General features: G+C 47.7%; 2 protein-coding genes and 1 long non-coding RNA gene across 9 annotated transcripts; 1 reads left to right on the top strand and 2 right to left on the bottom strand.

Moving 5' to 3' along the window:
• Nucleotides 1-7,177: 7,177 nt before the first annotated feature.
• Nucleotides 7,178-52,923, bottom strand: MAPKAPK2 (MAPK activated protein kinase 2). Of its 4 annotated transcripts, none has more exons than XM_027610545.2 (11): nt 52,328-52,923; nt 44,720-44,821; nt 12,351-12,490; nt 12,109-12,182; nt 11,749-11,828; nt 11,172-11,298; nt 10,483-10,558; nt 9,969-10,093; nt 9,621-9,706; nt 9,419-9,499; nt 7,178-8,873 (listed from the first exon to the last, which is right to left on the bottom strand). In XM_027610545.2, exons 1-11 carry the CDS (start codon nt 52,604-52,606, stop codon nt 8,730-8,732), a joined length of 1,314 nt encoding a protein of 437 aa, XP_027466346.1. In that variant the 5' UTR covers nt 52,607-52,923; the 3' UTR covers nt 7,178-8,729. The 4 variants fall into 4 exon arrangements, with proteins under 4 accessions (XP_027466346.1, XP_027466347.1, XP_027466348.1 ...); XM_027610546.2 differs by having other exon boundaries at nt 8,472-8,873; nt 12,118-12,182; nt 52,328-52,918; XM_027610547.2 differs by lacking the exon at nt 44,720-44,821 and having other exon boundaries at nt 8,472-8,873; nt 52,328-52,918.
• Nucleotides 52,924-77,754: 24,831 nt separating this feature from the next.
• LOC113933071 lies at nt 77,755-79,396 on the top strand. Its single transcript, XR_003523228.2, has 3 exons — nt 77,755-77,854; nt 78,586-78,675; nt 78,883-79,396. It is a non-coding gene; the product is annotated as an uncharacterized LOC113933071 (long non-coding RNA).
• Nucleotides 79,397-80,745: 1,349 nt separating this feature from the next.
• Nucleotides 80,746-94,421, bottom strand: DYRK3 (dual specificity tyrosine phosphorylation regulated kinase 3). 4 transcript variants are annotated; one of them, XM_027612767.2, is made up of 3 exons: nt 94,189-94,421; nt 92,090-92,201; nt 80,746-86,960 (listed from the first exon to the last, which is right to left on the bottom strand). In XM_027612767.2, the coding sequence occupies exons 1-3, from the start codon at nt 94,263-94,265 to the stop codon at nt 85,386-85,388; spliced, it is 1,764 nt and encodes a 587-aa protein (XP_027468568.1). In that variant the 5' UTR covers nt 94,266-94,421; the 3' UTR covers nt 80,746-85,385. The 4 variants fall into 4 exon arrangements, with proteins under 4 accessions (XP_027468568.1, XP_027468570.1, XP_027468569.1 ...); XM_027612769.2 differs by lacking the exon at nt 94,189-94,421 and adding an exon at nt 94,125-94,145; XM_027612768.2 differs by lacking the exon at nt 94,189-94,421 and adding an exon at nt 93,934-94,116.
• Between the last annotated feature and the right edge of the window lie 27,475 nt (nt 94,422-121,896).

The raw sequence follows: 121,896 nt of genomic DNA, 5'->3' as shown, positions 1-121,896 counted from the left end.
GACCACCACATCACAAGCCCCATTCCTCAGACTCCATAATCAGTGGAGGGCTGGGCACACAATCAGTGTTCCTATAAAGGTTTCCGGAGTAATGTGATTGAGCTCCTGTATAGTAAGAAAAAAATGCCTGCATGATTCCTGTGTCCCCCATAACTCCTAGAACCCTGAGCCTGAGTCACCTCTTTCAGCACAGGCTTTTCTGGCACGGTCTCCCTAACCAGATGGGAGTCCGCCTTGGTAAGCTCTCATGGCACTCTGGGCCTTTCTCACAGCACCTGCCAGTCTGCCTTATGTCAAAGTCATTTGCACACTGTTATCTCCTTGGTGTTCCCACCGGGGGGCTTCGCAGTCTGGGAAGCAGATCAATTAACGTGTTCAAGATCAAACACCAGCAGAAAGCTGAACAAGGCTGACCCTCAGATTTGTCTTTGAGCCATTCTGCCTACATACCCAAAATATATGCAAATAACTGTAATTGGGTGAGCAGAGCCACTGATATGCGGAGAGGCTGAAGGAATCCCCCATGCCCCTCCACGTCGGAGTCTTCCAGTCGCCCACAGTGCTACCCAGGGTATACATCAATATTTTGGGAAGTGCTTTTGTCGTCTTATTCTCAGCTGACTTATTCTACCCCCAGATTGCCCCACTGCTGACAGTTAATCCATTCATGGACCTGTCATTCAGAAAGCAATATGCAAAATGCATTCATTCATAAATCGATACTGTCTTTTTGGGACTGCCTACCAAAACATAAAATGTACATACCCCTTTAATCTAACTTCCACTTCTAGGAATCTGTCCTACAGAAATCCTTACCCATGTGCACAGGAATATTGGTCAAGATGTTTGCAACATTAATACTAATAGTAAAAAAAAAAAAAAGAAACAAAACATCCATCCAAAGCAGATAGTTAAATAAATTATGGTGCATCAAGACTATGGAATACTCTGAAGCTGTTAAGAATCTGAGGGTTCTGGGGCACCTGGCTGCTCAGTCAGTGCAGCATGGGACTCTCGATCATGGGGTTGTGAGTTTGAGCCCACGTTGGGTGTAGAGACTACTAAAAAACAAAAAACCAAAAACCTTTAAAATACTGGGGAAAAAAAGAATTTGAGAGTTGAATTCAGTCATGGACACTCACTAAGGTATGCTGAGTTTAAAAAGCAAGTTGCATGTTGGTTAACAGGTATGGAAAAGTTCTGGAGATGGGTTGTGTGACAGTGTGACTATGCTTCACACTACTTAACTCCACACTTAGGAATGGTTAAGATGGTAAATTTTACGGCATGGGTGTTTCACCACAATTTTTTTTAAAAAGCAAGTTGCAGAACCATATGCCTAATGATCCCATTTGTACTTATAACCCTCAAAGAAATTTCTCACCTGTGTTTATAAGCATATAGCTGTGTGGATAAAGTAATAGAAATTTTTGTAGGGCTGGATAAAATCAAAATCACAGCAAGCTGTTAAACAAAGTTATTTCTGGAGAGAGAGGTTGTAAAGAAGAACTTGCACATTTTACTCTGAATGGGTACACAATGATGTGTGTATAATTTCTTTGCTGTTTGAATCACTAAAATGACTTGTGTTTATTGTTCTTTAGATAACATTCATCCCTCCAACAGATACTGAGCACCTGTGCTGGCTCCACTGTGCTTTTCAGAACTTGGAATAAGAGGATCAGACTGGATTTCTCACCTCTTTCTCTTCCTTGCAGACTGGCTCAGAGAATGGCCTGCCCCCTGTTCCCTTCCCTCCTGCCTTCGTCCCTGCTGCAGGCGGCTGTGGGTGGGGTGAGTAGGGTCAGAGTCTTGCTATGAGGACCATTACTTAGAACAGGTTTCTGACCCGAAAAGGAGACAGCTGAGTGCCAGAAAACCATAGGCCCTTCTAGGTCTTACAGCAAATACCAGGTCTCCATGGACCGCAGGCTCTAGGCACAGCTAACCAAGGTCTGGGGCTCAGACTTAGATGTGATCATGGTTTCTTTGAAAAGTAAACCTCTGACTGGTGAATTTGGAACCACAGGTCTCCAGATCAGAGGGTAAGGGCTGGGAGAACTCAGCTTATTCTGAAAGTTGAAGCCTCATAGCCCCAGGAGGCTCTAGCTATTTGAGGAACCAGATGCCACGGGCCACTTGGACATGCGAAGGGAAGAGGACATGATGAAGGGACAGCGATCATGTTTCACTTGGGCTCAGACAGCAGGGGCCTGAGCCATCCACCGGTTTTGGACTTGGGCCAGTGCCACAGAGCCCAGGGACTCATTTGCATAACCTTTGCTTCTCAGGGCCCCAGCAAAGCTCCTCTCCTAGGATCAGAAATGTTAAGACCAGCATTTGGTCACACGGGGCCTGAGGGACAGAAAAAAACTGGGGGGAGGGGAGCGGGGGGGGGGGGAGAGAAGGGTCCTGTAGGGAGGGGAATAGCAAGGGGGGAAAGCCAGTCCCGATATTTCACTTGCAAATCCTGGCAGCAGTGTCCCATGGAGTAGGAAACTTCACTGTCCCATAGAGCAAGAAAGTTATGCAAACGAATGCATTTGCATGGCAGCCCTGGCCCCTAAAAATGACTTACCACACACAGGTTCCGTGCCTCTCAGCAGCCGCTACTCATCCCCCCGAGATCTACCCCAAGACTTCCTGGCCAGAGGCTCTGGGTAGTAATTTCCCCCCAGAGCAATAATTATGCCCCCCCCCCTCAGAGAGTGGATGTACATTCCAAGATAACCCTAGGTTTGAGATGTTGGTATGTAAGAAGTGTGGAAGCTTAGGTACATTAAAATGTGTATCTGTTACAGGAAAGCTTTCAGGGGCTCTCATTTCCTTTACTGACCGGTGGTGTGAGGACCGCCTGGCAAAGAGCTATGGCTCAGTGACACCCGGGGGAGGGGGGAGCAAGGGAAGCCTGGACAACCATTCAGCCCACTTTTCCAAGAGCAGCCCCCAGTTACACGTAACGTTATCCTTTTTCGTAATGACTTGTAAAATGTGTAACTAAAAATGATCTAAGTTTAAGCTTCTTTAAAAGTTAATGAACTGAATGAAGATTAGAGGGGAAATCCCCCTCAGGCTCTGCTCCCAAACTTTGGTTTTGGTGGGGAAGCAAACATAGTTGAACGAGAGGAATCCAGGTTGGAGGGGCTGGGAAGAGAAAATGGGCAGAAAAACACCGAGGATGTCCCACTGAGGGGGGTAAATCTTTCCCTTGGAGGAACTGATGGGGTCAAAGGTCAAGCTGAAGCAAGTAGGGGAGGGGGTGTGTGCAGGCGGCAGTTCAGACCAAAAGACAGAAGGGGGACCTAGATTCAAAGGAAAGATGTGGCTCCTGCAGAGACCAGAGTGGAAATCTGATGGGAACATCTCCACTGTGTTCATCCCTCATTTGTCTACTGTCGAATTGGTCCTCCAAGGGCTCGTAGGGGGCGCTCCGGGGTCTCTGCCAGAACTCCACCATCTGCCCAAGCACCTGCTGTCTGTTTTATGTGTTGGTTCCCCTGCTTTCTGTTCTGTTACTGTCAACCTGATCCTCTAGGCTGAGCCCCATGAGGGCTAGAGACCCACTTCCAATTCATCTGTGTCTCCCCAAAGTCCTGAGCACCGGGCATGGTGCTCAAGATGAGCTGAATCAGAACGTGGTGTTTTAACTTTTGCGAGGGGGCTGAGTCTTCTCAAAGAGTGGTCGAGCCAAGGAGGCCAAAGCACTGATCCCCCTCAAAGCGTGACCTGTACAAGGAGGAACCCTCTAGTACACCCAGGGATAGTGCCCCCTCTGCCCCCGGCATGGCCACATTTAACCCTCACACACCTAAGTGGGGGTAGAACTGATCTTATCCCCAGGAAGGCACAGGTGTGAGGACTTTGTCCAGAAGACAAGGGTCCAGGGTGTGCTGCTTTGTCCTCACTCATCCCTCGTGTCAAAACCTTCAGGGTGCTCAAAGGCTGCCCTGGGCCACCTGGGCTCGGACGACACACCCCTCACTGTCTGCAGCGGTTTTGAACAGATAGATTCAGACCACAAAGTAGGTGTCCAGGCCTGTGGAGGCAGAGAAAGGAAAAGACGAGTCCTCTCAAGGTTGCATACTGAGAAGGAACTGGGTCTTACACTTTGTTTTTCCCAAAGCACAGTGCATATTAGTAAGTGTCTGGGTATTTAGTGATTTAGGATTTTGGGTGGTCTCTTCACACTGGTCCTAGTGCAGGGAGAGGAGAGGTAGATGAATTTGCCAAAAGGCTCCCCAGAGCTGGAGCCTGGTGTCCTTTCCAAAGAGGAGCTACTTCCAAACTTGGCCAAACTCCCTCTGGGGTCACTGAGCCCCTAAATGTGGACTTCAAGAGACAAAGCCAGCGAGCGGCTATAGTCCTGGGGCCCAGGGCCCAGAGGATGCCCCCCAAGGTGCTCCCATCCCCGCTCGGGCCCACCTGGGGAGTGGCCAGCGGGTCTGTTTGCATTGATGGGGTGGGTAGGACAGCTGCCTTCCCCAGTCTCACCAACCCCATCCTCCTCCCCAAGTAACTGAATTTCCTTCACACCCTGACCAGGCACTACCCACTCTGCCCACTCGTCATTCACAGCCCTCCATAGGCGCTTCCTGTCTCCAACCAAGTCAAAGGAAAACCCCAAATTTACTGTTATTGTTTACCAAGCCAACTGCATCAACCCAAAGCACGGAGACAGGCCCTCAGGTGCGGGCAGGACTGACAGCAGCCTGGACCACTGGCCCCACTCCAAACCCAGGGCGCCCTGTGCCCTCTGGACAGTGGGACTCATAAAGGCCACCTGGCACCTTATAAAGCATTGAAATCCATGATCTCATCGAATTCCTCACAATAGCCACAGGGTGCAGGAACCTCACCCCCATTTCACAGAAGAGGAAACAGCTCCACTCAGTGGAAGGGAGTCCAGTATGTCTCACTCTTGACCCCCCCACCCCCTCCCTTACCAAGAAGCATTTTTGTGTGTGGTTTGTTGTTTTCAAGGAACTCTGAACTTGGAAACTGGAGCTCCAGGTGAGATTCACCTCTGCTTAGTTGTGAGGCCTTGGGAGAGTCATTTTACCTCTGTGAGGCTGCATTTCCTCGTAGGTAAATTGGAGACTAGTCCTTAAGTCCTCTTTACATCTTACACCCCTGAAGGTCGTTCAGGAATCACATCTCGCTGCCTCCTGCACCCATGAAAGCCAGCAGTTGCCTTTAGGTCCAAGTTCCCTTTCCCATCCCACCTGGGAATTTGGCCGAAGGAGGTTAAGTGTCAGGGAATCACGGAGCCACCCATGCAGGGCTCAGGGGGGCAGGGAGGAGTGCAAAGACATGGCAAGACCCCATACGCCAAGCTGGGCCCCTCCCGGCCCTTCACCCCAGCCATCCTCCCTGAACACCAACTCCAGGACCACCTGGCTGGATCCCGAGCCGGGCTGGCCCAGCAAACACAGGTGTTAGCGTGTGGGCCCAAGAGGATGAGATGGCTGTGCGACAGGCCTCTGTGACAGAGCAGGTGCTCCGCAGGTGCCCACATCCTGATCCCATGGACCTAGGCACATGGTCCCTTACACCACAAAAGGAACTGCTGATGGGATTAAGGTTAAGAGCCTTGTGATGGGGAGATTATCCTGGATGATCTGGGGAGGCTCCATCTAATCACCCAAGTCCTTACAAGTGGAGACCTAGCTCCTGGCTAGGTCAAAGAGATGGGACCACAGAAGCGTCAGAGGGATGCGATGCTGCTGGCTTCGAAGATGGAGGAAGAGGGTCACGAGTCAAGGAATGCAGAAGCCATCTGAAGCTGGAAAAGGCAACGGAATCTTCTAGAGCCTCCAGAAAGGAATGCAGCTCTGCTGAGACCTAGATTCTAGGCCAGTGAGACCCTATCAGACCTCTGACTTGCGGGGCTCTATTACATTTGCGCTGTTGTAAGCCACGAGGTATTAGGGCGGCAACAGAAATACAGCCTCCCAAGACAGCAGAGGGTGACAATGCCCTTCTGCCCTCTCACCCTGGCTCGCCTCCTACCAGCCCTCGTTCCCTCTTCCTCCAAGTTCTCGTCACCTCTCACACTTGTGTAAGTGCAGACAATGCAACTGGATTTCCCTGGGAGCAAAACCTCATGCTGGTTTATCTGAGCAGTGGTTTCTACACAGATGAGTGGAGTCTCGAGCTAGGACCCAACCTCGACAATCCATTCAGGAGTTATAAAGGGGACGTCAGGGGCCACCACGGGCCACCCTGCCCGGGTCTACGAGCCTGAGCAGCAGAGCCATGATCTTGCTAATGACAGAGGGGATGAGCAGCTCTCTGCCAGGCAGAAGGCCAGGTGTGAGGATGGAGAACGTCCCGGGTCTTTGGCTCCTGAGTTCTAGTGCAAACCACTTAGCTGTGTGATGTCCAGTACGTTCCTCCGCCCTGTCAGCTCCCTCCCTCATGAAGCGGGGTAAACACCCTGCCTTGCCTTTCTCCCTAGTCAGCTCTGCGGACCATGGGAGAAAATGTGAACTTACCTAGAGTGCACTATTTGTCCTTCTGACTGGCAGGAAGAGCAGTGGGGTCAGCAGACCAATGTCTACCTTAGGCCCTAAGGCAAACCAATCCATTGTGTGATCCCAAACATCCCACCGCTGGGCCTTGCTCTTTTCATCTGTGAATGGGGGCGGCTGGGTCACATGAACGCTGAGGCCTCTTCCAGGTCCGTGTAGACTATTTCGCTTTAAGCCTAGCCCCTATCGCCCCCTCCTGGAATTTTCCAGAACTGCACCACCCTGCTCCCCTGGTCTCTCCCAGGATTTGACCCCAGAAACCCATGCCAGCAGGTCCCTTCCAGCTGAGGAGGCCAGCACCTGGCTGTGGCTAAACAGGTCAAAGAACCATGTGCTGAGAAGCCACCTGGCTCCTGGTTCAGTATTTGACAAAACACCATGGGCTCCCCCCGCACCCCAGCTGCCGTCCCACGCTGCTCTAAAGGAGAGCAGCATTCGTGCCCCCATGGCAGACACGGCCCGGCCAGAGCCTGGACAGGACAGGTGCTCCCTCACCTGGGAGGCCCTCCCATCCTCTCCCCTCCCAGGACACCCAGATTCTGCCCTCCCAACATACAAAACTACTCTCCACAGGGTGTGAAGAGGAGACATGGGGGGGGTGGTGTGGAGAGGCTGAGTCCCATGAAGGAAGAGCAAGAAAACCCTTCAACTATTAAATCCGTTTAGTAAAGACAATTTCGCTCATACAAAACAACAACAGTTTACAACAATCTGAGTGCTGGACACACCATCAAGAGACAGGGAGGCACCTCGGGCACTCAGAGCCCTTCCCCCCACGCAGAGAGGATCCGGGCTACTCCTCCAGCAAATCACCCCCGAGGGAGAAGAGAGCTGAAGTATTAGTGCAACCCCCTGCCCCGAAAATACCCTGGCCCAGAGGACTTCTCCCCGTGATGCTCACTAAAATGGGGGGGCCCTCCCCGCCCTCCCCCTCACTGGCCGGGACACACAAAGCTGAGTCGTTTGGGGTGGAGGTGAAGCAGCTAACGGGGAAGGGGCAGAGTCGGGACATCTTTGGTGTGAAGACTCCCCCACCCGCCCACTAGGCCACAGTGGAAATTCGCAGGACCCCACAAGTGGCGTTGCCTTTGCCCACAACGGGGAGCTGGCCAGTGCCCCCAGAGCCCAGGAGAGCAGCCAAATGCAGGAGCTCTGCATCACTTCTCAACGGCCCGGGCTCCTCCCCAAGAGCAGAGAGGAGGCCTGGTAAGAAGCGGCTAAAAATGGAGGAAAATTTGACAAGAACCGGTCAATAATGGCAGGAAGGAGAGGAAGAGAGGCTCCTCGGTGGGTAAGCGCCTCAGAGGACTAAGACCAGCACTGAGCGGGGAGCAGGGGCCGGGGCGCGGGCGGTCCGGTCTTCCTGGTCGCTGCGCCAGTGCCTACGGCACGCCTCTCTTCCTCCCGGAACCAGCCAGCAGGCAGGCCACAGGGGCCCTGGCTCAGAATCGGGGTAGGCTTCTCAGGCACTTTGGTAGACCCGACATGGGCACGGCAGGCCCGAGGAGGGCCCCTCTCCCTGCAGCCCTGCCTGCCCCAGGCCCTCGAACGCACAGCCCCAGACACAGTTGTGGGCACGTGCACACACACACGCACGCGCACAATCACACTCGCCTCTGTCCGTCTGGCACACTGGTGACATCTGAGGGCTCCAGCAGAGGTGGGTGGCATCCTGGCCCCGACCCCCCCCCCCCACAGGACCAGGAGCTGCCAGAATGCCTCGGCCAGCAGGGGCCTCAGGCTGTGGTGGGAAAAGACAGGGCGGGTGGGACAACACAGGGACGGTCCCTCTAAGAGGCTCCACAAATACCCTTGAACCAGCCCCCAACCTTTGCACATCCAGAGAGGAAGGGGTCTGGGTAAGGAGGCAGATTGGGGGAAAGAACAATAAAAGAAGTTTCATAAAAATTCTAAGTCAAATTACTGATAAAACTGCAAAATGAGCACAGGTTCAAGAGCATCTTGCTCCCTTCTCTCCGCACGGCCCCCCAGCCTCCCAGCCTCCCACCTCCCAGCCTCTCCCTCTCTGAGGCGGCCGGAACCAAAGGCGGGTCGCAGCCGCCGACAGGGTTCAGGGCTCCACGCCGCCAAGGAGGAGGTGAGGTGGAAGTGGACAGTTCTGTGTCTCTTCGTTTAAAAAATATATTCAGGTCGAGAGTTATTGCTTGTCCTCCAGTGGAGCGGGATGGGCTCAGAGGCTCAGTGAGCGAGGGCTGCGGCCTCCAGGGCCCGAGCTTTCTTCCGCCTCTTCAGAAGGAGAGGATTGGACGCATCTTCAATCTTCTTTATCTTGATCTGCTCGTAGTCGACACGCATTGTGGCCAAGGCACTGGTCATCTCCTCCTGGGGAGGGGGCAGGGTTCCCCCAAGGGGGAGGCAGGGGAGACAAGAGACACAAGGAAGGGCAGGGTGAGGGTGACAGAGGGTGGGAGCGGGAGACGACAGCTCGAACGCACAGCCCCAGCCCCGCCTGGGTCACCAGACCCTGGCCACAACACTGCTGCTGTTCTCCCAGGGCCCCTCCCCCACAGCCCCGCTGGAACCAGCAAGAGGCACTGAACTGGGAGTTAGGGAGCTGGGCTCTGGGCCATCCCAGCCCATCGCTAGCCGCGGGACCTTGAGCAGGTCACGCCCCCTCTCTGGACCTCAGTCTCCTCATCTGCAAAATGAGGAGGTGATAGCAGACAGCCTTTCAGGTCCCTCTAGAGTGCCAGTGAGCAGTGGGCTTGTAGGGAACCGCCGCAGCTGCATTTAGACTGACACAGTTCCCCAGCGCAGCCCGGTCAGGGAAGTGGCTCAGGGTCACTGCTCTTGCTGTAGCAGAGGCCCCTGGGGCGAGCGCGCACAGACCCCCCCCGGAGCACCCCTGCAGCCAGTGGTCCCCTCACCTTGACGTCCTCCCACCGCTCCTTGTCCTCCTTCAGGACCCGGCTGGTGTGCAGTGGGGTTTGAGGGACCTTTGTTGATTGCTGGGGAGGGACGAGAAAAGGAGGTCAAGTGAAAGCCTGGGGTGGAACAGAGTTGTGGCTGAGCCCCCGCCCCGAGGGACAGCTTCTGTGGACCAGGGTCTCTCTGGCCCACCAGACTTACCATGATCCAGGGGTGGTTCATAAACTCCGTGATGGTCATTCTCTGAGTGGGCTCTGTTTTCAGCAGGTTCCGGATGAGCATCTTCACTGCGGGGGTGAGGCAGGGAGACACTGTTCAGGGGACATTCTCTCTCTTCTGCTTCTTCCCCAAGTTTTAAGGGAGAAACCAGATGCAGGGGCAGGGGGTGGCTGCAGGGAGGCAGATTGCCCGAGGAACTGGCCCTGAGCCAGGTCCTTCACAGACAGGACGGACCAGCAGGGAGGAACACAGGTACAGACCCACTGCCACACCACACACATGGGCAGGACGCCCACAGGACACACGCGTGTGCAGGTGTGGTGTCCTTACCTTCCTCCGATACTTCTGACCATTCTGGGTTGGGAAATTCATACTGGCCCATTCGGATGCGACTCTTCATGCCCGGAGAGATGGCAAGACCGTGGTTGGAATAGAAGGGGGGGTACCCACACAGCCTGGACCAAGAAGCAGGAAGGGAGGGACAGTACTGGGGTTATTAGAGGCCTTGACCCAGGGACAGGGTGGGAAACGGGCTTCTTGTAAAGGTCACGGAGAAACTGGAACTCGTGGATTTCAGGCACAATAGGTGAAGTCAAAAACAGGGCCCAGAAATCCAACACACCAAGTATCTAAACCACACATTTTCCTGCCTGTTAGCTAGTTTATACCCAGCGCTTAGCTATCAGAATTCAATAAGCACTGAGAGAAGGGGACATGCAGGGGATTTCCAGGGAATCCCCCACCCAGAAGGGGATTCGAACCTTTGCTTCTTCCTCGGCCTCCTTCTCTGCCCTGCCCCAGCCCAGCCCCAGCCTACCCCCTAGGCCGTCCCTGATACACTCACAGGATGTACATGATGACACCCAAGGACCACATGTCACAGGACTTGTCATACTTCTCTGGACCCAGCACTTCTGGAGCTGCAAACCAAAGGTCAATGTGGGTGGATCTGGCCCTTGGACACTGTGATACACCCCAACTTCTCTGTGGATCACGCTCTCCGTCCCAACCCTTCAGCCCATCGTGATGGTCCTGTAGCTGCAGGTAGGAAGGGGGACAGCCATAACCCAGTGGGGCTTGGGTGGGGGAGAGCAGAAGGGCGTCTTCCAAGAGGAACCCTGGGGCTAGAATCTGAAGATGAAACAACCCCTGAACTGAAGAGCCTTTCCGGCCCATGCTGTCCACTTAATTTGACAAACATGAGTTTATTCTGTGCCAGTCAGCTGGGGCTCCAGAACGACATCTATGCCCCAGACCCCACTGGGAATCCGAGGGCAATGACAGCTCTTCTTGGGGAAATTACATGTGTGCACAAAATCCTGCCTATAATCTCAGACAAATTAATCTCCTCTAACGCCTCAATCCCACCTTAACTCTGACAAGCCCTACTTCTGGGCAGGTCACATCAACGCCAGCTCCAGAAAGGGACAGAGGACACGACTGTCCCAGGCCCAGTGGCCGCTGAGAGCTGTAGAGCGCGCCTGAGAACGGCTCGGGGGAAAGACAAGCTCCCTGGGCCTCCTCTGGACTTACCCACGTAGTACGGCGTATAACAAGGAGTGGTCAAAGAGTTGTGGCTGGTGGTTTCCTTGGCAAAGCCAAAATCTGTGAGTTTCAGGATGGCGTTGGGCCTTTTGGAGGTGTACAGGAGATTCTCAGGCTACAGGGAGATAGAGAGACAGACAGAGGGCGGCTCTGCTGAGCCTGTGAGGAGCCATGGGAATCAGAAGGGTAAGGATTCCTGTCTTCCCTCATCCTTTCAACCATCATCTGTGCCCCTCCACGGGCACGCCACAAGGAGTGTTCCTGCCTTCTGAGAGCTGACAGTGTACATGGAGACAAGAGACAAACACAGAGAACCACCTAACAAACACCACAGGGACCTAGGAAACCAAAGGTGTGACTATGTGGTACTGACGAAGGAGGGCCACAGGGCTAGGCATAGCCACAGAAGGCTTCGCTCCTGGGTTTGGGGGTTTGCCCAGAGAGGGCAGAGAATGGCACCCTGCCCCATTCTGCCCTCAGGAACCAGGCAGCAAGGATGCAGGGTCACCATGGCCCCCGCCACACCTTGGCCGGGGGAGGGGCAGCAAAGCACAGCGGGTGGTACCTTGACATCCCGATGAGCAATGTTGATTGAGTGCAAATACTGGATGGCCTCACCGATGCTCTTCATGATTTCTGACGCTTCTGGAGCCGTGAGGTGGGAGAGAGAAAGAAAGGCACAAGATGTGCTGTTAGGTTTGATGACACAATACACTCAGTCCCCTCCCATCAGCCCCAGGCTCGCTGCACCCACCACCCACCCTCGAAGCCGAGAAACGAGGAGAAGCTGTGCTGATTTAGTGGGCACGGCAGGCCTGGCAGCGAGCTGGAGCAGGCTGCGGGCCGCAGCATCTTCCGTAGACAGCAGGCTCTGGAGCCCCCCTTCCCACAGCCCTGCCCGCCGGGGCCTGTCCCCACAACAGACCCTTTCTACCTCTTTCTGTGAACGCTTGGTCTCCTCGGTCCTGGATTCGGCTGAAGAGTTCTCCACCATCCAAACTGAAACAAAGCCCCAGTCAGATCTGACGGGGACAACATCCCACCACCCCTCCCCTCTCCACTAAAAGGAGTCAAGCTTTGGCATTTCGAGCTTCGGGGTGCAGAGCCGGGCAGTCCCCAGAGGGCGAGGGGCCTGAGCAGGCAGTGGGGCCAGGCCGGGCTGCTTACCACTCCATGACGATCAGCAGGCACTTCCTGCCCGCATACAGGTTCTCGTAGACATCCACGATCCGCACGATGTGGGGGCACTGCGAGGCCCGCCAGTGCAGCTCCACCTCCCGGCGGGCCTTGGGGCAGTCCTGAAGCATCTGCAAGCCAGAAGGCCTCCTGTGTGGCTACACTGTCTCTGCAGGTAGACAGGTGCTACCACCTGGCATGGGTGCCCGCCAACATCCCCGCTGGTGGACCATAAACTCCCTGCTACTGCTGGGTCTCTACCATCTCGCTTGGCATCTTCTCTGGCCTCTCCAAAACCCTGACTTAGAGTTCTGTAGCTCCCTTCTCTGACCTAAAAGAAACTTTAAGATGACCCCGATGGGGCCCTGACGGCTACACTGAAATCCGCCCTTGGACCATTCTGTCTGGGGGGCCCTTCCTAGCTATGCGTCAGAAGTCTATTCTAGGAGGTAGGCAGCGGTTGGGCACTGGGAGACGGGGTAAAGGAGACACTGAGGAGAAAGACAGACTGAAGAAAATGGATACCATTATAGAAAGGAGCCTAGAGAAAGGAGAGACTCCAGAATCAGTAAGAAAATGTACTTCCAAGATCCCTCAAAGTCCAGCACACCAAATCCAGAGCAATGTGCTTTCTACCTCTGTGATTTACTTCATTCAAACAACCGACCGCCTAGGGAGTCAGCCTGATGGGGTCTGAAGGCTGCTTCTTCCTAGGTTTGCCACCTTGATCAAGTTCCTTAACTCACGAGCCTCCTTCCTCTGCCTTCTTCCATGGACCAGGGGGCCAGGGGCAAATGGAACCTGGATCCCTCACCTGGATCCCTCACCAGCTTCAGGGGCTGAATCTTGACAAACCCAAGCCAGTTCCTGAATTCCTTTACTAGTGACTAGCTTGGGAACAAGCGTAAGACCCAACGCTGGCCAAGAAGAACTTTGTGACAAATCTGCTAGAGGCCTCTTAAAGGGAGCACAAGGAAGCTACAGCATCTTTCCCGCATATGGCACCTGGAACCACAGCAGCCCTCTTAGCGCCATAAGAGAGACCAGCATAAGAGGACAAATCAGCGCACTGAGGAAGGCAAGCAGGAGACGTGGCAGCTACCGGGTCCTTGCTGACACCAATGAGCATCACTCAGGACTTGTTTTTGGCAAGATAATCATCTTTCCTTACTATTTAAACTGCTTTTAGTAGAGTTTTCTATTGCTCCCAGAGCCAAAGGCATCCTGGCCTATCCCTGTGTAAAATGGGGGATAGATCTGCTGCAAGGATTAAATGAAACAATTCTGCAAAGCGCCTAGCAGCGTCCCTGGCATATGCCCAACAACCAGGGCTGTCACTTTCACCACAGAATGTCTGCTAAAGGCACAGCACAGATGCCAGAATAATTAAGACAAAGACCCTGACAGACTTACCATCTCTGTGAGCCGTCAAGATTAGCCCCACATGGCTCTACGCAGTTGGGGGATGCAGCAGGAAAGGCTCAGAGATCTGCTGGGCAGTGCAGGAAGCTTGGTCAGAAAGATCAGATGGCCAGGGTGGAGCCAGATTACAGAGGGCAGCAAAAGGCAAATAAAGGAATCTCCAGCAATAAAGCTAGAATTCATCACACCGCAGCCCATGATATATTGGGCCTTTTCTAACTGAGCAACTGACATTTTATGGGATGAGGAAACTGAGGCTCAGAGAAATAGTGTGTCCAGGGCTAAGTTCCTAGGGAAAGGCAGAGCCAGGGTTGGAATCCAAGCCTGGCAGATTCCAAAGCCCAAGCCTTTTCCATGACACCACAAAGCTTGACGAGGAGGGGTGGAGGCCGAGACTTGTCAGTTTCAGACAGACAACTGTGGAATGACCTTGCAGAGGCAATCCCCAAACAGGTGCCCATAGTTCCCTCTCCCAGGGAGCAAGCAGGAGGCAAGGTCCCCATGGGGTCACACTGCCACCTAGTGGCCATCTGGGGACACTGCACAGGTTCGGAGTTCTGCCCCCGACAACTTTATCATGGACCAGAAAAACAGTTTATTTTCCTTTCCCATGCCCTAAGAAAAGCAGGAGGCGGCACTGGCCAATTTCATTTGCATGTAACTCAACTCAACAGGCATTTATTGGGTCCCACATTGTGTTGGATGCCAAGACGAAATAGAAGAGTCCCAATCTGAAAGAATTCAGGCTGGGGGGGGGGGGTGGTGGTGCCAGGGTACTAGGGGAGGTAGACACAGAAACTACTTATAACCCAGTGAGATAATGTGCTATATGACCAATAAGTTCAAAGCGGTCAGAAGCAAAATTTCTCAGAGCAGCCACATAAGAAAGATCTCTCTCGCCCCCTACAGGTACATCGATCACTATGAGGCCCAGAGAGGAAGATTCACTCAGAGGCAACATTAAGTCGTGGATTTACAATCAGAGGAGGCTTGGGCCCCGGTCTGGAATGTGCCAATATCTCCACTGACTTTGGAGAGATCATTACCTTCCTAAGCCTGTTTTGCATCTATAAGTGAGGGGGTAATGCCTACCTGGCCCCCTCCCTCACAGAGCCATCCTAAGCACCTAATGAAAGAATACCTCTGAAGAGTGCTTTGTGATTGGATAGGCACTCGTCACTGTAAGCCCCAGCATAACTGCCACAGCACAGGGACCCTCTCCGTCACCTGAGTTGAGGCTGGAGCTCAGTGATGAAGCCGGTACAAGTCACCAACAAGACTACAGGCTGAGTTTATGTTTGCCACCCAGTGACCACAGCCTGGGAAGCAGCTTCAAGCTCTGACCAACTATGCTAAGTGAGGACATACCAAGGCCCAAACCCAAGGGCCCCTTGGTCCCTCTTGAACTCAGAGCTTGCACTCCAAGTTCTGCTCTTTCTGCCTTAGACAGGTTAGACTATGTGGCAAACAAGGACCTGCAGTCAGAAGGCCTGGGTTCAAGTCCCACGTCCAGACTTACACACAACTCTTCACCTGGTAGACGAGCCAGATGGCCCCAGTACAACACACGTGGCCTCGGGAACCATGTACACCTCACATCCCGGCTCTGTACTTCCTAGCTTGTGTCAGGTAAGCCAACCGACCTTTCTGAAAAAGGTTTCCTCATTTGTAAAACAGGATTAGATTTAGTGAAATCAGTAAATTGGAAAGAGCAGTATTTTTAAATGATAAAAGAAACATAAGAATTTCCCGTGAAGCCTGGTGCTTGGCATTCAGGTATGTGTTTATCAGAAATCCCTAAATGGATATGAAGACCAACTCAAGCCATGAAAGCAAGACCTTCAACTGAGGCAGGCAAGCTGGTTGATGTCATGCGGGGAGAGCCTGAAGGGCCAAAAAGGCTTTGTAGACAGCTGTGGGGTGCAGAAAGCCTGGAGGGAGGCTATCAAGAATGTCCTAATCTGGAGAACGGAGGAGCGAAGTAAAGAACAATGGGGGGGGGGGGGCGCAGGGCTGAGCTCCAAGCCAGAGGAGACAGGAAATGAAACAGGATTCCTGAGGTACTGTCAGGGGCCACCAGCAGTTTCAACCAGAAGCCAACAGAGTCACCTAGGAAAGATAGAAAGGCTCACCACCTCTCCGGCATGGACAAAGACAGTGGAGGCCAAAGGGCCCAGGTCTATAGATCTCAGGGACCCAGACTGGAGGAAGGAAGGGTCTTCCCACTAAGAAGCCACATGCCCTTAGACACAAAAAGCCTAGAAAGGGTTTATGAAATATTTTGAGCCCACGCAAAGCATGGAACAGATACTGTGACTTGTCTCCACCCCCTGTAGTTCGCGTCTGAAATTCTCTTGCACTGTAGAAAAGGTTAATTGTTGCATGTGCTAAATTGCAATGCAATAGGCAAGGCCACCTACCAAGTGTGGCAAGGGCCAGGGACCAGGCCACAGAGCCCACTGCCTGGGGAGGAACCTTTACGATGGCAGTGGCAATGAGGGAGACGTGGGAGCGCTCCCAAAATACTGTTCCATGCCTCAATTTGCTGGCACCTGAAGTGAAGAGAAGAGTGCCTCAATTTGCTGGCACCTGAAGTGAAGAGGAATGGGGCCCCCAATTCTGGTTGTTTATGGCCCCGTTATCCCCCCTTCCATCGTGGGGCCACAGGAGAAGAGTCAGGAGTAGTCAGCATCCTAACCCTAGCTGAGCCAGAGAAATGGGAAGAAACAGAGCCCTGGGCCCGATGCATGGCTCGCCGGCAATGAAGACACGAGGACTGAACAGGAAGGAACAAGCCCCGGGCCCCAAAGGATCATCCCCTTGACAAGCTCTAATATTTGCCAGGTGTGTGAACTTGTGGAAGTCTCTCACCCCTCTGTGCCTCGGTTTCCTATCTGTTAAAACAGGATAATAACAGTACTTGCCTATATTAAATGAGGCACATGATTAAATAGATGTATATCCTGTAAATTACTAAGAGCAGTGCACGGCACATCGTGAGCAGCCCATTAGTGCCTGCTATTATTTTTCTGCGCCCACTTCCCACCCATGCTGTTGCAGAGTCCCACGGGGGGTGGGCAGCTGGGGTCCCGCTCACACCCATCTCATTTCAGGGGTTACGAACAGCCCCAGGCACTGGGCGGAGGGAAAGCCAGAATACTGGAAGGGAGGCAGTCTTTGGCGTCCCAGCCCTGTGCTCTCCCTCTGCCTGCAAACACCACCTAAACTGGACAGCTGGGGGCGGGGTGCACCCATCGTGAGAGGAGGAAGCTGTCCCTTCCCAAGACTGACTGGGAGCCAAGAGCGATGCAAAAGTCTGAGTCAGGTACTGGGAGTGATGCCGGTGAGTGGTGTGTCCTTAAAGCGGACCTCCTCGGGTGCTCGCAGCAGGAATTCAGCAAAGGCCCCAGCCCCGCTCCCGAACTCTGTGCTTAACGGGTGCTGGTGCTAAGTACTCCGAACAGGGAACCCTCATGCCCACCCCGGAGGGAGCATCCTGCTTTATAGATGAGAAGACTCAGGCTCGGAGAAGCTAAGCAATTAGTTCGAAGCCTTCCAGCCGCTGCCCGTGGCAGGGCTGGAATTTGATGCCTGTCCTCACTGCTCCTGAGGCTCCTCTTCCATCGCCCCACGGTAAACCGGCAGAGGCACAGAACCTGCCCAGACAATGTACCTATGTACGTTGTGATAGCAATGCCAAAATCAGGGGCTGAAAGAGGGTACAGGCCTGAAAGTACAAACCCTTTGATCCTGAAATCCCGCTTTCAGAATTATATCCTAAACTACTCTCCTAGACAGAGCCTTAAGGTATGCACATCCCAATCCCGAGTCAGTTACACCAACCAGAAAGTGGAGGCCCAACAAACAAGACTGCTTTTTTTTTTAAGTGCACTTATCTATACAATCAATTATGAAAGTGATGTTTGAACAGAACATTTAATGCGGAACGGATTCCCGTGTCTGTTAGATTCTCGGTCGCCCCCAGTCACGGTCAGTGGTGGCACTCACTCTGTTTTGTTCTTTGCAGCACAAATCCCAATCTTAGTTTCCTTATTCTGACTCATCAGAAAGTGTCTGATAGTAAGTGAAAAAGCTGAGTTACAAAAGCCTTATTATGTAGAGTACAGTTCTCTCTATATATTTATACCTGGGGGGGCCGGGTGCAAAAGGAATGGCATTCATACTCAGTAAAATGCTAATCGGAAAAATGCTAATCGGAATTCTCTCTGAAAAGCAGGATGACAGTGACTTCCTTTTTTCCTCCTTAGATCTTTATTTTCTAGGTGATTTATACAATTAGCATTTGTACTTTCTAAAGAGGCAAAGAAAGAAGCTTAGCTTTCCAAATGTAAATTGGAGGCTGTCATCCACACCCCAGGCCCCGTGGCCAGGAAGCCAAGGGAAGCAGAGGCTCGGGGCTTCTCTGCCAGGCAGCTCAGCCACCCCAAGTCCATGGCAGGGGGCTGCCGTCTTGGGAGTCTGGAGCAGGAAGGCAACTCACGCCGGCAGGTGCAGGCTGCTGTCAGGCGGGGGGGGGTGTGAGCAGATACTGAGCACTATAGCACAACCGGGTCCGTCATCCTCTGTCCTCTCCAGCTCCACTCCACCCTGACTTAGCCCTCCAGGTCCCCAGCTAGCGGGCCTCTGCGTCAGCTCATTCACCTCTCCTTTCAGTCTGGAGCTGGGGAACTGGACCCCACGGCCCTGTGCTAGCGAAAAAGGGAGATGTGAGGAGGCCCCGAGGACACCGGACCAGGACACACTGTCCTTACATCATTTGATCTCTGTCTGGGCCCTTCAAAGCCCCCATCCCTGGAAATGGAGCCAGGGAGGGAAACAGGGAGGAGACACACAGCAGGCACAGCCTATGGCACAAGGGCTCACCCTCCCAGACTGCCATCACTCGGCAGACGTCTGGAGGACCCAGCACACGCCACATGCTGTTTTGGAGAGGGCTGTGATAGAACAGACAACATAGTAAATAAGGCCTGTGCCCCACAGAACTTCCATATGAATGTAGGAGGGACATAATGAAAATGTAAAAAAAAAAAAATTTTTTTTAAATTATATCTTGTGATCTGTGTGTAAAGGAATTAACTAGGGTGCTGCCAGAAACCAGCAATGGCAGTGAGGGAGACTCTCCCTCAGCCCCCCAAATTACAGAGAGCTGCTTACAGCCTGGAGACACGGTCACTTGTCTGCTTACATCTAGGGCAGCTCAGGAACATAAGAGAGGACAGATAAGTCTTGCTTGAAATGATTTTCCTCTACACCTATGGGGGTGTAGGGTGGGAGGGGAGTATGCCCCCTTCTAGAACTTTCTGCAAAGCTCAGTGAGGAGCTACTGATGGTCCTCCCCTAGAAAATGATCTAAGCAGAAATCTAACAGCTGAGTTTGTAGGTTACTGAAGTAAAAGTAAAAGAAGGTTACAGTAAAGTAAAAGGATACACAGAAGTACCGCATCGGGGTCCCCGGCTGGTGCACACATTCCCAAATATTTGGCTGGAGGTAAAAGTGGGTTCTCTATTGCTACCAGCTTTCGTTATTGTGACAGGAAAAATCCCCACCCGAAACAAAACTAAAACTTACAATGGGGAATCCAGTACTAAAAGCCTTGAGACAACCACACCACACTGTCCAGAAGACTCCTGGACCTTCCTGTGGTTCCCATCGTCTCTCTCCAGGACCTTCCCGGGGCAGCCACAAAGGACCAAGGTTCAACAAGAAGGCAAGAAGCTTAAAAGCCACACCATAAATGACAATTAAAAGAAAATATTTGCATCACATAATGGATAAAAGGCTAACTTAACTCTGGCAAATCAATTGTAAAAGATTAACAATCCAATATAAAAATGGCCAAAGAATAAGAACAGGCAGTTCAAAGAGAAAGGAACACAGATGGCCAAATGATTCTTGATGCAACTCATTAAGAGTGAAATGCTTATAAAAACAACGATAGTAATTTCACCAGAATGGCAAAAATGTTTTAATGTTTGACCAAAACAAAACAAAATAAAACTCCTGGGTTTTCTGCCAAGACTTGAGAGGAAAGAGCACTCTCACATACGCTCGGGAGGGATATCAGCGAGCACACTGTTTGAGGAATCTGGCCATATCTATCAAAACTGTAAATGTTCAAACCTTGCACAAAGTCATTGCCCAGCTAGGAAATCATCCTGCAAATATGTTCCTAAAGCATTTTAATGGCCCAAGCTGGTAACAACATATGCCCACCACTTTGGAGGAGTCGGGGTAAACGGCAGAGGATTTGGTGCGCAGGCCGTGCAGGGGAGAGACAGGGCTGCGGTGAAAAGAGGCTGCTCACAAACAGGAGAGCAAACAAAGCACAGGACGACGCTTTGGCTTTATCATTACCAGCCTAGTCTGTTTAGCGGACCTTCATTGGCAATACTTAAGTAACTGTTAAAGTCTATTCCTAAAGGCAAGAAGCAAACACACAAATTAATTAACCATTAATTAACCAAAAGGTTAATTAATGGTTAACTGTAAATGGTGGTAATATAGGTAATATAGGTGTTTTCTTCTTGGTGTGTTTCTTAAATTTTGAAAAATTAAAAAAAGTACTGAACAGAATAGAAAATATAATACCATTTGGGTGGTTTTGTGTCTTAAGGCAGAGAGGAGAAGGTATATGGGCTTGTAGATGCTTGCAATTTTTCTGGATGAATTTACTCCCCCAAAAATGTTAAGGGTGTTGAACCCCAGGGAGTAGGTTCTAGAGAGAAACTTGTGTTTTTCCTGTTTTCCCCCCTTTTCATTTCCACTTGATATCTTCGGGTACTACTGGGATCTTACCATCTGCATATATTTCTCTTTAAAAATTAAGCTGAGGGGTTTAGATTCTAGGATGCAGTATGCCCCAGTTCTTATTTGGCCCCTGACCTGACATAGTGACACAGCTGAATGGGCCCCAAAGCAAGCCGACCTTCCTGCTAGCGAGGGAGGGAAACAGAGACAGGGTATCCCACCCTGGCCACAGGAGGAAGAACCTGGTGTCACTCTTAAGTATGAGGGCTACCCAGCTGATGGAAAGGCTTCATATCTTCCTGGAGAATATAACCAAAATATAATGAAGAGCAGGCCAGGGCCCCAAACCACCAGTGCTAACCACTTCTGACTTATATGGGAAGGAATACTGCACACAGTGGGGATGTCAAGTACTCTGGGTCTTACATAGGAAACCGAAAGACTGGGGGACACAGATATTTCTCTTTCTTCCAGCAGGTGATGAGTACTTTGAAAGAGAAAGAGGAATTTTCATGTATACCACATCAACCATGTGTCAGGTGCACTTTATATTTAGAAAGCACATTATACTTACGCCTCCTAACAGCCCTGTGGATGAGGGTCCACTGCCGACTCCATTCACAGGCGTGGAACCGAGGCCCGATGAAGCAACCTGCCCAAGACACACTGCCCGCGCCAAGATGCAGACCCAGTTTACACTCTAAGTTCCAGGTTCTCTTCTTCACTACAAACAAGGCTTTGACAAACAAACCCTGAGCTGCTCCTATTAGTTTATTGTTGCCCTGGCTCCCCTCCCTGCCCGGTTCACAGGTCTGCCCCCACTTATCTCTGCATCTGTCTGGCCGCACACAGAGCTTAGTACAGAAAAGACCTAACGTACACTTACTGATTCAATGGCAGGCTGCGCATCAGAACAGCGCACGAGCCCGTGGCTTACACCAGGGCACACGGCATCTTTCCCGAGGACACAAGGGGGACAACAGTAGGGAGGAAACACACTCAACTCTCCCAGCTGGATTTAAGACAAAATCTGAGCGGCAGAAAGAAAACATGCCATGTTCCTTGTGGTATCTAGGTATGACTTTAAAGAATGCCGAGATGGACAAAATTATCAAAAGAAATTAGATCAGGGGGCCTGGGTGGCTCAGCTGGTTGAGTGTCTGGCTCTTGACTTTGGCTCAGATAGTGATCTCAGGGTCGTGAGATGAGTCCCACGTGGTGGGCTCGGCCCTCGGCAGAGTCCGCTTGAGATTCTCTCCCTCTGTCCCTCCCCTGGTTCACAGGTGGTGTGTATAAACACACACATACTGTCTCTCTCAAATAAGTGAATAAATCTTAAAAAAAAAAAAAGAAAAAGAAGAGGGGCACCTGGGTGGTTCAGTCGGTTAAGCATCTGCCTTCAGCTTAGGTCACGATCTCCGGGTCCTGGGATCAAGTCCCATGTCGGGCTCCCTGCTCAGCAGGGAATCTACTTCTCCCTCTCCGTCTGCCGCTCCCCCTTGCTAGTGCTCTCTCTCTCTCTCGTGCACTCTCTCTCTCTCTCTCTCTCAAATAAATAAATAAAAATCTTAAATAAAAAAAGGAAAAAAAAGAAAGAAAGAAATTAAGATGGAAGGAGGTCAGCAACACTGCTTCTGGCCCACGCAGCCTCCAATAACTTGACCCTGTACAAGTGACAAAGCAAATTCAAATTCTTAATTAAAATGATAAATGCCATGTCATCGTCATCACTCCAGTTTAGTGGAATGAGATTCATGGCATGTATGCCTTCATCAACAGATCCAATGGGAGCTGGAGAGAGTTGAGAGAGAGAAGAAGTGTAAAAAGAAGGATCCTACAAATCAAGAGGTACACACACACACACACACACACACACCACACACACACACCACACACACACACACACACACACACACACCACACACACACCACACACACACCACACACCACACCACACACACACACACACACACACACACACCACACACACACCCACACACACACACACACACACACACACACACACACACACACACACACACACACACACACACACACACACACACACACACACACACACACACACACACCACCCCTGACAATAACTCCACAATTCCACATGCCCAAATCTGGAGGACAGCAGAGTGTGGGGAAAAGGCAAAAGAACCAGAAGTTAAGTAATTCTTGCAGTAAGCTAGGAGAGAATAGATGGTAGAAGATACGAACTTCTTAGCAGAAATGGTCCAGATGGAAGATAGAGCTCACGTCACGCAGCATGAACTCGAGGACATCTGACAGAGACAGACGCAAGGCTTTTTTTTTTCGCCCTGCAAAGAGCATGGCACTTGATAAATTCTTGCCGTGCCTTTCTAAAGAGTTTACCTGTCACAAAGCCAGAGGTGCAAAGAAGGGAAATGTTCCTTGAACTCAGTTCTAACCAGGAAGCAAAGTCTAGTAAATTACGTAGGAAAAACAAAACACCTGTAAGTTAGCAAAAACAGTAACAACAAGAATACCACATTGGGAGGAAGTAACCTTGTCATTTTCAGAGTTCAAAGGAGGGAAGAAAAAACCAGGGGGACAAAAACAGTTGTTTAGCCTAGACCTGCAGAAAACCAATATTTAGATGTTGACACAACCGAGCAGTAGAAGCAGAGATCCCACAGGGGAAGGCATTTTGCAAGATGACATCTGGTCTCTCTCAAGTAGATTCTGAGCACGTAAAGCACAGTAATCCCTGAAAAAAGAAGGTGGGAGGCAACCACGGATGGTTAGGTCCAGAGGGCAGGGAGCCCTGATGAGCTTAGATACTGAAGACAGGACAGACCCTGAGAGTGGCGTGGGCTCATAAAACAGAGCGAGCAGGACTTGAGAAAACACAAGAACTACTCCAGACTGCCTGCACCCTACATGCAAAGCCATAACAGAAACCAGGGAGGGCGATGGCCCTTCGTGGGGGCTGGGGCTCTAAGTTACAGAAACGACAATGTGGGAATGTTCATCTCCAGTATGTTCCATTCTTGTTATCAAGGAGAAAGTTCATCAGATTGTAACAAGCTAAACATCTACACACACTGATGGGAAACCTCAAATGGAAGCCGAACCAAGAACCAACTTATAAGCACCCAAGGATAATGGAGTTACAAGACGGCAATCTTAGAAGACTCACATCCCAGGATGCAGAAACAACCTGTGGGTGTGATTGCAGAACTACTGTTGGTAATCAAGAGGGGGCATGGGGAGGAGGAGACGGCAGGGCCCTGCTTTTCGGCAGCATCAGGCCCCCAGCACCCACCTGCTCCAGGTACCAGACTGAGCACTTGGGGATTTAAGGAGTTCACAGACTAGTCAAAGAGACAGATTCAAGGAGAAAGACACAATATGTAAAGAGAATGGTTATTAAGACATTGGGGAGGGTATGTGCTACGGTGAGCGCTGTGAATTGTGCAAGACTGTTGAATCACAGATCTGTACTTCTGAAATAAATAACGCAACATATTTTAAGAAAAAAGAAAAAGAAGAAGATAACAGGAGAGGAAGAAAAGGGGAGTATGTCAGAGGGGGAGACGAACCATGAGAGATGATGGACTCTGAAAAACAAACTGAGGGTTCTAGAGGGGAGGGGGGTAGGGGGATGGGTTAGCCTGGTGATGGGTATTGAGGAGGGCACATTCTGCATGGAGCACTGGGTGTTATGAACAAACAATGAATCATGGAACACTGCATCAAAAACTAATGATGTAATATATGGTGATTAACATAACAATTAAAAAATTAAAAAAAAAAAAAAGAAGGACTGCTTAACCTCACATCTGTCTCTGGCAAAGCCTAGAACAGATGACGACTTGCACCGTCACTGCCCAGCCTGGGTTACCCAAAAAGCCAGGCACATCTAAGCTCAATAGCTTTTTTAGCAGTTACTAGATTACAGACCAAGGAATGCCAGATTCAAGAGGCCTTGACTTTCTATAGAGTCTATGGACAGTCCCTTGCCGGACCTCCAGCACGACAAAGAAAGGAAGGGTGACATGACAAAGCACTGCCATATTTGCGACTGTTGTCAACGACCAATAATACTGTGTTACTTAACGGGTCTGGGGCAGGCAGAACATGCATCGAACCGAACTCAACACCCCTCGGACTTGCTCCTTGGCCTCCGTAAGTGACAGTGACATCGCAACTAGCCAGGCCGCCGGAGGGTAAAACCTTGAAGTAGCCATCGTCACCCTCTCACCCTCACCCACAGAACCAATCTGATTTTGTCTTTGGAAAGATCTCCAAAAAGTCCATCTTCCCTCTTGCAGTCTTGCAGCCACTTGCTTGGTTCCCTTCTGTCTTGGGTGCCTTCTGATTGGCTTCTAGATGGTAGCCTTTCTCTGTTCCAGTACATCCCGCGGCGGATGTACTGGAACTGAAAGGCGGCTCCGAGCAGGGTAAGGGTCCCCTTAAACACGTTCACTGGCGAACAGGACAAAAGTCAAATTCCTTAGCCTGGTCTCTCCTGGCTCCCACCCACATTATGTTTGCCCTCACCTCCCAACGCATTCTCTCTGCTCGGGCTCCCCAGACCTTCACTGTCCTCCAACAAGTCATGCCTCCACGTCCACAGCCCTCAAGCACCAGCATCGTTGTCATCCCCTCTGTGCAGCGCCCCCAGGCTAGGTCAGCCCCTCCTTCCTCTCTGCTCTCACAAGACTCTTGTTAAACTCCTACTTGCACACTCACACTGTGATTTACAAGACCATTCTTCCCCCTGTCGTGTATAGACCGTGTGCCTCCTAGAGGCTGGGACCATATCTTCTCAACCTTTTCTTTTTTTTTTTTTTTTTGAGGTATAGTTGACACAAAAGGTTCCCTTAGATCTTGTTCAACTTTGATTTCAAACCCTCGGCCCCAAACGTGGCATTATGGCTGCACTCAACAAATACCTGCTTGTTGACTAAACCCAGAGAACACCTCCAGTGACAAATTAAGAAATGCCATCTGTGGCTTTGCCTCGTGTTCTACCAACGGGCTGGCTGAAGACAAAGACTAGACGGCAAGCTCATCAGACTTGCAGCGACCCAAGGCTGAAGTGTGCTAGGTAACACATTTCTAAAAGATTACAGTAGGTGAAAATATGGGCCAACACGAAGTCCTATGTTCAAAAAAGGCATCTACCATAGCACGTGATAAAACAGACCTTTCTCCAGTCAGATCCGTGCACTGTGAGGAGCAAGAGCAAAGGCTCCGAAGCCAGGATGCCCGAGGAGTTCCCGTGCCCACACCAACAAGCCATAGCCCCGGGAGTCTCCTAACCTCCTTCAGTGGCTTTCAGTGTAATATAGAGGGATGAACAGCATCTGCCTCGTAGGGTTGTTGGCTAGGTAACAGAAATCACAATGCATTTGCAACTAGAGTTGTGCCGCGCTCAGGAAACTCTTATTACTTTCTGTTGTTGCCACTGCTGTGGTTGGGAAAAGCGACTTCCAAGAAAAGAGGAGAAGCTGTAGAGCACCATGGTTACAAGCAAGGACCTAGAACTGGACAGCCCGGAGTTCATATGCCAGCTCTAAGCTCAGTAGCTGCCAAACATCACTTCACTTTCTTTTTGTTGTTTTTTTTGGGTTTTTTTTTTTTTTTAGGATTTTATTTTTAAGTAACCTCTACCCCCAAAGTGGGGCTTGAAGTCATAACCCCGAGATGAAGAGTCACACACTCTTTCAACTGAGCCAGCCAGGTGCTCTGGTTCTTTCCTTTCTAATCTCCACCGTCTTCATCCATTCAATGGGACTAGTGATGGTATCTGCCAGAGACCTCCACTTCAGCATTCTTTCATGTGGAGGGAAAAAAAAAAAAAGCTAGAGAAAAATTAAAATGTCCACTAACAGAAAAGTGGTCAGATAAATTATGGTACATCCATATCGATACATAAAATAATATACAATTATCACAAAGAATGAGGTGGGTCTAGATATACTGAGATCAGAAGTTCTCCAAAAGAGACATTCTTCCACGAAAAAAGCAAACTGCAAACGGATACATGCAGTCTGACCCTATTTTTGTAAAATGTTTTGAAAAAACAAGAGAAAAAGCAAAAGAAATGTTGTGTGTGTGTGTGTGTGTGTATTTACCCACACTTCTCTAAATATAGACAGGCTTGCTTTGCACAGTAATATAGAACCACACAAATGACCGTGCAAAGCAATCTTACTCATCAGTGGAAAAAATTAAGATTGTTCCATGACCTTTAGGAATTTTTGTCAAAACATTTAAAAACTCTCTTACACTCAGTTGTAAATGAATAGAGAAATGGAAAAAATAGTAAAACTTGTGTTGAAGTACACCATAATAAAAAAAATATTAGACACTGAGAATGAGTGTGCTATTTCGTTATGAAAAACTTATCACCAGTAGTTGGGACAGCGCCTGCCTTCTGGCTCTTGGACACACACCACGGAGGGAGCACCTTTTCTGTACCCCTGCAACCTGCCCGACTCTGTTCGAAGTCTGGGTCAGCTTAACATTTTATCCTTTGTGCTTTCAATGTTGCAAAATACCTCCAACAGTGACTTCCATGTGAGGTTTTCTTTCCCCCATGTCACTTCCTCTGGAACTTCTTCATCCTTTCGTCACCATCACTCATGTCAGTGAGTTTGCCTTCCAGAGCTCCTCTGGCTTCGTCTGCAGAGTCTTGAACGGTGGCAATGTCGACAATCAGCTAGTAATTCTCTAACTCCACTTACATTCAGCTCCAATTTCACTTCCAGCATTACCACTTTTCAATTCTTTGTGAAAATTTCACCGTTGTTATTGTTGTTGTTTGTAAAATGTCACAATGAGTTTAGCCCTCGGGGACAAGGAGACAACACACTGCACACTTTCCTCTCTGGGTGCGAACCCAACAATGAAGTAAGTGACCACCACTGACCGACTCTGAAAGAAGGGATGTGATTATAAAAAGAAGGTCACTGATCATAAAAAAACATCTGTACATAGTGATCAGTGGACTGGGGAGCTCGTAGCAAAGTTTGGACTCTCTGCCATTACTCAGAGTTAATACACCATGGCGGCGTACAGGGGGAATGGTGTGCTAAACTGTGCTAAGCAAAATCCATGCATACTGGAACGGTGAAAAGCAAGGACTGTCCTCCACAAAGGACATAATATGGAAATACACATACTAAAGAATTACACTGGTTCCCCTTCAGGAAGAGCTTTATTATTTAAACTTTTCTCGATGCTAAGTTCTATGCCTTAAGAATGGGCTCAACCTGAGATGATTTTCCCCCTCAGGGGACACCTGAAAATACCTGGAGATATTTTTGATTGTTGCAGCTTGGGGGGAGGGGTGGGCGGCATGGACCGGATGGCAAGTGGGGAGAAGCCGGGGGTGTTGCTAATTCCTGGGAAGCAAAAGACAATCCCCCACAACAAAGAACTACCTGGTCCAAAATGTCAACAGTGCCAAAGTTGACAAACCCTGTTTTAAACTGAACAGTTCGTATTAAGTTCTTTTTAGCAGTACCCTTCTCAGAAGGTGGAGGCAAAGATGAAATGGGATGGTGGCAAGGAATGCTATTAATAGAGGCTCCAGATGACTTCAGATGGACTATCTCAATACCACCTGAGATTTGTGGAATTTCTTTATAAACATTCACTCATCTGGCTCCAATGCCATCATGTGGCTGCTAAGAAGTGAACATCACCTTCAGCCAATGGGTGGACCTGGTACCTAGATCAAGACGGGGGTTCAGACCCAACCACACTCTGTACCTCACAGACCACATCTAGAATCCAGTGCTCACCTCTGGGCAACACATTTGAAAAAGAGCATTAAAGTTCCAGAGGGTGATGACCAGGACATCAAAGGTCTGAGAATCATATCACCTGAGGAACAGTTCAATCAACTTGTACAATTAGCCTGAAGAAGAGAAACCGTGAAGGAGCGGATGAGGGACGAGATGGGGCAGCGGTCCTGAAATTCTATAGGGCTGTCACACAGAAGGGGCAGAAATTAATAAGGAGCTGTCTCATAAGAGTAGAGGCCTGAGGGGCACCTGGGTGGCTCAGTTGGTTAAGCGTCTGCCTTTGGCTCGGGTCATGATCCCGGGAGTCCTGGGATCAGAGCCCCGTGTCGGGCTCCCTACTCAGCGAGGAATCTGCTTCTCCCTCTGCCCTGCTTGTGCTCGCTCTCAAATAAATAAAGAAATAAAGAAATAAAGAAATAAAATCTTTAAAAAAAAAAAAAGTAGAGCCCTGTAAGGTAATAAGCTCCCCATCCCTGGAAACATTCAAGCAGAGGCTGTCAGGTGGGCTCTCAGGGGATTCCAACACTGAGTAAGAGAATAATCCGGATGAGCAATAAGGCACTTTCCACTGCTCCCGATCGCGTCTAGAACACAATGAGAGGGCAGAGTTCAGAACAAGAAGTAACAACCACCTCCTCTGACCCAGCAATCCTACTCGTAGGTACTGACCCAAGAGAAATAAAAACATTGTGTTCACAAAAAGACTTGTGCAAGAATGTTCATAAACTTTATTCATCACAGCCCCAAAACTGGAAACACTCCAAATGTCCATCAACAGGAGATTGGATAGGCAAATTATTTGATATCCACACAAGGGAGTACTACTAGGTATAAAAAGAAACAAACTACCAATAGAGGTAACCATGTGGATGAACCTTACGTAAAAAAGCTCATACTGATGATTTCATTTCTTTGATGTTCCACAACAGGCAAAACTAATCTACAGGGAAGAAACACCAAAACTGTGATTGCTTAGGAAGGATCATGAGGGAACTTACTAAATATTTTTAAATGTTTGTTCTATATCTTTTTTTTTTTTTTAGAGGTGGGGGAGGGGCAGAGGGAGAGAGAAACTTAAGATTGCTCCACCTTGGGGGGGCTGGATCCCAGGACCCTGAGATCAGGACCTGAGCCAAAATCAAGAGTTGGTCAACTAACCAACAGAGCCACCCAGGAGCCCCGTGTTTGTTCTGTATCTTGACAAAGGTTTGGAATTCACAGATGGAAGCATTTATCAAAACTCACCAAATGATATATTTAAATTTTGGGCATTTCACCGTTACATAAATTTTACCACCAAAAATTAAAAAAAAAAAAATGGATGAACAAATACCAAACTCTAATTAATACCTACATATGTGGAAATGTTGAGTGGGTGAGGTGTACTGATGTCTACAACTTACTATAAAACGCACCCCCAAAAGAAGGCTGATAAATGGGTGAGAGAGGGAAAGATGGTGAAAGACATGAGAAAGCGAGCAGAGTGAAATGTTAATGGTAGAACCTAGGTGGCTGGGGAGATGGCCGTTCACTGGACAATTCTTTCAAGTTGGTTGCATATCTAAAGTGTTTTGTAACAAAACGTGGGGGAGGAGGGCAGGAAGTAACAGCCAATAGGAATCACAAGGGAAAAAGAGGTGGCTGGGTGGTGGTGGGGGGAGATGTCAAGGGAAAGAAGAGGAACTGTTTAGGCCAACACCGGGGCCTCTCCGGGGCAGAATTGCAAAAGGCCCGGCTGACCTGGGGACTTGCAATCACAGCCAATATGGGACACACATGAGGTTGGTGCTCAGACCTCTGCTGTCACCAAGTCCTTGTTCCACGAGACCAGTTCCATCACGATCTGACGCTCTATCCCAGACAAGTCCTCGCCCCTTGCTGGCCTTGGTAAGCCCCTGGACACTAAAGGGACCAGTTTAGAGGATCCTTCAAGTGCTTTCCAGCTCTGACAGCCCACTATTCATTGCGTCTGCACACACCATGTTTCTAGACAGGAGCCAAAGGACGCAGAGATGCCGTGGTAGCTTCAGCAAGCTCTGGCCAGTTTCCCACAGGCAAAAGGTGGGGAGCTGGCTATCATACAATGTGTTCCCAAAGAAAGGGACTGGGTATAACCAGCTCTTAACTATCTGCATGTGGACTATCCACTTTGTAGGTTAGCCACAGCAAACACCGAATCAGTGAGCAGGAGCACCCTGCCCCCCAACACACAGCAGGTTTCTGGGACACAGAACGTTATAGAAACCCAAGAGAATTAAGGAGATACATTTGCTACAGGAAGAAAAAAAGAATCAATAATATTTTGAAAAGTCCAATTTCAATAATTTTTAAGACTACCTATGCTACTATCCTCCCCCTACTCCCAAGGACATGGATAATTGACACCTGATGGCATACAAGGCTGTCAGGTTTTCTGTGGCATGTTTTCTCTACGTCGTGGCTCTCTACCCCAAGGACACATACCCTGGAGTTTGCCACGGGATAGGAGGATATGCCAGAAAGCTCAGTGACCTGGTTCTAGTCCCAGTTCTACAATTAACTGCTGAGTACCTACCTGTAGGCAAGTCCCTTTTCCTCTGTCTCCTCTCCTGTAAAATCTAAGATACACCTAGCTTCCCTGAGGTCTAAGGTTTCCGTAACTCTGTATTCTTTGACATGATTCTCTCTTCCTAGTTATGTAATACAACCTTAAAATTTGTTTATTTTGTATATATTCCAAAGCCCTTCTGTGTATAAGGTCACCTTTAAATCTATAATCCAGGTGGAGCCCAGGTGCTCCTCATTTTAGGCACATGGAAACTAGGGGGCAGAGGGTTTGAGATATTTGCCAAGGCTCCCCTGCTGGTTGGGGACAGAGGGAGAGCTACAACCCAGGGCCCTGAGTAGGCTACGCAGACTCCCCGGAAAAGCACAGGGGGCCTGGGAGCCCCTCCCAGATTTCAATACCTATAACCAGCCCCCTCTTTCTCTGCCTTGCCCACTTTGGTTTCTCTGGTTTCCCCGGAAACCAGAGTCTAGTGCTTCTGGCCTCAGATCTTAAAGGGGAGGGTATGTGTGTTTCTCAATCCAAAGACTGTTACCTCACAAACCAAAAAACAACTTCTGGCAGGACTTCCCGCCTTTCTCCTTGGGGTGGGGGGTGGGGGTGGGGGAGGTACGGGAGAGCAGACTGCTTAGAGATCAAGACTCGGAAACGGGAGCCAGGAGCCTGGAGGAAGTCTCTGGAGTGTCTGGGGGTGGGGGAAATCCCACTCCTCCCTTGGAATAACTGTGGCCAATCACCTAGGGGAAGTCTGGGATCCTCATTATGCAGGACACCAGGACAGCCTGTCTAGGTCCAGATGCGCCGCAGCCGCAAGTGGGGCCGTGACAGGAGTGGAGACCCAGCAAGGCTAGGACCTGTGGGACAGAGGAAGGCGAGGCATGCGGGGTCACCCTCTCCCCCACCCCCCCATGCCCACCACGCACCGGACGACCGCTGCGACGTCTGACCGGGTGAAGACGGGACGGGACGACACCAGAAGGGAGAACAGAGAGCGATCACAGGAATGAGGACTCAGACACTGTCCTGCCCTCTAGCCTTGAGGGGATATAGCAGGTCAATGGCTTGGTCCCTGGTGGCCAAGACATCTAAAGATTCTTCTGAACCAGTAGAGCCCCACCCTGGGGTAAGAAAGAATTTCCATAATGACCCATTTGTCTAGAAGGGGCCTGAATGCCTTCCCAGCAGTGGTGATGCATCCCCAGCTGATGGGGGAAGGAGGGAGTCATCCCCTACTTCTCTCCTACAATCCGGTCCTCCACCACCCTTACCCAACACCCACCTCCAGTTAGCTCAGAGGTTCCTGGCAAGGACTCCCTCCCTGGGGACCAGAGCAGGTCCACGGGGGTCAGAGCTGCTGGTCCCTCCGGAGACACTGGAGCCTGGGAGTCTGCAAACAACCCCAGTTGGCAGCAGCCGCTAATGCTCCTGTTTCCCAAACCAAAGCCTGGCCTACCCAGACTTCCTGTGCATGGGGAACGGGGGGGGGGGGGGGGGGGGGGGCGCATCTGCCTTTTCTCCACTAACAAGAAGGACTGGGTTTGCTCCTCCCCCATCTGAATGACTCTGGGCCTCTGGGGCTGTGACTGAGGGAAGGCAAGACAAGGCCAGCGGAGCCGGGAGGTAAGGACACCGCACCCTAGTTCCAAAAGACAGACCAACGCCTCCCCCTTTGGGAGGAGGTCCAAAGAGGAAAAGCAGCATAAAAAAAATACATTAATACATACATCCATACAAACAGATAGGGAAATCCTGAGCCTGCCTTAATTACACAGAGGTCTACCCACAGTGGACATGTACACTCCCCAGGAAGAGTGACTGATTCCTACTCCCATTTTTTTTCCCAGCTGCCAATTTCCTCAGAAATCCTTTTCCTCCCAGCAAAGGTGTACAGGAAGGGTACTGAGGTCTGCACCAGCCTCGGGAACTCCCTGGACCTGGGTGTGCTCCAGGTGAAGAACCCAGGAATGCCTCCCAGACCTTTCTCAAGGAGCCAGCCATCAGGGAACCAGTCATTCATACCCAATTCCTGTCACCAATGGTCAAAAAGCAATTCTAGCTGGGACTCTCCAATCTTAAAACACCACAAATTTTACTCAATCCACCTCACAATTCTGAATTTTTCCTTAAAGTTTAGCCAAAATGGCTTCATCTCCACCCCACTGGGTAATGGAGAGCTAAGTGCCTTTCCACCCTGGTCCACCCTCCAGATGCCTTGTGGTTGGTGAAGGGCAGAAAATATCCTGCCCACCTGCTTCTTCCCAGCTACCACCTCGAGGTTCAACACAATCTCCCCCATCGGACAAGGAGAATGCAGAGATAAGGGCACTAAATCGTGCTCCCCTCCACTTCCAGGATTAGCAAGCAGCTGTCCCGGGATCACCAGCCCCTCCCTGCGACATGGAGGGCTTTGCAGCAGCCTGGGCCTCAAGCAGGGGTGTCTGTTCACTGCTTGTTCGCCCCCCACGCTGCAAACTGCCGCTTCCCAGGCGTGACAGATGTAGCTGCTGTTCAGCATGTTCAAGCCAGGACAAAAGCCTTCTCCAGAAGCACAAAGCCAGCAGGGACGCAGACAGGGCCAACTTCAATAGCAGCCACCTGCCGGGGGCCCTTCTCTGCCACACACCCTGGCACACACGCACGCACACACATATGTACACACACACATACGCACACACCTTTTTAAAACCTCTCAAACCGGTGTTGACCTAGAGTCAGGTGAATTTTTCTCAAATCACTGGGCAGGTCTCCCAGAGCAGGGAGACTGTACTGCCATGTCTCAAACAGCAGTCTAGGAGGATGTTAATAAGTAATAAGTAAAAAAGGGATCCTGGAAATGTCAGCAACACTAGGTTTTGCAAACAGATTCTTTTACTACAGAACTTCTCGGAGCCTTTAAAATGTTAATGTACATGCAGAGTGTTTCCCAGATTTATCTGCTCACAGAGCATCTCAGGATCGGCATTCCACCAACACATTCCAGGACTGGCTGGTGCTTGGAGGGATGGGTGGCTCTTTCCTCCACGTTCACCCTGACCCCTGAACGTAGCTCTCTTACCCCTTGGAGGACACAAGAAAAACTTTGCTTACCTGGTTTCCCTTCAATAAACTTCCAGTGACCAGACAGGTGAACAGATTAATGAGGACACACACGCTTGTGGGATCTTCACCATCCAGTTCAACTAGTGAAGTTTCTGCAAGGACCACTGGAACTTCATCAGAGAGACACCCAAGCCAACACTGGCTGTAATCATCTCTACTTATGTCACCAAGGACAAGGGTTCAACCCTAGGTGAGCCAGGGGGTTTCATTCCTTTATCAAGTTTCCTCCTAAACTACCCCAACTGTTTTGCATTTGGCTCTACGGGTAACTGGGTCACTGCACGCACCGTACACACCTACGGTCAGCTATGGCCACCACCCTAAGTGTCACACATGGTCTGGGCAAGCTCAGCCACCAATACCACTAATGCCAACAGAGACACTGAAAGGGATGGCAGGCAAGGGTTCTCACCCAACCCCCTTCCCATCATGGGCCAGATACCAACGGAGAGGTCACAATGAGTGACAGACTCTCAGACATGACATAAATCATGTTAACATTTCCCAGAAAGGCCAGTATTTTTGTATTCAAACTATATACATATATATATGTATATATGTATGTCTCGGATTGTCTCATGGATCTGATAGTAGTCTCCCCCAACCCCCAACCCATTCCCAGAAAAAGATGTTTGTCAGACAGACCCTAATTTTGGCCACGTACCGTGGGTGAACTTGTGGGACAGACCCTTCAGTGGGCTCTCTGCTTCATTCACAAGGGCATCTCCCAGTGACCTCTGCGGCTGAGCACAGAGGCAGGTGTCCTGGTGACAGGTCGCAGGGTACTCTCAACAGCCCCCCCATACACACACACCACACATACAGGAAGCCTCTGCCTCTTGAGCAGCTGCCCTGGTTCTGAAGCCACGGGCTGTTCCTGGTACGCATATTTCTTAGAATAGTGGAGCTGGGAATTGTGGTTAGTATTTGGGCAGCAACAAGAGGCTGGGGAATTCCTCACGCCCCGGTTCTGACCTAGGAAGGGAGGAGGCCAGAATGTCAGCGCTCCCCTCTCAACCCTAACAGCGTCAGAAGAAAAAAGATGAGACCCCGCGAGGCAGGATTGAACCGTCTCTATTTATCACTGAAGACAAAAGTGGGCTTTATCACCTTAGAGAAGGCCCCCAGTTTATTCCTACCTTGTTTTCCCAAATTTCTCTTCTTGCCCACTGGGCAAAATGAGTCTAATCTATACACACTGGGAGTGAAAGGAAAGCCCCCCGCTACTCCCCAGGCAGTCCCAGGCCCCACAGCAGCGAGCAGAAACAGAAAATTGCCTTTCCTGCCCCCCACCCCCACCCCCGGCCCCAGCCAGGCCGCGCTCAGGGTTAGAGAGAGCCCTTTGGCTCCACTCATTATTTCATTTATCTCAGCAGAGCAGGCTTCTGTTTGGATGTAGCTGCTTCTGAAACAGACACTTTAATTTTTGATTTTAGCAACTTTGTTGTTTAAATACCAGTTTTGCCTCTGAGGCAGCCAAGGCTCCAGGCCCTGCTTGTTAATTATCAGCTGCTAAACAGCACTTTTCTCCTGGGGGCTGCTGGGGCCCGGAGGCCACTGCCGGGAGAAAGCTGGCGCTGGGAAAGGGGCTCCAGCTCCCCGTGGCAGAGGCAACAGAATCCAAGAGAAGACACACAGCCAAGGCAACAACTACCGCACTTCCATGGGCACACACGGCACCTCAGCTAAGGGCCTGGCACGGGGCTGTGCACTGGGGGATTCCAAATAAATGAGCACACTCCTTGTCCCCCAAGGAGCTCAGAGTCTAGCAGGGAAGGACACAGGAGTGGCTGTAATTCAAATTCATAGCAGACTTACCGCTAGTACGAACTACCCCTAGTACAGGGAAGGGAGTTATTCTACCTGGAATTGGGCGTGGGGAGCAGGTAAAATCTCAGCTTTGAAGGAGAGAGAGAACTCTACCAGGACAAGGGGATGAACAAATGCGAGGCGCAACAGAAGCTCTGGGAGCGTAAGAATGCACTCAGGGTGGGAAGCAGTAACCTCTGAAAGGGTGAGTGTGTGAGTGAGGGGTGGGGATGGGAAGGAAGGTCAAAGCCAGCTTGCTTGAATACCATGTTAGGAGTTTGAGCATTACGCTGGAGGCAAGGGGAGGGTGCTACTGAAGGTCTCTAAACGGAAGTAATGTTTGTGGTCCTAGCTGACCGGCACCAGCTGGCTGGGTCTCTCAATGCCTCTGAAGGAAAATGGATCAGTGCCTTTAAAAAAGCAAGTGTTAGGGCACCTGGGTGGCTCAGATGGTTAAGCGTCTGCCTTCGGCTCAGGTCATGATCCCAGGGTTCTGGGATCGAGTCCCGCCTGCTTCTCCCTCTGCCTCTCTCTCTCTCTCTCTCTCTCTCTCTCTGTCTCTCGTGAATAAATAAATAAAATCTTTAAAAAAATAAAAAATAAAAAGCAAGTGTTAGCCATGCAGAAAAGTAGGGACTCTTTCCTATGGGGTGGTATGCAGAGAGGTGGAGGGTACGCATGGTCCAGACCAGCTGGCCAACCCCTAGGACTCTCCACTGACGGGGTCTACTGCGACGTGGACCTTTCCTCAATCTCTTAGCGAGGCCTGATAATTAATTGGAAGGATCCTGGCAATGATGTCTCATCTCTGCATCTCCCTCGAGCCCTTGGCAGGTCGAGTACTCTGAAAATGTGCCATGATGTTGGGTCACAGGCTGTGTTGAAATATCTGCAGAAGACTGAGTACAGAAGATGGAATTGATGCATTCTGTGAGGCTCCAGAAAATGCAACTAGCACTAAGGAATATTACAAGCTCGGGGAACCAAATTTTGAACTCAATAAACACAGAACTTTAACAATAGCAATTTTTTTTTTTTTAATGGTAGGGTTTTCTTGAAAAGGGGTAAGCTCCCCCATCACTGGAGGAATTTAAGCATAGGTTCAATAGACCAGTGGTGGCCAAGCCCAGATAATTAAGGAACACACATTCCCGAATGCCACCTCTGTAGAGTCTCAGACCCAATAAGATACAAAGAGTGGGGCCCAGGAATCTCTTTTTTCAAATGTTACCCACAGGTGATTCTGACAATTGACTTAGTTTGGGAGCCACTGGGCTAGCTGACCATTTGCTGGGATGTAGTCCTAAACAAGACAAACTAAACACTATTTAAGGTCCCTTTTTAAATTATTACCTTCTCTTTACCCTCTTCCCTGGACCTTACAACCTCTCCTTGTGCAATTCCACAAATCCTTTCCAGCTCAGATAATTCTTTACTAGGGTGTAGAATGATTACCTCAGAGTCCAGCATTGTCTAAGAGAACGTTCTGTGATGATAGAATGTTCTCTATCTGTGCTGCCCAGGACAGTGGGCACTAGCTATATGAGACTACTGAGCACCTGAAACGTGGCTAGTGCTACAGAGGAACTAATTTTTTATTTTATTTTTTTAATTTAAATAGCCACATGTGGCTAGGAGCTCTGCTATTGGCCGTGGAGCACAGTGAAGGAGGGCTTATGTATTCACTGTGGGATCTGGATAAAAAAGCAAACTCCCTCCACCACCACCTCTCAGAGCTCATTTCCAGTCTGAAGCACACTACCTGAAGACGGGGAGATTAAATTCAAAGAAAACAGCAGGAAAGGAGGAGCTCTATGTCAGCTGTACCAAAGACAACAGGTACAGAGAACAAAGAGCCCAAACTAAAACTCTCACCCCTAAGGACTTAGCCCTTCTCGGCCCCAGAAAGCAATTAACACCAGCAGCACTGTGAGTCCCGGCAGCTACCACCCACCCCAGGCAGCGGGGCATTTCCCAGCTTCCTCAGAGCAAGCAGACCTCATTCTCAGGGATGACCTAGAACGTCCCTTGGTTGACTAAAGCTGGAGTCTCAAAGGTTTGTAGGGAATTTTGGGGCTGTTTGGGGGTACAGAAATCCAAGAAAGAGAAAATGAATCACACCAAAAAAAAAAAAAAAAAAAAAGAAAGAAAGAAAGAATAAGAAAAAGAAACACGACCCCAAACCCACTACTTTTCCAGACCTCAAAATTTTTCATCAGGAAAATAGATCATCTGCACACTTTCAAACATAACTGGATTCCTGCCCAGGTACAGTACAAAGGCCAAATTCAAACCTGACCGAGAACTCCAGATTAACATGTGGGGCCTTCCAGCCTTGATTCCTGCCTCCCACGTTTCAGGCCCTTTTGCCCAGCATCTGCCTAGACACATGCTCTGAATCTACCACAAAGTGTGGTTACCTGAGCCAAGAAGTATTGCCTCAACCTTCTGGAATACCAAATGAACACAGACCGATGCGGCAGCAGGAGAGGCCAGGTGGGTATCAGGAACCACCTGGCCTATTTAAACAGCTCCCAATGTCAAGGAGAGGCCACCAAGCAAGCCTCCAGGTAGCTAGCCTGACGCAGAGACACAGTCCCTCAGAGAGGAACACTGAAGGGGAGGAACAGGGCAGACGGATGAAAGAAAGATCGGCTACAAAAAGCATGGTGGTGGGTGAGGCGATGACCTTCATCAAAGACTAGATACTGTCTCTGAAGTTTACTGGAAGATGGCTTTCCCCTTCTATAAAAAGAAAAAAAAAAAAAAAGAAAGGAAAAGAAAAGAAAGAAGATCATGTTGCAATTTCCTTCATCATAGCACCCGCTCAGGAAAAAACCCCAGGTCTTGCTTCACTTTCCCATCTGCGCTAACGGTCAGCTCCATCCTGAGCCTTGACTTCTGAGGCCCTGAGAGGCGGGAAGCAAAGACGGCCAGAGCCTGGGGACAGAGAGCCACCCCATCACCCTGCGAGCCGCCTGCCCACGCCTCCACCTGAGGGGCTGAACACAGGATGGATGAGATTCTTCAAAGCAAGAGAGAAGTCCTACGAGGGCCCGAAGGTGGATAAAAATAGGCTCTGCCACAGGGTCAGCTCGGCCAGCTCTTTTTATTACTCCTTTCCTCCCTGGCTCTATTGGATGGTTAGCCAACACCCAATCCCAAGCATTTCCTATTACCAGAAAGATCCCTGGGCGAGGTCCTCTGTTCCCCTAAGCCGAACAGAAGATGGGAGTACCCAGTGCAATTCCTCACGTTACTCCTTAGCATCCCTCCCACCGGCCAAACTCTAGTCTGCGTCCTCCCCTGGGTGTGTCACAGGTGCGACTCCATGATGGGTCCTCCGCCTATGCCAGGCAAAGGTGACTCCACCCCCTAACCCCTTCCACCCTGAGGAGCCCATCCCACCTCTCCGTGTCCTCTGGGGCCACCCTACTGCCCTGACCCCACCGCTTATGCACCAGCACCTCCCTGAACCTCTTTCTTTGTATGCAAACCTCAACATCAGACCACCTGGCCTGCTTCCGTCAGAGACTGTCAAACGGGAATATGTATGAAAAGGCACAATCCAGATTGTGAGGGGTGGTCTTTTTCCTTCCTTTTACACACACACACACACACACACACACACGCGCGCGCACGTGTTCACTCCCCTTCTGAACCGTAAGTTCCCAAAGACAGGGCCCCTTCCTTACCGTTGTAGCAATTTGCACAAAATAAGTATTCCATAAATATTTGATGATACAACATAAATTGCTAGAGCAACTAAGTACTAAATTATAATGGATTCATGGAGGAACTATCAGAGAGGCAGTATCACAAGCCAAAAGGAGCCCAGGTTTTAGAGTAAGACACTCCCAGAACCAGCCCCAGGGCTTTGCACCTCTGATTCTTCCTGCCCCTCCTGCCTCCTCCTACCCCCTCCTGCCCCCTCCTGCCTCCTCCTGCCCCCTCCTGCCCCCTCCTGCCCGCTGACCCTCCCTGCCCCCTCCTGCCCGCTGACCCTCCCTGCCCCCTCCTGCCTGCTGACCCTCCCTGCCCCTCCTGCCCGCTGACCCTCCCTGCTCCCAGCATTCCAAGGTGCACTCAAACACCACCTTCCCAGTAAAGCCTTCCCTGAGCCACACACACATTCCCAGCATTCCAGGGCCTCCTGCCCTCCTTTCTTTTTGCCACCATAACTATCACCTTCTGAGAGACCATATCATTTAATTATGTTTTGTCAGTCTTCCCTTGCTAGAATGCAAGCTCCATGCAGACAAGATTTGTTTTGGTTTCTTCAGTACACTTAATGTATCCCTGGGGCCTACAATAATTTAAACACTTAGTAGGTACTCAGTAAATCACTGCTAATGAATGCATTGTTCTGAACATGTCTGACCATGTTTCCCCTTCCGGAAAATATAAGTATTCTGTAAATATTTTTACTTTGCAGTATTACTTTAGGGCTTAACAAGAAGAGAAGTAAAAACCTAACACAATGCCTGACACAAAGTATGTGCTCAATAAAGACTTGTTATTAATCTGGGAAACCTTCAGTGTTGCTAAACCTTCAACAGTGATCTGAATGAGGCAGAAGGCTGAAGACTGTTGTATGTATGCATCAAAGTCGATCTGCTGTTCTGATCTATCCTTAGGGAGGCTGCAAAAGTCATCCTCAGCACTGCTAATTAATTTTCTTGAGTGGTAAGTTGCTTCAGATCTCAGAAGGATAGAAGGCACCCTACGGCAAATCCTGCTTAGAAAGGCAGGAGTCTAGTCTAAGCTGCTAGAAAGAATCAGCCCTCATTGTTCCAAATTCCTCTCATCTCATATAGCGGAGGTATTAAAGGGGTCTAAACCCAAGGGGATGACCCTGACTAGTCTCCCATTCGAGGCTAATCCTGCCATCTGGGCCTCCTGATGGCCCGTCAGCCAGAAGACAGGAGGCAGACATGGAAGAGAATACATGTTTATAAACACTGGTTGAATGGCTGAATGAATAAAAATACTACAGCCTGGGGAAGAGTGACGGAACACTGGCCTGCACAAAGTAAGGGCAGAGAGGAATAGGCGGTCCCCGCTGTCTGGAACCTGGGCTGCCCACCTTCTTCCCAGTGTAGGGCTGTTTTACCAGCAGTGGGGTGACAGAAAGCCCTTCATGCAGTGCAGGAGTCCTCTGAGATCAGGTCTGAGATCAAGCCAGAGCCCTGTGATTCACAAAGGAGGAAACTGAGTGAGGGCCAGACAGGTTCTTGGACCTGCTGAGGACCACGCAAGCCAGGTCTCTCCAATACCAGTCCTGGTCTGTGTCTCCTACAAACCTGTGGTGTGGAGTTAAGTGGCCCCATGAGAGTCAAACCTCTGACCTCAGACCTGGCAACTTGGTACTCAACACTGGTCTTCTTGCAACACACAGGAGCAAGGCCAGCCATCAGATCACCTTGGGCTGCATCTGTGGGTCTGTTTTGTCTGGAGCTAACCAGATGATACCAAGAGCTGGAGGAGAGCTGGCCAGGTCCACAGTCTGTCCCTCCCTCAGTTAAAATTCTCTGAGAGGCAGAAGGGCCATCTCCTGAGTGGAACAGGAAAAGGAGGGGCTCCGGAACAGGGAACAGGGAGGAGAAAGACAAGAGACATCAATGGGAAACTGTGGTCAGGGCCCGTACAAGAACGAGAAATCCGTTAGCAGAAACAGAAGGTGACAGCTTGAGTCAGCAGATCCGAATGTGTGGAGGGAAGAAATGCCCAGAAGACTGTTCTGCTATGAATGGCTTTTTAGCAGACAGGACGAAGAACAGGGACAGACACTTCTTTACTAGACCCCTGGCTTAGTCTCAGAGAGCCTAGCCCAATGTTGTTCCACGCCCAGAGCCGTCCCCCTCATCCCCCTCCACCTGAGGATCACCATTGGGACCTTATGTTTATGCAGGTAACGCCCACTATTATTCAATTATCACATCTTTATTAGGCAGCTAGGTACAATGCACGATGCCAAAATACTCCATGATTTTTTTTTTAAATGAGGGCATACAGTCACATGTAAATAAAAGAATATAAAAAGATTGAAGATTGAGTCTTTGGGAACTTATAATCCAGTATCTAGAGGAACCCCCTGAACATGGAGAAACAGACTGAAACAGATAGGAGGGAAGAGTGTCTTGGCAAGTTGGACAGGGCAGGGTGGGGGAGAGCCACTTCTAGTGTGGAAGCTTTCATGAAAGTGGCAGCATTTGTACAGGGTGGAGTAGGTAGATACAGACAGGGGTGGGGCAGGGAGGCAAGGAAGATACAGATGGACAGATGGCATACATACCATGCGTGGGTAAAGGTGACTGGGGAGGGGGCGTGGTAGTCAGGGTCCTATTCAGGAAACAGCAAATGTAAAGCCACTTAAGCTTAAACATAGCAGATATTCAGAAAAAAAAAAAAAAAAAAACAAAAACAAAAGCCAGACTGGGGTCAGATCAGGGAAGGATCTGGAAATCTGTATTCTACCGACAAAGTGAACCAACTGAAGGTTTTAACCTGGGAAGCTACATGATCAGAGCTGGGCTTTAGGTAAAGTAATCCCCCATGCGCTCCAAGGCATTGAGGGGGCAAGACCTTCATTCCCCAGCTGAGGTCCTTGGAGGCAACTGTGTGCTTCTCCTGGCCCCCACCCCACACCCCCTGCTCTCCATTCCTTTTTTCTCAAACTCTAGTTTATGTTCTTTTTTAAAAATCTAAGGCAAGGTAACCAAAACAAACCCAGGAAATCAGAAGGGTCCAGACACAGGCGGGGGGGTGTTCATACCTCTCTTCCTCCCCACTAGGAGCCCAGGAGACTAGCACCCTGCCAGGGGAGGGGAACGTGAAGGTATGAAGTCCCAGAGAAACCCACACAGGCTCCGCTAGAAAGGATGTGATGCTTGGGAGCCCAGCAGTCAGAGGCAGTAACAGAACTTCAGTGTTTCTATAAACATACACATTTACAAAGCAGGCTACCATACACACTCATTCTGTCCCCATTTCCTTCTACCTTTCAGAGATCTGGGTGCCTGTGAGGACAGAGGCATGGTGAAGGGCACGAGATGACCCCTGCTACCCTCGCCCGCACAGGAGAGCCGACAGGGTGCTCTAAGTTCCAAGGCCCCTATGGCCTCTCCACCAGTCCATCTGCATTCCTAGGATGCTCTAAGTTCCACATGTGTGGCCTCCAATGCCCAGGGCTCCCGCTCTACTTCCCTGCCCCCCATGGTCCAGAAGTCAGGATTCTCCACTTAGAGAGGCTTCACTTGCCCAGCTCCGCTGACGCCTGGCCTTTAGAATCTACAAGCCTTCCTCTAAGAATTACAGGAGCCAGAGAAGGAGGCCTGGGATAGAGAAGAGGGAGGGTACTGTTACTCCAAGGACAGGGGCTCCTTCTGTCAGAGTTAAAAATAAACTCTTAGCAATTTACGCCCAACTCCTCCCTCCAGAAGCCAATGGGCCTTGGCAGATAAACCTCTCCCTGCAGAGAAAATGAGGACCCAGGGGCACAGACAGGAGAAAGCAGTCCACGGAGACATGGTCCAGTATGTAACTCTAGCTGAAGCCAGAGGGCCCCCCAAGACCTACCTCAGTTCCTATTACTCTCCCTCACACACCTCTTCTCCCAAACAAACCCCAAGCTCAGAAAAAAAATGCAGAACCCTTGTTTGCACGGTTAGTACAACTGTCCAAGGATTAGATAAATCACAAAGAATGCCAAAGTCAAGCTAGAAGAAATACTCTACCCAGTATCTATCAGTTACACAGGCACCCCAGCTACCTGAGCCCCTTTCCCTCACCTGCCCAGGACCCCTAAGCAGTAGGGCAAGAGGCCACCTCAATGGACTTCAGTGGACACAGATCAGCAGTAACCCTGCCCCCACCATCAGGAGACAGAAAAGACCCACGTTCTCTGTGACATACTGCAGGTGGCGAAGCTGGAAAGGCCAGAGGGGCCCTGGCCTGACTCAGGAAGGAGGCCCCGAGAGCCAGGGCCCAGTTAGCTCTGGAAGCCAGTAGGATGAGGTCACACTTCTGAGAGTGGTAACCCGAAGCCCTGCACTGCAGAGGTGGAGAACTTAGCTGGGCAACAGGGCAGGAGTCCCAGGGCAGGTAGCGTGCTCAGTCACGGGGTAGTCGGGGTGAGCGCCTGGGACAGCCTCACTCGGGGCTCTCCTACTCATCCCCACACACCTTCTGGCAGGGAGGTCTGCTTGCCAGCAGCTTGGAGGAAGCCAGAGCAGGAGGAAGCACAGGGGAAAGTCTCATGGACTCTGATGAACTTTCGCACCCTCCCCCTAAGCCATCCCCTGATGGAGAAGCAAGGCAGCTCCACCGAGCCTTTGTCTTAGGGCCAGGGCTTGGCAGGTGGTTGGGGACAACCTGCCTTCCTGAGCGCTAGGAGTGAGATATGATACCCGGAGCAGCGCCAGCCGTGGCTCACTCCAGGCTACAAGAGAGGGGGCAAACAGGGAGACCAAGTGGGGGGAAAGAGACTCAGGTCCGCAGCGTGGCAGGAAGACCTGGGGCCGACGGCGGGGCCGGGCTGTGAGGGGAGACTGCGGCAGTGGTAGGTTTATTTTTAGCTGCTGGGACAGAGGGGCTGAGTAACAGTTCTAGGCCCTGGGCGGGAGGCCAGGTTGCAGATATCCCGTGTGTGGGCTGGGAGCCTAGTGACACGAGGGATCATCACAATGGCAGTGAAGTGACTGACGCCATCACCTGCCACGGAGGGGTGGGGGACAAGGCGCCCCAGAGGAGCATGAGGTGGAGGAGTTGGCAGGGGCTTGCCAGTAGGTCAAAGACTCAGCGGAGACGAGTGAAGCAGAGAGAAGGCATCAACAGTACAGTCCCCTGCGTGCCCCTCATCTTCTCTGAGACAGAAACGGCTTCGAATGTGGCCACACAGTTTCCGCCCTTAGCCACCACTCCTCACCTTCCAGATGAATGCTACATGGACACCGGCCACGGAGATGCCTGGGGCGTCCCTCAAGAGTAAGATGCCCTTTCGTATGACCCTTCTGGGCAGCTCAGGTTCCTAGCAGAATAAACACAGGGCTTGGCCAGTCTTGGAGGGGAACAAGAGTTACAGATAGGGTTTGACCTTGGGGCGCGTCCCAGCCTCTCCCACCGGCGGGCTAGCACACAGAGATGTTTACTGGATCAGAGAATAAAGACCCCAACACTGCACTGCCAGACGCCACTGTGTCTTCCTCCTCCAACCACATACGAGCACACAGGACCCCACAGTCCAAAGATTCAGGGCTAAAACTACTGCTTCAGCGTTAAGTGAGCAGGAAGAAGAGGAAAGAGAACAGACGGCACCAGGCATCCCTCTCTCCTCTTGCTTCTTTGGACTTCTCATATCCGGTCTTACACAGCCTTGGGGAGGGGAGGGGGGGAGCGAGTGGTACCTAGATGTAAATCCTAATCTCGTCATCAGCTTTGGGAACAGTCCCCACCTCTCACCTCTGAGCAGCTCCCAGCCCACACCATATCTCTGGGTGAATTAGAAGAAGGCATCCGTTTGGATGAGCCCAGCCACAAGCCAACACAAAGCCTGCCCAGTGGACGGTAGGTTAGATTGCAGCCTTCACTCCCTCCCTCAGCTGGGTCACAGCGGCCATGTTTGGCCCCACACCTCTAACGGGAACGAAGTTTCAGACAGAGAACATAAAGAATTCCTCATCTCCACCTTGAGACATCACTACACTAAGATTCTTTCCACTTCGAGGTAAGACTAGATGGGCACCCCACCCCCACACCTGAGTTACACAGCCCATCCTCTGCTGAGGTGCTACCTGGAACACTTTCCAAGTCTTCACACAAGAGAAGGAGCAGCTGGTCAGTGATGATTATTAATTAACTGGACGCAGCTATCCTAAAGCCTAGCATCAAGCCTATCAAAAGGGCATCCACTCTGGCCCAGGCGCTGCCGATGGTCAGACATGGAGCAGGTCAGCAAGCCATCCTGCCAGCTCTTGGCCTCTTGCCACCCCCCCACCCGCACAGCCTTCCACCACCCCCCAATACCATTGCTCAGGAGCAACTGGTAGCCTGAACCTCTGACACACGCACGAAAGCCTGGAAAATTTAACTGACCTATTCAAGGTCACATGACCAGTTAGAGAGCGCATAGACGGGACCCCTTTTTTTGCTTTCTTCTCTAGCACTTAACCAATAATAAGAGGCTCATCTCTAAAAATTTGTATCCATATATATCTTAAAATGCAAAATCCCTCTAATGACGAGAAAAAGTACAAAATCTGATTTGGGTTACACACCTGGTGTACATCAAGCTGCCCAGTGGCATGGCCCCTTCTCTTTACCAATGTCCCCATTTATGAGGTGACCTACGTAGAAAAAGCCTAGTGACAGTTAGTGGAGCTCAGTTTTGCAATGCAAGGGCCATAATCCCTCTAGCAACTAAAAAACCAAAGGAACCCAGACTAAGAGGATGTCCCAGGGAACTGTGTCCCTGATGAAGACACAGGGTGAGACCCTGGACATAGCGCTGACCCTTTCCTGACTGGCCTAGCCTTCCGCTCCGGTGAGATAGAAGGAGTCAAGAAAGATGACCAGGGAGTGTCATCAGCTTTAAGGTGCAAGGAGGTATGGGTCTCTTCACCACCTGGCCTTCCATCATTACCCAGAGCAGCTGCGGCCCCTTTGAACACAAAGAACAATTCTGCGCTGCCCGCTCACCTCCCTCCTAAAACACTGAAGCACCTGGAAGGGTGCAGTCCAGGGAAGAGAGGAAAAAAGAGACCCTACATGGCCCCTGGAAGAACCTGACGCAGAAGAAAGGAAGCAGGACCTCAAACCACCAGGGACAGTCCTGTATCAGAGCATGGGAGGGCCTCTTGGGCCTCATGGAAGGACTCCAATGCAGATGCCAATGCCCTGTCCTTCCCCACGGTGGCTGACATTCTTCCTGGCACGGCCTCCACACATCCCTGGCATTTGCGGGTGTCAGGAGCTTTGGCCCCTCCTCCAACCCCAGGATCTGGCCAGGGATTAAGTCTGCAATCCCAAAGCTTGGCTCCTCCAAGCCTCTCCCTGAATCCCTACACCTCCTTCTTAAGGGGACTCATCAACTGATGATGGGTCAACTCCTCCGGTCCAAAGCAGTCAAAACATCTTAATCATGGGCACCAATACCTTAATCCTGCTGAAAAGGAGCCTCTTCATTTCCCAGGCACCCACCAATATCTGGTCCTGAGGCCTGGGGCTGCTCTTCTCCTCCCTTCCATCAGCCACTGATTCCAGATCTTAGCTGGAGATTATTTTCAAGCTCCATCAAAGCCCAGAATTCACAAGTGAAAAAGGACCATGAGTTGACCCAACTTTGATCCGGCCTCAGTGGACGCCAAGAGTCCGGCTGCAGTCAACAGGGGCCAAGGCCCCACTAGAGGGAGGGGTTCTCTGAAACCAGAAACTAGGCCTCCCCAGTCTGAACCTCAGTGATTTGTCACCCTCCTTTTTGTTTTGTTTTTTTTTTTAAGATTTTATTTATTTGACAGAGACAACGCGAGAGAAGGAACACGAGCAGGGGGAGAGGTAGAGGGAGAAGCAGACTCCCCACTGGGCAGGGAGCCCAATGCGGGGCTCGATCCCAGGAACCTGAGATCATGACCTGAGCTGAAGGCAGACGCTTAATGACTGAGCCACCCAGGCACCCCGATTTGTCACCCTTCTTTACAACAGCCTGTTAGTTTACTTCATACCCCTCAAATACTAGAAAAACTACTTTTAATATAAAGCTAAGTTCGGTTCAATTCTGGGCCACCAGCCCTACTCACTTCTTGCCCATCTGATCCCCTATTCTCCCCTCAGAGCCAGCGTCACCAGCCCCTCTTACAGATCTGCTCAGACTCCAGAGGCCCAGCAATGAGACCGCAGCAGCTCCTAGGATTCTCACAGATTTCCCTTCCAAAACTCTTCTATCCCCAACCACACAATTTCACCTCTAGACCCGCACAGTCCAGTAGAACTTTCTACCAGGATGAGTATATTCTTCCGTACTATCGAGTTCAGCAGCCAGTAGCCACATGTAGCTACTAAATACTTGAAAGGTGGCTAGCTGATTTTTAATTTAATTTAGATTAATTATTTTTAGCTTAAATAGCCATGCATGGGTATTGGCTGCCATATTGGACAATGCAGACTACATCTGTTAATGCCTTCTCCAAACTGGTTTCTTGACCCCCTAAATTTTAAGGCACTTTATATGTCTGTATCCTCTACACAACCAAGCATATAGTAAGATCCTCAGCAAACTGTTAACAACCTATAACCACAGTGAATGTAAAAGAGGCTGATTTGGGGCACCTGAGTGGCTCAATCGGTTAAGCATCCGACTTGATTTCAGCTCAGGTCATGATCTCAGGGTCTTGAGATCGAGTCCCCCCTCAGAATCCGTGCTGGGCCTAGAGCCTGTTTGAGATTCTCTCTCTCCCCCTCTCCCTCTGCCACTCCCCACCTCCTGCTCTTTCTTTAAAAGAGGCCGATTTAGTCAATGAAACTTTCCTCACCATGTGATTCCATCCAGCAAACCCCATTTTGTGACACTGCCCCTCACGGAGCCATGCTACCAATCTTGCTCCCCAGGAGGTATTCAGCATGAGGTGTGCTGGATAGGACGCTGCCTGTACTCTGGGGCAGGGGGAGCTCCTGTGTCTCCCTCTGTTTCCAGAACAAGCATGGGAGGTGCCAATTATCTCCCCTTTGGAACACCAAAGGAAGACACACCACAGTGACACAAAGTGACTTGGGGAGGGAGAACCACCAGAGAAAGGAAAGGAGAAGACATCACAGGACCTTGTTTTCTCTAATCCACGCAATGGAAAGATAAACAGATATAAGGTATGACAACAATCTATATTTTGTAAAGTAATAATATGCTTCAACTAATCAGAGTCACGCAGCAGAGAGGGACAACAGTGCCAGCTTTAATTAAATTTGTTCAACTAATACCCAAGAGTCACCATGACACAGTGAAGCAGGAAGCAGCTGAGGAACCCCCACGGGAATACAACCAATTATATTACACAAGTGGGTTGAGACTAGGTGTCCTTACCAAAGAAACAGTTAATAGAATTCCTACATTCTTAGACAAAAAATAAGATTTCTATCAAATAACTCCCTAAAAGGGGTGGAGATGGTATAAAAAATTTTTTAAGAAAAAGCTTCTTACCCGATTTAAAACTCATGAAGCTGCTGAGTTGGTATATAAGCTGCCCCTCCAACCTCGGAGGCAATAAACACCCACCTGGCACCTCCTCGCCAACTGTCAAGGGGCTAAGAGAGTAGCTCCTCAGGCGTGAGGAGTTCCACAGCAGCAGCCGACTCCAGGTCCAAGCCTGCGGACATCACTGCGGTCATGAAGTGGGAAGAGGCCTGAGACGGGGAGTCGGGCGTCCCGGGTTCTAATCCTGCCTCGGCCAAGTGCACAGCTCTATTACCTCAAGTGAGTTTTTGCTCTGGGTCTTGGTTTTCTCATCAGCAAGACAAGGGGGTTGGATGAGATGACCTCTGAAGTCCCTTTACGACCCCAACGAAGTGTGAGTATGACCCAGAGCGAAGCAACAGCAGGCCAGAGAGATGGTGAGGTGAGGTCACGGCACCCACTAAAAGCTCTGAAGTGTTAGCTCTCTGAGGTGGAAGCAGAAAAGCAGCAGCTCGAGTTGAACTTTTTTTTTTTTTTTTAAAGCACTGATTTCACTTAAGAGGACTAAGAGGTCACCAAACCACAGAAGGAGGGGCGCCTGGGTGGCTCAGTCATTAACCGTCTGCCTTTGGCGCAGGTCATGATCCAGGGTCCTGGGATCGAGCCCCACATCGGGCTCCCTGCTGGGCGGGGGGCCTGCTTCTCCCTCTCCCACTCCCCCTGCTGTGTTCCCTCTCTGGCTGTCTCTCTCTGTCAAATGAATAAATAAAATCTTAAAAAAAAAAAAAGACCATAGAAGGAGCAGGGCACGGTAGCCACCACCTCCCATCCACTCTCAGAGCTGTGAAACAGCAGAGGTCAGAACCCCATTCGAGGCCCTGCTCCAACCCTACAGCTCCTGCCCCAAATCCCCAGGAACAGCCTAACACACAATGTAGAGTAAAGGTCTGATCCCTTTTTCCTCAGGCACCTTCCCAATGGGGCAATCCGTGCTAGCCCACAACATCCACCCCCCTTGTTTTATAATCAAAACACTCCTGGTTTTGAAAATCATTTCACTACTCAGCACCTAAGGTTAAGTTCATCAAGATTCAAGATCTAGAAATCTCTTTGGTGTATGTCTCAAACAGGATTCTTTGGACCAGATTCCCCCCAAAAGCTGTAATTATGTCTTAGCCAATATTTGGATATGGAAGTGCTGTTGACACTGCTGTCAGTCTCTGAATGCCTCATACCTTCTTTCTTCCTCTATTATTAAGTTTCTACACAAAGATGTGTGGGAATCTACAATTTAACAGTTGAGTCAACTTATAAGATCTGGGAGCAGACTGCCTGTCAAAACAGACTGACTTCAATCTTCACCCACTTCTAACCTGAGGAGAATGAATTATGAGTGTTATTTAGAATGCTGCTGGATTTTTCCTTTCAAAACTATTTACAGGAGGGAAATATCCAAATCTCTCTCCTATTCATTATAAGAACAGAAATCTGAATTAAAACAAATCCGAACTGCCATCCTAAAACATTTTAGCGTGCAGTTTTCTGTGTCATTAAATAGAATAAAAAGAAGTTGAGAGCTTTTGTTCTGAAGTCTTTATATAATATTCCAGCTATCTAAGGGAATGAACAGCCATCGTCCCCAAACTGCTGATGGGTGAAGGCAGATGGCCTCTCAGAGGGACAGAAAACTCTCCCAGAAAGAACGTCTGTCACTTGCTCCCCGGTACAGGTTAACTGTGGTCAAACAGTCTTCACTCAACTCCACTCCCCAAGGTCAGAGCCACAGTTAAACCACCACTGCTCCTCCCTGTCCCCCCCACTTATGAGTATGGAAAAAGTGGTCTAAGGCACAGCAATCATAAAGCCCACAGCAACAGCTTAAAAACCGAAGAATCTGACAGTGTTGGGGCTAGCTGAAAGCTCTCCCCCCAAAGGAGGATGCAAGCAGCAAGGAAATAATTTTAGAGGCCTTAAAATCTGGAAATTGGACCTGCTTGCCCTCTGCAACTGCAAATGCCAGCTTTATTACATCTAATTATCTATCCCAACAGTTCCACCCATCACACCGATCTGAGTTGTGCATTAGTAGCTGAAAGACAGCTAGCTGAGGGGGGGCGCGGGGGGGGGGGGGAGAATATAACACAGGAAGTATTTTTCTTCTCCTCCAATCATTAAGACGCCCCAGGGGAAACAGGCCTGATGTGTCACCTTTAGAGATGTGGTTTGATCTGAAACCTGTCTGAGGAGAAAACCTTTTTAGTGACCCTGAACATCGGCTCACAGGGCACTGGGGACCCACCCATCTCATCAGACCTCCAATCCATTCTGTTTAACTTCTAAAATAGGTATTCTCACTTAAATCCTCATCCCCACCCCACCCCCAACCACCACACCCCCTTAGGAAAAAAAAAAAAAAAAAAAGAGGCTGGGTTTCCCCAGCTCAAGGATAACGCTCCTTCCTACTGTCCACCAATCGCCTATGTCCAGGGCTCAAGTGGCCATCTCCGATTTGCGGAATCAGCACCCGGCCAAGCCGTGGTTTAGACACCGGGTTCACAATGATCAATGGAGCTATGGAAACAGCAGACATCGCGCCGGAGCCTGCTGGCCTCCCATCTGGAGCCTCACAGGCACTGAAGGTAGGAGGGGGGCCTGCTCTCGGATCAAAACAGTCCCTCCCCCGCGCCCGGGGGGAGGCGGTGTCCCCGCGGAATCTCCAGCCTGGCACCTCCCGGGCCGGCGCGCCCCAAGGCGGCACGGCCGCGCTCGGGAGGCCCAGGGAAGTGAAATCACACATTCCGGCTCCCAAATAAGGAGCGAGGCTAAATAAACCTCTGCGATCCGACTTCTCCAAACTAACCGACCAACCAGCTCAATGAGTAATGGCCCTTTTGTGCCCGCAGAAAGAAGAAAGGAGGGAGGCGAGGATGGGGAACCACACACTCGAAAATCACTTCCTTGAGCCGGGGTGAAATTAGCAGAAGTGGTCCCGAAGCCAACCGTTGCGCCTCGGCTGGATCCCGCTCAAACCCCAAAATGGCAGAGTCCTCACGAGTCCTTTCGGGTCCCGCCACTCACACCCGGAGGTGACCGGAAACTCGGTCTGGCGGCGTGGTCCGCGCGGACCTGACCTTCCCCGCCGCCCGCCCGCCGCCTGCTGCGCACTTGGCTCCCCTCGGGCTCCCGGGACCAACAGCCCCGCCGCGGCCACTCCTCCGCGGCCCGGTCGGACTGACGTCGGGTCCGGGAAGGGTCCGCGCGATCGCGCCTGGCTACTGTGAGCTTCGACTGCTCCGCAGGGCGAGGCGGGGGTCGTCCCCGGGAGCCCTCTCCCGCCCCGTGCCCATCCTCCCCTCCCCCGGCCCCCGAACTTACTTTTAGGGCGAATTTCTCCTGGGTCCTCTTATTGAAGATCTGCAAAACTTTCCCGTTGATGCCCAGTCCCAGGACCTGGGTGGTGACCTTGTAGTCGTCGATGATGGCGTTCTTCTTGATCTGCAGGCTCGACTTGACATGGAACTGGGGAAACTGCTGCGGGGGCTGCGGCGGCGGCTGGCCCGGGGGGTGAGGCTGGGCCGGGGCGGGGGGCTGCGGCGGCGGCGGCGGGTTGGGAAACAGCACCGGCGGCGTCTGGCCTTGGGAGTTGGACAGCATGGTGCCCGGAGACACGGGAGCAGAAGCGGGAGGGCCCGCGGCCGCCCCCTCCTCCAGCTCCGGACGGGGTCCCCGCCACCCCGCGCCCGGCTGCGAAGTTTGCTCCGGGCTGGAGCCGGCTTCCCCGCCCCGGCCCGGCTCCAGGCTCGGCGGGTCGCGGGGCTCCGTGGGTCCCGCCGTGCGCCGCTGGCGCCCACCAGCCCTGCTCCGTCCCTCCCACCCACCCCCCGGGGGCCTGGAGCTCGGGGGACCGCGGGACGGCGGGGGCCCGGCCCGGGGGGGAAGCGGCCGCGCGACAATGTACCCAGCCCGGGGGCCGGCGGCCGCGTCACAGCTTCGTCTGCGTCCGGGGCCGGTCCTTAAAGGGGAGGGTCGGAGGGGCCGGGCTTGGGGAGGCGGGGCGGGGCCGGGGAGGTGTGGGCGTGGGGGAGGGGCTGGCCTTAAAGGGGAGGACGCAAAGCATCAGGAGTGTGGAGGGCGGGGCCTGCGGGTTGGGGGCTTGCGGGGCTGAAGGACAGGGAATGGGGGCTGAGAAACCCTAGTCCGTAACTGATTAGGGCCACGCAAAGGGAAGAGGGAGGCGTATGAAAGTAGCAGTATAATTCAGATAGAAGAGCCACTTTCTTCCAATTGTTTGTCTCTCTTAGACCGCAGCAGCCAATTGGGAGAAGGGGTGTATTTTGAAGGCGAGAGGTGGCTGACTAGTAAATATTAGCGACAGGAGACCTCGGGATGAGCAGGGATTACAGAGAATCACAGAGGTCCTACGTCCTCGAAATAGGTGCGAGGCAAGTATCAAATATTTTCTAGACCATTTTCCTCGGAGTTTTGCACTTCTTTTCTCATACATTTGTTTTTCAGTTAAAGATTTATCATTGTGTAATTATGAAGAACGTAGCAACTATAACTTTGAACTTTTTTCATGTAAATGAGCTAAAAAAAAAAAAAAGGAAACTGAGTGGGAAAAGGATAGACTGACCTTCAGACTTCGCCTGTGATCCTGAGCAAGCCATTGCTCCTCTCCCTCAGCAGGGAGAATAGCAGTACCTTCCCACAGGGGTGTGGAGAGAATTAGATAAGACAATGTCACAAAAAGGAAGGTCTGGCAACTAGGTTCTGATCTCCAGCGTGGAAGAGTTAGTCCCTGAACTTGCACCATTAGAAGTGGGTATTTTTAAGAAGTCGAGTTCTAGTCTCAATTAGCCCCCTACCTCTGAGGAAGATACCAAGGATCTAGCTGGGCCTATAATAGCCCAGGTCAGGGGAGGTGACTGAGGAGGCTCTAAATATAAGCTGATACAGAGCCTCTAGACACATTCTGATGGGGGTGGGGGATGATCATCAAATACATCCCTGCTGACCTCTTCCACGCTCTTGACTGGTAGAAGAGTTGAGAAATAAGACAAAGGAACCAGACAGGTGAAGACAGAACCTCAGCTTGATTACTGAAAACGCAAAATTAAACATGGGGCTTGAGCTATGGCCACATATGGCCCCTAATGTGCCGCCCCAACGCTCCAGAAGGAGCGAGAGGTGGAGCAAAAGGCAGGAGTTACCCTTCCGGAACAGTTCTTTCCAGGGTGGGCAGCAGAGTTCATTCCATGGGGCCGGGAAGGAAACACAGATACTGGCCTTTTTGAAGGGGAGTTAATTTAGTGGACAACTTAACTGTGTATAAGGTGCCATGCTCAGCCTCACAGTGGTAAATGATGTTCGTGGAAGAAAACAGACAAGTACAATAAAACAGCATGGCAAAAGCGGCATAGACACGGGTCTGGGAGCTGGAGGTAGAGGTATTCACCTCCAGCTGCAGTAGCTGAGGGTGGATGTGGTTAGAGAGCTCCCCCCACCCCCTGACTCTTCAAAGACACAGAGACCGCCTCAGGCCACGGAGATTGGAAACCACCTTCCCCTCTCTGGTTCTGTAGTATCGCCTCACCTTGCTATCACCTGGCCCAGGCTTCCATGGGAGATGCCCGGGACTGAAAGGGACCGATGCAGGGATGGGGAGGCAGAAAGCTCCAACTGCTCAGGCTCTTTCTCCGCTGATGGAAGGTCCCCGGTCTGGGGCTGCTCCCGGCTCTGAGTTGGTCTTTTTCTGAGCACAGAGAGCGTCACTGGGGGCTTCCTAGTAGTTGGCATTGAGTTTTCACCTGCTTCTCTCCACATGGCTAGAAAGAAGATAAGCTCTTTGCCCTTTCAGAGATAGAAAGGCACAGTGGAAAGAGAACAGAGTTTAGAGACAAATGACCTGAGTTCAAGTCCATCCTCAAGTTGGGTTACTGTGAGCAAGCCATTTATCCTTCCTTTGTATCTGACCAAATGAGAAAAATAACATTGACTTTCAGGGGTGAGTGAGAATTTAATGAGATCATATTTATGAGAACTCTTCACAAACTATAAATGATCAGGAAATAGTAATTATTATTATTATTAAAGCATGGCTGGCTGGTTCCTCTGCTCCATGCCCCCTGCCTGGGGATCTGTCCTTGATATCCAAACTACCTTCCCAACTAGCTGGGGCTCTGGGGAGATGGTGAAGCCCAGTGACCTAGGAATAGCAAGACAACAGAAACCCCAGCTGGGGATTCCTCTCTGAGTTACGTGGTCTGTGTAGGCCTCGGGGCACGCAAGGACTCCAAGGGCATGTTCGTGTGCATGTGCATAAAGGTTACATAAACTGCACACAGTCTCCAGAAAATGCACACCTACAGGAACACAAACACATCAGCACAATGTGCCTGGCATGTAGCACAGAATACATGCCTAATGGATGCATAATAACTGGGAGTGAGCTGGGATAAAGGGGTAAGCACTAGGCAAGAGATCCAGTCTTAAGTTCCCTTGCAGACCAACTAGTCGTAACCTCACTAGAGTCCCTTGCCCTCTCAGTTCCTTCTTTCTCATCTGTGAAAAGCAATAACACATTTGCCCTGCCAACCTCATAGAGCCACTGTAAGCATAAAATAAATTAGTTTCCCTTAGGACACAGAAGTCCATAGTCCTAGTTATACAATGCTACACTCTCGATGACGTGTAATAAACTTCTCAAGCGGTTTTTATGGATGTGTGGGAGCACTTCGAAAAGTTAAAAGTCTATGCAGATAGAAAGTACTATTTTTGTCTATTATTGACATGCAGACACATAAGCCATGCAATACTGTGCCCACAGAGACAATTAAAAGACCTCATGTGCATAGAGTCAGAATAATTTTAATCCTTGATTTATGACACAGCCTCATTATTGGTCCAGGTATCTCTACTCTTATTTGGCTATCAGTTATTTTTAATAATGCAAGAAGGCACCTGTGAATCCCCTGCCCAAAATAAAGACTAGGGCTTTGACAGTGAAATAACTAGGTGGTTCCTCCATCTACCTCTGTTTCCCCAGCCAAAAATAACCATTATCTTGAATGCTGTGTTCACTATTCCCTTGCTTTCCTTTTATATAGTTTTATTTCATAAGGTATAGGTGTCTGGCCTTCATAAAAGATAAAGCTGATAGTGTCTTAGAAGGGAGGTGGATAAGAGTGACATTATTAATAAGATGAGGTTAAAATAAAGAAACATCTGGTGATGATTTCAAAGTATTCTCTACATTCTCATGGGGATGATGGTGTTGATGATGATGATGGTGGTGGTAGTGGTGATTGGGTGTTTAGTGTGTGCTTACCCTCCATCTGTATCATCTCATTTAAATCTCATGAAAATCTGTGGCAGATTTCTAGTTATTTGAGCAAATACCCATTTCCCCCTCTTCGATAGTAAAGAGCTTTCAGTATTTAGCTAAGCGCATGCCTGCCCTGAGTCAAAATTACATTTCCCAGCCTCCATTGTGGCAGGTAGTGTTCATGAGATTAAGTTCTAGCCAATGACTTATAAATGAAAGGGATCGAAGGGAAGTTGTAGGTCCTCCTCCCTCTTCTCCTGTTTTCACTCCCCTGATGGCTGGAATGAAAATTTAATGGCTGGGGCTTGAGGAGCCGTCTTGGGTCATGAAGTAGAGGCCATAGGGTGAGGATAACAGAACAAAAGAATAAAAGCAGCCTATGTCCTGGTGAGCATGCATCCATCATATCAGCCCTAAACCACTGACTCAGCCCTAAACCACTGACCCAGTCTTTTATATAAAAGAGTAGTAAATGTCCTTCTTGTTACAGTCACCGATATACTAGGTTTTCTGTCATTCACAACCAACCTTAACTATTAGTTATCTCAACTCTTATACAACCCTATGAGTATGTACTGTTATTCTCATTTATTTGTTTTATAAGAGAGGAAACTGAGTCCTAGAGAAATTAAATAACTTTCCTAGGGTCACAGAGTTCGCAAAGGACAGAACCCAGGTCTTTCTGAGCTGAAGTCCATGGTCATATCCCCCAGTCTAAACCCTGAGCAAATATATACCCACACATCCTTCTTGTTTTCAGAAATGTAGTATCTGCCATTTCTGGGCAAGAATGACCCAAAGAGCTATGGGCGACCGTTTCCATTTTAGATAAACTTTAAACCTCCCACATCTCAGTTTCGTTCCACCTTCTAGTATAGGTCTGTGTTAATTTGCATAGCTGGGTTATATTATGGGATAAACCATGACTCCATGGCAATCTCTCTTCTCCGAGCTTCCCCACCCTGCCTTCACACCATCAGGGAGTAAATACCTCCTATTTTACTATGATGTGACATTATAAATGGATGACAGAGGATAGGAATCTATGGAGGTGGGTTTCTTGGAAATGTTCAGATTGCATGCTCTTGATAAGATAGGATCATCCATAGGCTGCTAGATATGCATATGCACACAGATAAACTAGACTTTGTATCTAATGCTAGTATGGCAAAAAAAAAAAAAAGAATATTGCAGAAGGGAGCATGATTCACAGGAAAAGATCTGTCCACTGAAAACTCACCCTTGGGAAGAAAAACAACTTGGGGCCTAGGGAGAGATAAGCAGTCTTCATGTCATAGGCTGGTAGTTCTTTGATAAAATGAGAGTCTTCAATGTGAGGATGACATATACATAAGAATCATTAGTCACAAAAATTTCTGAAATCTCTGAAAGTGCTAAGAGTTGATCCATGGAAAGACATTCTGCCTGAAGCAAGTGATGCCAACAATGTCCTATTGAAGGCTTCCCAGAGGGGAAGAAATGCTCTGCTCTCTTACCCCCCAATGCCCTTGTCTGTACCCCAAACTTTGATGGTTTAATGCTACAGCAGGGAGCAGCTACAGGGGAGGAGAGGAATGGGAATGGAGAGAGAAAGAAGGAAGTATCCAAAAGGGAATAGAAACTTAGCCTCTGCACATCAACAGACACAACATGGTCCAAAGGGACTACAGATAGGGCTAATTAGGACTACAAAATACCTAATTATAATTCTGCAGCTTAGTATGGGAAATGGAGGGAAAAGAAGTAAATATTCTACCACATTCAAGACAGCCCAAGGCTGTTGTCCCTGTATTAAAAACTTTGCCCTCCAGTCAGTCTAACCTATATTGGGCATGTCAGTTGTGACTCGGATGCTCGTTCAGTCTGGAGACTGAATGGGGGAAGAGAGACAGGAAAAGGGATTTCCCATCCAGAAACACAACCAGAGTGTGTCAACCCAAAAGGGCATTTCATCTTTGCCTGGTGATCTTGTGTCCCTCGGATTTTTTTCCCTCCCTCCCTCACTTAAGATAAGTAAATGGAAGTGAGGGGGTGGGAAAGATGAAGAAGTGGTGTGTGAGCGTGTGTGCACGTCTGGAATGGGTGGTGTTTTTCTAAGGGCATAATGATCCTAGCGTCACATGAGAACATCATTTTCAGGCAGCAGAGCATGGTGGAATCAAATTCTGAGTTCAAATCCCACCTCCACCACTTTCCACTTAACGTATTAAGTACACCTCAGCACGCACATTCTATAAAGAAGGGGATGATGATTCCCTAAGTTAGATACACAGGCACCATTTTGAACTGTTCCTGGCACATAGGAATTGACCTCTATAAATGTGAGCTGTGATACTGCAATAAATATTCTCCTGCCAATTATCTCCTTCAATCCTCTCAACAAGGCTGTAAGTAGTATAATTTCTGCTCTTTTGATCACTGGAAACACTGATGCTCAGAAGGTTAAATAACCGGCCAGAGTCATCACACTAGAGTGGGAAGAGCTAGACCCCAGACTCATGCTGTTCCCACATATGTCAGAGTCTGTGTCCCTAAACGCTCTTGTACGTGGTCCAGCTACCTGACACCTGCCAGTTCACTCGGGAAGCCATCCCAGCCTGTGTGCATGGCTCAGGAGAAAGAAACACACTCTGCAACCTGCAATTTACTCTTATTCCCAAAGACTCTCCCTCTAAGAGAGGTAAAGACAATGAATAAAGTCATGGAATCATTAATGAGTTTGGGATCCTAGCAAGTATAAGCTTTTGAGGAAGGACCTAAATATATGAGGTATGTGTGGTATTGATACTATGTTTTGTTTTGGTTTTGCTCATTTCATGACAGAAGTAGGAGCTCATTTTTTCCCTACCTATCTTGTCAGATTGTGAAAGTTGTAATATTGTAGAGATCAGAAAGACCTATGGCAATCATCTAATTTGTCTCCTTCCTCCAGAGACCACAACTATAGTATCATAGAGGTAAGTAGGTGTGTGACCCTAAAAACTTTATACTCTCAGAACTTCCGGTGCCTCATTATAACGCTGAGAGTAAGTTTTTCCTTTTGTGTGACCCATATAGCACATGCTACAGGCAAGTCCCTATCATTCCTGGATGCTCACTCACTGGTGCCAGCAAGGCATCTCCCCATGGCACCAGACAGACAGCCAGAGGCCCCCTCCAGTGGAGCGGCAGGTGCAGGGGAAACTTGGATATGCTGCAAGACATGAGTTGGCATGTAGGTCAGCCTGACCTGCCTGCAGGTACCCATCCCCCACCATCAACTTTGTGCTCCCCTATCAATAAACATGGGCTGGGCACCAATTAGTGCCAAGTACCAGGCCAGGCATGAGAATGCCCAGAGGCCCCTGACAGGCCTTGAGAAGTTTCATATGTATGCAAATATGGTGATGGTTATATATGCTCATAACATAAAATGTATAATTTTACCTTTTTTAAAGATTTTATTTATTTATTTGAGAGAGAGAAAGAGAGAGAGCATGAAGGGGGGAGGGTCAGAGGGAGAAGCAGGCTCCCTGCCGAGCAGGGAGCCCGATGCAGGACTCGATCCCGGGACTCCAGGATCATGACCTGAGCCGAAGGCGGTCGCTTAACCAACTGAACCACCCAGGCGCCCCCATAATTTTACCATTTTTAAGTGTACAGTTCTTTGGCATTAAGAAGCTTCACATGCAATCATCATCACCACCCATCTCCAGAACTTTGTCTTTGTTCTTTTGTGACTGGCTTATTTCCCTGAGCATAACGTCTTTGAGGTTCATCCATGTGGTGGACTGGGGGAGGATTTCCTTCTTTGTCGAAGGCTGTGGTGTCTGTATACATCATCGAATGCACTTACCACCTTCTGTTTCTTCCTTACTCCCTCAGTGGACACTTGTTGGCTTCCATACTTTGGCCATTGTGAATAACGCTGCCATGAACATGCGTGTCCTAATGTCTGTTGGAGCCTCTGCTTTCCATTCTTTGAGGTCTAGTCCCAGAAGTGGAATTGCTGGATCATATGATGATTCTGTTTTCATTTTTTTTAAGAACTGCCTCCTGCACTGTTTCCATGGCAGCTACATCCTTCCACATCCCCACCAGCAGTGCCCAGGGTTCTTATTTTTCTCCATATAACTAACGCTCGTTAATTTCTAGGGCTTGTGGGTTTGGTTTTGGTGTTGGTAATAGCCCTCCTAACAGGTGTACCCTTGAAACGGTTTCAGTGTGGTGCTCCTGAGCTCGTGAACAGGACAGATTCATCCAGAAAGTCCTCACTGGAGACATGACATTTGACTTAGGCATCTAAAGATGGGCAAGTGGGGCGCCCGAGTGGCTCAGTTGTTAAGCGTCTGCCTTCGGCTCAGGTCATGATCCCAGGGTCCTGGGATCGAGCCCCACATCGGGCTCCCTGCTCTGCGGGAAGCCTGCTTCTCCGTCTGCCCCTCCCCCTGCTTGTGTTCCCTCTCTCGCTGTCTCTCTCTCTCTCTGTCAAATAAATAAATAAAATCTTAAAAGAAATAATAAAATAAAATAAAGATGGGCAAGAAAAATCTCTGGGCAGAAGAGGAAAACCGCATAGGAGAAAGAGGAACCAAGTCATTCAAGTCATTCGACTTGAATGGAAAAAAACAAGAAATCACAGGGCCCATTTAGAAGCAGCAGGTGGTTGGGGCGCCTGGGTGGCTTAGTCTGTTAAGCATCTGACTCTTGATCTCAGCTCAGGTCTTGATCTCAGGGTTGTGAGTTCAAGCCCCGTGGGTTCAAGCCCAGCGTGGGGGTCTACTTTTAAAAAAGAGGAGAGGAAAGGAAAGGAAAAGAAAAGAAAAGAAGCAGGGGGTCAGCATGGACTGGAATATAACATGTGCACAGGAAAGTGTCAACCTGTGAGGTGGGAGGCAGAGACAAAGGCTAGAAATTCCACTAAGGCTTTGGACGTGGGAAACTAGGGAGCCATTACTAATGTATGTGAAAGTGCTATGCAAATTTCAACACATTATATGAATGTAAGGATTGAGAACAAAAAGGAGAGAAATGTTTTTAAAGAAACAAATGCACTAAGACTAATACACAATACCTGGAAAATGGCAGTGGCCTCTGGCATCTGCCAGAGAAGACACTGGGTTAGCAGGGTGCTGGCACCGGCCCATCCGCTCCCCGTCGGCTCCCAGGTACCAAGGTAACAGGTAACAGGACAAATGGCCTGCCCCCCCCCCCCCCCCCCCCCCCCCCCCCCCCGCTGAACTCCCCAGGTGGTGGAGGCGCCCTTCCAGGCCTGCAGGGGTCGCAGGAGGGACGTCCTTCTTCCTCCTGGACCAGGGCACTTGGTAATGTTTCTCCTTCCAGTGCAACATTCCAAGTCATTCAAACACTCGGAAAATCTCAAACCTGAGCAGCCACCTGCCTCTGGCAGCCCCTTCTAAGCCTGGAGTCGGATCCAAATCAGGTCTCCCTGATGCAGTTGTCTGTCTCACATCCTTACCATCCCTTCTGCCATGAGGACAGGGTCGAGGGACTCTTCTCTATAACTCAACATACAGGAGATTAACAAACTCACACTTTTTTTTTGGGAACCTTTAATACATTCACATGGAACAAAATGCGAAAGCCCAAAAAGACATATAGTAAATTGCTCCCTCCCGTCCTAAGCCCTCGGCTACCCAGTTGTCTGTCCCAGTTTCTTGTGTAGCCTTCTAGAGGTATTGAAGGCAGTCCAACCTCCTACCTAGACACTAGCAGGGACTGCGTTTGGCCTCAATCCTGGCACAGCAGATCCTAAACTCCAAAGTCATGCTTTTCAGAGGAAAGCGTGGGACCAGCCATGCCACCTGCAGTCAGAAGGCCCCGGGTGGCTTGTGGGCCAGCCCAACCTCCACAGTAACCTTCCTCCTTGGGCTCCCAGGATCAAGCCGTCCTCCCTGGAGCGTGAGGCTTCTCCTGGCCTCAGTGAGGGAAGAAGAGTACAATTCCTCATGCAGGGGGCAGGGGATGACAGCCAAGGGGGGCAGTTGGGTATAGGAGTATGGAAGCGGATGGGACAAATCTTGACAAAGGAGAGACAGAGACAGGTGTTCCCTGGATGTGAGTGTGAGCCAGGATACCAGGACCTCAGTCTGCAGAGCCATTTGGTATGAAGGCCCCTGTAACTCAGAGTGTGACTGCTAAAAGGGGCGTGTGAGTATCCCCCCCCGGGCCTTCCCCAGACAGGTCAGGGCCAAGCAGAGGTGTTTCTTCAAGTCATACAGCTGCCTTACTGGGCCACAGAGCTCCCGCCTGCGTCACTCCCCAGGAATCCGGTTCTTGTTTACCATGAAGAAGTGTGGTTATTACAGAGCCTAGTGGCCCTCCTCCAGCTTCCCCAGAGAGTGTGTGGAGGAGCCCAGGGCCTGGGAAGGGAGAACTGCTGAGGAGAAAGACCAGCAGACTTCCTGTGGTTCTGCCCCTCCCAGGGCTCCCTCTCCAGGACAAGTCAGAGGAGAGCGTGGCAGGACTCTGGGGGCCTTCCTTGGCAGAGACATCTGGGACCTATCTTCTACAAAGCTGGGAAAAGAAAGAGCAGGGGAGCTGAAGAAGTGAATGAAGGCCAACAGGTGAGGAGCAGGGTGAAGGACCCAGGAAGAACTGGAATCCATGTGACACCACCTACTGTGTGCTCTACCCTGTGTTAAGAAATAACAGCATCCTGGGGAGGGAGTGAAGCCTCGGAGGAGATTTAGGTTCTGCAAACTTGCCATCCCTAGTGACTTGCCCAGTGCATGTCACAGAATATGACATTGATATTTTTGCTGGATGGATGGAATGGAGGATGGCAGATGGTGCACAGAGAAAGACAAAATCATGACAAAGGTTCCCATTTGTTGAGGGCCTGGTATGTTCCTGATCAGGGTTCTAAGTGCTTCCCGCGTGTTAATTCAATCAATTCCCACAACAAGCCTGTAAGGTGAGTGTTACTAATATCCTTCCAGGGGCCCAGACAAGGAAATTGAGGCCCAGTGAATTTTAGAGACTTAAAGAAAGGGCTGGAATGAGGGTTTGAACACAGGAAGCTAGGACCCAACACTGTCTTCTTAGGTTCCACAGTCTCCGACAGGGAGCAGGACCAGCTGGAAAGGGACCATCCACAGAGAGACAACTGTCACAGCTGGGGTCTAGAGCTCTATCCTAGAGTTTTCTTAGCCTATCAGTTACCCTGCTGTGACCTCATTGCCATCCCTACCCCTGGGGGGGCTCCACTGGGTCCTTATTAAATCTTAAGGAGACTAAGATGGTTAATGGTTTTCCCAAACCCAAATTCCAATAATCTACTCATTTGGCTCAGGATCTTGGTACAAAAGCCATAAAATGACATGGGCCCTGGTACTAGCACAAGAGCCCAGCTTCCTGCTCACTCTGTCTCTGTTTTTGCTACCTCTCCTTGATGCATTTTCCTCATCTGTTCTCTCTGCAGTTTTCAGAACATTGTCCAAATAAGAAGGTATTTCTGAAACACCAGCTTCGTTCATTTCCTCCCCACATAGCTGTCTGCTCTTTTCTCCCCGGGAAGTTGAGCTAACAAGGTAGTAGGAAAATCAGGTCATTTTCACTATTTTTCAGAGTTTCCAGAGGCCATGGTGCTGCAAATGGAAATGTCAATGTGGGATAATTACCTTAGCCCTGATGCCCTCTTTTCTGACTACCATTTATCCACAATTGATTACTGAAAAAGACAAAGGACGTGAATAATCAGTTAAGGAGATGGAGTGTCAGGTGGCCAGGCCAGGAGAGAAAACAGCGTTCCTCTGAAGGGTGAAAGGGAAGAAAGGCCTCTGGCCCAGAGAGTGTCTCTGCCATGGGGACTAAACAGGCTGCAGGGAAAAGTGGAGGGCTCCGACCTGGCCTCAGCAGGCAAGGTGTATACAGAGGAACCAACTAATTGCTGGAGTTGTCCTTTAACATGTTCTGACAGCCATGGGAAGCTCTCTCTAGGAAATGAGGAAGGAGGTAGTAAGAAAGGCCTTGAGGATATCAACACGAAGGAGGAAGCTTCAACATTAGAATAAGGTTGAAAAATCACAAGCCCTGGAAACTAGTTATTTAGAGACAATCCTTGCAACACACACACACACACACACACACACACACACACACACACACGCACACACACACATGCTGGAGGTTGATAGAGCCTGAGGCAGGCCCACAGTTTTCTTTGGCTGGCTTCTTCTATGCCTTTAGGTCTGGCAGAGGAGATGGGACTAGGCATTTCTCATTGACACTTTATTCAGTTTCACTTCCTGTTTCTCATACTGAAAGCATAATAATCATCATAATGATAATAATAATTCTGCAGACTTGCCTCTGCCTCCTATTTACCTAGGTAGGGCCTGCCAGAAGTGTGTGTGTAAGTGGGAGAGGGAGAGTACAGCTTATCAACTCCATCAATCAACAGCTGGGAATGGAGGTAGGCATGGGGATGGGGGTGGGGGATAGTAATTAGCAACGGAAATTATTAAACTCACTTTTTTTCCAGAAGGAGGAATCTAAGTGGGTTGGTAGCTCCCCAAATGGCTATTCTCACCATAGAGACATTTATAAATCTCTTCTCCCAAGGTCCTCCAGAAATAAATCTTCCTGAAACCTTTCCATTCTCCAATGAGCCCCAGTTAAGGAAATCCTTGTGAACCGAGGCCCAGAGAGTTTAAGCTGACCTCCTAGAGCCACACCGCAAGCAGGTCAGCAGGAAAGCTAGGACCAGCCCTGGCTGCTTCTGCATCCATTAAAAGCTTTAATCAAGAAGGGAATTTCCAGCTCTACAGGGAACTTGCAAAGTTGTTAGGAAAAACCACAACTATTTCAGCTAAGGAAGAAATGTGCAGTCCCGGCAGGCTGGAACCCTAAGACAGTAAGAGAGAGTGCCCTCTGACTGAGAGCGCAGTGGGAACATCTGAGATTGGAAGGGGTAGGAGGAACAACTTTCAGACCTTGGTCAGGAAAAGCATTCACGGAATACAGGTGTTAGGCCAGTGGTTTAAATTTTTTGCCTCCAGTGAAGAGCTGTACTCTAAGGACAAAGCTTGAACACCTTACAGGCTCTCAGGACTCAGAGGGGAGTGGAGGGAAGTGCGGGAGGGAGCCATTATCTTGATGGTGACAGTGACAGTCTTCCTTTAGGTCTTGCCCTCCCCTTGGGGATCTGAGGAGAAAGGGAGGGAGGCAGCAAGCAAGTGGTTCAAGAGTCATTTTTATATGAACAAGAAAGACAGGTAAAGAGAAAAAGGAACAAGAGAACCCCTGATTGATTGAATTTTTTAAAAAATCACCTCCTGGAGGGCGCCCGGGTGGCTCAGTAAGTTAAGCCTCTGCCTTGACTCAGGTCATGATCCCGGGGTCCTAGGATGGAGCCCTGCATGGGGTTCCCTGCTTAATGGGGGAATCTGCCTCTCCCCCAGCTCATGCTCTCTCTCTCTCTCTCTCTCAAATAAATAAAATTTTTTAAAGATTTTTAAAAATTGTATTTATTTGACAGAGAAAGACAGCGAGAGAGGGAACACAAGCAGGGGGAGTGGGAGAGGGAGAAGCAGGCTTCCCGCAGAGCGGGGAGCCCGATGCGGGGCTCGATCCCAGGACCCCGGGATCATGACCTGAGCCGAAGGCAGCCGCTAAACCCACTGAGCCACCCAGGCGCCCCAATAAATTAAATCTTTAAAAAAAATCACCTCCTGGCGTGTGGGTGGTTTAGTGGGTTAAGTATCTGACTTTGGCTCAAGTCATAATCTCGGGGTCCTGGGGTGGAGCCCTGAGTCGGGCTCCATGATCAACAGGGGGTCCAGTTCTCCCTCTCCCCCCTCCCCCTGCCTCTCCCTCACCCCCACCCACCCCCCGCTTGTGCACACACACACACTCTCTCTTTCTCTCTCAAATAAATAAATAATAAAAAAAAAAAATCCCCTCCCTCTCAGACGCCAGCAAAGACACACACACCACACTCTGAAGCACCAGTTACACTGAGGGTAAGAGGATTCGATGTCACACATCCATTTATTACGCTATTTATTGTTGTTGGATTTCCACCCCACCCCCCACCGCCCACCCCGAGGACAGTCATCAGCCTGGGGCTGGTTGGTGAGTGACAGGTTAAAAATGTGAAAATGAAAAGTTAATTGTGACCCTGTACGTGATCGACCTCAGGCTGTCAGGGGTCGGTTCAGCACAGAGAGGGAATTATAATAATATCCAACACTTCGATAGCAAGCATGATGTGCCAGACACTGTTCTAAATACTTCACATATGTTTGCTTGCTCATTTAACACTCGCAGCAATGCTGTGAAATAGGCGATGGCATTATGACATTATTATTCCTATTCATTTCGACCCTGGCTGTCTGGGCATCTCAGGGCAGGTAGAAAGCCTGTGTTTTTTAGCCCCTAACCTCTGCCTCTCTTCCCAGCAGCAACTACCATCGACTCAGGCCAGGCCACATAATCTGCAGGACCCAGTGCAAAATGCACACGCAGGGCTCCTTGTTCAGAACGTATTAAGATTTTCAAAAGAGCGGCAGCAGAGCGTTAGACCAAGCACAGGGTCCTCTGAGCCCAGGTCCCAGAGTGACTGCATGGGTCAAGCACCCATAGAACCTCCCTGAAACCTGGCACACAACTGTGGCGCTGTCTTCTGTTATCCTACCCAGGGGTAGGCCTGACTCCTGAAACAAGCAAAGGGAAAAAGGAAAAACATCCTACCCCCAAATACATTGGGTGTCTGTGTATGGCTTTGTTGAAGAAGGTATTCCACAATGAAAACAAAGATTGGTTGGTTCACACTGGGTCTAGAGGATTTTTAAGATCTCTCCTAGCGCTGCCCTAGGAGACCCGTCCTTCTGCTCAGCCCCCTCCTCACATCCCGCATCAGACAGGTCGGCAGTTCTGCTGATTCAGTCCCAGCCAAGGCCTCCTGTATCTTGCCCTCTTTTCCTTCCCCTCGGCTACCGGCCTGGTTTTTGCTCAGCTACAATATTCCGGTAGCTGTTAACTAGATCCCTTTCCTTCAAGCCCCATTGTTTTTAATCCTCTGGCTTTTTACATTTGGGTCTTTATTAGTTACACCTTAGGACTTCCCCTAGGCTGTACATTTCTCCAGGGTGGGTACTCCCTTCCTGGACAGCTGTGCCTTCCTCAGGAGCCCCAAGAAGAGCGGTTTGAGCCTTCTGGGTATTTCCCCCCTATCTCCTCTTTTGCATATCTCTCATTTTCTGTCAGGCCCATGGTCTGGAACACAGTTCTGCCTCTGCAACCCTCGGTCAGGAGAGCACGGCTCTTCTGCCTACATTCCAGAGGAGAACATGACATCCAAAGTCCTACCTTCTATTACAATCAAAATGTGGCCAATTAGAAGGATCAGGAAGATCTGTCTCCCAGCTGGATCAGTAGGAGCAGTTAACGATGACAAGAAGCCACGAAGAGAGCTAACGGGTGTTTTTTGCCTGAAGCCGTACATGGAGGCTTGTTTGGCCTGGTTTCAACCAGAAAGACATAGAGACCTGACTTCCTTAAATTCCTTACGCATCACAAAGTAACTGTAGCTCAGGATGGTTTCAAAGAGTGATGGCTTTGACTGCTGCTTTAGGGAAGAAGCTCTAATCAAGATGCTTTACTTCACTATGTATAAAGTCTTAACTGGTACCCTGATCTCATTTAAGGACCAACGTAAATTACCTTGGGACCAGAATGTGGCAACCCCCCCTTGTCAGTGGGGATGCATTCAGCTGGGAAGGTACCAGCAATGGCGTCATTTGTAATAAGGCTAATAGTTTCTTAGTAAGACTGAAGAGAAGTGATTTCAGGTTGTTCAGCAACTCAACAAGTACCACCAAGGATCTGGGTCATACCGTCCCCCTGCTCGGCCCTCCTCAGGAGACTGTACCTCAGCCTCCGGCTCAGCTCGCCCGTCACGCTTCCTGCAAGGGTGCTGCAGAAGCGCTAAGGCTCACGTCCCCAGGCAACAGGCTTCAACAGAACAAGGAAAGGGGCAGGGGTAAAACAAAGGATACCAATACATTTTAAAGGGCTTTTCCCCCTTTCCTGGGACTATGTTACATATCAAGGGAAAGCATCTTTCCCAGAGAGCCTCAGCAGATTTCCCGTTATATCTTATCGACCGGAAGGAGATCACATGCCCATCTTAAGCCAACCACTGGACAACGGACCTGGACTCCCCAGGGTAGGAAGACAGGTACCCACCCAGGAAGAGAGGGATGGTTTTTGAGTACGTAACTGACAGCAATCGCTCTACTCCCACTCAACGCCCCCCACCCCCATCCTGTACCGTATGGAAATGCTCCTGGCCCTCACTCTGCCCCTGCCTACACTTGCCCAGTGTCCCCAGGACCCCCGTGTCTCCCCTTCTCTTCCCTAGCAGACTCACCGCGGGAGCCATGGGGCTGTAGAGCCTGCGTCCACTTCATCTCCTGCCTCCTCGACTCTCCCCAAGTCATGCTGGTGTCTCTGGAACCCTCCATCTCCTTCTTGCCCACGAGTTCACTCCCTCACTTTGATCTCTTCGCTGGATTTGCCGCATGAAGCCCATCCCTTCTTCCTCAGCCTCCCTCCTGACCTTGCCCTCAATGGCTCTTCTCCCCTGCCCGCCCCTGAGGTGTCTGTGTTCTCGAGGGCTCCGCCTTTGACTGTTTCCCAATCATTCCCTGCTACTTCTCAGCTAACTCTGTACTGGAACCCCCAAATCTACAAATCCAGCCCAAATATTTCTCTTGAATCCATACCCGTAGTGGACTTGCCTTACTAGGCGTTCCCAGACACCTTAAATTCACTGATTCATTATCTACGCACACACACAAACACACACACACACACACAAACACACACACACACACACACACACACACTGCTTCACTCCGCTGCTCAGAGAAGGTAGCACAATCCATTGGGTTGCCAAAAGCTGAAGCAGGTGGCGCTCCACGTCTCTCATCCCTAATACTCAATGACCACTTCCTGCTCGTCCCACCTCCTCTCTACCAGTTTCCTTCCTCTCTGCTTCTGTGCCACTCCCCTGCCTCACATTCACCATCTTCTATCTGGATCATGGCACCAGCTTCCTAACTGGTTTCTGGTTTTCTCTTTCCAATCCATTCTCTCAACATTGCCCCAATAATTTTTTTAATATATAAATCTGATCACATTATTCTAGAGCTTCCAAAATCTTTCAACAACTCCCCAGAGCCTGGAGAAATGGACCAAACTCCCTAGTAGAGCAGATAAGGCCCTTCAGAGGCTTGGCTCCAAAGTCATGAGCACTGTTTTTAGAAGTTTAATTTGCAGGCGTTGTGTCTGTTCAGTTGAAGAGAGGTCAAACGGTGACAGAGAAACCAGACACTATTCTCAGATACTGTTTTAAAATCTTTGTTACCAGGTTTGCAGATTTTGTAAGGCCATGTTGCTCCCAGAATCCTTGAATAAACACAATGCCCAATGAATATTTATTTAAATGGAAGTGTATTCCTTTCCTTTGGGTTTTAACTTTTCCAACTGCTTGACAGGATAGACAGAGTCATGCGGCCCATAGATGTTGGCTGGATCACTTGATTTCCACAAATTACTTCCTCTGTGGCCTCATCTGAGAATTTGGAGGTGAGAATAAAGATACTAAGTAATTGGAATGAAGGGTAGATGAAAGAAGCATTTTGGACAGTGAATGATAGGACCTGGTTACTCTTAAAAGCTGGGTGCCCATAGTAAGTTCTGTCCTCTGTCCCAGGGGAGTGTAGCCAAGTTCTTGGATTTGGAAATAGCAAAAGATGGGATAGTTTAGTATAGAGGATGAGAGGAGTTGTCTGTGTGGGTAATTGTTTAAGGGGGGCGGGGGAGGAGAGAAAGAGAACGTATAACATTAATAGACCACAACATCCAATAAAATAGAAATTGGGCGGCTCAATTTCAGATAAAGGCAACTCATACTCCCCTTCCACATTTTCTTAGTGTTAGAACCCCAGCTTTAAAAGGCGAAGGTCAGAGCTCAGACAAGAGAAGCTTTTCTTTCTTAGGATCCGACAAAAAAGAGCCAATAAGAAATGCGACTGGGAGTCAAAAAAGAGGAAGTCCTTTTCAGAGATGCACCTGCGAGATTCTCTAGCCAGTGGAGGGGGGACAACTAGCATAAGTGAGCTTCTACTACTCTGTGGTATAGTACCTCAAGAGCATTGACTCATTCAAGCCTCATACCATAAGGTAAGAATGACTATTTGCATCTGTGGCTTAAGAGAGAAAAAAATCTAGCCACGTAGTATGGGGCAAAGGGACAAAGATCTTCCTGGCCCCAAAGCACATGCCTTGTCAACTCCCTCTGACCATGAGCAGTCAGCTAGAAAGTCTCCTCTCCCAGGAAAGTGGTTATCTTTCCAGATTCATTCATTCATTAAGCAAGTCTTAACTGAGTGACCAGGCACAGAGGTAGGCTATGGAGTGGCTGTGGTTCTGCTTTGGGGAAGGGGTATTCAAAGGATCCCTTAGAGGTCCCTTCTGGCTAGAAAGTTCAACAACTGTAGGAAACTGAAGCAGCCACAGCCCCCTTCTCTGCTGCTGTCAGTATCTGAGCAATTCCCCCCCAGGGAAAGAGCCAGAACATGGTAACCATAACTGGTCTGACCAGGCTAGGAAGAGCAGAAGAATAGAAAGACACCGGAAGTCTGAGGGTGATATTGGACGCTGGCAGGCTCTCCCCGGTTCCCGTGTTAAAGACAGGCCCAGCATAGAGTTTCAGTTAGAGATGATGAAAAAGTTCTGGAGATGGACGGTGGTGATGGTTGCACAACAATGTGAAAGTACTTTAACATTAAGTGAATGATACACTTAAAAATGGCTAACATGGTACATTTCATATTGTACACAGCTTACCACAATAAAAAAAATTTAAAGGTCCACTTAGCAAAATAAATTCTTGAAAACAATTTTTTAAAGATTTTATTTTTATTTTTTTTAAAGATTTTATTTATTTATTTGACAGAGAAAGAGCACAAGCAGGGGGGAGTGGTAGGCAGAGGGAGAGGAGAAGCAGATTCCCCGCTGAGCAGGGAACCTGACTCGGGGCTCGATCCCAAGACCTTGAGATCATGACTCATGCTGAAGGCAGACGCTCGACCAACTGAGCCACTCAGGCACCCCTAAAATTTTATTTTTAAGTAATCTCTCCACCCAACACAGGGCTCAAACTCACAACCCTGAGATCAAGAGTGGTGGGCTCCACAGACTGAGCCAGCCAGGTGCCCCTTGAAAACAATTTTGAAACACACTATGCAACACTGCTCCTAAATGTACACTTATCCAAAGCATTGACCATTGAGACCACCATTCACGCAACACAGTTTATTTTCGTTTTAAGCTATCCGTAGAAGGAAGGAAGGAAGGAAGGAAGGGAGGAAGGAAGGAAGGAAGGAAGGAAGGAGGGAGGGAGGGAGGGAAGGAAGGAAGGAAGGAAGGAAGGAAGGAAGGAAGGAAGGAAGGAAGGAAGGAGGGAAGGAAGGAAGGAAGGAAGAAGGAAAGAAACTGTAGCAAAAGCACCATTAATTTACCTGTGGAAATAGTCACAACCATAGTCAAATTGTTTCCCTGAAGGCAACAATTGTCCTGGTTTGTTTCCTACCCATAGCATCCAGCATCTGATACCTGAAGCGTCACAGTGCATATAAAAGGAATGTTCAGTAAGGCATCTAAAAATAAATGTAAATCATAAAGCCTGTTAAGTGATGATAACAAAGGCAAAACAGGCTCAGGACCAAGTCTTTCCAGCCTGAGTGCCACAGTCACCAGGTCACTCTGACCTTCCCTGGCAGGCAGCCCTGGACGCTGGAAAAGGTGACTTCCCAACCAGATGGAAGGAGCCTGGCAGCCACGAGGGGCTGAGTCCTGAGGGGGTGTCTCAGGTCCAGGCATGAGTGACAGTGACAGCAGCTTCTGACAAGGGAGAGCACCCCAGCTTCTGGCCTTCCCAGGAGGCAGGCAGTGCCTCTGTATCTGCACATTACAGATATGGAAAGAGCAAGTTTGAATAAAGATATGCAAACAGGTAGTTTCCATTTCTCCACGGAGCAAAAAGGAAAAGTGACTCACTCGAGCTCTCATTGGAACCAGCACCAGTGCTTTTTCCACTGTAAAGTGTCAATCCAGAAAACTGAAAGAAGCTCCTGGCCAGGGACCATAACTGTAGTCAGGAGAAAGAGAAGGAAGCTAGAGGGACTCAAGCCTGGACTTGCAGTCTCCTTCTCCTTCCCCTTCCCCTTCCCCTTCCCATTCTTTCTCCTTCTCCTTCTCCTCCTCCCCCTCCTCCCCCTCCCCCTCCCCCTCCCACTCCTTCCACTCCTCCCACTCCTCCTTTTTTGAGTTTTGGGGGACAAATTGCTAAGGACTAAAGTAGGGGATGAAGCCACCTCTGTGGAGCGTCATACCTATATTCACCACCAGAGGGGGCAATTGCTCCACATCGGTGGTCTCTCTGCTTGGCTGAGAAGGTGCTTTTCTAAGGTGAGAGACCCCTAAGGCCCTAAGTAAGGGTCATTCTAGCTCGCCCCTGCCCAAGTGTGGCCTGCATTTACCTAGCAAACATCACCCCGTTTTAGATAAGGGAGGCATTCAGAGATCATCTTGTCCCAGGCAGCTGGCTATTTCCCCCACTCTTAAAAGAATTCCAGAAACAGACTCCGGCACCTCGCTGGGCGGCTGTTACAGGGCTGTCGGTGTTGGCTGCTGGCTACTCACAGCCCCTGAGACAGGAGCCACGTAAGGGCAGGTTACCCCTGCTCTGGGTGACGGCGCTTTAGCCCCTGCAAAGGGAGCCGGGGTTCCTGTCTCCTGCCTAGGAGTCCCAGGCTCCTGCTTCCATCCTTCAGGCCACCTCACAGACCCCGCCTGAGAGCAGCACTTAGACCCTTGGTCTTCGAGGCCAAATCCCAGAGCCCCTTTGTGTGCCTCTTGAGCTTCTTGTTCTAAGAAGTACCCTTTGTGGGGGTGAATTTGGGCTCATGAGAAACCCCATTTAGAATCTACTCCCACCCCTCCTTGCCCCCAATGCATCTGTCTTTGCTTCATTCCATCTGCTGTCCTCAGAGGAATGGCTAATTAAATTGAAAAGAGCTGGCCTATTTTTGGTGTTTTTCAGCTAAGACCTGGAGGAATAGCCACAAAGTTTGGAAAGAACCCCAGGGAGGCTGAAAAGCCCTGGAGTTGGCTGGTTATTCTAAGATTGGCAGGTCCTAAATCCCATAGGCTGTCTGCTCCAGTTAAGGTTCCATCCCAGGCTCTGGGTCATCAAATTTGAGGATGGGGTAAACACTGGAGGAAGGGGAAATATCCTCCTGGGTGTTCTTGATCCCTGCATCCTAGAAGAGACAAGCTCACTTATTTGGGCTTGTTTTTTTTTTTTTTTTTTTTAGGGAATAACACTTGTTCTCTGGGGAAAGATGACAGGGAGTTGGGATGAGGGGGTGAGATGTTGGGGGGAGGCAGGGACGGAGCAGAGGTACAGATTCCTAGCTCAGGTTCCTTCACCTGCATTTGAACAAATATTGTGTCCTCCCAGAAGATCACTTTCTACCCAAAAAGAAACCTCGTCATGTTACTCCCTACATGAAAACATCCTTTGGTTTCTTATTTATCTGCTTAACTGATAAGTTCCAGAACTGGATCTATGATGTTCTTTTAGATTAGCCTGAACCTTTCCCACTAGATTCAATTCCCGCCGTCCTGTGTGCTAGCCACCCTGCGTGTCCCCCTACCCTTTCTCACCTCTTGCTGTTCCCACACATTTCAAGTCCTCCGCCAGGAATTTCCTTCTCTGTCTCACAAATTCTACTCACTGATGGACTCAGTCTAAGTGTTACCTCTCCGAAGGCTTTTTTTTTTTTAACACTTCTAGTCACTGTCTCTGCTGTGAGTCTCTAGAACTTTAATAATCCCTCCATCATACCTGCGACCAAACACAATATAGTGATTTTTACACACATCTCTGTTCTATGTAAAATATTTGCTCCTTGAGGGCAGGGAGTGTGTTTTGATGTGGGAAACAAAGGCAGAGGAAAAATTATTAAATCTACCCCCGCCCCCAGGATCCTGTAAGTCTACTTTAACATATAAAAATCCCTTTGGAAACTTCCTTTATCTCTAAACCCCCCAAGATACATGTTGGTAATAACCCCCCCCAAGCATATGGCCCACTGATACATATCTGAAGGGTCTCATGACTAAGGTTTTATTAGACAGTAATAAATGACTTTTTCCCAACAATAGCTAGCCCCCCCGCAAGGTCCTAGAAACCTTACTTCCAAAATTCCTTAGAGACTTACACTATCCCTAACTCCCTCCCAACTTGAAAGTCTATAACGGGTCGGTCCTCATGCCCCCAGTGCAGCTCCTTCAGCCCACGGCTCCTGTCCCCGTGCCTAATAAAACCACCTTTTTGTATCAAAGACGTCTCAGAAATTCTCTCTTAGCCCCTGGCCTCGAGCCCTTACGTCTTCCCTACATCATGTTTTATCCATCCAGATAGCCCAAATTCCCAGCATGGAGCCAGGCGAATTTTTATTGATGAATTGCTTGGTCAGTTAGGACATCACTCTTGGAGGTGGAGGAAACCTGTCCTCTCAAGAACCCAGCAGGGAATGGGGCGCCCGGGTGGCTCAGATGGCTGAGCGTCTGCCTTCGGCTCAGGTCACGGTCCCAGGGTCCTGGAATTAAGACCCGCATCAGGCTCCCTGCTCGGCGGGGGGCCTGCTTCTCCCTCTCCCACTCCCCCTGCTTGTGTTCCCTCTCTCGCTGTGTCTCTCTCTGTCAAATAACTAAATAAAATCATAAAAAAAAAAAAGAAGAAGAACCCAGCGGGGAAGATGGTTCAGAAAGTTCAGGCAGGCGGTTCAGAATATGATCCTTCCAAGAGGGGTAAGGCGAGGAGTAATGTGTGGTCAGACAACTACAGCCCGATGGCTGTCTTTGTCCATGGCCATTAGATAAAATCGCAGGGGTGGAAGAGCTGAAACTTGGCCCTGGGTGGATCCAGTTGCTAAGTGGCATTCTGTCACAGTGAAAGAAAGTGCTCCCAGCCCTTTGCCCACCTGTCTTTCAAGCCCCAGCTCACATTCCCACTTCCTCCAAGAAGGCTTCCCTGAACACTCCTGCTCCTGCCTCCCCAGCTAGAATACCAGGTTCTTTTTTTATTTTTTTAAGATTTTATTTAGTGATTTGAGAGAAAGAAGGAGCAGGGGGAGGGGCAGAGGGAGAAGCAGGCTCCCCGCTGAGCAGGGAGCCCAACACGGTCCTCGATCCCGGGACCCTGGGATCATGACCTGAGCCGAAGGCAGACGCTTGACCAACTGAGCCACCCAGGAGCCCTTAGAATACCAGGCTTTTGAGATTTTATCTTCAGTGGACAGCACCATGCTGGTGCATGTTTTGTGCCCCCAAATTGTTTATTGATACTGATGGAATTGCCTGCTCAGAGACTGTGTTGTACATACTCTATCCTGCTGGGTCCACTCCCCACGCTTCTCCACTGTGCTCCGTGCCTTGGGAGTTTGGCTTTTTAGGATTACACCAACCAGTCTCCTCGCCCCTGACTTTCAGTTAGGTTTGGCCAATAGGAGGTGTGGGCGTAAGAGGAGATGGCAGCGTGTTCGTCCCCTTGCTTCCTCCCTGCTGGCCAGAGGTTGGCCCTGCCTGTCTTCCTCTACCAAGGGCACTCTGTGGAGTGGCCGCCCCCTGCGGCGTCATCGGAAGCCGTACTCTCTGAAATTGCACCAACCGTTCCTTTGGCCAATGTGGCTATCCCTTGGGTGCTTCACTGTCCCTTAATAGTTTCCTGTAACCCTGCCCCAGTTTTGTAAATAGCCTCTTCATCAGACTCTCCCAATTACTCCTCTTTGAGTGGGGATTAGACACGGTGGCTTTTTTACTCCCTTGTCTAACTCCATGCCTGTCAGGATTCTCCAGATGGTGGCTCCACGCTGGTGCTTGGGAGATAAATTGGCTCAGAATCAAATTTATTTATTACATTCCAGGAACTTACATGATTCTGCATATTTCCCACTCCTCACTGATTTCTTAAATTTTCCAACCAGAGAAAATGAACCTTTGTCCCCAACCTTAGGAGTACCTTCATGGAGCTTGGAGTTCCAGAATAGTCCCTGAAATCACAAATAATCCTGCTCCCTTCCTATATGTTCAGTGTTTTTCTGAACCAGTTAGATATGTAAACATGGAGTGTTTTTGTTTGTTTGTTTGTTTATTTCTTTGAGGGGCTGTCCCAATTTCTCCCTTGAACTCAACCATTAAGTCAATAATCTTTGGGGCTGTTGAATGTGCCCCCCCCTTCCAGTTCAGGCTCCTTGAGTTTAGGTTTCTTGGGGCTGACAGCTCCTGCTGTCTGGGCCTCCCCATTCCACAGCACCATGTCATCCTGCAGGGAGCAATTTTTCGACCTCTTGTGATCCCTAGCCTGCCATGCAGACACCCTCTGCAATGAACAGGTGCACCTGGGGCTGTACATTTTCCCTCATGATACATAGGGCCTTTTTCTCACCAGCAGGATCTGAACAAACAGGTCTCCTGGCTCAAGGTTCCCCAACTTCTCAGGAGCTCAGATCTGAATAAGGAGGGCTTTAGCTTGCTGAATCGTTTCACCTAGTTCCCGGGACTTTGGTAAAAACTCTTCTCCTGGGAGCCTCTCTCTGTGTGCTGCCCTAGATTGCCTCAGGGGCCCTGAGAGCCGGATCCAAAACAGGCTGCCTAAAGGGAAACTGAGGCCTAGAGAGGGGAAGCAGCCACTGCCCTGAGTCCCTGAGTCACAGGAGAGGGTGGGTGGGGGAAGGGAGAGCAGACAGATGTACTGCTGAAGGTCATCACATGCAGACGTTCTGAAGTGAGAGGGTTGGGGGGGGCGGTGCACGCATGGGAGACAAACCTACGGGAAAGAAAAAATATGAGGGGTGTGTGTGTGTGTTTGCACGCCCACGCCCATGCGCACCCACTGGAAACAATAGCTTTGGCCACAGACTTGTTTGTAGAACTTTTGCCAGTCTTTTTCGCCTTTCAAGTCCTTTGCCTACACTGCCCTCCTGGGGGTTATCACCCTTTCCCAGTGCCAGGCCGTGGGGACTGACAGTTTTGCCTGGGGTGAAGTCTGCCAGTTGGCTCCCTCCCCGGCTTGAAGTGCCCCTTCCCACTGCTTCCCCACTGCTTCTCCCCTGTCCACTCCGGCCCCATAAAGAAGAGCTGGCACCCTTGCCCACATAGCTCCTCATGCCAGATTGAGACACTTGAGTTGGGAGATTACCGGAGCTCTCTTTTTAACCAGCTTGGGGTCATGTGACTGGCTTTGGTCCAGGCAGACAGATGCGGGCCAGCCCTCCCGGCTGGGCACACAGCACTATTTATTTCCTACCGGGTTCTCTGCTGGCGAGAGCTGGTGGGGTGGGGCTTTCTCAGGGCATTTAAGCCTCAGCTGGCGCCACCGAATTGCCCCAGCCTCAGCCTTTGCCCCTTCCCCAACCCTGTAGGTAAAAATAACCCCCATTTTGGCACCTCTGGGGAGTTGGATGAGGGCAGAGGAAGAGAGTCCCTGAGAATGCACGGTAAACACTGCATGGGGTGGGGATGGGGTGTTGAATGGGGCACCTTCTTTTGATAGAAGCAGGGGAGAGTCTGGCTCCAAACCATGGCTCAGCTACTAACCAAAGGGACCAGGGTGTTTGGTGTCTCCAGTGTGGGGCTCAGTCTCTCACTGGGTCTGTTTGGAAGAGCCTGGGCACCATGCATTCATGATCTCTCAGAAAGGAGGCATTGCAGACAATGGGTGGTCAGTGGGGGACAAGGTCATGTTTAGTGATGAAGAGGGGCAGCCACCACAAAACTCCTTTGTTGACCTTCACCCCCACCTCTTTCTTTTTCTTTTTCTTTTTTACTCCTAGGGCACTAGTGCATGTCTACATCGTATATATCTCCCTGAATGTCAACTCTGCCTGAGCTTTGTTTAACTTCCACCAAATTTTTAGAGCAAGGACTTGTGTCTTAGTCATGTTTGGATTGCCCAGCAGGGCGCCTGGCACACAGAACATGGGAGAGAAGAATGGAGAAGGCAGGCAGAGAGAGGGGGGCCTCTAGGGTGCCCCTGCGGAGCGGCAGCTGTGGGGGGCGGGGAAAGGGCACTCCCAGGGCTTCGGGGTGGGGGGGCTGCTGTTGTTCCCTCCCCGGTTTCTGACTTTACCTACCGAGACTCCGCGGTCCCAGAAATCCCAGCCTTTACCCCCTCCCCCAGCCCCAGCTCCACCCAGGCTCTCCGGGCTAACGCTGCACCCTTCTCCAGGGAGGTAGCAGAATTCAGGGCCGGGAATAAAGAAGGAACGGAGGACATACTCTCTGAAAATGCAGCTGCCCAAGGTTGGGCTTGGAAAAGGTAGGAGGGGTGGCGTGTGTGACACTGCCGTTGGGCAAGAGCTGTCCCTGCAGGAAGGAAGACCTGCCGCGGAAGCTCCTGACCCCTATTATTTCGGCAGGATTGAGGGGAAGCCCCGGCAGTCCGCCCCTCCGCTTGGCGCCCCCAGAGAAGTCGCAAGCCTCCCCTGTTCTCACTCATGCTTCTTTGCCTGGGCGGTTCCTCTAGCATTTTGAAGCGGAGAGTGATTTGGGGATCCAAGGAGAAGAAAGGAGCGCTTTTACCGAGATGGGACTGGAACCAGGACAGTGAAGGCCAGCTGCTCAAAAACTGCAGACCATGACCTCAGAGGGGAAGTTTCTGCATCCATCCCAAGTATTCACCTCAGTCTCAGGCTCCGCCCGGGTTTGACGATGGGACCGAAATGAACGATGTCCGAACGGCCGCCGCCGGAGAAAATAGCAAAGCTAGCCAGCAAGTTGTCGAAGGAGGTCGGCAGAGAGGGAAGAGTGGGAGGGATCTCCGGTGCCTGCTCCTTCCTCCGCCCCTGTGGTTGCTCTGGAGAGTGAATTTGGGATACAATGAGTGTTTGAAGAGGGCGTACCAGAAGTCAAACCCCTGGCCTGAAATCATGCTAGAGCAACCTCAAGGGTGACCCATTCACTTACAGATTTCCACAAATTTAAAACCAGAACAGAGCGTAGGTAACGGGAGTTTTCTCTAAGCCCATTGCCTCGTTTTTGTTAAACCTATGAGAGAGAGGTGGGCAATGCTGTGGATGCTCCCATCCCTGACAAAGGCCACCAAAGAGCTTCCCCAACCCCCAACCCCCAGCAGTTGCTCAATAAATACGTCAGGGTTGAAAGAATAAATGCACTAACAAAGGCCTGTATGGACGTGCTTCAGAAGGCAGAGATGTTTGGGCAAGGGCTCTTCATCCACCCTGGGAATGATTAAGGAATCTCTGCAGTGGTTTGGATTGGGTATCCTGGGTCTGCTCCCGCATCAGGAGACTGTCAGCAGCCAGATGCAGAGGCAGGGCTGGGAAGCCTTTGCAAAACAAGGTCAAATTGTGTCCAGGCTCCTGCTCTAGAAAGATCAAGAGCAGACCTTAGCATTGTCACAGTCAAGTTGCTGTCACTTCAGGTTTCTGTCTCTGGACTGAAATGCCTTCCTGGATAATGAAGAGCAATGGACAACACACCAAGCGCTCTCAGTGCCATTTCATTGCCTTCTCTAAGCTCTAAGTTCTGAAAAGCCCTGGCGCTGTCCTGGCTTGGGGTATACCAGATGGTGGGGAAATGTGAACAGCATGTGGAAGGCTGATAGAATTCTGCCTGGCCTATAGTTTCTCTTAATGGGCAGCTGCTTTCATGTGAGTACAGGAAGGCCCTTCTCCAGCTTTAGGCCAGGCTCCCAGAAGGCAAAAGCCTGCTCAAAAATCCAGGGGACGATTCAAGGGTGGCAGAAGGCGGTCCTTGAGCTCAGTATTCACTGAGCTCCTGTTGCCAGCGCAAAAATGGTGCAGGGCCAGATCAGAAGCAGGCAGGAGTGAAGCTGCCCAAGGGCCGCTAAGAACTTTGTTTCCCTTTCCTTCCATGCGCTCCGTTCCCTCAGGCTTTAAGTTATTGAGTGGTACAAGGCCTTAGCCTAAGACAAACACTGAAACTTCCCAAATAAAACTGTATTCCTTGAAGCTGCTTGTTAGGATTCATCCTTAAGTTAAGCCTGGGCCCCTGAAGGCTAAATGCCAGAAATACTGATGGGAGAGCTGATGCTTAGGGCCCCTGGGAAAATGGCCACCCCTACATGGCTTCCCATTTCCCTTCTTTACAAAGGCAGGGTGTATGTCCCCTGGCTCTGGGGAACTACAAGACAGGCAGAATCTCTGCAAGGCTGTCTCTCATCCTACCCCTTTATTTCGTTTTTTGAGCACTTACTTTCTCTATCATTGTCAGCACTGATAACCCATAGTGACTGGTGCCCACTCACCACATTTGGCAACACTTCAGGGTATGAGACCCAGGGCCAACTGGGGAAGTCCTCAGACTTGGTTTTGAAACAATCATGAGATGCTGAAAAATTCTCAAAGCATTTCATCTTTATTTTTTAAAAAACAAACACACCCCCACTCCAAAACCAAAATAAAACAAAACAAAATCCATTGACTCATCCATGCCAAACTATACTTTCCAGAGGAAGCGTGTCAGCAGATTCAAATGAACAATGATAGAATCCCATGATACCAAAATGATTCAAATCTGATGCTTTAGAGGCTGACAACCTGAGCTGAAATAGTCATGGGTCACCATCTGGCCTGATTTGGGGCCGTTCTTTCTTTTTTAGCTTATTTGTGTGGTGGCAGAGGAGGTGAGACTCTTTCTAGGCAACAGGCAGGCAGGCTTCTCCTGTTATAGAAAAAGTATGACAGTCTAGGCACGACTTAGCAGTTGGTGAGCTATATTAAGAATCATATTCTCTCCTTCAAAGTCTAGACGATGTATTTGTAGCTCTGGCTTATCTCAGGGGTTATGGATCTCAGGGACCGGAGCTTTTAGTCCTTACAAGGATGGGTTCATTGTGACTCTTAAAAACTTGCCTCACTGAAATTAGCGGGCATACTTTAACAGACACTTGGAAAGGATTACTGCTAATCACATTATGGTTGAAGGCCAGGTTTGGAAGTAAATTCTTTTAAATTCCTGGGATTTAGGAAATACAGGTTGAAGATGATAGTGGGACATGTTGAACTGAGGATATTAGGAATATTATTTAAAACTGGGAGGCTGATCCTGGCAGAGGACAACTCTTCCTTGACGTGCCAATCCCTTGTCTTGTCTCAGCTGTCTCCTTATTTGGAAGACTCCAGGTCGTTCATATCATGGATAGCTGCAGTTGCTATGCGTATATTAAGTTTCAGCCGCTCTACAGACCAGTCATCTCCAACATGACCGAAGTCCTGGAGGAAAACATACTCTGTCACCTGGTTCAAAGGTTAAGTACTTATCCCTAATTCTCAAAGGAGAGAAGAGTGTACAGAGGCAGTCCGGATGATCGTTGCCACTTTTCCATCTTCCATGCTGAGGACATCAAACAACAGATGCATGAGAAACAACTACAAGTTTTCCATGGTTCCCTAAGGCAGGAGTATTCTGTTAGGAAAGCTCAGAAGCATTTATCAGCTCCTACCTAAAATTTAGCATTTACCTTTAATTATGCCTACTTAGGAATTAGGCAAAACAGAAAGTTTTTCAACATGACCAGCTGCTATAGATCCAAACTGTTTCACAGTGGAACTTTTTATTTAATCTCTTGTTCTGTTGTTTTTTGATCATGCAATAAACCTCACTCTTTAACAGATTAAAGGTCAAAAAAATTAGGAGTATAATGACATTAGCCAGCTAACCCGTCTGTCCCCAACCCTCTTAAAACACCTAGGACTAGGAACACCTGGGTGGCTCAGTTGGTTAAGCATCAGACTCTTGATTTCAGCTCAGGTCATGATCTCAGGGTTGTGAGATTGAGGCGCTAAGCTGGGCATAGAGTCTGCTTAAGATTCCTTCTGTCCCTCTCCCCACCCCTGTCTCTCTCCCTCTCTAAAAAAAATACCAAAAAAGCAAAAACCAAAGCCAACAAAAAACCCCACCGAGGACTAAAGCATGCTACTATAGTCATAAACCAGTCTTCTGGGGAAGAGCCAGGTACACACCCTCTCCTCTTTCAGAGTCTCCAAGGGACAGAAACAGAATCTTTAAGTCATAGATAAGGTTATTTTATGGCTGCATTTTTCACTATTATCAAGACGTCAAGTGCTGGACCAGAAGGAGGTGTCCTCACATAATCCTTTTCGATTACCCTTTCTCAAAAAGGAGAGATTACAGACTGGAGATTGTGTGGGTCAATTTAAAAGAAGACAAAAGGTGAGCACATTCCTGGTACATGGAGGGAAATGAACCTCCATCACCTGCACATGATCAATAGCATTACACCTGGTTCATTTAGAGCATCACGAAGACATGGGCCTGCCCATTTGAAGCTTACATTCCAATAAAGGAGAAATCATGATAGCATGTGATGAATGAACAGATCAATCACTGTGAGGACAGAAGGTAGGACAGAGTATGATACGAGGAGCAGGTATTAGCTGGATTAGATCTCAAAGTCACGTTGAAAGAAAAAAATGACTGTAGGGATAAAATTAAACAAAAATTCCTACCCAACTCTTTTCACAGTGCTAATAGCAATTTGGAAACTTAGTTGATTCTGTCAATTCAAAAATCAGTAGAAGTCAACCAACTTGACCTGTTTAATTGAAATGACCAGAACAAACATGGCTAAAGAACAATTCAGTAACTGTCAGTAAGACAGCCTGAATCTCTGCACTAACTCTGATCCAATTCAGTCACTCTCTGCTACGGGCAGTGATCCAAGTGACAATTTAACAGTGGCTGATAAAAGGGGGCACTGGGTAACAGCCTCTAAAAATGACAACTTGCCCCTAAATGTGAAACCAACTCCTAAACCTCCCCAAATCCATCTGGCACAGCCAGCACGTTTTAACCAGCCCACTCTCCCCAAACCTGACTCGGCTGCTGAAGCCAGGAGTCCCAGCCAGCCTGGATGACTCTGCTCTATGTCACTCTCTAGGTTGCCAAACTTAGGCAGAAACACATCCATCCACCTTCCCAGAGCTTTCTAGAATTTGTCTGTGGTGTCACGGGTTGTCTATAGCCTGTCACTTGGCCTGGTTTCAGTAACCTAAGTCTGCTCAATGCCCAGGAACAGACCACGTGTCAACCTCAGCCACAGGTTCCCTTTTCTCCCGTCACAGATGGCGTGGGCTGACCAAGGAGTTCGCTCACAACAAACACAAACATCCAGATCCTGGGCACAGGAGATGTGTTTGGGGCAGCAGTCTTTTTAACACTGTTTGCTTTAAAGAGCAGGTCTTCCACACTGATAACAACGGGCAAAACAACCTCAACACATGCTCTGCCAAGATAACGTGGGGGCTTCTTCTGCCACTTCTCTGTTAGGTAGAGAGCTTAGCAGGAGTTGGAGGGGCCTAGAGGAGGTGTGTATTCCATTGCCTTCTGTAAACCTGGAGCGAAGGAAGCGATTCAAGTCTCAAATAGTGCAGTTGTTCAGTCACCAGAAGCACCAGGACATGCCCTTTTCAAGAGGCCGAGGCCTCAGTCTGAACCCTTGTGCCCGGGACCAAGGCCACGCGGTTTGCTCTCAGCTTTCACAGCCTGTGCCGTGGCAATAAGAGTGCTTCTGGGTAAGGCAGGGGTTCCTTCAGTGACATGCCCCTGGCATTTCTCTTCCTTTGGTTATGGTGTTGCCCAGCGGTCTTAGGATCTTCCAACCTTACGGAGTTTGCAGATTAAATTCTACAGTAAAAATGGAACTGGATCATCCTGAGAATGGTGTTGAAGAAAGCAATGGTCTACCTCCGAGAATCCACTCTGAGGACAGAGTTCGGGCATACTCTTGGAGCGTGAAAGTAGAGGGGAAGAAAACAGTAGCGTTGGGTTATTTAGTTACTGTACCTTCTCCGCCCTTCCAAGGAAGACATTTGGCTGGCAGTTAGCTTTACTGCAGCCCTCACTGAATCTTAGCAGAGAAAAAGAAAGGATGTTGAAGTGAAGGAAAGAGAAATGGATTACCACCGGTGTGTGGATTTTCTTATAACTGAAGTTCACCCAGAATCTGGAGAATAGTCTTTGGCTTAAATTGACAATGGGGAGATTGTGGCATGCTGAGGTGGCAGAGGGCTGGGGAGAGAGGAGGGAGGGAGGTGGGCTGCACTTAGGTTTCTCTGAGAGTGATCACTTTTATAAGGAAGAAGTCCATGGAAATACAGCAAGGAGGCTGGTCTCCAGGGTTCTGAGAAACTCGGGAACTGCAGTTTGCTTGCTGCTTCTACCTTTAACATTCATCTGGGGCAAAGCTGCTTTATGTCCCTGGGAGACACGGGTGCAGTGGGGTGGTAAAGTGATACATAGGACTTAGTTTTAAAACCAGCGCTTGCTAAAGTGGTAGGACATCCACAAAATGTTTTTCCCAGGAAACAAATCAGAAGCAGAAAAATCATAAAAATAACCACAACAATATAAAGTTAAAACAGCACACATCACAGGATTGAGAGAAAGAGAAATGAGTCATTGGGAAGCAGTGACACCACTTCTTCAAGTGACTAAGAGCTTCCAGAACCTTCCCCTGCCCCATATTCTGCTGAGCCCTTTCACCTGGGATGAGGTGAGAATGGCCTGCTGGGGCAAGAGGGCTAGCTTCCGCTCTCATCCAGAACCATGGCCGTGTCCCAAACTACCCCTCTGGAACAGAGGCTGAGGGAGATGAGAAGTGACGAGTGGTCAGGATACACTTCTCGGGGCACCTTGTATCTTGAGAGAAAGGGACTTAAACCAGGAGCAGCATACATAAGGTGTGTACATCTGATGACAGTAACAAAGATGCGCTGACCTACAAAAAGTCATTTAATGTACATTCCAGGATGGCCAACACAGGCTGGTTAGGTAATTAGCCCTTAAAGAGTTCTGTTACAGTCATATAAAAATGTTTTGCCTTGTTAAAAAAAGAAATCTAGTCTAACAAAAACATATCCACCAATGGGCTTGTATTTTTCCCCCATGTTCAGGTTTGCAAGATAATTAAAAATACAAACATATACGTCTCTGGGCACAGCACGACAGTGCTGCCAAAACTCATTAGCTAATGAGTTTTGGCAGTACACTGCACAGAGGTATACCCCCACTGGTTTCCGACAATAAGTTAGCTTTAAGCTTATTGGCTATCCCGACAACTGGAGGCAGCTTGGAACCCAATCCCTGGAAAGTGTTTGCAGGATTTACCACCCGTTTGCCTGACACCTTCTCAATGGTGACAGGCCTGGGCACAGACTTACTAATCCACGGATGTCTTAGTGCTTGAGCTGGGGTCAAACGGGCAGAGGGGTCCCAGTGAAGACACCTTTTCAAAAACTCTATAAACAAGTAGTCCTCACATCCCTTCAATGCTGTCACCCAGTCTTTGCTGCCTGGGGGACCCCGCTTTTTACCCCTACGTGAGCGACCCCCCACAAGCACAACCCTCCCATCTGCCTGAGTAGTCACAGAACAGTAGCGAGGTAGGCCCTTGGAGTTAATGAAGTACTTGGCACGTTTGGATTGCTCCAGAAGTTTCGGTGGTGGCATCCCTAGCAGCTCCATCATGCAGGCCAACTGGTCTCCTTCATCCTCTCCGGGGAAGAGAGGCTGTCCTGTTAAAAGTTCTGCAAGTATGCAGCCAAAACTCCATATGTCTATAGGTGTGCTGTAGCGGCTTCCTAAGATGATCTCTGGAGCTCTGTAGAACCGAGACTGGATATATGTGTAAAGCTTCTGGTATTCGAAACAGCTGGACCCAAAGTCAATGACCTTGGTCGCACTGCGTCCATGGTGTTTCAGGAGAATGTTTTCTGGCTTCAGGTCACAGTGAATGATCTTATTTTTGTGGAGAGCATCCAAAGATTGCAAGATGGATTGAGCAAACTTGCGAACTAACTGGACGCTAAAACCCTGAAACTTGTTTTTTTTAATTAGCTCATAAAGGTCTATGCTCAGCAATTCGAAGGCCATGCAAACATGGTTCCGGAACGTGAAACTTTCCAGCATGTGGATGACATTCATGCTACCAGTTTTGTCCTGCTTTTTAAGATGCTCCAAAATCCGGATCTCCTCAGCAGCTTGACGATGGAAGCGCTTTTCATTGCGCACCATCTTTAGGGCCACATACTGTCGAAGTTTGTGATCGTAGACCCGGGCTACCTGCCCAAAACTTCCCTTGCCAATAATTTTCAGCACCTCATATCGATAAGCTAGATGGTCGCGAGGCACGTGAATATAGGCCCCATCTGCATCATCATACCCGCCATTATTGGGACCCCCGATCACTCCATGTCTTTTTTTGGCATTTGGGCCCACGAAGTAAATTTCCGGATAATTAATGATTTCCAGCTTCTCATAAGCAGTGAGGTGGTGTTTATATTGCTTCAGCGCTTGCTCTGGAGTCAGTGGTACCACTTTGGATGCTTTGGCTGAACTGCTGGGTTTTACCGCATTCGAGCTATCTGAACTTTTACCCTGAGAGGCGGTAGGAGAGCATTTTTCAGAGTCGTTGATGCCATCTGACTGAAGAGTACTGGATCTTCTGTTGCCAAATTCTTGAAACAGCTGTTCTACCTTCATCTCACCTCCATTCAGAAAGCGCTGAGTGTGATCTCTTGTTAACTGCTCAGCAGTGATCTATGGAAAAGAAAAATGAATGTAATGGTAAAGCCACCAAAAATAGGGGAAGGATGAAAGAATCCTTCCCCTGCCTGAACGACTACAAAACTGTCCAGTCACGTAGGTTACAACGACCCAAAAGTGAGATAAGTAAAGCAGGAGTCAATAGAGACTTGAGTCTCTATTGAGTATACTCCCCTGAGTATTATGGCCACCTCAACCCCTGATATATGCCTTGCTTTGTTCAAGAGAATGGTCTTCTTACCAAACCCTAAATGTGCTAAGTTCCTTCCAATAGGTCTTTCTGCTGAGAGTCTTTTCACCCCACCCACTCTGATCCTGCACTCTTTCAAGGCCCAATTCAAGTCCCTCCCTTCCATCTAGAACTACTCCAAGCCCATGCTAATTAACCTCATATCCTAACTGTAGCTTTTCAAATCTGTACCACCTGATCTGGCACTTGATTATATATGTACTGTCTCATATTGTTTACTGTTTCAAGTATCTTCCCAATTCTTAAGGGCATATATCAGAATCAAAATATGCATATTAAAGTGTTCTATAAAAAGAAAAGGAAAAGAAAAAGAAAAAAAAAAAGTGTTCCATAAATGATAAAGCACCATTAAGGGACAGAAGCAGGATTTGAACCCAGGTCTTCTGTCAGTCCAGCATCCTTCCCACAAACACCACTTGGCACCGGGTTCTCCTAGTACCTGTACTACTCTCCACTAGGGCTGAATGATGGCTGTGGCCTGGAATCAAGCAAGACTGCATTATCTACTCCCAGGTTCCCCCCTAAATGACTGAGTGCTTGTAGCTCAGCTCACTGAATCACAAGAGTTCTAAGCCAGAGAGAACTTCTGAGATCCTCTGGGCCAATTCTTTATGTATCTGATGAATAACAGTGAGAATTCCAAGGCCCCAGGAGGGGTGGGGGGTGGGGGGGGGATAGGATGGGAGAGGTTCTGATAAAACTCTCCTGAAGAGACAGTGTCTCTCTTCTGTGTCTCTCACCTACACCTACACCCACTCTTCCTCAGCAAGAGCCTAGGTGATAAAGGCATATTACTCTTTTTACTTGAGTTTACTTATCATACTCCTTCAAGAAACAGTAACTCCCCAAAGAAAGCTCTACTTATTCCTCTGAGATGAAATAAAATTCTATAAAATTGGAGGAAATGAAAAGCAAAAAAGAGAAATACAAAAAATTAAACACACACACTAAGAAAAATTCAAGAGGGTGCTAGAAGGAAAGAAGACAAGGTAAAATGAAAAGGTAATGATCCAAAGTGGCCAAATCTTTAAAAAATAGAATTTTAACATAACCTAAGAAAACAGCACATGGCCTATGACCTAAATAACAATATGAAAGACAAAATATAAATAGCAGCAAAAAAAGAAAAAGATGAAAAAATTTAAGTGTTGGCAAATTTTACATACAGCTGTAGTCATACAAGAGCAGGACATTCGCGCCTGCCTGCTCCTTTCAGGTCACTTAATCAATTTAAACATTTATGGAGTCTTGTAGTTACAAAAACAGGGCAGAACATGATTGCACACAAAAGTGACACAGGCGACACAACTGTAGCCACACTTTGGCCAGCAGTGTTTAAGGGACGACATATGGACCGCGAGAAAAATCTGATACCAGAATGGAGAACTATCACTGGTCAAGGAAATAAATCAGGCCTGCAGACAGAACCTAAATATCTTGCTAAGATGTAAATATTATGCAACATTTTTTATTATCAGTAATTAAGTCAAATGACTCTTCCTGTACTCAGGGCTGAAAAACCAGAAGGGGGTCCCATTCATCTACCCAGCCATCCATGTGCCAGTCACAGGAACCCTTGCTGTTCACTATTACAAGTGCTAAATAAAAACAACCACAAAACAGATGTTCTCAAGGAACTACAATCCAGGAGGAGATAGGGTTTGGCTGAATGAGGGAATTATAGGTAGATTTACATAATAAAAGCGAAACTTTGCATGCATCTCAGCCAGTTTTCCTTAGAATTTTTACTACCTAACTTTAATGCACCTACGTATTTACTTCAAGTGTGTTGGGGACACATGCTGAAGAAAAGAGATGTCTAACAGCCTTGGCTTAGGTTGGAGTCCTGGCTATCCTGCTTAAAAGCTGTAGGTCCTTGGGCAGGTTGCTTGACCTTTTGCTCAGTTTCTTAGCCTTAGTTTCTTTATTTATAAAATGTGAATAATACCTACTTGCAGGATGCTGTGTGAATCAAATTATAATTAATAATATATGTGAACGACCCTTACAAGCTATAAAACAGTTTACAAACACTGGTAATAATTAGACAAAATTCTCAACATATTAAGGTTTAAACTATACGCCCTCTCTTTGCGCTTTCTGTTTCTCTCTTCTCTCTGTGGGACCTCCTTCCATATCTCCAGTCTCCCTCCACCAGACATCTGGCACTACATAGGTCTCCTGCACATTGATGGCTCCACAACAGGCCCTCCTTTAGGATACATGGAAATACCTCACACACTTTCTCTCCGGCATAAAACCTGCCTTCAACTTGCTATACAATTTAAGGTGTCACCTCTCCAAGATATTGGAACTTTAATAGAAGAACAATGCCTTAACCCAAAGGAATGACTCTCTAGAAACCGTGATCATCAGTGACAAGCTGGTAAGAAAGGGATCTGAGGGTCCATCCCTGGGTATTTTACCTACTCTGCTTACATGTAAGAATGTGCTGGCTCTGGAGGTCTTCATTTCTGTTTCTGATAAAGAGAGGGTCTCAGGCACAGAACATTAATAAGAACAGATATAGAATAGAAATTTAATTTTCACAGAACTATTACAATAAAATTAAGGATATCATTTGGATTTCCTGACTCATGGTTTTTCCTTAGAGTGAGCCTACATCTCTCGCCCTGTAAATTGAGTCTTATTTTTGCCCCCTGGAACTACATAGGAGTGTCCAAATTTCATGTAAAAGTCCTTCAATACCTAAAAGGGGCTGTCCTACCCCCACCATTTTTCCCTGGGCTCATCATCCCATTACATCCTCTGCTTCACATGGTTGCTTACTATCCTATTCACATTCACAGCAAAGGCTGCACTTCATGTCTCTCTTGAAGTGTGGCTCTCAGAACAGAACACCATGTTTCAGGTACAGTCCACTATGGATTATCAAGGCTTGAATCTCCTGTGAATCTGAAGAATTCCAGGAAGGAGTTTTTCCACACAGGGAGGGGTTCTCTTCTTAGGTTTCTTTCCTTTCCTGTACATAACTCAAATCCTGGCCTGAATCAATTATGTATCAAGACTGTTGTGCTATAAATAAAATCTTCCTCCCATTGTTCTAGTAGAGTCTACAATTTGCACGCATGTTAAAGTATAATAGTTATAGAATACTATATATTTCTAGTCTGTAGTTATAATCACAATAACCAAGCAGTATATATGACCAACTATACCAATTGTTTTCTTAATTATGTCATTATACCACAGGGACAGATAATGCCAGATTAATCATGTTTTATTTAAGAATGCTTCACATACTCTGTTAATTTGGAGGGCTCTTGACATTTCAAATAGAATCCTCAACTGTGTTAGTCAAGTCTTGAAGATCTTGTTGGGAAATTCTGAGAAGGAATATACTTCTCATCCAGACATGAAACATTCCATCCTCTTTCCCTAGCTCTTGGCCCTAAATCTGCAACACAAAGCTTAACCCAATAAAAGCCTATAAGCAGATGATTTATAGTATACAATGAGAACATAAGAACATCTTGGATAAACAGTGAAGCCTAAAGGCTTTGTGAAAAGAGCAATAGGGTCTGGGGATGGAGTCATGTCATAATGAACTATAAATGTCAACAAAAGGTCAAAGAGCATTTTTTTCAGCAAAGTTTGCAAAGACACCATTAGGTTAGAATGAAAAGCCTATGTCCCAAGGTTACTCTTTATATTATACAGGATGAAATTCATTTTGATCCTGAAACATACAATTTAATTGACGGGCTGGGAGATGATTAGCATTGGCTAACTCTAAATTAAAGTTAAAATGAACTTTTAAGTCACATGTTAATGCACCAGCCCAACTGCAAAAAAGTTTCCCACAGAGACATGCTAATTGGCAGCCAGTAATCAAGAAAACTGATGGTCAACCAGAGGAGTATGTGATTCTGGAGCTCTTAGAGGTTTTTCACATATTAAAGAAATAAGCTTGCTGAGGAAAGGAAACTTACTATACTCCAAAGAACAGGGTGAAAAAAAAAATAAATAAAATAGGGTGACCAGCCTTCCAAACATATTTAGCCAATACTCTGTAATATTATTAGCCTCAGAACTAGTGAAAAGATTGATTTTAATAGCAAAAGCTGACAAAAAGTTGGGGAGGGCTATGAAAAATGCATGTAATTTTTTTTTGGAATATCGAAACAATTTGAGGTCTTAGATACAGAAAGTGAAGGAGAAATTACAAATTAGTATATTCAGTTATTCAATTTGTTCATTAGGTGATAAATGCAGCAAATGTTAAAGTCACAGGATAGCTTCTCTCTATCCTGGAACTCATCCAAACCCTGTTCTCCCTACTACTCTGTGTATGCTGAGGGAATATGAATTAGTATTTTTATTACCTTAAGTAAAACAGTGTCAAAAGCTAAATGTCTGCAAGATCCAGAATGATTAAATGCATCAAAACCAAACTGTACTATTCAACTTTTATTTATGATCCATAAAGTGTTTCTCTGTAGCATACTAATAAGCTAGGACTGCATTTCTATCTGGCAGGAAAAAAAAATGGGCAGATCTATGAATTCAGGGGTATTTTCTGTTTCTGGTTTTTGTTAAAAATGAGTTTTTACAACACACTGTGTCATTCTATAGCAAAATAAACATTCAGCAGATAAAAGTAGCTTATTATTTTTTTCCTAATGCCATATATTTATCCCGGTGACTGAAAGGAATACTTGTGGCTCCAAATCAAAATCAGTCTGTAAAGCTAAACTTGGACCACAGCAATTGTTATTTCAAAGTCAAGAGAAACCAAAAGGAAACAAAAGAGTCTGGGTTGCCAGCGAAATGTAACTGTATCTTGGGCATTAAGTAGCACTTCCTTCTTTCCAAGACAACTAGAGAGCAAAGAACTACTTCATTTACTTACATTTAGTCTTCTGGGTAGAGGCGGTTCAGAAGGATTGCAGAGTACATTTGAACAGGGTGGGCATTTGGTTTCATCTATCATCATGAAGGTATCATAGACACCATCCCCCAGTCTAGTTGAAAGGATTACAGATAAAATCCTCATCAGTAACTGGAGTATATAAACTTGTATTTTCAAAACATTGTGTCTTTATTGCCTCACATCTGCCACAAATAACTAATACAAAAAAATGTCTACACTGCATGTTGGCACTGAATACAAACAACTGGAGTATTTGGCAAAAGAATAGAGGAAACCCAACTTTTCTTTTTTTAAAAAGGAAAGCATTTCTAGGTTTGTATTTTGAAATAATTAAAACAAGTCTTACTTTGTGAATGTTGTTAAAAAACAGGGACTATCAGGGTGCCTGGCTGGCTCAGATGGTACAGCATGTGACTCTTGATCTTGGGGTTGTGAGTTCAAGTCCCATGTTGGGTGTAGAGATTAGTTAAAAATGAAATATTAAAAAAAATAAATAAAAATAGGGACTATCAAAAGGATCTCATTTAACTTACTTGAAAAAAGAAAGACTAGTTTGAATCTGAAGCCTGAAAGCTAACCAGAACAGGAAAAGAAAGAGGGGGAAAAAAAAAAAGGCAGAAGTAACTATATTTTAGAAGTCAGACACTTGGATTCTAATCTCAGCTCTACCACTACCTTCTTCCTTGAGCTTGTTTTCCACATGTTATAATGGGAAGAATAGTTCCAGTCTACATGCAAGAAATAAAAGGTCTTCTTAGGGCTCTCTTCTTTTTATTATTTACTTATGCACCTACTTAACATCTATCTAACTTGTAGAAACCTACAGTGAAAAGCACAACAAATACTAAAGGGAGTCTCTAAATTACAAAATGTACTGAATTTCACTTCTTTACCCACTTCATTTTCTGGTGGATGGTGGAAGCTAAATGCTAAAGGATTAAGGACCACCTCTCTGTTCTTTAGCCCTGTGCCTCCACCACAAAAGAGGGAGAGGGTTTATTTAATCCACAAGATGGTCCTAGATAATGTATTTCATCTGCCACTAAGAACATGAATTTCCCAGTCACACACATCAGCCTTTCATTGTATCATTTTTACATAATACACTAGAAATACAATAATGATGACCGGGTTGCAGGGGAAGAATTTTTTAAAATCTTTTAAAATATGCTGAAATATTTATTTCAATTTTTTTATTTCAATATTTAAAGTTGCCTTTAGAAACGGTTTTGTAAATTAGTTCTAGAGCTTTCTTAATTGATGTGTCATAGAAGTACAAATAATTTAAAAAGTCCACTAAAATTATTTTTTGGAATAGTCTTTTTAAAAACTAGCTCACATTCTGATAGCATTATTTACATCTTTAATGGAAACTGCTTTCTGACAACCAAAAATTCGGGATATGGCTGACTCTTCGCTAACAGCATGATTGTAATAAATAAAATGGGACAGGCGTTCACATTTATAGAGAAAAAGACACTGAAGACCTGCAAGTATTCCTATAAATAGGCAGAGGAAATTACCCAAAGGAAGTCTGCATGCAAATGAAGCGGGGGGGGCGGGGGGGTCCCTTGTCTCCTTTTAGGTGTAAAATACAATGCAAGGTGGAGACTCTGTCAAAATAGGATCCCCAGAAAGCCCTACTCAGCACAAGCCCTAACCTGCATATCCGAAGCCAGACCGCACCCCTCACGGCAAAACCGGAGTTCAGCCCTTGGTTATCTGCTCTGAGCAACAGGGCTTCCTTGAAAGGTATTGCTCCCTGCCTCCCCCAGTTTGTTAAAAAGCCCCACAAAAAGTCCCAGCTTCTTAGAGTTCCTTACCATATCCCCGATCTAGGGCTGCTTTTCCTAACTCCGCTCTAGCCCCCTCCCCCGATCACGGTGGGCTGGGAGGGGAGCTGACGGAGGGGAAGAAGGTGGGCCGATCCCCCGGAGGCGATCAGAACACTTCCCTCATCCCTCCTGCTAGGGGCTCACTCCAACCTCAGCCCAGGCCTTCCCCGCCCCCGGACCTCGCCAGCCTGCACCCGACGTCCACTCGGGCGCCCCCAGCCCGTTACCCTGCGGCGCCGTTACCTCCGCTGCTGGGGCGGGAGTCCGGCTCCAGGCGGCCCCGCATCCTTCCGCCCGGGCCCGCGAGCGGTGCCTCCCATCCGCTAGCTCGGGACCCCGGGGGGAGGGGCGGCGGTTGGCGGGTCCGGAGTGCAGGGTTCACCTGCGCTGGGGCGGCTGCCGCCGGGGCCGCGACGCTTCCCGGGGGAATCTCGTCGAGACACTGCAGATCCGCGCGCCTTTGCTCGCGACTCGCTTGGCCGGGAGTGGGGAGAAGAGCGACAGGGGCGGGAGGGGGAGCGGTGTGGTCGCCTAGCAACCGCGGCACGCCCCGGGAAACGCCTCCGCGCCGCTACGCGGTGACGCCTGGAGGCGGGCCCCGAAGCCTCTCCCTACTGCGAGGCGCTTGGCACCGCCACTCGCGCAGGCTCCGGGAGGTTCCGGGCGGGACGTCAGTCCGCTGTGCAGCGGGTGTTCTCTGGAAGCGAGTGAGGGGCGGGGGCCCGCTACCGCGGGGGGGAGAAAAGCCCCGACGGAGGATTTGTGAAAGTAGCAATTAGCCCCCGATTTCTGCCTCAGAAGTGCGGCCCGCCCCTCACCGTCTACTGTCCTTCAGCACGTTGTAGCCTGAACCTCTAAAACCTCCCTTGAGTATGTATTTTAAAATGAAAAATGTGTAATTTCCTTAGGCTTTCCCACGGAGGGGCTTCTCCCCGCCCCCCGCCGGAGGGTAATGAAAGCAGTAATAAAAACGTAGGAAGCGTAATAAACTCATTTAGTGACACTGTACCAGCGCTTACGAACACCGTTTTATTTAATTTCAGCGACCACACCATAATGACATCCCCCTTTTACAGATTTAAGTAGGATCCAGAATTTAAGCTGACATTTGTCTGACTCCCCTGCCACGGGATGCCGCGGATGGTAGGGCGCAAAGAGCCATTCTACCGACGAGGAAACTGAGGCCAGGGGAGCCCTGCTTCCCCGGGATCTTCTAGTTGGCGCAGTCCGAACTAGAAGTCTTCAAATTCCCAAGCTTCCTTTGGCTGCACCAGGCCCCCTGGAAGGCTCTTCCTGTTGTTGTTTTTTTTTTCCCTGGGAATGTTTAGGGAATTTGTTTCTTCCTTTTCTGAAAAGTGAAGAAACCTCAGTAACCCTAATGTCATGCGGATTTCTATCGTTGGAACGGAAGTGAGAGGGAAGGAGGTTAAAATTGAAGAAATCAAGTGTGGCTTCCTTGTGCGTGGTATCTAATCGGATTTCCTTGAACCTACAAAACACGAGGCCAACAGACCCTCCAGGAGAGAAACAAACGTTCTCAAAATGCCGAACAGGGGCGCCACCTCGTGGGGCTTGGGGACTCATTGTCCCACAGCAGCATAGCATAGTCCATAAATCTGAAAATTTTCATCCAAGGCTCATTTCCGTGTGACTAAAAGTCATATTCCCCGTTTTCATACCTCCAAATAAAAATGTCTTTAAAGATTCAAAGGTTTTTCACTTTATATAAGAACGTGTCAGTTTGGGGAACTTTATTCTTTGTGACCAATGTTGCTTTAGCTTCTCAATGATATAAATAAAACTTCTTCCAGTTCTTAAAGTTATTCTAATTTTATAAGTAAGCTTTTGTGGGTTTTTGGACCCTCCGAGCCGCACCCCTAGCAATCCTGCTTTCATATAGGTTTGTGTTAGGGCTCCTGTGGAAGCTTTTGTTTGAAGAGAGAGTTTCATGGCAACAAAACTTTGGACTCGATTGCTACTGAGGTCCCTTCCAGCTCTACGATTGCAAAATTCTACTGAATAATCGCTGTTCTTATTACTTGCGTGGACATCCTAGACCACTTTACTGCCCTGAACATTCGAATGGGACTTGCCCCCACAGGTTTTCTTGCCTCACTCTGAATCACTGCTTTGAGAGAAACGCATCTCCGGTTTCAGACATACCTCTGTGAGCCAACCTGAAGCATTCCTGCTTCCCTTCCTGCTCCTGAGGTAGGAAACAGAAGCTTCCTTTATCTTTAGCCTGTTCCCACGGTCAAGGAAGGAAGGAGTCCTTGGAGGTGCCGCAGCTTCCTGGATCTCTGACCTTAGTGGTCTAAATACTTTCCAATATTTCTTCAAAGAGCCCCTGTTTCATAACAGTCTGGCTGGGTTAAACATTGGGCTGGGTTAAAGTCCAACAAAGGATCTAGCAGGAGCTTCCACACCCTCTCTGAGCTGATATCTTGTGCCCTCTTGAGCAGCTTGAGCAGCTCCCACATGATTCATGTCCTTCCTTCCCCTCCAAAGCCCTGCGCAAAAGTAGTTCAAAATAGCCATTATCTTTCTCCACATAGCTAAAGCCAGATTTAGCTAACATGGATTAGCCAAATATATAAGATGCCTGCCTGACCTTTGAAGCCAGTTCCAATATATCCGCAAAATCAGGAAATTGTAACAAACAAAAAAAATGGCGCTATTCCAGGGACTTCAGAAATCAATGGGACATTCAGAATGTGATCGCAGCAGTTTCAAATGCATAGAATAAGAAAATATCCTTGTGGCCATATTCACCTTCAATTTTGTGATGAGATAGCTGTCGGTAGGTTAAATTTAAAATCGTTTCATTGCTATGAATTATTCTTTACAGCATGCTATACCAATACATAATATGACATATAAATAAAAAAAATGGAATGCATTTTAAAAAATCATTTGGAGGCGTGCCTGGGTGGCTCAGTCTATTAAACATCTGCCTTCGGCTCAGGTCATGATCCCGGTGTCCTGGGATCAAGCCCCGTATCGAGCTCCTTGATCAGCAGGAAGCCTCCTTCTCCCTCTCCCTCTGCCTGCCGCTCCCCCTTCTTGTGCTCTCTCTCTGTCAAATAAATAAAATCTTTAAAAAAATAAAAAATCATTTGGAGAGAAACTGTGAAACTCTCCCTTTCCCCCAAACTGTATTGACTTCAAATTTACCTGAGCTCCAGAAAAATGCACCTGCTATTTTTTTTTCCAGAAACACAGAAATCTAGCTCATTGAAACACTAAAATCATGTCTTATTTTTCTGGAACCCCACCAGTCTGCCTGACCAGACCCTGGAAAGGCAGTCCAGTTTTTTCCAACTCTGCATTCAGGGGAAATAAGCACATTTGCGGAGGTTAGGGCTTGGAATTAGGCAGATGCTTCGTACCCTTAACTACCCACTCCCATTACACAGCCTCTCCTGACACCTGCCCTTGAACAGGTCTCTGGCTTCAAGGCCCATACATGCACAGTACACACCTACAGGCCTATGGAACAATGACCCATCCCCAATCATTGGCATTGCCTCAAGAGTAAGAGAAAGCCCATCCCCAAGCCTTCTGTGGACCTGCTGCCTGTTGGGGTCCCCAAGTCCTGCTGCAATCAAGCCTTCCGAGTGTGTGTTATTGGAAGGTACTCTGGCCAAGCTGCCCAGCCTTGCCTTGGCAAGGCAGTCCATATTCCTCCAGCTCCGCTTTAAGCAGGAATGTGCACATTGTGTAGGTTAAGGCTTGGAATTAGGTAATGCTAGATATCCCCAACAGCCCTCTCTATGAACCAGCCTTGCCTGACATTGCACTTTTCCCCATCACTCACTACCCTGACTTGTGCCACCAGGGCATCTGTGGTCCACACCCATCAGTAGACCTTTAGTTATGGAAGCCTATGGATCTCAGGCCAGATGCAAACAACCTGAATAGCCTCTAGGATGGAGGGAGGCCACCACTCGAAAATTGTTTTGAGGTGGTAGCTTTAAACTGGCAAAGTTCAGTCCCCTTATAGATTCATTCTCTGCTGGAGTCCTGGGCATCCGCAGCAATCACAGATCCCAGGTGGCCCATTTGGACTCGCTGCCTGATGCGGTGCCTGATGACAAGGTGTGGACTAAGCATGTGCAGGTGTACAGGGATCTGGAACAGGGCAAGTGTCCTCAGAGGCTGATCATGAGAGTGGACTCTTGTGGTTACAAGGCATCTGCCAAATTCCAAGCCCTAACCTATACAAATGTGCTTATTCCCCCTGAAAGCAGAGCTGGAGGAATTGGACTGTCTTGCTTAGGATGGATGCTGTGAGCTGGCTGGAATATCCTCCAGTAACAGATACTTGGGAGCCTTGATTGCTGCAGGAGCCCGAACACCAGCAGAAAGTAAGTCCAGGTAAACACAATTGCCCATTCCAGTGGCCACCTCAGAGCAATTTCCGGTGTTGGGCTACCTCCACCTCTGCACCTACAAAGGTGGTTGCAGATGGGTGCTAGCTACACAGGCTTGGAGAGCTTCGCCTACCCAAAGGCAGCTGATGGAACCCATATGATGTGTGCACAGTATGTGCAGGTCAGTGGTGCTGGGGACCAGGCACAGGGCAAGTGTTGGGAAGGGTCAGATGATAGCAGCAAGCTCTAGGAGGTACAGCACATCAGCCCAATTCAAGATCTACCTTCCATTATGGAAGATTCACCCCAAGGCAGAGCTGGAGTGTTCAGGCTCCTTGACAGGGTAGGTCCAGGTGGCAGGCAGGACTGGGTGTCCTGTATTAGGAGATGTCTGGGAGTCTTTGTTTCTAGTAAAACCCAGCACCCCAACAGGCAGCAGGTCCACCTGGGGACTGAGTGTTGCCCATTTGCAGTTGCTACCTCAGAGCAATTATCAGAAGGCTCCCCCCACACTGCCGGAGGCTATACTGCTGGTGGCTATGCTGGTAGCTGGGGCCTGGCCACACTTCCATAGACTTGAAGGTCAGGCCTGCTCAAGTCTCGCATAGGGGTATGTACCGCGCGTGTGCAGGCAGCACAGCTCAGGGTGGAGGAGCCCCTGACCCGGGTTAGCCTCTGGAGAGGACTGGTTACTGGAGCAGGCTCTTGGGATTACAAGGTAGCTGCCGAATTCTAAGCCCTAACCTACACAATTGCACACATTCCCACTGAAGGCAGAGCTGGACTATCTGAATGGCCTTGCCAGGGCTGGATCATGCAGGCTGGTCAGGGTATCTATCATCGAAGAAGAGACACCTGGGAGCGTAGATGGTTGTAGAAGCCTGGGACCCCAGCAGATAGTAAATCCACTTGGGGACTGATGGTTGCTCTTTTTAGGAGCTGACTCAGACCAGTTTCAGGAGGGTGGGCTCCCTCTATCTTTGAGGCTATGCAGGTGGTTGACGAGGGGTCCTAGCTCCACAGGCTCTGTAAGCCCCCGCTGCCGAAAGGTGGCTGATGGCATTCAGACTGTATACGTGCAGGTGGCACAGCTGGAGGTACCAGGGACCTGAACAGGGCAAGTGTGAGAGGAGCTGGGTCACAAGCTTGCTGCTAGGGTGAGGACTGGGCATGCACCAGCAACAAAGGTCAGTGTCGTCAGACATCTGGAGCACAGTAAGGTGGGGCAAGGCCGGGTCATAGGAGGGGGCTGTTTGGGATACCTGGCATCTACAAATGCACACATTTCTGCTGAAGGCAGAGTTGGAAAAATGGATGGGGCAGGCTGGCTGACTGGGGCATTCTCCAATAAGGGACACCTGGGAGCCTTAAATACTGGGGAGGCCTGACCCCATTACTGCCATTCAGCTTGTGGGGTTCATGCTGGACTTCCAGAGGCCCAGACGGTCCACAGCAGCCCACGGGCAGCTTCCAGGGTGAAGACTGGGCATGTGTGGGTTGCACAGGTCAAGGTAGCTAGGCAATGTCAGGTCACAGGAGGGATGTATTGGGGGTGTAAGGTGTCAGCCTAAAGTGCAAAGCCCATATACCCATTGTGAACCTTTCTCTCAAAGGCAGAGCTAGAGGTTTGGTGGGGGTTTTTTTGTTTTTTTTTAAGATTTTACTTATTTATGGGGCACCTGGGTGGCTCAGTTGTTAAGCGTCTGCCTTCGGCTTGGGTCAAGATCCCAGGGTCCTGAGGGTCGAACCCCGCATCGGGCTCCCTGCTCTGCGGGAGGCCTGTTTCTCCATCTCCCACTCCCCCTGTTTGTGTTCCTTCTCTCGCTGTGTCTCTGTCAAATAAATAAAATCTTTAATAAAATCTTCTTAAAGATTTTATTTATTTATTTGGGAGAGAGTGAGTTGTGGGGGTGAGAAAGAGCGCATGAGCAGGGGAGAGGGGCAAAGGGAGAGGGAGAAGCAGACTTCCCTGCTGAGAAGGGAGCCCGGAGGTGGGGCTGATCCCAGAAACCTGGGATCATGACCAGAGCCAAAGGCAGACACTCAATTGACTGAGCCACCCAGGCATCCCCAGAGCTAGAGGTGTTTTAACTGCCTTGCAGAAGGGGCCTGGCTGGCATTATAGGCTTTTCTCCGTTTGGAGACACTCAGGGGTGCTGGTTCCTAGAGAAGGTGCGACACCATCAGGCAGTAAGTTCACATGTGCAACTGTTGCCCACTTGTGGCTTTCAGCGCAGAGTGCTTTTTGGAAGGTGGGCTCCCTCCACAATGATAGCTATGCAAGTGGTTGGGGCCTGGCTGGAGTATCATAAACTTTAAAGGCTGGGTCTGCCCAAGGTTGACATATGGGATGGGTACTGCTCATGTGTGGGCTGCACAGGTTAGGGTAGCCCAGGACCTGGAAGAGGGCAAGTGTCAGGAGAGGCTGGGTCACAGAGAGGGCTACTGGGTGCACCTGGCATCTGTTAATACCAAGACTGAAGCTACACAAAGATGCGTATTCCTCCTGATCGCAGAGCTGAAAGAATCTGCACTGCTTTGCCAGAGCGGGGCTGGGTGGGTATCTAGATGTATCCATCAAATAAGAGATACCTGGGAGCCCTGATTGCTGGAGAAGCCTGGGACCCCATCAGGCGGCCAGTCCAGATGGGGACTGACTGCCATCCATTTGCAGTGGCTGCCCCAGAGTGATTTTCAGAAAATGGGTTCCCTCTGCACTGGCGGCTCTGCACATGGTCGGGGCCTAGCCAGACTTCCACAGGTTTGGAGGGCCCGCTGGGTCTTCAGATGTGAACTGTGAATGCACAGGCAGGGCAGGTCAGGGTTGCTGAGGATCTCATCCAGGCAAGTGTCGGGAGAGGCCAGGTCACTGGGGAGGGCGCTGGGGATTACAGGGCATCGGCATAATTCAAGACCTAACCTACCCAATGCACATATTCCTGCAGAAGGCCTAACTGGAATCCTCTGTGCTGTCTTGCAGGGCTGGGTTGTGTGGGCTGGCTAGAGTAGCCTCCGGCAGGAGGCACCTGCGACCTGTGATTGCGGCAGAAGCCTGGAACCCCAGGAAACGGCGACTACGCATGGGCACTGGCTGTGGCCAGTTAAAAGCAGCCACCTTAGAAAAATTTTCAGGGGGAAGGCCTGGAGGTCAATCAGGTGCTTGGGATTCAGCTGGAGTTCCTCAGGCCTGGAGCGCCCCCTGCAGGCCAAAGTCCGGTGCTCCAGGGCAGGCTGCACATGCGCGAACCGCGCAGGTCAGGGTAGCCAGGCCCCCGGAGGAGGGCACTATCAGGATAGGCCAGGTAACAGGAGGCGGCACTTGGGAGTACCTGGTGTTTGCCTAATTCCGAGACGGAACCTACACAAATGTGTAGGTTCCCCTTGAAGGCGGAGCTGGAGGAATCTGGACTGACTTGCCAGGGTTGGATTGTGCAGGCTGGCAGGGGTAGCCTGAAGTAAGAAACACCTGGGAGCTGGATTGTTGCGGAAGCCCCGGACCCCAACAGACGGTAAGTGCACTTGGGGACTGACTCTCACCCATTTGGCATTCCCCTTAGACCCATGTCCATTTCGAGGCCATGCGGGTGGTTCGAGACGGGCACTATCTTTATAGGTCTGAGGGCCGCAGTGCCCAAGTGTGACTGACCGAGTACGAATTGCACATACATGGGATGGCCCACCTCAGGGTTGCCAAGGACCTGAAACAAGGCAGGTGTTGGGCGAGGCTGCGTCACAAGACCAGTTTTTGGAAGGACCTGACATCTGCCAAATTCCAAGCTGTAACCTGCACAAAGGTGCCGATCCTGCTGAGGGCAGAGCTGCACGAATCTGGACTGCTTGCCGGAGTGGGGCAGGCTCCACTGCCAGAGGCAGTAAGAGACACCTGGGGGCCCTGATTACTGGAGAAGCCTGGGACCCCACCAGGCAGCCAGTCCTAATGGCCTGTCGTCACATTAATGCTGCTTGCTGCCTCAGAATGATTATCTGGGGGGTGGGCCCTCTTCACCCTGCAGGCTTGCAGGTGGTTGGGGAACAGCCTGTCCACAGGCCTGGAGGGCACCATCTGCCAAGGACCAGCTGGCAGGGTGCTCGGACGGCCCATGCTCGGACGGCCCATGCTCGGGCCTGCAGGGCAGCGTAGCCGGGGAACGGAATCGGGGCAAGCTTCAGGAGAGTCTGAGTCAAATAGCAGGCTATTAGGGATATGTGGCATCTGCATAATTTCAAGGCTTACCCAACACAAGTGTGCATATTCCCACTGTAAGCAAAGCTGGCTGGTGGGGTACTCTCCAATAAGAGACACCTGGGAGCCTGGATTGCTGCTGAAATCTGAAATACCAACACACAGTAAGTCTACGGGGGGACTGACTGTTGCCCATTTTAGCAGCTATCTCTGATCAATTTTGGGGTAATGGGCTCCTTTTACACTTGAGGCTATGCAGGTGATAGGGAATGGGCCCTAGCTCCGTAGGGGCAGATAGCCCTGTTCACCCAAGGGTGGCTTTTGGGGTATGTACTGTGCCGGTGTGGGCCGTGCAGGTCAGGGTAGCCAGGAGTTTGTACTTAGGGAATGGGGCGAGTGTATGGAGAGGGCAAATCACAGGTTGGAGCTAGTCAGGGTACCTGGCATATGCCTAATTCCAAGGCTTAACCTACATAAAGATGGATGTTTCTCCAGAGGCCGATTTGGAGAAATCTGGACTGCCTTGCTAGCATGGGGCCAGGTGGGATGGCCGGAGTACCCTCCGATAAGAGACACCTGGGGCTTTGACTGCTGAAGACCAGGACCTTGTTAGAAAGGTCCCCCAGCCAGTCTAAATGGGGATTGACCATCACCAGCTTCAGCAGGAACCTCAGAAAGATTTTCAAGCGATGGGCTCTCTCCACAGTGGAAGTTAGCAGTAGTTCAGGACTGCTCTGAGTTCCAAGGGCTTGTAGACGGGGTCTGCCTTGAGACTGGCTTACAAGGTGTGTACTACACATGTGTGGGACTCCCAGATCAGGGTAGCTGAGGATCCAGAACAGAGCAAGCATCTAGAGAAGCTGGGTCACTGGAGCAGTCTCCTGGGTTACAAGGCCTCTGCCTTATTCCAAGCCCTAATTCATACAAATGAGCATCTTCCACTGACAGCAGAGCTGGAGGAAGATGGAGCAGATGGGCTGGCTAACCCGGTGTCTTCCAACAGGAGACATCTGGGAGACTTGATTGTTGCCAGAGTCCAAAAGAGGAGCACACATGGGGACTGACTACTGTCACTTTACTTTTATTTTTTTATTTAAATTCAATTAGGTAACATATAGTACATCATTAGTTTTTGGTGTAGTGTTCAATGATTCATTAGTTGCGTATAACACCCAGTGCCCATCACATCACATCCCCTCCTTATTGCTCCACTTTAAAGCTGCTGCCTCAGAAAGATTTTTGACGGAGGTGGTGGGGGGAGATGATGGGTTCCCTCCACCCAGAGGCCATTCATGGGGTTATGGTTGGGTTCCAGCTGGAGTTCCACAGGCCTGGAGCGCCCCCTGCAGCCCAAGACGGGCTGGCAGGGTGCTGTGCGTGCATGCGCAGGCTACGCAGGTCAGGGTAGCCAGGGACCTGGGAACGGGCAGTGCCAGGCAAGGCCGAGCCACAGGAGGGTGCTGTTAACGATAGAGAGCGATGGCCTAATGCACAAGGCCTACCTACTTGTAGTGGTTTTCTCTCTGAAGGCAGAGCTGGAGGTTTTCCAACTGCTTTCCCAGGAGAGGCTGGGCCAGCAAGACGGGATATCCTCCATTAGATACCTGGGGGTGTCCCAGGTCCTAGAGACGCTGGGAACCCTCAGCCAGTAAGTTCACATGGGGACTGATTATTACCCATTTGCAGCTTTCAGCTCAGAGCAGTTTTTGGAAGGTGGGCTCCCTCCATGCTGGTGGCTTGTGCCCAGCTAGCATTTCCCAAGCTTGGTGGACTGGATCTGCCCAAGCCTGGCTTAGGGGGTGTGAACTGTGCATGTGCAGGCTGCACAGGTCAGGGAGCTGGGGACCAGGATCAGGGCAAGTGACCTGTGAGGCTGGGTCATAAGGGAGGGCTATTGAAAGTACCTGGCATCTGCCTAATTCCAAACCTTAAGCTATACAAATGGACATACTCCCCATGAAGATAGAACTGAAAAAATCTGGACTGCCTTGCCAGGTCTGAGCAGGCTGAGATGGCTGGGGTACTGTCCAGGAAGTGACGGCTCAAAGCTGTGATTGCTGGAGAAGCCCAGGATCCGGTTAGGCAACCAGTCCAAATGGGGACAGTCTTTCAACAGTTTAAAGTTGCCTCAGGGGGCGCCTGGGTGGCTCGGTCGGTTGACCGTCTGCCTTGGGCTTAGGTCATGATGCCAGGGTCCTGGGATCGAGCCCCGCATCAGGCTCCCTGCTCAGCCGGGAGCCTGCTTCTCCCTCTCCCTCTGCCTGCCGCTCTCCCTGCTTGTGCTCTTCTCTCTCTCTGTCAAATAAGTATATAAAATCTAAAAATAATAATAAAAAAATAAACCTGCCTCAGAAAGATTTTCTGGGGCTGGACTCCTTCCACCCTGAGACCCTTGAGGTGGTTGAATTCAGGCCAGAGTTCCCCAGGCCTGGAGTGTCCCTGGCAGCCCAAGCCAGATGACAGAGCAAGTACTTCACATGTGCGGGCGGTGCAGGTCGGGGTAGCCACGGACCTGGAACAGGCAAAGTTGGGTGAGCCTGGGTCACAGGAGGAGCATTTTGGGCATACCTGGCATGTTCCTAATTCCAAGCCCTAATTGACACATGATCTGTATTCCCCCTTGAAGACAGAGCTGGAGGAATCTGGAATGCTTTACCAGGGTTCGATCAGACAGGCTGGGTGAGGCAGCTTCCAGTAAGAGACACCTGGGATCCTTGATGGCTTCAGAAAGCTAGGACCCCAGCAAACAGTAAGTACACATGGGGAATGTCACCCATTTCCATGGCTGCCTCAGAACAAGTTTTGGGAGGTAGGCTCCTTCTACCCTTGAGGCAATGCAGGAAGTTGGGGATGAGCCCTAGCTCTGCAGGCCTGGGGACCTGGCTAGCCAAGGGTGGCTGACTGGGTGCAGGCTGCTCATGCCAGGAGGCGCAGGTCAGAGGAGCCAGGGACCTGGAGCAGGGCAATGTCAGCAAGGCTGGGTTACAGGAACAGGCTGTTGGAGGTACCTGGCATGTGCCTAATTCCAAACTTTAACCTACACAAATGCACTTATTCCCCAATGAAGGCTGTTTTGTTTTGGGAGGCAAATAAAGCTCAGAGACTAATTTTGTCTTTGCCAACAATGTATTTAACAACGGTTCCCCATGCGAATTGCACAAGCCAGTAGCATACGAGAGAATGTCTTTTCATCAGATAATACAGAAATCACAGACTCCAAACCAATGTTAGATTAATCACACGATTGTTCCAGGCAAGGAGTCAAATATAGCTGAGGTGTATCTTTATAGGAGTTGGTACTCAGGAGAGACTGCTTAGCCAACCCAGAGCTGAGTTCTGGCTGCCGGCACAAAAAGGAAAGTCTCGTGTTGCTACAGCACGTTGCTAGGGAACGAGGACCACCGCGGTGTTGATGGATAATGGGATTTTTGCTGGGATGCTAATATGGCTTTTGCTACCACCTGTGAAAGAATCACATTTACAGAGGTAGGGGCTAATTGCCTCCAAGGTCTTCAGGAGTTCTTTTTGATCAGCCAAGTGTAGCCTTGCCCAGACCAAACACTCTCCTTGTCCTCATGGACTCTCGGTATTTATAGTCTAATGTCCCTTTACCATAGCTGCTGCTTCATATGTTTTTAATGTAAGGCTCTAGGGGGCCCATCAGCAGCTGAGCTACTCAGTTCTCCGATGAGATGATGACATCTGACACAACTTCACCCAAAAGCAACACTCAAAGCAACTTCACTTCTAAGAACAACTTTATTTTTGTCTTTGTTATAAACAAGCGGATTTGAAATCCTGTCAAACCAATACACCACAGTCTACCCCATGATTTCAGATCACTCACACACTAATACTAAGGGTCTAATGTCCTGTACAAATCTAAATTCACAAAAATATCAATCTACCCTGTGATTCTACATCACAATGTTAATCACAAACAGTCCTATTTGGAGAGCATTTTTCCTCTGACAAACATTCTTTTACACTGTAGTTGAATGGCCAATTTAAACAACTATGTTCCTAATATCGATATAAGCATAACAAAGAACTCTTTAATATGGTACCATATTTAATCTCCAAACAACCAAAAGTTAAGTTTCTTGAACCACTTAGTTTAACGTCCTTGACAAATATGTTTCCAAGTGAAGATCATCTTTACAAAGCTCCAGAGGGTGCAAACTTGCACGGTACTATCAAGCAGGTGTTTAATTGCCATAACATCAGCATTCAAGGCTGCCATTATGTTAAGGAAGGCATGTGTTCGTTCCCTTTTTAATTCCTGCAAAGTTGTGTTGATTTTTATTAATCTTCCAAATGTGCCTTGACTTAGGTTTTCTAATGTATGATTTATATGTATTAGATCAGTTTGAGGAGGTTCAGTGTGAAATATTTTTCTGGCTATTTTAATAGCTCTTGATCTTTTCTTGACCTCGAATAACGTCTTTTCCCCTCTACTGACACATCCATTACCTGTTGTAGTTTTACACATCACATCATGTTGTGTTCCTTATTTTCCCTTTGACTCCATTAGGTTAGGGTGAGGTTTGGCTTAGAGCATGCTATCCTGGTTCAAGTTCCCACATAATATATAACTGGTTGGGGAGGCATCAAAGCCATAGTCATAAGTACTTGTTTGGTACTTGTACCATCAGGTATATCCAGAAGTCCAGCAGTAATAAGGGTATTTTCATTCCATTCCAGCAATATATCCTTAGGAACATGTTTTTCTTCCTTCATAAGGGGGTTTTCTGTGGCCAGTGGGCTCCACTCTCCCTTTTGATATTGGGAAACTGCATATGTGGGTAACCCAATGCCCTGTTTCCTCCTTTAAAGGCCAATATTCTAATTTCACCATTGCCCAAGGAATTAGAGCCATTAGGATGTGTGATACCTACTTTCCTTCTGGTTGGGTGGTTATCTCAGGCGACAAGTACTGCCTTGAGATTATAGCTGTCCTAAGACTACCCCATGTGTCAACCATTCCTAGCTGTAACATTGACAATCAACACAGAAACCTGTTTCATGTTGTTTTTTAGTAGTATTTTTAGTGTGTTCTCCAGCTGCTTTTATGCCAAACTTCCATTGCTCTGTGTACTTTTGTGTGAAATTTATTTATGTTTTGTAATATATGGTGAATATTTCCATCTGTGTACCCAGTGATGACAAAGCTACCATTGCATGTGTGTTAAATTGAGATTGTTTGGTTTCAAAAATTGAAAATTTAATATGATTTGAGGGATTTGGGATTGAGAAAAAAATGGCTTGTCATTGTTGTTCCAGTTAAACCTACCAGTCCAACAAGGAACTGTAAGGGTTTCCTTCCTTTTAGTGAATCTGTCTTTGGCATACTTTGTAAATTGAGCATAAATGAGGATGGATAAAACTGAACACAATTAGGGTATCTGTATCTGGCTAGGAAGTCCTACATGTTAAATTTCAAAGTGTAGGCTCTCTTGTAGGGTATGACTGGGAGTGATTTTGTCAACATAGATTGCCATATTGTTAGGGTAGAAATCTGCAGTGTGAGAAAGAAGCCTGGAAAGGATATCCCAAAGGATATCCCAAAGGATAATGATATGTGATATAGGCCTCATTTCCTACGTGTCCTCTATATATCATACAAGGTGTCCCTATTCTTTTAAAGTCTGGACATAATATCTGTGGATCTATTGCTCACATTGTCCATTCATACCTATTTTCTAATAGGTGAATACAGACTAAACAGTGTAAATTGGGAGTATAGTAAATGATCAATTTTTTGGCCTATTTTTATTTAAAGATATAATTGTCCATTCTGCGTATTCAGCAGCTGTTTTTTTGTTTGTTTGTTTTACAATAAAATGCTAGCGCACAAATCAGGAACTAAATCTGGGTTATTTTCAGAATCTCCGTCATGTGTCCAATGCTGCATTCAATTCAGTAAAAGTACAAAATTTAGCACCTAGTTGCATTGGTTTTAGTTTTTCACTTTAATATAAAGTTTATTAATGAGACCGATACAAACAGTTATAAATACAAAGACCACTAATCCCATGCCAGGTCTGGGCCTTCACATTTATTCATTTAAGAAGGCTTACAAAATTTAGATCTCATAACAACTTGTTAATGAATTTAAAAATTCTTTTAGGCCCCTATAAGGTAGATATTATTATGATCCCTTTTTTAAAAAATGAGAAACTGAGGCCCAAGCCAGTAAGGAGCGGAAATGAGATGGGAACCCAACATACTGGCTGCAGAGCCGACCCCCTTTCCTAGTACATACATCTGCCTTTTATTTACTTGAATATTTTGACTCTACCAACTGATGTAGTTTCTTGTATATTTTTAAACTCAACAAACTGCAGTAACGACCCCAAATTTAAAAGTCTCATGTTCATTTGAATATTTAAGCCTTGACTTGAGGATCCTGGAACTGCCTTGAGGTGTCCAGGTGCAAGTGGTACCTTTTAGCAGCTTTCGAGCACTAACTGCAGGAAAAGAAAACAAATCCCAGCCTTTTATTAAGGGAGCACCCAACAGGGTCTCAACTAGAAGCACCCAGGATTTTAGACAGAATCCCATACAATTAGTGGAGTACTCTAGAGGAACAGGGTAAGTAGATCTAAGCCTCTCAGGTTTTGCCTCAAACTCTAATTCTTTTTCATGCATTATTTGTATTTTATCATAGACAGCTTTAGTTTTGAAATTATATTTCCTAAGCATTGAATGGATACAGATATTCTTTGCATATTAGTGCAACTTTCCAAGAGCTCCTTATCAGCTAATGCAATCTAATTAATGTCAAGAACCAAAAGAGACTTTTGAAAAAAGTTCTAGAGGAACAATCTCTGCAAATACATATTTTCCCCAATATTACTTGGGTTTTATAGGACCAAGTACAAAAATAATATCATTACATTTGGGTCATAACACATTTCAGTTTCAGTTTTGTATTCACATTATGTTTAGTATTTAGTATTTAGATCATTCTAATTCCTGGCGATTTTGCCCTATCTCCAAAGATCATTTTAATTCCGTTACAACAACAACAAAAACTATACTATTCAGCAAGTTACATCTTTGAGAAGTTTTGGTTATTCTACACAAAACGCCATGCCGTGCCTGCACCCTCAGATTCGCATTCTATTGTTACTGCATGGATGCCTTAGCAAGGGAACACAAAATCCTTTCATTCCGGTTATTGTTTATGTGGTCCAGTAAGGGCTGTAAATGTGGGAGACAATTTTGCTAGAATCCACATTTTACTTAAAGGCTAAACAGTCATTGGTCTTTTATGGAGAGGCCATGGCTTAAGTCCAAGGCTTAATTTCCTTTTATCCATTTCCTTCAATGTATTATATATTCTTATTTTTGGTTTTCAACACTTGTGCTAGATGTGTTTTTCTTTGTATCCATCCTGCTTGTATTGACAGTTTGTTATTAATAGCTATATTTTGGAAAATTCTCAGCTGTGTTTTAGAAATTATTTCTTTGGTCCCTTCCTTTCCTTCTTTTTCTTAAGGGATGTCGAGTACATGTGTTAGATTGTTTGATGTTGTTCCATAGCTATTGGTAGTTCTCTTCTGGTTTCGTTTTGCTTTGGTTGCTTTTTGATTTTTAACCACAGTGTTTTTCTTCTTGTTGTTTGTGTTTCTAATTTCCATTCATATATTTTCAGTTTTACTGAATCATTCCTCTTTTGTTCCCAGTCTGCCTATTGAAGGAGTTCATCTTCGATACCATGTTTGTCACTTCTAATATTTCTATTTGGCTTTTTAAAAAATCACTTCCATGTCTCTGTTAAGATTACCCATTTGTCCATGCATGTTGTCCACCTTTTCACTGGATTCTTTAAGATACTAATTATAGTTACTTTAAATTGTCTGATAGTTTCACCATCCGGGCCATCCTTTGATCTTTTTGTGTTGTCTATTCTGTCTGTTGATAATGGGTTTAGGGGAGTTGCTTTTAGTGTGTCACACATAATTTTTATTCAATGCCTATTAGGTGTGTGAAAGAATAGCAGACACCAAGGTAAATGTTACTTATACCTGGAAATAGGTATACCTTTATCTGCCAGGCCATTAATGTGAGGGGTTGAGCCAATCTAGTCAATAGTTGAACTAGCTTTGGGTTTTGTTTTTGCGATAGGTACCATAGGCTTTAAGCTTCTCCCGGGGTGGGCTGCTACTTCCATGTTCTTACTGGGAAGTCTGGGTGGTCATGGGTTTTCTGCAGTAATTCTCCTCTACCAAACAGACCCTGTTACTCAGCATGAGATGTGAGTGGGGCAGAGGGTTCTCTTGGTTCCCCTGTTCGAACAATAGGGGGAGGCAAGTGCTATGTACCTGAGTCTCTAAAGTGGAACTTTCTCAGCATTCCTACTCTGAGCCTGTGGTGGGCAACTTCTGCCTCTGCCTTAGTTCAGGTCTAGAGTGGCAGTGTCGTAGGCACAAGGTACATGTAGCTATTTAAAATGTAATTGTAATTAATTATAATTACAAGTAATTGGAATTTAATTACAATTAAGGCTGATTCATAGAACATGCAGCTTGTGGCTCCTGTATTGGACAGCACAGTTATAAAACATTTCTGTCAGCGCAGAAAATTCCACAGCACAGGTCTAGAAGGGCAGGTGGCTGAACTTGGCCTTGTGTCAGTGGAGAGTTTGGGGTATAAGTGAGGTTGTCACTCCTCTTCTGGCAGCAGCAGACCTCTTCTACACGTCAGTGTGGGTCTTGGGCAAAAGCAGGTCCGAGAGCGCCTCCCCTTGAGTCTCTGCAGGGTGCGGGGTGTGGGCAAGCTTCTGTTCTTCCCCAGAGGCAGAGCCCTTCACCTGGGACCAGCGTGTGCACGGGGTTCCTGCCTCACCCCCGGCAGGTGATGGCTTTTGCCTCCTGACAGAGATAAGATACAAGACATGGCAGAGACTGAAGGCATTTGTTTCCTGTGTCAGGAGGGTCTGTGGCCTTGCGCTTGTTCCCTGGCGGTGGCCAGTCACCGCCTCGTGGTCACACAGGGACCAGAACACAGACGAATGCCTTCTGGTGTGCCTGTTCCACCCTGAAACCTCATCAGGCCCCATAGCCTGCGTCGTGACGGGGCTTTCCAGTCCTCCCCGCCTGCCCCTCATCTTTCTCACCAGCACCCATTTGTGAAAGAAGATTGAGCTCAAATTTACCTGTGCAAATAGACTGTTTTTTTCAGCATTTTTGAGGTCTGAAGGGGGCAGGTTTATGCTACTAGCTCATTGCCATCTGTGGAGTGTGTTGATTCAGAGATGTAATTTATATTGATGATATGATTTCCTCTGCCTGTGCCTTGATGGTTGTGTTTCACCCTCAATTATAATCAAATCATGGGGGTTATCTTGATTGCTGTCAGATCACTTATAAATAGAGCTAGAAACATTTAAATTAACTGGTAGGTAAGCTTAAAGTACTAGTCTAAATATAGAAAAGGACGTTTTTAAAGGAAGTAGTTAGTATTTTTCTTCCTAAGTTTGCCTTTGGTGGTGTATTATTGTGTCTTGAGACCAAATTTTTCAGAAATATTCCATAGGCAAATGAAGCAACCGCCATTTTTAGAGCTGGGCTTGTAGCACCTAGATGCTACAAAACAAAATTCAGCACCTGGTTGCATTGGTCTATATGCTGGGTTATAATACCAAGAGCTGGTTAGTAGTTCGGGCCAATCTTCATCCTCCAAGTCAGTGTCTAATAGAGTTGTTGTTCAGAATCCTTGTTGCTTCTTATGGAGATTAAGGTGGAGGTGCCACTGCTTCATCAGGTTCCCTAAATATTTAGTGTCTCTACTGATAGAAGCTTTCCTAGTGAGTAGATGGTGCTGACAGTGAAGGATGGGGTGGAGACGCTGGGTTTGGTGATGCTGGTGATGTCAGTGAGTCCTCCGTTGCAGTGAGGTGACCAGGATAGTGATCCCTGGATAAGGCAGGGGATGTCCCAGACAGTTGTACGGGACCAGAAGATGGCATTCCAATTCAGAACACTGGCACAACCGCTACTGCTGGAGCTGGCAGAAGAGTATCCATGGCTGCAATGAGTGTGGTCTCCAACAGTGAGCAACAGGCAACAGAGTGCGGCCAGCAGGCAGCATGCGGCACTGACCCGCTGAGTAATCTTGATAGGGTTAAAGATGCATAGTGGATTCCTGCCTGCAAGATAAGGATAGTATCCTAGACATTTGTAATTCTTTCTTGTTGTTCTTGCCACTCAAGGATATCTATCATTATTATGTCCATTTTTGCCAACATTTCCCCAAGCACAGTCATCCTGCATCATGCTAGGCTAAATATTAGGCATCTAGTGTTAATACAGTAAAGATGGTGTTCTTCATGTCTAACATTTTTATAGAGGCATCATATTATTGTCTTTAATTTGATGTAATATGGTTTTTTCTTCAGTCAGCTAGTAGGTTTTATTGGTGGCAGGTGTTATAATTTCCCCAGTACTATATATACCATTATGGCTTCTCTTAATGAATATTTTTCCTTCTAATTTAGATTCTGGGGTATTGTTAATACCCTTATCTGTGTGGGTGCTTGCAATATTAATTCAATGGGCGTTGTTCCATTCTTTCTATATTTATGGTTTAGAGATCTTGCCACCTCCCAGATTGCTTTAGTCCAAGCTTTTATATCAGGATTAGTATGTTTCTGCTTGAGTAAGCCATTATACCTTTCATTTGACCCAGATGTGGTTGGCTTGTGGGTTTAAGTGGAGGTTCCACATTATGCTTTGTTCCTTAGCCCATTCTTGTATTTGCTTTCCTTTGAAGTGGGTGCCCTGATCTGAGTCTATGATGGTTGGGGTACCATAGCAAGCAATCCAGATTTCTAATGCTCTGATGGTGGATTTTTGATAATTTTTCCTGCAAAGATACAGTAATCCTATGCCTGACCATGTGTCTACAATGGTGCATGAATATAGTTGATTCTCTGATATAGGCAAGGGTTCTTTTTGTTTTTTTAAGATTTTAATTATTTGTTAGAGAAAGAGAGAGAACACAAGCATCGGGAGCAACAGGCAGAGGGAGAGGGAGAAGCAAGCTTCCTGTTGAGCAAGGAGCCTGATGCGGGGCTCGATCCCAAGACACTGGGATCATGACCTGAGCAGAGACAGATGCTTAACTGACTGAGCCACCCAGGTTCCTCTAGGCAAGGGTTCTCTATAATCATTTGTATAATTTGGAAAGGTCTGTCAGCTTTGACCTTACATAGAGTATTCGTTAGTGACCTCCAACCTTTAAACTTTCAGCAATTCCCACACTTCTTAATTTGAAATTGGAGGTATTTGGTATGTATATATGTATTTCTTGACCATGTTCTAGTGCTTTTTGTGCCAACATGACCTGTTTGATATGCACCCATGCAATGATTCAATCAATTGACATATCTTTGTGCTCAGGTTTATGTTCCATTGTCCTTCTTGTTTATGTATGGTTGTGTTTTGAATTGGTTTCCTCATTAGTCATGAATCATTGTGGTTTTTGTTAAATTTTAGGAATTTTAGCCTCTTTATTTTTGTAGTGAGTTTGTCTATCTGGTCATTAAGTTTCGTTACTCAGAGTTGTCCTTCTGATGTGCAGAGACATGTGTGATGAACATGGAGATATCAGCCAGTACTATTTTCTGCCATATGTCCTTACTCCATATGTTCATATTTCTATTTTCCAGTTATTTTCCTGCCACGTTCCTGACCAAAGAGCTATCCCATTAGCTATTGCCCATGAGTCTGAAGAAAGATATATGTCATTCTGATTTTCCTTAACAGATTGTCCAATTGCCAATTTTATGGCTATTAACTCAGCATATTGTGCTGATTTTCTCTAGCCTGATTCTGACAGGGTTGGACCATCATTAGTCCTCAAGGCTGCTGCCTGCCAGCATTTTCCAGATGGTGTCATGGAGGCTGATCCATCTATAAACCAGGCATTGTTGAGTGCCATGGACCACGGCAGTCCCTGTTGCCCAACTGCTGGAGCTTGGATAGGCTCACCCCTCAGGAATTCTGGCAAGTCCACTATTGGCATATTGGAGATTTTTCTCAGTTCATACAGAAGTTGACCTTCAATCCATTTGTCTTGCTTGGAAATATACCATTTCCATGTTAGGACTTTATGGTCAGGAGTAGTTTCTCTCTGTTTGTCAGGGGTCTGCTTTATGGTCAGGAGTAGTTTCTCTCTGTTTGTCAGGGGTCTGCTTTACCCACTCCAGTATAGACTGTTGGAGTTTAAGTATAATTAGTTTATTTTCTGTTAGTGGCTCTGTATTTTGTAGGGCTCATAGAGTGTCCAGGTGAGCCTTTAATTGGTTCATTTCTGTTTTGGGGCCACAGAAATTTCTTTTTTTTTTTTAAAGATTTTATTTATTTATTTAAGAGAGAGAGAGCCTGAGCAGGCGGAGAGGGGCAGAGGGAGATGGAGAAGCAGACTCCTCACTGAGTAGGGAACCTGATGCGGGACTTGATCCCAGGAACCCGAGATCATGACCCGAGCCAAAGGCAGATGTTCAACCAACTGAGCCACCCAGGTGCCCCGGGCCACAGGAATTTTAGTCCAAAATACAATTGGGTAATATTTGGGGTCCTGTGGTGTTTTAGTCCACAAAGACCATGTTGCAAACCCTTGTGACTGTAGGCATTCTGGTTTATCTCTAGAGTCCTCATTAGTGGTGCCAGTGAATTACAAGTTCTGACAGCATTTGTGAAATAAGAAAAGGCTTCCTCTTGAGTCTCTGTCCATCTAAACTCCTACTCTTCCTAATTATTTTATAAATGTTTTTTAATATGATCCTCATATGTGGTATGTGCTGTTTCCAATATCCAAACAATCCTATCAGTTTTGGAGCTGCTGTTTTTGTGGGACGAATGGAATGCAATCTAGCTTGTCTGTGACTGAGTCTGGTATTTTTTGCCTTCAGAAGACCTAGAAATTTTATTTTAGTGTGGGGTGCTTGGACATTACTTGGGTCAATTGTTATTCTCTGAGTGTAAGAATTCAATTAACTCTATTGTGACTCTAGTCTGTTCTTCTAAGTTATCACCATAAATAGTATGTCATCAATACAGGAAATGCTGGTTTATGTATTTGTTGTTTTCTTGAAAGTTCTGGATGTTTTGTTAGAAAGTTGTGGGCTGTTACTGGGCTGTTGTGATATTCTTGTGGTAACCTAGTAAACTGATATTGTCTGCCTTCCCATATGAGGGCAGTCATGGGTTGGTTCTCCTTATCAATTGGAATAGCAACAATATGTCAGATAAGTCTATCACCATGTAGTAAGTTCCTGATCCAGTGGTGATATTGTTTATGATAGCACCTATATCTGAATGCTCCCTCAACTGGGGGAGAGTATTTAACTTCCCATTATCTACTGTATGTCTATATTACCCATCTGACTTTAACAAGGCTAGACCGGATTATTAAATGGAGAAATAGTAATTTGTTCCTTTAGGTGTTCTTGAATTTTTTTAAATTTGTAGATGTCTTATTACATCTATTCCAAGAACATTTTCTAAGTTGGGACCTATAATGCATTTAGCCTTAATGGATGGTTGTTGGTTTAGACCCTCCTCCTCAGGAGCTTCCCAGGTGAAATCTGAAACTGGACCTTGTATGCAGAGAGCAGAGAGAGAAGAGGCAGGCCACTCTGGTTGGTAGGTGACAGTTTTAGTAAGCAACGGAAATGTACATACAGTGCTTGTCTTAGGCAATAGCAAGGTGAAGGGATCCCCCCCCAATATCTGCCTGCCAAATCAAAGTTTATATAGACGCCTTCACTGGGTTCAATCATGTATACTGTGTGGGTCTTCTTGATACCACATCACTATCTCAAGGCTATGTCCTTGGAGAAGCCTGTAGAAACTGGAAAGTCAAGTAGAATATACATTCCGAGGACAGGGATGGGGGTGAAGACCCTCTGAGTGCCTGGGTCCAGCTTATGGGTCTATTGGCAGTCACATCTTTTTTGATGACCTTCCCAAACAGTGGTCTATTATCAATTGTTAGGAATCTATGTACTCATGTCCCTGGGATAATTTTACTCTTAATCCTTCAATTAATCCCTTTTAATTGTTAAAATTTTCTAAATTAGTTGGATATCCTTGCACTATTGTTACTTGGGACCCTGTATGTGATAATATAGTAGTATATGTTGTATTTTTTGAAATGTATTATTTTTTTAAAGATTTCATTTATTTATATATGAGAGAAAAAGAGCATGCATAAGGGCGGAGGCAGAGGGGAGAGAGAGGGAAAAGCAGACTCCCCACTGAGCAGGGCACCTGACGCAGGGCTCGATCCCAGGATCCCAGGATCATGACCCGAGCTGAAGACAGATGCTTACTTAATGACTGAGCCACCCGAAATATATTAATTTTTAAATTTTCTTGTCTTTTTATTTTTTTAATTGAAATATAGTTGACATACAATGTTACATTAGTTTTAGGTGTACAAAATAGCGATTTGACAGCTCTATATGTCATGTCCTGCTCAGCACAAGTGTAGCTCCCATCTGTCACCATACGACGCTGTCACAACGCTACTGACTATATTCGCTATCCTACCTGTTATCCCCATGCCTTATTCATCCCATAACTGGAAGCCTGTACCTCCCACTCCCCTTAACCTACTCTGCCCATTCCTCAAACCCCCCCCGCCCGCCCCACCGGCTACTGTCAGTTTGTTCTCTGAATTTAAGGGTCTTTCTGCTTTTGTTGGCTTGTTTTTTAGATTCCACATGTAAGTGAAATCACCCAGTACTTGTCTTTTCTGAGTTATTTCACTTAGCATAATATGTCTAGGTCCATCGAAAAAGGCAAGATCTTACTGCTTTTTTTTAATAGTTGAGTAATATTAAGTTATATATAGAGTCACATCTTTATCTATTGATGGACACTTAGCTTGTTTCCATGTCTTTGCTTTGTAAATAATGTCGCAATAAACATAGGGGTGCAGGAATCTTTTTGAATTAATGTTTTATGTGGGTAAATACCCAGTAGTGGAATTACTGGATCATACGGTATTTCTATTTTTTTTTTCCATGTAGAGGTTTTTGTTTGAACATAGAGTTTCATTTCTCTGGAATAAATGTCCAAGAGTGCAATTGTTAGGTCATATGGAAATTACATGTTTATTTTTTACTTATTTTTAAAATTTAAGTATAGTTAACACAATGTTACATCAGTTTCAGTTGTATATGACTGTACAAGTTTATATATTATGCTGTGTTCACTCCAAGTGTAGCAACCATCTGTCCTGTTACATCACTATTACGGTATCATTGACTCTATTCCTTATGCTGTGCCTTTATTCCCATGACTTATTCATCCCATAACTGGGTGTATATATCTTTTCAAATTGGTGGGTTTGGTTTTGTTTTGTTTCACAGTGTTAAGGTTTTTTATTTATTTATTTTTACACTTATCATGCCATGAATGCATAGGGAATGGGTTCCAGCAGCCAGGCTCCTTTCCCTTGGTTCTCACAATGTGTTTCCATACTGGTGTCTCCAATAGTTGCCCCAATTTACATTCCCACCAACAGTGCACAAGAGTTCCTTTCTCCTCCACATCCTTTCAAATACTTGTTTCTTTTTCTTCTTTCTTTTTTTTTTTTAAGCCATTCCAATGGGTATAAGGTGACACCTTATTGTGGTTCTCATTTGCATTTCCCTGATGATTAGTGATGTTGAGCATCTTTTCATGTGTCTGTTGGTTACCTGTATGCCTTCTTTGGAGAAATATCTGTTCATAACTTCTGCCCATTTTTAATTGGATTATTTGATCTCTGGCATTGAGTTGTATAAGTTCTTTATATATTTTGGATATAAATCCCTTATCAAATATATCATTTGCAAATATCTTTGCCCATTCAGTAGGTTGTCTTTTTTGTTTTCTTCATGATTTCTTGGCTGTACAAAACCTTTTTATTTTGATACAGTCCCCAGGAGTTTATTTTTACTTTTGTTTCCCTTGCCTCAGGAGACTTATCTAGAAAAATGTTGCTATGGTTGATGTCAGAGAAATTACTACCTGTGTTCTTTTCTAGGATTTTTATGGTTTCCGTTCTCACATTTAGGTGTTTAATCCATTTTGAGTGTATTTTGGTATATGGTGGAGGAAAGTGGTCCAGTTCATTCTTTTGCATGAAACTGTCCAGTTTCCCCAGCACCATTTATTGAAGAGACCATCTTTTTCCCATTTTGTATTGTTGCCTCCTTTGTTATAGGTCAATTGACCATATAAATGTGGATTTATTTCCAGGCTCACTATGCTGTTCCATTGGTTTATGTGTCTATTTTTATGCCAATACCATACTGTTTTGATTGCTATAACTTTGTAGTATATCTTGAAATCTGGAATTGTGACATCTCCAGCTTTGTTCTTTTTCTCAGGATTGCTTTGGCTATTCAGGGTCTTCTGTGGTTTCATACAAATTTTAGGATTATCTGCTCTAATTTTGTGAAAAATGCTGTTGGTATTTTTTAAATTTAATTTATTTTTTAAAAGATTTATTTATTTGGAGAGAGAGAACCATTAGGTTCACATATAATATCCTAAGTAAATGCAGTCTATATTAATTTGGTAGTCATTTAAGTTCAAATACATTATTCTCCCCCCAAAAAACAGAAAAAGAAAACAAAACCTCTTTCCCCTTCTCATCCATTTTTACTCCCTTCTCCATATTTTAAGTGTATGTTGTCATATTTTTACCTCTTTTTATTCATATTTTCTTGCATCTAATTATGGCCATTTCTTTTCCACTTAATGAAGTCCCTTTAATATTCCTTGTAAGGGTGGTTTAGTAGTGATAAACTTTCCTTTATCTTTTGTTTGGGAAACTCTTTCTCTCTCCTTCAAATCTTGAGGATAACCTTGCTAAGTAGAGTATTCTTGGTTGTAAGTTTGAATATTATGCCATTTTCTTCTGATTCACAAAGTTTGTGCTGAAAAATCAGCTAATCTTATAGGTTTTTCCCTGTAGGTAACTTTTTTTTTTCTTTCTTGCTACATTTAAGATTCTCTATCTTTAACCTTGACATTTTAATTATTATGTATTGTGTGTGGTGTGGAACTCCTTTGGTTCATCTTGTTTGAGACTCTGTGATTCTTGAAATTGAATGTCAAGTTTTCAGTTACTATTTCTTTAAATAAATTTTCTACACTTTCCTCTCACTCCTTCTGGGATCCCTATAATGTGCTCGTCCATTTGATGTTGTCAAAGAGATCTCTTTATCCTCATCATTTAAAATTATTTTCTCTTTTTGTTCAGTTTATGTGCTTTACATTACCGTCTTCCAGATCACTGATACATTTTTCTCAATCCTCTAACCTGTAGTGGGTTTTTTATTTCAGTTATTCTATTCTTTAGCTCTCACTGGTTCTTTTAAATATTTTCTATCTCTTATTGAAGGTCTCACTGAGTTCTCCCATTCTTTCTTCTTATCCAGTGAATATCCTTATAATCATTACTTTAAAGTCTTTATCAGGCATATTGCTTATTTCTGTTTTTTAATTTTAATTCTTTTAAATTCGATTTAGTTAACATCTACTATAGTATTAGTTTCAGGGTAGAATTTAGTGATTCATCAGTTGCGTATAACACCCAGGGCTCATTACATCAAGTACCCTCCTTAAGGCCCATCACCCAGTTACCCCATTCCCCCACCCACCTCCCCTCCAGCAACTCTCAGTTTGTTCCCTATAGTTAAGAGTTTCTTATGGTTTGCTTCCCTCTCTTTTTTTATCTTATTTTTCCTTCCCTTCCCCTATGTTCATCTTTTTTTTTTTAAATTCCACATATGAATGAAATCATATGGTATTTGACTTTCTCTGACTTATTTTACTTAGCATAATACCCTCTAGTTCCATCCACAACATTGCAAATGGCAAGATTTCATTTCAACAACAGTGGTGAGAGTGCACATCCCTGTTGTGTACCTGTACCTGACCTTAGGGAAAAAGCTTTCAGTTTATCCCCATTGAGGATGATATGCACTGTGGGTCTTTTGTATATGGCCTTTATGATGTCGAGGTATGTTCCCTCTATCCCCACATTGTGAAGGTTATCAAGAAAGGATGGTGTATTTTGTCAAATGCTTTTTCTGCATCTATTGAGAGGATAATTTCTTTTATTAATGTGGTGTGTCATGTTGATTTATTTGCAGATGTTGGACCATTCCTGCAGCCCAGGAGTAAATCCCACTTGGTCGTGGTGAATAATTCTTTTAATGTACTGTTTTATCCTATTAGCTAGTATCTTGGTGAGAATTTTTGCATCCATGTTCTTCAGAGATACTGTCTGTAATTCTCCTTTCTAGTGGGGTCTTTGGTTTAGGGATCAAGGAAATGCTGGCCTCATAGAATGAGTTTGGAAGTATTCTTTCCATTTCTATTTTTTGGAACAGTTTCAGAAGAATAGGTGTCAATTCTTTAAATGATTGATAGCTTTCCCCTGGGAAGTCATCTGGCCCTGGACTCTATTGTTTGTTGGGAGATTTTTGATTAGTGAATCAATTTCTTTGCTGGTTAAGGGCCTGTTCAGATTTTCTGTTTCTTCCTGCTTCAGTTTTGGTAGTTTATATGTTTCTAGGAAGTTACCATTTCTTCTAGATTGCCTAATTTGTTGGTATATAATTGCTCATAATATTCTCTTATAATTGTATTTCTTTGATGTTGGTTGTCCTCTTTCATTCATGATTTCATTTATTTGGGTCCTTTCTATTTTCTTTTTGATAAGTGTGGCTAGGGGTTTATCAATCTTACTAATTCTTTCAAAGAAAGAACCAGCTCCTAGTTTCTTGTGTGCACTCTATCTCTCACTCCCTCTGTCAAATAAATAAATAAAATATTAAAAAAAAACCTAGATCCCAAAATAAGAAAATATATAAATAACATAAAATAAAATACAATGAAAGGCATCAAAATTTTTTTAAAAATGTAAAGTAGGCTGGGTGATAGGCATTGGGGAAGATATGTGCTATGGTGAGCACTGTGAATTGTGTAAGACTGTTGAATCACAGATCTGTACTTCTGAAACAAATAACGCAACATATTTTAAGAAAAAAGAAAAAGAAGAAGATAGCAGGAGAGGAAGAATGAAGGGGAGTAAGTCAGAGGGGGAGACGAACCAGGAGAGATGATGGACTCTGAAAAACAAACTGAGGTTTCTAGAGGGGAGGAGGGTGGGGGGATGGGTTGGCCTGGTGGTGGGTATTAAGGAGGGCACATTCTGCATGGAGCACTGGGTGTTATGAACAAACAATGAATCATGGAACACTACACCAAAACAAATGATGTAATATATGGTGATTAACATAACAATAAAAAAATAAAAATAAAAACTAAAAACTAAAAATAAAATAACTGAAATAATAAAAGACTAAAGAATAAAAAT

The sequence above is a fragment of the Zalophus californianus genome, chromosome 10 (genome assembly GCF_009762305.2).
Source record: "Zalophus californianus isolate mZalCal1 chromosome 10, mZalCal1.pri.v2, whole genome shotgun sequence".
Classification (NCBI taxonomy): domain Eukaryota; kingdom Metazoa; phylum Chordata; class Mammalia; order Carnivora; family Otariidae; genus Zalophus; species Zalophus californianus.
Note: the sequence above shows the minus strand (reverse complement) of the source record. Positions and strands in the feature narration are given on the sequence as shown.

Coding starts and splice junctions, on each gene's coding strand:
- MAPKAPK2 (XM_027610545.2), bottom strand. CDS start 52,606: ATGCTGTCCAACTCCCAAGGCCAGACGCCGCCGGTGCTGTTTCCCAAC. Junction 9,707..9,968: donor GTCAGAAGTATCGGAGGAAG/GTAAGGACACCA, acceptor TCACCCCCGCAG/TGAAGATGCTCATCCGGAAC. Junction 9,500..9,620: donor TGAACCACCCCTGGATCATG/GTAAGTCTGGTG, acceptor GTCCCTCCCCAG/CAATCAACAAAGGTCCCTCA.
- DYRK3 (XM_027612767.2), bottom strand. CDS start 94,265: ATGGGAGGCACCGCTCGCGGGCCCGGGCGGAAGGATGCGGGGCCGCCT. Junction 92,202..94,188: donor CTCCCGCCCCAGCAGCGGAG/GTAACGGCGCCG, acceptor CCTTTCAACTAG/ACTGGGGGATGGTGTCTATG. Junction 86,961..92,089: donor CTCTACCCAGAAGACTAAAT/GTAAGTAAATGA, acceptor TCTTTTCCATAG/ATCACTGCTGAGCAGTTAAC.